The 144,179-nt window shown below is 39.6% G+C and overlaps 2 long non-coding RNA genes and 1 pseudogene across 5 annotated transcripts; 1 reads left to right on the forward strand and 2 right to left on the reverse strand.

The window, feature by feature from the left end:
* The first annotated feature begins 241 nt into the window (after positions 1 to 241).
* LOC145789315 (ABC transporter C family member 12-like) lies at positions 242 to 109,383 on the forward strand (annotated as a pseudogene). Its single transcript, XR_014337076.1, has 28 exons — positions 242 to 801; positions 2,961 to 3,124; positions 48,497 to 48,881; positions 51,065 to 51,217; positions 51,551 to 51,590; positions 51,846 to 52,007; positions 59,536 to 59,650; positions 59,741 to 59,821; positions 59,988 to 60,012; positions 67,586 to 67,642; positions 69,869 to 69,934; positions 71,491 to 71,601; positions 74,464 to 74,502; positions 76,076 to 76,084; positions 81,949 to 81,987; positions 82,835 to 82,969; positions 84,812 to 84,918; positions 85,013 to 85,106; positions 88,985 to 89,152; positions 93,698 to 93,837; positions 98,989 to 99,189; positions 99,312 to 99,410; positions 99,532 to 99,684; positions 100,098 to 100,501; positions 104,670 to 104,861; positions 105,144 to 105,470; positions 106,609 to 107,365; positions 109,156 to 109,383. The product of XR_014337076.1 is annotated as an ABC transporter C family member 12-like (transcript).
* A 4,431-nt stretch (positions 109,384 to 113,814) lies between these two features.
* LOC114259630 (uncharacterized) lies at positions 113,815 to 115,098 on the reverse strand. Its single transcript, XR_014337088.1, has 3 exons — positions 114,960 to 115,098; positions 114,155 to 114,223; positions 113,815 to 113,896 (listed from the first exon to the last, which is right to left on the reverse strand). It is a non-coding gene; the product is annotated as an uncharacterized LOC114259630 (long non-coding RNA).
* A 16,575-nt stretch (positions 115,099 to 131,673) lies between these two features.
* Positions 131,674 to 136,123, reverse strand: LOC145796611 (uncharacterized). 3 transcript variants are annotated; one of them, XR_014337099.1, is made up of 7 exons: positions 135,504 to 136,123; positions 134,285 to 134,353; positions 134,145 to 134,202; positions 133,838 to 133,893; positions 133,704 to 133,746; positions 133,562 to 133,623; positions 131,674 to 132,439 (listed from the first exon to the last, which is right to left on the reverse strand). It is a non-coding gene; the product is annotated as an uncharacterized LOC145796611 (long non-coding RNA). The 3 variants fall into 3 exon arrangements; XR_014337097.1 differs by lacking the exon at positions 134,145 to 134,202 and adding an exon at positions 135,304 to 135,346 and having other exon boundaries at positions 131,882 to 132,439; positions 135,504 to 135,775; XR_014337098.1 differs by lacking the exon at positions 134,145 to 134,202 and having other exon boundaries at positions 131,882 to 132,439; positions 135,504 to 135,589.
* Positions 136,124 to 144,179: the final 8,056 nt, after the last annotated feature.

Raw genomic sequence — 144,179 nt, forward strand, 5'->3', positions numbered from 1 at the left:
AATTTTTCTTTAAATAAAATTTTAAAAAGAATTTAGTTATGAGTTTTAAAAATAATTTTAAATTAAATTTTGAGTTAGGTGTTTAGTTGCACATTTGGAAAAGAATTTTGAATTTTTTTTATTCGAATTACAATTTTAAAAGAGTTTAGTTATTAGAATTTTTATTAGAATTTTGAGGGTAGGGTTTGGTTACTAGCCAACAACGGCTATATTCACCACCGCCAACAAACCAAACAGAGCCAACAAACCAAACAGAGCCCAACGGCTCTTTATTACACTGAGGCATCACCGTCTGCCTCCATACATGTAGAATGATCTATCCTCATCCTCTCCCTCTACCTCTCACTCCTCAAACCCTTCTCCCTTCTCTCCTCCATGATCGAAACATCTCTCACTCTCTCAGTCTGTCTCCCTCTCACTCTCTCACTCTCTAACTCTGTCTCCCTCATCTGAAACCACTCCCCCTTCTCCTCTATGGTTGTTGATGTGGATCGGTCTCTCCTTTCTCTCCTCTATGATCGAAACCTCTCTCTCTCTAAGTCTGTCTCCCTCTCATTCACTCACTCTCCCACTCTGTCTCCATTTTCTGAAATCACACCCCATTCTCCTCCATCATCGAAACCCCTCTCTGACCCTCTCACTCTCTCACACTCGGTCTCCTTCTCAGTCTCTCACTGTGTGATGTGGATCGAAACCCCCCTTTTGGTTGTTGATGTGGATCGGTGATCGTGGTTGCTGATGTGGATCGGTGATCGTGGTTGTTGATGTAGATCGGTGATCGGTGATCGAAACCCCTCCATGGTATTTTTTTTTTCCAAATTTTCTTAATTATTTTTTGTGATTGATTTTTGTTCATCTGATTTTCATATCATATCTGTCTTCTTATCTGTCTCAATTTCATCCATATCTTCATTCATATCTTCATATCTGTCACTGTCACAATTTCATCAATATCTGTCTCAATTTCTTTATATCTGTCTCAATTTCATTCATATCTTAATGTTCATATCTGAATTTCTTCATATCTGTCTTCGTATTTGACTGAGATTTGGTGATAAATGAATTAAAAAAAATAAAATAAAATAAAATTTGAGAAACTGAATTTGGGTTTGTCTCAATTTCATTCTGAAATTTGTTTTCATCTCAAAATTGGGTTTGATTTTGAAAAATGGGTTCCCTACTGTTTAAATTCTTTTGTATTCAACTGAATTTGGTGCCAAATTGCTGTTCATTTTTGCTGATTTGGCAAGCTTGGCAGCTGCTATTTCGCTTGCCATATTTGACAACACATATGGCATCTGTCTCTCTCTCTCTCTGTCTCTCCTTTGCGGTGTTAAAGTGATTCAAGAAGCAGGCATGTTGGGTTGTTATTGTTTTCTGTAATTGGGGCCTTTTCACTTTCTTGTTTTCAATTAGCTTTTCAGGGGTTAGAAATCTATGGTGATTGAAACTTATTGACACAGTTTGTTGCAAACTGAATCCATTATCAAGAACTGTTTCTATTTATATTTCTATTTCAATCTTTTTCTTCCAAAATCGTTTCTTCGAAACTGCAGATATTGAATTTTCAGATTTCTTTCTTTATGCACCAATATATTTAGGACTGTACACAACTTTTGTCACTTTCTCTTTTATTGTTACAATCTTGTTCATGTATAATATCGATATGTTTCTTCTGGAATATAACATCAATTTTAGATACCCTTTTCTATTTCTGATAATCAAATATGTTTGGCTGAACTTTGTTTGGATGATGAATTTGTGGAGGGAAATATATATATATATATATATATAAAACTTTTTCCATTGCTTTTCTTGTTTCCTGTACAAATTTCTGCGTGAATTCAAGATCCAAACACAGCAGACCATGAATTATATTTTCATATTTATTCGCATTCATAAATCATGTTTGATAACTTTTGGGAATCATAGTGTTTGTACTTGTGAAATTCAGTTTGCTTTTATTTGGAATTTTTTTACTGGAAAATAATTGTGTTGTGACAAATTTAATGGAGGAACCCAATTTGTCAAACTTGATTAAGGCATTATTATAAGTTGTATAAAGATCCCTAGGGAAAATCTAAAAAAGGCTCTGTTTTCGTCCAAAGGAGAAAATAGTCAATTTAGAAAAGATGAATCGTGGGTTACTCCATTTGGTGCACTTTAGTAGAAGCTGCATTGTTTGACTTCCATTGGTCCCTTAAAGTATAAGTTAACTTTTTATAATGAAAATTTTGCATTAGGCAGCAATTTGCAACAGCATTGAGTGCCACATTGGAGCTAAATATAACAGTATTTAGTGTTGGGCATGTTTTGTGAAGCTTTTTACGAGTTGAAAGTTATTATTAAAAAAATTAAGCTAAAAATACCCATGTCCCAACTTCCCAGTAAACAATTTTTTTTATAGCTTTTTTTGTCACATAAACTATAACCAGATGCTGTAACAAACATACTCTGACACAAATTTCTAAAATAAAAAAAACTATAAGAAGCATCAATAAATTGCACCAAGAATGGGCATGGCCGTTGTACCCCAGTTCACTACATGGGAGATTGGTGTCATGTAGTTGGTGAGCCAATTTTCTACCTTTGCTAAGGAAACATAAAATAATTGAGAAAAAAATTATTATGCTGAATGGTGGGAGATACATGATAAGTTATGTCCAATTATTTTGAATTGATCATTGCAGAATGTCTTTGAAATGGGATAATGTTAAAGTGGGACCACTTGGGGATATGAAACCTTAGGATCATGAGATGTGTAAGGCTTGCACAAAGATGATGATTGTTATCTCTTTCTGATATATTTTTATCTCTTTTGTTTCTTCCAAATAATGACCTTTTTTGGTCAGGAAATAATATCTTTTGAATTGTGAAAGATGATTTTAAATGATTATAATACCTTTCTATGCATAAGTTGTTGACTTTCTATTTTCTATTTTTATTTTTTTTTGCTTCAGATAGATTCACTCAGTTAGGCAAGTTTTTCTTGTTTGGACCTTCAAACAATGTACCTTGGTGGTTATACTGCAGAAGTAACAAACCTATCTCCTAGAGCGACGGAGAAGGTTGTTTATGAGTTCTTTGCTTACTGTGGTGAAGTTGAACATGTGGAGATCATCAGGTAGTTCTCAACTACTCTGTTTCTGGTTGCTGGATTTGAATCTGCTGTGTAGTTCTTACTGTAATTTGATCTTCTTTCCTTTTTCAAACTTCTTGGAAATTAGTTCTTTTCATGAAAGGTCAAATTTTTGATATTATTGATGTTTAGTTGTCCATTAAAAAGTTTATGCTTATTGGGTAATAAATTCATTCATAATTAATGTCTCCGAAATATTCCTTTTACAAGTAGAAGCATGTGGATAAAGTTGAAGATATTACTTGGCTTATCAAACCAAATCTTATGGTACCAATATGTATCTCAAATCAAACGATTCTGGTGCGATTCCTATTTCCTTGTGCGCTTCTAGCTTCCAACTTATATTTACTATTCTTGTATAGGTATTTTTATCACCACAACGAAATAATTGTTGTATTTTGTGTCATATAAATTAAGTTCTGCCCTCAAAGTTGTCTTTTATGGAGCCGTGTGTGACTTTAATTTGATTATCCACTTTTCCCATTCTGAATTATAAAATCCAGTAAACATATTTTGTTGTTGGTAAGCAATATTGATTATCCTTGGACCCTTCCGAGGTGTTTGGGGCATTTTCCGGTCCTTCTCGTGACTGTTACACGGTTTTGGCCCGCCCCCGGTGGTCCTATTTCCAAGCTTAAGTGTCGAAAAAGTGTCTCTTTCTAACTAAGTTTTCAAACTGGGAGTCCCGTTCTTGTTCCGTAATTTTCACAACTCGCGTTGGTCACTCCCAATGTGTTTGAGGTGTTCCCGGCCCTTCTTGCGACTGTTACATGATTTTGGCCCCCTGATGGCCTACTTCCAAGTTTAAGTATTAGAAAAGTGTATTTTCCGACCTAGTTTTCAAATCGGGAGTCCCGTGCCTCTTCGTTAAGTTTTCACAACTCAAATTAGTCCCTCCTGAGATGTTCGAGGTGTTCCCCGGGCCTTCTCGTGACTGTTACATGATTTTGGCACGCCGAGACCCATTCTCAAGCTTAAGTTTGAAAATAGTACCTTTCCCACCTCGTTTTCAAACCGGAAGTCCCGCGCTAGTTCCGTAAGTTTCCACAACTTACATTGGTTTCTCCCGAGGTGTTCCATGGGCCTTCTCGGTACTGTTACAGGATTTTGGGGGGACCCCGATGGCCTATTTTCAAACTTAAGTGTTTAGGAAGTGCATTTTTTGACTTAGTTTTCAAACCGGGGGTCCCATGCGAGTTCCGTAACTTTTCACAACTTGCGTTGGTCCCTCCCTAGGTGTTTAAAGCGGTGTTCCCCGGACCTTCTCTTGACTGTCACACGATTTTGGCCCCTCGATGGACTATTTTCAAGCTAAGGTGCGAGAAAAGTGCCGTTTTGGACTTGGTTTTCCAACCCGGAGTCCCGTGCGAGTTCCGTAAGTTTTCACAACTTATATTGGTCCCTCCTGGGGTGTTTGGGGCATTTCCCGGTCCTTCTCGTGACTGTTACACGGTTTTGGCCCCCCCCGGTGGTCCTATTTCCAAGCTTAAGTGTGGAAAAAGTGTCTCTTTCCAACTTAGTTTTCAAACCAGGAGTCCCGTGCTAGTTCCGTAAGTTTCACAACTCGCGTTGGTCACTCCCGAGGTGTTTGAGGTGTTTCCGGCCCTTCTTGTGACTGTTACATAATTTTCCCACCCTGATGGCCTAGTTTTCAAATCGGGAGTCCCGTGCCTCTTCGTTAAGTTTTCACGACTCAAATTGGTCCCTCCTGAGATGTTCGAGGTGTTTCCCGGGCCTTCTCGTGATTGTTACACGATTTCGGCCCGTCGAGGCCTATTCTCAAGCTTAAGTGTGAAAATAGTACCTTTTCCCACCTCGTTTTCAAACCGGAAGTCCCGCGCTAGTTCGGTAAGTTTTCACAACTTACATTGGTTTCTCTCGAGGTGTTGGAGTGTTCCACGGGCCTTCTCGGGACTGTTACAGGATTTTAGGATTTCTCGATGGCCTATTTTCAAACTTAAGTGTTTAGGAAATGCATTTTCTTACTTAGTTTTCAAACCGGGAGTCCCATGCGAGTTCCGTAAGTTTCCACAACTCGCGTTGGTCCCTCCCTAGGGGTTTAAAGCAGTGTTCCCCAGACATTCTCTTGACTGTCACCCGATTTTGGCCCCCCGATAGACTATTTTCGTGCTTCCATTTGAGAAAACAACTCGCTAGTTCTGTAAGTTTTCACAACTTACATTGGTCCCTCCCGGGGTGTTCGACGTGTTCCCCGGGTCTTCTCGTGACTGTTACACGATTTTGGTCCTCGACGGCTTATTTTCGAGCTTAAGTGTGAAAAAAGTGCATTTTTTGATTTAGTTCTCAAACCGAGAGTCTCGTGCTAGTTCTGTAAGTCTCCGCAACTTACCTTGGACCCTCCCGAGGTGTTTGGGGCATTTCCCGATCCTTCTTGTGATTGTTACATGGTTTTGGCCCCCCCCGGGTGGTACTATTTCCAAGCGTAAGTGTGAAAAAAGTGTCTCTTTCCAACTTAGTTTTCAAACCAGGAGTTCCGTGCTAGTTCCGTAAGTTTTCACTACTCGCGTTGGTCACTCCCGAAGAGTTTGAGGTGTTCCCGACCTTTCTTGCGACTGTTACATGATTTTCGCCCCCTGATGGCCTACTTCCAAGCTTAAGTGTTAGAAAAGTGTATTTTCCGATATAGTTTTCAAATCGGGAGCCCCGTGCCTCTTCGCTAAATTTTCACAACTCAAATTGGTCCCTCTTGAGATGTTCAAGGTGTTCCCTGGGCCTTCTCGTGACTGTTACACGATTTTGGCCCACCGAGGCCTATTCTCAAGCTTAAGTGTGAAAATAGTACCTTTTCCCATCTCGTTTTCAAACCGGAAGTCCCGCGCTAGTTCGGTAAGTTTCCACAACTTACATTGGTTTCTCTCGAGGTGTTAAAGGTGTTCCACGGGCCTTCTCGGGACTGTTACAGGATTTTGGGGGCCCCCGATGGCCTATTTCCAAACTTAAGTGTTTTAGGAAGTGCATTTTCTTACTTAGTTTTCAAACCAGGAGTCTCATGCGAGTTCCGTAAGTTTCCACAACTCGCGTTGGTCCCTCCCTAGGTGTTTAAAGCAGTGTTCCTCGGACCTTCTCTCTTGACTGTCACCCGATTTTGGCCCCCGATGGACTATTTCGTGCTTAGGTTTGAGAAAAGTACCGTTTCGGACTTAGTTTTCAAACCGGGAGCCCCGCTGTAAGTTTTCACAACTTACATTGGTCCCTCCCGGGGTGTTCGACGTGTTCCCCGGGCCTTCTCGTGACTGTTACACGATTTTGGCCCCCGACGGCTTATTTTTTAGCTTAAGTGTGAAAAAAGTGCATTTTTTGATTTAGTTCTCAAACCGAGAGTCCCGTGCTAGTTCCGTAAGTCTCCGCAACTTAGCTTGGACCCTCCCGAGGTGTTTGGGGCATTTCCCGGTCATTCTCGTGACTGTTACACGGTTTTGGCCACGCCGGTGTTCCTATTTCGAAGCTTAAGTGTGGAAAAAGTGTCTCTTTCTAACTTAGTTTTCAAACCGGGAGTCCCGTGCTAGTTCCGTAAGTTTTCATAACTCGCGTTGGTCACTCCCGAGGTGTTTAAGGTGTTCCCCCCTTCTTGCGACTGTTACATGATTTTGGCACCCCGATGGCCTACTTCCAAGCTTAAGTGCTAAAAAAGTGTATTTTTCGACCTAGTTTTCAAATCGGGAGTCTCGTGCCTGTTCGTTAAGTTTTCACAACTCAAATTGGTCCCTCCTGAGATGTTCGAGGCGTTCCCCTGGCCTTCTCGTGACTGTTACACGATTTCGGCCCGCCGAGGACTATTCTCAAACTAAAGTGTGAAAATAGAACTTTTGCCGACCTAGTTTTCAAACCCTGAGTCCCGCGCTAGTTCCATAAGTTTCCCCAACTTACATCGGTTTCTCCCGAGGTGTTGGAGGTGTTCCACGGGCCTTCTCGGGACTGTTACAGGATTTTGGGGGCCCCCGATGGCCTATTTTCAAACTTAAGTGTTTGGGAAGTACATTTTTTGACTTAGTTTTCAAACCAGGATTCCCATGCGAGTTCCGTAAGTTTCCACAAGTCGCGTTGATCCCTCCCTAGGTGTTTGCGGTGTTCCCCGGACCTTCTCTTGACTGTCACATGATTTAGGCCTCCCGATGGACTATTTTCAAGCTTAGGTGCAAGAAAAGTGCCGCTTCGGACTTAGTTTTCAAACCGAGAGTCCCGTGCTTGTTCCGTAAGTTTTCACAACTTATATTGGTCCCTCCCAGGGTGTTTGACGTGTTCCGCGGGCCTTCTCGTGACTGTTACACGATTTTGGCCCCCGACGGCTTATTTTCGAGCTTAAGTGTGAAAAAAGTGCATTTTTTGATTTAGTTCTCAAACCGAGAGTCCCGTGCTAGTTCCATAAGTCTCCGAAACTTACCTTGGACCCTCCCAAGGTGTTTGGGGCATTTCCCGGTACTTATCGTGACCGTTACACGGTTTTGGCACCCCCGGTTGTCCTATTTCCAAGCTTAAGTGTGGAAAGTGTCTCTTTCCAACTTAGTTTTCAAACCAGGAGTCCCGTGCTAGTTCCGTAAGTTTTCACAACTCGCGTTGGTCACTCCCGAGGTGCTTAAGGTGTTCCCCTTCTTGCGACTGTTACATGATTTTGGCACCCCGATGGCCTACTTCTAAGCTTAAGTGTTAGAAAAGGGTATTTTCCGACCTAGTTTTTAAATCTCTGTTCGTTAAGTTTTCACAACTCAAATTGGTCCCTTCTGAGATGTTCTCAAGCTTAAGTGTGAAAATAGTACCTTTTCCCACCTCGTTTTCGAACCAGAAGTCCCGCGGTAGTTCCGTAAGTTTTCACAACTTACATTGGTTTTCTCCCAAGGTGTTGGAGGTGTTCACGGGCCTTCTCGAGACTGTTAGAGGATTTTGGGAGGGCCCCTATGGCCTATTTTCAAACTTAAGTGCTTAGGAAGTGCATTTTTTGACTTAGTTTTCAAACCGGGGTCCCATGCGAGTTCCATAACTTTCAACAACTCGCGTTGGTTCCTCCTTAGGTGTTTAAAGCGGTGTTCCCCGGACCTTCTCTTGACTGTCACACCATTTTGGCCCCCCGATGGACTATTTTCAAGCTAAGGTGCGAGAAAAGTGCCGTTTTGGACTTTGTTTTCCAACTGGGAGTCCCGTGCGAGTTCCGTAAGTTTTCACAACTTACATCGGTCCCGCCCGGGGTGTTCGACGTGTTCCCCGGGCCTTCTCGTGACTGTTACACGATTTTGGCCCCCGACGACTTATTTTCGAGCTTAAGTGTGAAAAAAGTGCATTTTTTCATTTAGTTCTCAAATCGAGAGTCTCGTGCTAGTTCGCTCTTCGCAACTTACCTTGGACCCTCCCGAGGTGTTTGGGGCATTTTTCGGTCCTTCTCGTGATTGTTACACGGTTTTGGCTCCCCCCGGTGGTCCTATTTCCAAGCTTAAGTGTGGAAAAAGTGTCTCTTTCCAACTTAGTTTTCAAACCGGGAGTCCTGTGCTAGATCCGTAAGTTTTCACAACTCACGTTGGTCACTCCCGAGGTGTGTGAGGTGTTCCCGGCCCTTCTTGCGACTGTTACATGATTTTGGTCTCCTGATGGCCTACTTCCAAGCTTAAGTGTTAGAAAAGTGTATTTTCCGACCTAGTTTTCAAATCGGGAGTCCCGTGCCTCTTCATTAAGTTTTCACCACCGAAATTGGTCCCTCCTGAGATGTTTGAGATGTTCCCCAGGCCTTCTTGTGATTGTTACACGATTTCGGCCAGCCGAGAACTATTCTCAAGCTTAACTGTGAAAATAGTACCTTTTCCCACCTCGTTTTCAAACCGGATGTCCTGCGCTAGTTCCGTAAGTTTCTACAACTTAAATTGGTTTCTCTCGAGGTGTTGGAGGTGTTCCACGGGCCTTCTCGGGACTGTTACAGGATTTTGGGGGCCCCCGATGGCATATTTTCAAACTTAAGTGTTTAGGAAGTGCATTTTCTTACTTAGTTTTCAAATCGGGAGTCCCATGCAAGTTCCGTAAGTTTCCACAACTCGCGTTGGTCCCTCCCTAGGTGTTTAAAGCAGTGTTCCCCGGACCTTCTCTTGATTGTCACACGATTTTGGCCCCCCGATGGACTATTTTCATGCTTAGGTTTCAGAAAAGTACCGCTTCGGACTTAGTTTTCAAACTGGGAGCCCCGTGCTAGTTCTATAAGTTTTCACAACTTACATTGGTCCCTCCCGGGGTGCTTGACGTGTTCCCCGGGCCTTCTCGTGACTGTTACACGATTTTGGCCCCCGATGGCTTATTTTCGAGCTTAAGTGTGAAAAAAGTGCATTTTTTTATTTAGTTCTCAAACCGAGAGTCTCGTGCTAGTTCTGTAAGTCTCCGCAACTTACCTTGGACCCTCCCGAGGTGTTTGGGGCATTTCTCGGTCCTTCTCGTGACTGTTACACAGTTTTGGCCCGCCCCGGTGGTACTATTTCCAAGCGTAAGTGTGAAAAAAGTGTCTCTTTCCAACTTAGTTTTCAAACCGGGAGTCCCGTGCTAGTTCCGTAAGTTTTCACAACTCGCGTTGGTCACTCCCGAGGTGTTTAAGGTGTTCCTGGCCCTTCTTGCGACTGTTACATGATTTTGGCACCCCGATGGCCTACTTCCAAGCTTAAGTGTTAGAAAAGTGTATTTTCCGACCTAGTTTTCAAATCGGGAGTCTCGTGCCTGTTCGTTAAGTTTTCACAACTCAAATTTGAAAACTAGGTCGGAAAATGCACTTTTCTACTTAAGCTTGGAAGTAGGCCATCGGGAGGCCAAAATCATGTGACAGTCGCAAGAAGGGCCGGGAACACCTCAAACACCTCGGGAGTGACCAACGCGAGTTGTGAAAACTTACGGAACTAGCGCGGGACTCCTGGTTTGAAAACTAAGTTGGAAAGAGACACTTTTTCCATACTTAAGCTTGGAAATAGGACCACCGGGGGTGCCAAAACCGTGCAACAGTCACGAGAAGGACCGGGAAATGCCCCAAACACCTCGAGAGGGTCCAAGGTAATTTTCGGAGACTTACGGAACTAGCATAGGACTCTCGGTTTGAGAACTAAATCAAAAAATGCACTTTTTTCACATTTAAGCTCGAATAGTCCCGTGCCTATTCGTTAAGTTTTCATAACTCAAATTGGTCTCTCCTGATATGTTCGAGGTGTGCCTTCTCGTGACTGTTACACGATTTCGGCTCGTTGAGGATTATTCTAAAACCTAAGTGTGAAAATAGTACCTTTTCCGACCTAGTTTTCAAACCCGAAGTCCCGCGCTAATTCCGTAAGTTTCCACAACTTACATTGGTTTCTCCTGAGCTATTGGAGGTGTTCCACGGGCCTTCTCCTGACTGTTACAAGATTTTGGGGGGCCCCCGAAGGCCTATTTTCAAACTTAAGTGTTTAGGAAGTGCATTTTTTGACTTAGTTTTCAAATCGGGTGTCCCATGCGAGTTCCGTAGTGAAACTTGCGTTGGCTCCTCCCTAGGTGTTTGCGGTGTTCCCCAGACCGTCTCTTGACTGTCACATGATTTTGGCCCCCCGATGGACTATTTTCACGCTTAAGTGCGAGAAAAGTGCCGTTTCGGACATAGTTTTCAATCCGGGAGTCCCGTGCTAATTCCGTAAGTTTTCACAACTTACCTTGGACCCTTCCAAGGTGTTTGGGGCATTTCCCGGTACTTCTCGTGACTGTTACACGGTTTTGGCACCCCCGGTTGTCCTATTTCCAAGCTTAAGTGTGGAAAGTGTCTCTTTCCAACTTAGTTTTCAAACCAGGAGTCCCGTTCTAGTTCCGTAAGTTTTCACAACTCGCGTTGGTCACTCCCGAGGTGTTTGAGGTGTTCCCGGCCCTTTTTGAGACTGTTACATGATTTTGGCCCCCCGATGGCCTACTTCCAAGCTTAAGCGTTAGAAAAGTGTATTTTCCGACCTAATTTTCAAATCGGGAGTCACGTGCCTGTTCGTTAAGTTTTCACAACGCAAATTGGTCCCTCCTGAGATGTTCGAGGTGGGCCTTCTTGTAACTGTTACATGATTTCGGCCCGCCAAGAACTATTCTCAAGCTTAAGTGTGAAAATAGTACCTTTTCCAACCTCGTTTTCAAACCGGAAGTCCCGCGCTAGTTCCTTAATTTTCCACAACTTACATTGGTTTCTCCCGAGGTGTTAGAGGTATTCCACGGGCCTTCTCGGGACTGTTACTGGATTTTAGGGCACCCCCGATGGCCTATTTTCAAAGTTAAATGTTTTGGAAGTGCATTTTTTTACTTAGTTTTCAAACCGAGAGTCCCATGCGAGTTTCGTAAGCTTCCACAACTCCCTCCCTAGGTGTTTAAAGCAGTGTTCCCCAGACCTTCTCTTGACTGTCACGCGATTTTGGGCCCCCCCCCGATGGACTATTTTTAAGCATAGGCGCGAGAAAAGTGCCGTTTCGGACTTAGTTTTCAAACCGGGAGTCCGGTGCTAGTTCCGTAAGTTTTCACAACTTACATTGGTCCCTCCCGGTGTGTTTGACGTGTTTCCCGGGCCTTCTCGTGACTATTACACGATTTTGGCCCTCGACGGCTTATTTTCGAGCTCAAGTGTGAAAAAAGTGCATTTTTTGATTTAGTTCTCAAACCGAGAGTCCCGTGCTAGTTCCGTAAGTCTCCGCAACTTACCTTGGACCCTCCCGAGGTGTTTGGGGCATTTCCCGATCCTTCTCGTCACTGTTACACGGTTTTGGCCACCCCGGTGTTCCTATTTCCAAGCTTAAGTGTGGAAAAAGTATCTCTTTCTAACTTAGTTTTCAAACCGGGAGTCCCGTGCTAGTTTCGTAAGTTTTCACAACTTACATCGGTAGGGCCCTTGGTGTTCGACGTGTTCCCTGGGCCTTCTCGTGACGATTACATGATTTTGGCCCCCGACGGCTTATTTTCAAGCTTAAGTGTGAAAAAAGTGCATTTTTTGATTTTGTTCTCAAACCGAGAGTCTCGTGCTAGTTCCGTAAGTCTCCTTTTCTGACCTAGTTTTCAAATCGGGAGTCCCGTGCCTCTTCATTAAATTTTACAACTGAAATTAGTCCCTCCTGAGATGTTCGAGGTGTTCCTTCTCGTGATTGTTACACGATTTCGGCCCGCCGAGAACTATTCTCAAGCTTAAGTGTGAAAATAGTACCTTTTCCCACCTCGTTTTCAAACCGGAAGTCCCGCGCTAGTTCCGTAAGTTTTTACAACTTAAATTGGTTTCTCTCGAGGTGTTGGAGGTGTTCCCACGGGCTTGCTTGGGACTGTTACAGGATTTTGGGGGCCCCTGATGGCATATTTTCATACTTAAGTGTTTAGGAAGTGCATTTTCTTACTTAGTTTTCAAACCGGGAGTCCCATGCGAGTTCCGTAAGTTTTCACAACTCGCGTTGGTCCCTCCCTTGGTGTTTAAAGCAGTGTTTCCCGGACCTTCTTTTGACTGTCAGACAATTTTGGCCCCCCGATGGACTATTTTCATGCTTAGGTTTGAAAAAAGTACCGTTTCGGACTTAGTTTTCAAACTGGGAGCCCGTGCTAGTTCTATAAGTTTTCACAACTTACATTGGTCCCTCCCGGGATGCTTGACGTGTTCCCCGGGCCTTCTCGTGACTGTTACACGATTTTGGCCCCCGACGGATTAGCTTAAGTGTGAAAAAAGTGCATTTATTGATTTAGTTCTCAAACCGAGAGTCCCGTGCTAGTTCCGTAAGTCTCTGCAACTTACCTTGGACCCTCCGAGGTGTTTGGGGCATTTTTCGGTCCTTCTCGTCACTGTTACACGGTTTTGGCCACCCCGGTGTTCCTATTTCCAAGCTTAAGTGTGAAAAAAGTGTCTCTTTCTAACTTAGTTTTCAAACCGGGAGTCCCGTGCTAGTTCCGTAAGTTTTCATAACTCGCGTTGGTCACTACCGAGGTGTTTAAGGTGTTCCCGGCCCTTCTTGCGACTGTTACATGATTTTGGCACCCCGATGGCCTACCTCCCAAGCTTATGTGTCTGACCTAGTTTTCAAATGGGGAGTCTCGTGCCTGTTCGTTAAGTTTTCACAACTCAAATTGGTCCCTCCTGAGATGTTCGAGGAGGCCTTCTCGTGACTGTTACACGATTTCGGCCCGCCGAGGACTATTCTCAAACTTAAGTGTGAAAATAGTACCTTTTCCGACCTAGTTTTCAAACTCTGAGTCCCGCGCTAGTTCCATAAGTTTCTCCAACTTACAATGGTTTCTCCCGAGGTGTTGGAGGTGTTCCACGGGCCTTCTCGGGACTGTTACAAGATTTTGGGGGGCCCCCGATGGCCTATTTTCAAACTTAAGTGTTTAGGAAGTGCATTTTTTGACTTAGTTTTCAAACCAGGATTCTCATGCGAGTTCCGTAAGTTTCCACAAGTCGCGTTGATCCCTCCCTAGGTGTTTGCGGTGTTCCCCGGACCTTCCCTTGACTGTCACACGATTTTTAGGCCCCCCGATAGACGAAGCTTAGGTGCGAGAAAAGTGTCGCTTCGGACTTAGTTTTCAAACCGGGAGTCCCGTACTAGTTCTGTAAGTTTTGACAACTTACATTGGTCCCTCCCGTGGTGTTTGACGTGTTCCGCGGGCCTTCTCGTGACTGTTACACGATTTTGGCCCCCCGACGGTTTATTTTCGAGCTTAAGTGTGAAAAAAGTCAATTTTTTGATTTAGTTCTCAAACCGAGAGTCCCGTGCTAGTTCCGTAAGTCTCCACAACTTACCTTGGACCCTCCCGAGGTGTTTGGGGAATTTCCCGGTCCTTCTCGTCACTGTTACCCTATTTTGGCCACCCCGGTGTTCCTATTTCCAAGCTTAAGTGTGGAAAAAGTGTCTCTTTCTAGCTTAGTTTTCAAGCTGGGAGTCCCGTGCTAGTTCCGTAAGTTTCCACAACTCGCGTTGGTCACTCCCGAGGTGTTTAAGGTGTTCCCGGGCCCTTCTTGCGACTGTTATATAATTTTGGCACCCCGATGGCCTCCAAGCTTAAATGTTAGAAAAGTGTATTTTCCGACCTAGTTTTCAAATCGGGAGTCTCGTGCCTGTTCGTTAAGTTTTCACAACTCAAATTTAAAAACTAGGTCGGAAAATGCACTTTTCTAACACTTAAGCGTGGAAGTAGGCCATCGGGAGGCCAAAATCATGTGACAGTCGCAAGAAGGGCCGGGAACACCTCAAACACCTCGGAAGTGACCAACGCGAGTTGTGAAAACTTACGAAACTAGCACGGGACTCCTGGTTTGAAAACTAAGTTGGAAAGAGACATTTTTTCCACACTTAAGCTTGGAAATAGGGCCACCGGGGGTGCCAAAACTGTGCAACAGTCACGTGAAGGACCGGAAAATGCCCTAAACACCTCGGGAGGGTCCAAGGTAATTTTCGGAGACTTACGGAACTAGTACAGGACTCTCGGTTTGAGAACTAAATCAAAAAATGCACTTTTTTCACACTTAAGTGTTAGAAAAAGTTTATTTTCCGATGGTCTACTTCCAAGCTTAAGTGTTAGAAAAGTGTATTTTCCGACCTAGTTTTCAAATCGGGAGTCTCGTGCCTGTTCGTTAAGTTTTCACAACTCAAATTGGTCCCTCTTGAGATGTTCGAGGTGTTCCCCAGGCCTTCTCGTGACTGTTACACGATTTCGGCCCGCCAAGGACTATTCTTAAACTTAAGTGTGAAAATAGTACTTTTTCCGACCTAGTTTTCAAACTCCCGAGGTATTGTTTCACGGTACTGTAACAGGATTTTGGGGGGGCCCCGATGGCCTATTTTCAAACTTAAGTGTTTAGGAAGTGCATTTTTTAACTTAGTTTTCAAACCGGGATTCCCATGCGAGTTCCGTAAGTTTTCACAAGTCGCGTTGGTCCGTCCCTAGGTGTTTACGGTGTTCCCCGGACGTCTTGACTGTCACACGATTTTGGCCCCCCGATGAACTATTTTCAAGCTTAGGTGCGAGAAAAGTGCCGCTTCGGACTTAGTTTTCAAACCAGGAGTCCTGTGCTAGTTCCGTAAGTTTTCACAACTTACATTGGTCCCTCCTGGGGTGTTTGACGTGTTCCGCGGGCCTTCTCGTGACTGTTACACGATTTTGGCTCCCGACGGCTTATTTTCGGGCTTAAGTTTGTAAAAAGTTCATTTCTTGATTTAGTTCTCAAACCGAGAGTCCCGTACAAGTTCCGTAAGTCTACGCAACTTACCTTGGACCCTCCCGAGTTGTTTGGGGCATGTCTTGGTCCTTCTCGTGACTGTTGCACGGTTTTGGCACCCCCGGTGGTCCTCTTTCCAAGTTAGTTTTCAAACCGAGAGTCCCGTGCTAGTTCCGTAAGTTTTCGCGACTTGCGTTGGTCACTCCCGAGGTGTTTGATATGTTCCCGGCCCTTCTCTCGATTGTTACAAGATTTTGGCCCCCCGATGGCCTACTTCCAAGCTTAAGTGTTAGAAAAGTGCATTTTCCGACCTAGTTTTCAAATTTGAGTTGTGAAACAGTTTTCTAACACTTAAGCTTAAAAGTAGGCCATCGGGGGTCCGAAATCATGTAACAGTCGCAAGAAGGGTCGGGAACACCTCAAACATCTCGGGAGTGACCAATGCGAGTTGTGAAAACTTACGGAACTAGCACGGGAGTCCTGGTTTGAAAACTAAGTTGGAAAGAGACACTTTTTCCACACTTAAGCTTGGAAATAGGACCACTAAACCGTGCAACAGTCACGAGAAGAACCGGGAAATGCCCCAAACACCTCGGGAGGGTCCAAGGTAATTTTCGGAGACTTACGAAACTCGCACAGGACACTCGGTTTGAGAACTAAATCAAAAAATGCATTTTTTTCACACTTAAGCTCGAATAGTGCCGTGCCTATTCGTTAAGTTTTCATAACTCAAGTTGGTCCCTCCTGATATGTTCGATGTGTTCCCCGAGACTTCTCGTGACTGTTACACGATTTCGGCCCGCCGAGGACTATTCTAAAACTTAAGTGTGTGAAAATAGTACCTTTTTCGACCTAGTTTTCAAACCCGGAGTCCTGCGCTAATTCCGTAAGTTTTCACAACTTACATTGGTTTCTCCCGAGGTGTTGGAGGTGTTCCACGGGCCTTCTCGTGACTGTTACAGGATTTTGGAGGGCCCCCGATGGCCTATTTTCAAACTTAAGTGTTTAGGAAGTGCATTTTTTGACCTAGTTTTCAAACCAGGTGTCCCATGCGAGTTCCGTAAGTTTCCACAACTCGCGTTGGCCCCTCCCTAGGTGTTTGCGGTGTTCCTCGGACCGTCTCTTGACTGTCACATGATTTTGGCCCCCCGATGGACTATTTTCATGCTTAAATGCGAGAAAAGTGTCATTTCGGACTTAGTTTTCAATCCGGGAGTCCCGTGCTAGTTCCGTAAGTTCTCACAACTTACATTGGTCCCTGCCAGGATGTTTGACGCGTTCCCCGGGCATTCTCGTTGATGTTACACGATTTTGGCCCCCGATGGCTTATTTTCGAGCTTCAGTGTGAAAATAGTGCATTTTTTTTATTTAGTTCTCAAACCGAGAGTCCCGTGCTAGTTCCGTAAGTCTCCGAAACTTACCTTGGACCCTCCCAAGGTGGCCATTTCCTCGTACTTCTCGTGACTGTTACACGGTTTTGGCACCGCCAGTTGTCCTATTTCCAAGCTTAAGTGTGGAAAGTGTGTCTCTTTCCAACTTAGTTTTCAAACCCGGTGTCCCGTGCTACTTCCGTAAGTTTTCACAACTCGCGTTGGTCACTCCCGAGGTGTTTGAGGTGTTCCCGGCTCTTTTTGCGACTGTTACATGATTTTGGCCCCCTGATGGCCTACTTCCAAGCTTAAGCGTTAGAAAAGTGTATTTTCCGACCTAATTTTCAAATCGGGAGTCGCGTGCCTGTTCGTTAAGTTTTCACAACTCAAATTGGTCCCTCCTGAGATGTTTGAGGTGTTCCCCGGGCCTTCTCGTAACTGTTACACGATTTCGGCCTGCCAAGAACTATTCTCAAGCTTAAGTGTGAAAATAGTACCTTTTTCAACCTCGTTTTCAAACCGGAAGTCCCGCGCTAGTTTTCTAATTTTCCACAACTTACATTGGTTTCTCCCGAGGTGTTAGAGGTGTTCCACGGGCCTTCTCGGGACTGTTACAGGATTTTAGGACGCCCCCGACTGCCTATTTTCAAACTTAAGTGTTTAGGAAATGCATTTTTTTACTTAGTTTTCAAACCGGGAGTCCCATGCGAGTTCCGTAAGTTTCCACAGGCCCTTGGTGTTCCCCGGACCTTCTCTTGACTATTACACGATTTTGGGCCCCCCCCGATGGACTATTTTTAAGCTTAGGTGCGAGAAAAGTGCCGTTTCGGACTTAGTTTTCAAACTGGGAGTCCGGTGCTTGTTCCGTAAGTTTTGACAACTTACATTGGTCCCTCCCGGTGTGTTTGACGTGTTCCCCGAGCCTTCTCGTGACTGTTACAAGATTTTGGCCACCGACGGCTTATTTTCGAGCTTAAGTGTGAAAAAAGTTCATTTTTTGATTTAGTTCTCAAACCGAGAGTCCCGTGCTAGTTCCGTAAGTCTCCGCAACTTACCTTGGACCCTCCTAAGGTGTTTGGGGCATTTCCCGGTCCTTCTCGTGATTGTTACAAGGTTTTGGTCCCCCCGGTGGTCCTATTTCCAAGCTTAAGTGTGGAAAAAGTCTCTTTCTAACTTAGTTTTCAAACCAGGAGTCCCGTGCTAGTTTCGTAAGTTTTCACAACTCGCGTTGGTCACTCCCGAGGTGTTTGCGACTGTTAAATAATTTTGCCCCCTAATGGCCTACTTCCAAGCTTAAGTGTTAGAAAAGTGTATTTTCCGACCTAATCTTCAAATCAGGAGTCCCGTGCCTGTTCGTTAAGTTTTCACAACTCAAATTGGTCCCACCTGAGAGGTTCGAGGTGTTCCCGGGCCTTCTCATGACTGTTACATGATTTCGGCCCGCCGAGAACTATTCTCAAGCTTAAGTGTGAAAATAGTACCTTTTCCCACATTGTTTTCAAACCGGAAGTCCCGCGCTAGTTCCGTAAGTTTCCACAACTTACATTGGTTTCTCCCGAGGTGTTGGAGGTGTTCCATAGGCCTTCTCGGGAATGTTACAGGATTTTGGGAGCGCCCCGATGGCCTATTTTCAAACTTAAGTGCTTAGGAAGTGCATTTTTTGACTTAGTTTTCAAACCGGGGGTCCCATGCGAGTTCCGTAACTTTCCACAACTCGCGTTGGTCCCTCCTTAGGTGTTTAAAGCGGTGTTCCCCGGACCTTCTCTTGACTATCACACGATTTTGGCCCCCCGATGGACTATTTTCAAGCTTAGGTGCGAGAAAAGTGCCACTTCGGACATAGTTTTCAAACCGGGAATCCCGTGCTAGTTCCGTAAGTTTTCACAACTTACATTGGTCCCTCCCGGGGTTTTTGACGTGTTTCACGGGTCTTCTCGTGACTGTTACACGATTTTGGCCCCCGACGGCTTATTTTCGAGCTTAAGTGTGAAAAAAGTGCATTTTTTTATTTAGTTCTCAAACCGAGAGTCCCGTGCTAGTTCCGTAAGTCTCCGCAACTTACCTTGGATCCTCCCGAGGTGTTTGGGGCATTTCCCGGTCCTTCTCGTGACTGTTACACGGTTTTGGCACCCCTAATGGTCCTATTTCCAAGCTTAAGTGTGAAAAAAGTGTCTCTTTCCAACTTAGTTTTCAAACCGATAGTCCCGTGCTAGTTCCGTAAGTTTTCACGACTCGCGTTGGTCACTCCCGAGGTGTTTGATATGTTCTCGGCCCTTCTCTCGACTGTTACATGATTTTGGCCCCCCAATGGCCTGCTTCCAAACTTAAGTGTTGGAAAAATGTATTTTTCGACCTAATTTTCAAATCGAGAGTCCCGTGCCTGTTCGTTAAGTTTTCACAACTCATATTGGACCCTCCTGTGAGGTTCGAGGTGTTCCGGGCCTTCTTCTCATGACTATTACACGATTTCGGCCCACCGAGAACTATTCACAAGCTTAAGTGTGAAAATAGTACCTTTTCCCACCTCGTTTTTAAACCGGAAGTCCCGCGCTAGTTCCGTAAGTTTCTATAACTTACATTGGTTTCTCCCGAGGTGTTGGAGGTGTTCCACGGGCCTTCTCGAGAACGTTACAGGATTTTCGGAGCGCCCCGATGGCCTATTTTCAAACTTAAGTGCTTAGGAAGTGCATTTTTTGACTTAGTTTTCAAATCGGGGGTCCCATGCGAGTTCCGTAACTTTCCATAACTCGCGTTGGTGCCTTAGGTGTTTAAAGCGGTGTTCCCCGGACCTTCTGTTGACTATCACACGATTTTGGCCCCCCGATGGACTATTTTCAAGCTTAGGTGCAAGAAAAGTGCTGCTTCGCGGACATAGTTTTCAAACCGGGAGTCCCGTGCTAGTTCCGTAAGTTTTCACAACTTACATTAGTCCCTCCCGGGGTGTTTGACGTGTTTCACGGGCCTTCTCGTGACTGTTACATGATTTTGGCCTCCGACGGCTTATTTTCGAGCTTAAGTGTGAAAAAAGTGCATTTTTTGATTTAGTTCTCAAACCGAGAGTCCCGTGCTAGTTTCGTAAGTCTCCGCAACTTACCTTGGACCCTCCCGAGGTGTTTGGGGCATTTCCCGGTCCTTCTTGTGACTGTTACACGGTTTTGGCACCCCCGGTGGTCCTATTTCCAAGCTTAAGTGTGGAAAAAGTGTCTCTTTCCAACTTAATTTTCAAACCGAGAGTCCCGTGCTAGTTCCGTAAGTTTTCGTGACTCGCGTTGGTCACTCCCGAGGTGTTTGACATGTTCCCGGCCCTTCTCTCGACTGTTACATGATTTTGGTCTCCCCGATGGCCTACTTCCAAGCTTAAGTGTTAGAAAAGTACATTTTCCGACCTAGTTTTCAAATTTGAGTTGTGAAAACTTAACGAACAGCACGGGACTCTCGATTTGAAAACTAGGTCAGAAAATACACTTTTCTAACAATTAAGCTTGGAAGTAGGCCATCGGGGGGTCAAAATCATATAACAGTCGCAAGAAGGGCCGGGAACATCTCAAACACCTCGGGAGTGACCAACACGAGTTGTGAAAACTTACTTACAGGGGGTTTGAAAACTAAGTTGGAAAGACACACTTTTTCCACACTTGAGCTTGGAAATCGGACCACCGGGGGTGCCAAAACCGTGCAACAGTCACGAGAAGGACCGGGAAATGCCCCAAACACCTCGGGAGGGTCCAAGGTAATTTTCGGAGACTTACGGAACTCGCACAGGACTCTCGGTTTGAGAACTAAATCAAAAAATGCACTTTTTTCACACTTAAGCTCGAATAGTGCCGTGCCTATTCGTTAAGTTTTCATAACTCAAATTGGTCCCTCCTGATATATTCGATGTGTTTCCTGAGCCTTCTCGTGACTGTTACACGATTTCGGCCCGCCGCGGACTATTCTAAAACTTAAGTGTGAAAATAATACTTTTTCCGACCTAGTTTTCAAACCCGAAGTCCCACGCTAATTCCGTAAGTTTTCACAACTTACATTGGTTTCTCCCGAGGTGTTGGAGGTGTTCCACGGGCTTTCTCCTGACTGTTACAGGATTTTGGGGGGCCCCCAATGGCCTATTTTCAAACTTAAGTGTTTAGGAAGTGCATTTTTTGACTTAGTTTTCAAACCGGGTGTCCCATGCGTGTTCCATATGTTTTCACAACTTGAGTTGGCCCCTCTCTAGGTGTTTGCGGTGTTTCCGGACCGTCTCTTGATTGTCACATGATTTTTAAGTGCGAGAATAGTGCCGTTTCGGACTTAGTTTTCAATCCTGGAGTCCCGTGCTAGTTCCGTAAGTTTTTACAAGTTACATTATTGGTCCCTCCCGGGATGTTTGACGTGTTCCCCGGGCATTCTAGTTGATGTTACACGATTTTGGCCCCCGACGGCTTATTTTCGAGCTTAAGTGTGAAAAAAGTGCATTTTTTGATTTAGTTCTCAAATCCCTTGCTAGTTCCGTATGTCTCTGAAACTTACCTTGGACCCTCCCAAGGTGTTTGGGGCATTTCCCGGTACTTCTCGTGACTGTTACACGGTTTTGGCACCCCCGATTGTCCTATTTCCAAGCTTAAGTGTCGAAAGTATCTCTTTCTAACTTAGTTTTCAAACCGGGTGTCCCGTGCTACTTCCGTAAGTTTTCACAACTCGCGTTGGTCACTCCCGAGGTGTTTAGGTGTTCCCGGCCCTTCTTGCGACTCTTACATGATTTTTTGTCCCCCGATGGCCTACTTCCATGCTTAAGCTTTAGAAATGTGTATTTTCCGACCTAATTTTCAAATCGGGAGTCGCGTGCCTGTTCGTTAAATTTTCACAACTCAAATTGGTCCCTCCTGAGATGTTCAAAGTGTTCCCCGGGCCTTCTCGTAACTGTTACACGATTTCAGCCCGCCAGGAACTATTCTCAAAGCTTAAGTGTGAAAATAGTACATTTTCCAACCTCGTTTTCAAACCGGAAGTCCCGCGCTAGTTCCTTAATTTTCCACAACTTACATTGGTTTCTCCCGAGGTTTTGGAGGTGTTCCACGGGCCTTCTCGGGACTGTTACAGGATTTTAGGGCGCTTCCGATGGCCTATTTTCAAACTTAAGTATTTAGGAAGTGCATTTTTTTACTTAGTTTTCAAACCGGGAGTCCCATGCGAGTTCCGTAAGTTTCTACAACTCCCTCCGTAGGTGTTTAAAGCAAGTGTTCCCCGGACCTTCTCTTGACTATCACACGATTTTGGGGTGCGAGAAAAGTGCCGTTTCGGACTTAGTTTTCAAACCGGGAGTCCGGTGCTAGTTCCGTAAGTTTTCACAACTTACATTGGTGTGTGTTTGACGTGTTCCCCGGGCCTTCTCGTGACTGTTACACGATTTTGGCCCCGGACGGCTTATTTTCGAGCTTAAGTGTGAAAAAATTCATTTTTTGATTTAGTTCTCAAACCGAGAGTCCCGTGCTAGTTCCGTAAGTCTCCGAAACTTACCTTGGACCCTCCTAAGGTGTTTGGGGCATTTTTTGGTCCTTCTCGTGACTGTTACAAAGTTTTGGCCCCTCCTGGTGGTCCTATTTCTAAGCTTAAGTGTGGAAAAAGTGTCTCTTTCCAACTTAGTTTTCATACCGGGAGTCCCGTGCTAGTTTCGTAAGTTTTCACAACTCGCGTTGGTCACTCCCGAGGTGTTTGAGATGTTCCCGGCACATATTGCGACTTTTACATGATTTTGGCCTCCTGATGGCCTACTCCCAAGATTAAGTGTTAGAAAAGTGTATTTTCCGACCTAGTTTTCAAATTGGGAGTCCCGTGCCTCTTCGTTAAGTTTTCACGACTCAAATTGGTCCCTCCTGGGATGTTCGAGGTGTTCCCCGGGCCTACTCCTGACTGTTACACGATTTCGGCCCGCCGAGGCCTATTCTCAAGCTTAAGTGTGAAAATAGTACTTTTTCCCACCTTGTTTTCAAACCGGAAGTCCCGTGCTAGTTCCGTAAGTTTCCACAACTTACATTGGTTTCTCCCGAGTTGTTGGAGGTGTACCACTTGCCTTCTCGGGATTGTTACAGGATTTTTGGGGGCCATTGATGGCCTATTTCAAACTTAAGTGTTTAGGAAGTGCATTTTTTGAATTAGTTTTCAAACTGGGGGTCCAATGCGAGTTCCGTAACTTTCCACAACTCGCGTTGGTCCCTCTCTAGGTGTTTAAAGCAGTGTTCCCCGGACCTTCTCTTGACTGTCACACGATTTTGACCCCCCGATGGACTATTTTCAATCTTAGGTTGGAGAAAAGTGTCGTTTCGGACTTAGTTTTCAAACCGGGAGCCCCGTGCTAGTTCTGTAAGTTTACACAACTTACATTGGTCCCTCCCGGGGTGCTTGACGTGTGCCCCGGGCCTTCTCGTGACTGTTATGTGATTTTGGCCCCTGACGGATTATTTTCGAGTTTAAGTGTGAAAAAGTGCATTTTTTGATTTAGTTCTCAAATCGAGAGTCCCGTGCTAGTTCCGTAAGTCTCCGCAACTTACCTTGGACCCTCCCAAGGTGTTTGGTGCATTTTCCGGTACTTCTCGTGACCGTTACACGGTTTTGGCACCCCCGGTTGTCTTATTTCCAAGCTCAAGTGTGGAAAAAGTGTCTTTTTCCAACCAAGTTTTCAAACCAGTAGTCTCGTGCTAGTTCCGTAAGTTTTCACAACTTACATTGGTATGTTTTACGTGTTCCCCGGGCCTTCTCGTGACTATTACACGATTTTGGCCCCCGACGTCTTATTTTCCAGCTTAAGTGTGAAAAAAGTGCATTTTTTAATTTAGTTCTCAAACCGAGAGTTCCGTGCTAGTTCCGTAAGTCTCCGCAACTTACCTTGGACCCTCCCGAGGTGTTTGGGGCATTTCCCGGTCCTTCTCGTCACTGTTACACGGTTTTGGCTACCCCGGTGTTCCTATTTCCAAGCTTAATTGTGGAAAAAGTATCTCTTTCTAACTTAGTTTTCAAACCGGGAGTCCCGTGCTAGTTCCGTAAGTTTTCAAAACTCACGTTGGTCACTCCCGAGGTGTTTAAGGTGTTCCCCGGCCCTTCTTGCGACTGTTACATGATTTTGGCACCCCGATGGCCTACTTCCAAGCTTAAATGTTAGAAAAGTGTATTTTCCGACGTAGTTTTCGAATCGGGAGTCTCGTGCCTGTTCGTTAAGTTTTCACAACTCAAATTGGTCCCTCCTGAGATGTTCGAGGTGTTTCCCAAGCCTTCTCATGACTGTTACACGATTTCGGCCCGCCGAGGACTATTCTCAAACTTAAGTGTGAAAATAGTACATTTTCCGACCTAGTTTTCAAACCCAAAGTCCTGCGCTAGTTCCATAAGTTTTCCCAACATGCATTGGTTTCTCCCGGGTGTTGAAGGTGTTCCACGGGCCATCTCGGGACTGTAACAGGATTTTGGGGGGGCCCCGATGGCCTATTTTCAAACTTATGTGTTTAGGATGTGCATTTTTTGACTTAGTTTTCAAATCGGGATTCCCATGCGAGTTCCATAAGTTTCCACAAGTCACGTTTGTCCCTCCCTAGGTGTTTGCGGTGTTCCCCGGACCTTCTCTTGACTGTCACACGATTTTGGCCCCCCGATGGACTATTTTTAAGCTTAGGTGCGAGAAAAGTGCCGTTTCGGACTTAGTTTTCAAACCGGGAGTCCCGTGCTAGTTCCGTAAGTTTTCACAACTTACATTGGTCCCTCTCGGGGTGTTTGACGTGTTCCCTTCTCGTGATTGTTACACGATTTTGGCCCCTTATTTTCGAGCTTAAGCGTGAAAAAAGTGCATTTTTTGATTTAGTTCTCAAACCGAGAGTCCCGTGGTAATTCTGTAAGTCTCCGCAACTTACCTTGGGCCCTCCTGAGGTGTATGGGGCATTTCCCGGTCCTTCTCGTGATTGTTACACGGTTTTGGCACCCCCGGTGGTCCTATTTCTAAGTTTAAGTGTGGAAAAAGTGTCTCTTTCCAAGTTAGTTTTCAAACCGGGAGTCCCGTGCTAGTTCCGTAAGTTTTCACGACTCACGTTGGTCACTCCCGAGGTGTTTGATATGTTCCCGGCCCTTCTTGCGACTGTTACATGATTTTGGCCCCTCGATGGCCTACTTCCAAGCTTAAGTGTTAGAAAAGTGCATTTTCCGACCTAGTTTTCAAATTTGAGTTGTGAAAACTTAACGAACAGGCACGAGACTCCCGATTTGAAAACTAGGTCGGAAAATACATTTTTCTAACACTTAAGCTTGGAAGTAGGCCATCGGAGGGCCAAAATCATGTAACAATCGCAAAAAGGGCCGGGAACACCTCAAAAACCTCGGGAGTGACCAACGCGAGTTGTGAAAACTTACGGAACTAGCACGGGACTCCTGATTTGAAAACTAAGTTGGAAAGACACGCTTTTTCCACACTTAAGCTTGGAAATCGGACCACCGGGGGTGCCAAAACCGTGCAACAGTCACGAGAAGGACCGGGAAATGCCCCAAACACCTCGGGAGGGTCCAAGGTAATTTTCGGAGACTTACGGAACTAGCACAGGACTCTCGGTTTGACAACTAAATCAAAAAATGCACTTTTTTCACACTTAAGCTTGAATAATCCCGTGCCTATTCGTTAAGTTTTCATAACTCAAATTGGTCCCTCCTGATATGTTCGAGGTGTTCCCCTGGCCTTCTCGTGACTGTTACACGATTTTGGCCCGCCGAGGACTATTCTAAAACTTAAGTGTGAAAATAATTCCTTTTCCGACCTAGTTTTCAAACCCGAAGTCCTGCGCTAATTCTGTAAGTTTCCAACCCGAGTCCCGTGCTAGTTCCGTAAGTCTCCGAAACTTACCTTGGACCCTCCCAAGGTGTTTGGGCCATTTCCTGGTACTTTTCGTGACTGTTACACGATTTTGGCACCCCCGGTTGTCCTATTTCCAAGCTTAAGTGTGGAAAGTGTCTTTTTCCAACTTAGTTTTCAAACCGGGTGTCCCGTGCTACTTCCGTAAGTTTTCACAACTCGCGTTGGTCACTCCCGAGGATTTTTGTGGTGTTCCCGGCCCTTTTTGTTGCTGTTACATGATTTTGGCCCCCCGATGGCCTACTTCCAAGCTTATGGGTTAGAAAAGTGTATTTTCCGACCTAATTTTCAAATCGGCAGTCGCGTGCCTGTTCGTTAAGTTTTCACAACTCAAATTGGTCCCTCCTGAGATGTTCGAGGTGTTCCCCGGGCCTTCTCGTCACTGTTACACGATTTCGGCCCGCCAAGAACTATTCTCAAGCTTAAGTGTGAAAATAGTACCTTTTCCAACCTCGTTTTCAAACCGGAATTCCCGCGCTAGTTCCTTAATTTTCCAATACTTACATTGGTTTCTCCCGAGGTGTTGCAGGTGTTCCACGGGCCTTCTCGGGACTGTTAGAGGATTTTAGGGCTCCCCCGGTGGCCTATTTTCAAACTTAAGTGTTTAGGAAGCGCATTTTTTTACTTAGTTTTCAAACCGGGAGTCCAAAGCGAGTTCCGTAAGTTTCTATAACTCCCTCCCTAGGTGTTTAAAGCAGTGTTCCCCGGTCCTTCTCTTGACTGTCACAAGATTTTGGCCCGCCGAGGACTATTCTAAAACTTAAGTGTGAAAATAATTCCTTTTCCGACCTAGTTTTCAAACCCGAAGTCCTGCGCTAATTCCGTAAGTTTCCAACACTTACATTGGTTTCTCCCGAGGTGTCGGAGATGTTCCACGGGCCAAAATCCTGACTGTTACAGGATTTTGGGGACCCTCCGATGGCCTATTTTCAAACTTAAGTGTTTAGGAAGTGCATTTTTTGACTTAGTTTTCAAACCGGGTGTCCCATGCGAGTTCCATAAGTTTCCACAACTCGCGTTGGCCCCTCCCTAGGTGTTTGCGGTGTTTCCCGGACCGTTTCTTGACTGTCACATGATTTTGGCCCCCCGATGGACTATTTTCACGCTTAAGTGCGAGAAAAGTGTCGTTTCGGACTATTTTCGGCTTAAGTGCGGGATGTTTGACGTGTTCCTCGGACATTCTCGTTGATGTTACACGATTTTGGCCCCCCGACGGCTTATTTTCGAGCTTAAGTGTGAAAAAAGTGCATTTTTTGATTTAGTTCTCAAACCGAGAGTCCCATGCTAGTTCCGTAAGTCTCCGAAACTTACCTTGGACCCTCCCAAGGTGTTTGGGCCATTTCCTGGTATTTTTCGTGACTGTTACACGATTTTGGCACCCCCGGTGGTCCTATTTCCAAACTTAAGTGTGGAAAGTGTCTTTTTCCAACTTAGTTTTCAAACCGGGTGTCCCGTGCTACTTCCGTAAGTTTTCACAACTCGCGTTGGTCACTCCCGAGGATTTTTGTGGTGTTCCCGGCCCTTTTTGCTGCTGTTACATGATTTTGGCAAGCTTATGGGTTAGAAAAGTGTATTTTCCGACCTAATTTTCAAATCGGCAGTCGCGTGCCTGTTCGTTAAGTTTTCACAACTCAAATTGGTCCCTCCTGAGATGTTCGAGGTGTTCCCCGGGCCTTCTCGTCACTGTTACACGATTTCGGCCCGCCAAGAACTATTCTCAAGCTTAAGTGTGAAAATAGTACCTTTTCCAACCTCGTTTTCAAACCGGAATTCCCGCGCTAGTTCCTTAATTTTCCACAACTTACATTGGTTTCTCCCGAGGTGTTGCAGGTGTTCCACGGGCACTGTTAGAGGATTTTAGGGCTCCCCCGGTGGCCTATTTTCAAACTTAAGTGTTTAGGAAGTGCATTTTTTTACTTAGTTTTCAAACCGGGAGTCCAAAGCGAGTTCCGTAAGTTTCTATAACTCCCTCCCTAGGTGTTTAAAGCAGTGTTCCCCAGTCCTTCTCTTGACTGTCACACGATTTTGGGCCCCCCCACGATGGACTGTTTTAAGCTTAGGTACGAGAAAAGTGTCGTTTCGGACTTAGTTTTCAAACTGGGAGTCCGGTACTAGTTCCGTAAGTTTTCACAACTTACATTGGTCCCTCCCAGTGTGTTTGACGTGTTCCCCGGGCCTTCTCGTGACTGTTATACGATTTTGGCCCCCGACGGCTTATTTTCGAGCTTAAGTGTGAAAAAAGTGCATTTTTTGATTTAGTTCTCAAACCGAGAGTCTCGTGCTAGTTCCGTAAGGCTCCGCAACTTACCTTGGACCCTCCTAAGGTGTTTGGGGCACCCGCCCCCGGTGGTCCTATTTCCAAGCTTAAGTGTGGAAAAAGGTCTCTTTCCAAGTTAGTTTTCAAACCGGGAGTCCCGTGCTAGTTCCGTAAGTTTTCACGACTCGTGTTGGTCACTCCCGAGGTGTTTGATATGTTCCCGGCCCTTCTTGCGACTGTTACATGATTTTGGCCCCTCGATGGCCTACTTCCAAGCTTAAGTGTTAGAAAAGTGCATTTTCCGACCTAGTTTTCAAATTTGAGTTGTGAAAACTAAACGAACAGGCACGAGACTCCCGATTTGAAAACTAGGTCGGAAAATACATTTTTCTAACACTTAAGCTTGGAAGTAGGCCATCGGAGGGCCAAAATCATGTAACAGTCGCAAAAAGGGCCGGGAACACCTCAAAAACCTCGGGAGTGACCAACGCGAGTTGTGAAAACTTACGGAACTAGCACGGGACTCCTGGTTTGAAAACTAAGTTGGAAAGACACACTTTTTCCACACTTAAGCTTGGAAATCGGACCACCGGGGGTGCCAAAACCGTGCAACAGTCATGAGAAGGACCGGGAAATGCCCCAAACACCTCGGGAGGGTCCAAGGTAAATGTCGGAGACTTACGGAAGTAGCACAGGACTCTCGGTTTGACAACTAAATCAAAAAATGCACTTTTTTCACACTTAAGCGTGAATAATCCCGTGCCTATTCGTTAAGTTTTCATAACTCAAATTGGTCCCTCCTGATATGTTCGAGGTGTTCCCCTGACCTTCTCGTGACGGTTACACGATTTTGGCCCGCCGAGGACTATTCTAAAACTTAAGTGTGAAAATAATTCCTTTTCCGACCTAGTTTTCAAATCCGAAGTCCTGCGCTAATTCCGTAAGTTTCCAACACTTACATTGGTTTCTCCCGAGGTGTCGGAGATGTTCCACGGGCCAAAATCCTGACTGTTATAGGATTTTGGGGACCCTCCGATGGCCTATTTTCAAACTTAAGTGTTTATAGGAAGTGCATTTTTTGACTTAGTTTTCAAACCGGGTGTCCCATGCGAGTTCCATAAGTTTCCACAACTCGCGTTGGCCCCTTCCTAGGTGTTTGCGGTGTTCCTCGGACCGTTTCTTGACTGTCACATGATTTTGGCCCCCCGATGGACTATTTTCACGCTTAAGTGCGAGAAACGTGTCATTTCGGACTTAGTTTTCAATCCGGGAGTCCCGTGCTAGTTCCGTAAGTTTTCACAACTTACATTGGTCTCTCCCGGGATGTTTGACGTGTTCCTCGGACATTCTCGTTGATGTTACACGATTTTGGCCCCCGACAGCTTATTTTCGAGCTTAAGTATGAAAAAAGTGCATTTTTTGATTTAGTTCTCAAACCGAGAGTCCCGTGCTAGTTCCGTAAGTCTCCGAAACTTACCTTGGACCCTCCCAAGGTGTTTGGGCCATTTCCTGGTACTTTTCGTGACTGTTACACGATTTTGGCACCCCCGGTTGTCCTATTTCCAAGCTTAAGTGTGGAAAGTGTCTTTTTCCAACTTAGTTTTCAAACCGGGTGTCCCGTGCTACTTCCGTAAGTTTTCCGTAAGTTTTCACAACTCGCGTTGGTCACTCCCGAGGATTTTTGTGGTGTTCCCGGCCCTTTTTGCTGCTGTTACATGATTTTGGCCCCCCGATGGCCTACTTCCAAGCTTATGGGTTAGAAAAGTGTATTTTCCGACCTAATTTTCAAATCGGCAGTCGCGTGCCTGTTCGTTAAGTTTTCACAACTCAAATTGGTCCCACCTGAGATGTTCGAGGTGTTCCCCGGGCCTTCTCGTCACTGTTACACGATTTCGGCCCGCCAAGAACTATTCTCAAGCTTAAGTGTGAAAATAGTACCTTTTCCAACCTCGTTTTCAAATCGGAATTCCCGCGCTAGTTCCTTAATTTTCCACAACTTACATTGGTTTCTCCCGAGGTGTTGCAGGTGTTCCACGGGCCTTCTCGGGACTGTTAGAGGAGTTTAGGGCTCCCCCGGTGGCCTATTTTCAAACTTAAGTGTTTAGGAAGTGCATTTTTTTACTTAGTTTTCAAACCGGGAGTCCAAAGCGAGTTCCGTAAGTTTCTATAACTCCCTCCCTAGGTGTTTAAAGCAGTGTTCCCCGGTCCTTCTCTTGACTGTCACACGATTTTTGGCCCCCCCCGGATGGACTATTTTTAAGCTTAGGTGCGAGAAAAGTGTCGTTTCGGACTTAGTTTTCAAACCGGGAGTCCGGTACTAGTTCCGTAAGTTTTCACAACTTATATTGGTCCCTCCCGGTGTGTTTGACGTGTTCCCCGGGCCTTCTCGTGACTGTTATACGGTTTTGGCCCCCGACGGCTTATTTTCGAGCTTAAGTGTGAAAAAAGTGCATTTTTTGATTTAGTTCTCAAACCGAGAGTCTCGTGCTAGTTCTGTAAGGCTCCGCAACTTACCTTGGACCCTCCTAAGGTGTTTGGGGCATTTCCCGATCATTCTCGTGATTGTTACAAGGTTTTGGCACCCTCCCCGGTGGTCCTATTTCCAAGCTTAAGTGTGGAAAAAGTGTCTCTTTCCAAGTTAGTTTTCAAACCGGGAGTCCCGTGCTAGTTCCGTAAGTTTTCACGGCTCGTGTTGGTCACTCCCGAGGTGTTTGATATGTTCCCGGCCCTTCTTGCGACTGTTACATGATTTTGGCCCCTCGATGGCCTACTTCCAAGCTTAAGTGTTAGAAAAGTGCATTTTCCGACCTAGTTTTCAAATTTGAGTTGTGAAAACTAAATGAACAGGCACGAGACTCCCGATTTGAAAACTAGGTCGGAAAATACATTTTTCTAACACTTAAGCTTGGAAGTAGGCCATCGGAGGGCCAAAATCATGTAACAGTCGCAAAAAGGGCCGGGAACACCTCAAAAACCTCGGGAGTGACCAACGCGAGTTGTGGAAAAAGTGTGTCTTTCCAACTTAGTTTTCAAACCAGGAGTCCCCTGCGCTTGGAAATCGGACCACCGGGGGTGCCAAAACCGACCGAGAAATGCCCCAAACACCTCGGGAGGGTCCAAGGTAATTTTCGGAGACTTACGGAACTAGCACATGACTCTCGGTTTGACTACTAAATCAAAAAATGCACTTTTTTCACACTTAAGCTTGAATAATCCCGTGTCTATTCGTTAAGTTTTCATAACTCAAATTGGTCCCTCCTGATATGTTCGAGGTGTTCCCCTGGCCTTCTCGTGACTGTTACACGATTTTGGCCCGCCGAGGACTATTCTAAAACTTAAGTGTGAAAATAATTCCTTTTCCGACCTAGTTTTCAAACACGAAGTCCTGCGCTAATTCCGTAAGTTTCCAACACTTACATTGGTTTCTTCCGAGGTGTTAGAGATGTTCCACGGGCCAAAATCCTGACTGTTACAGGATTTTGGGGGCCCTCCAATGGCCTATTTTCAAACTTAAGTGTTTAGGAAGTGCATTTTTTGACTTAGTTTTCAAACCGAGTGTCCCATGCGAGTTCCATAAGTTTCCACAACTCGCGTTGGCCCCTCCCTAGATGTTTGCGGTGTTCCCCGGACCGTTTCTTGACTGTCACATGATTTTGACCCCCCGATGGACTATTTTCACGCTTAAGTGCGAGAAAAGTGTCGTTTCGGACTTAGTTTTCAATCTGGGATTCCCGTGCTAGTTCCGTAAGTTTTCACAACTTACATTGGTCCCTCCCGGGATGCTTGACGTGTTCCTCGGACATTCTCGTTGATGTAACACGATTTTGGCCCCGGACGGCTTATTTTCGAGCTTAAGTGTGAAAAAAGTGAATTTTTTGATTTAGTTCTCAAACCGAGAGTCCCATGCTAGTTCCGTAAGTCCCATGCTACTTCTCGTGACTGTTACACGATTTTGGCACCCCCGGTGGTCCTATTTCCAAGCTTAAGTGTGGAAAGTGTCTTTTTCCAACTTAGTTTTCAAACCGGGTGTCCCGTGCTACTTCCGTAAGTTTTCACAACTCGCGTTGGTCACTCCCGAGGATTTTTGTGGTGTTCCCGGCCCTTTTTGTTGCTGTTACATGATTTTGGCCCCCCGATGGCCTACTTCCAAGCTTATGGGTTAGAAAAGTGTATTTTCCGACCTAATTTTCAAATCGGCAGTCGCGTGCCTGTTCGTTAAGTTTTCACAACTCAAATTGGTCCCTCCTGAGATGTTCGAGGTGTTCCCCGGGCCTTCTCGTCACTGTTACACGATTTCGGCCCGCCAAGAACTATTCTCAAGCTTAAGTGTGAAAATAGTACCTTTTCCAACCTCGTTTTCAAACCGGAATTCCCGCGCTAGTTCCTTAATTCCCGGACTCCCGAGGTGTTGCAGGTGTTCCACGGGCCTTCTCGGGACTGTTAGAGGATTTTAGGGCTCCCCCGGTGGCCTATTTTCAAACTTAAGTGTTTAGGAAGTGCATTTTTTTACTTAGTTTTCAAACCGGGAGTCCAAAGCGAGTTCCGTAAGTTTCTATAACTCCCTCCCTAGGTGTTTAAAGCAGTGTTCCCCGGTCCTTCTCTTGACTGTCACACGATTTTTGGCCCCCCCCGGATGGACTATTTTTAAGCTTAGGTGCGAGAAAAGTGTCGTTTCGGACTTAGTTTTCAAACCGGGAGTCCGGTACTAGTTCCGTAAGTTTTCACAACTTACATTGGTCCCTCCCGGTGTGTTTGACGTGTTCCCCGGGCCTTCTCGTGACTGTTATACGGTTTTGGCCCCCGACGGCTTATTTTCGAGCTTAAGTGTGAAAAAAGTGCAATTTTTGATTTAGTTCTCAAACCGAGAATCTCGTGCTAGTTCTGTAAGGCTCCGCAACTTACCTTGGACCCTCCTAAGGTGTTTGGGGCATTTCCCGGTCATTCTCGTGATTGTTACAAGGTTTTGGCACACTCCCCGGTGGTCCTATTTCCAAGCTTAAGTGTGGAAAAAGTGTCTCTTTCCAAGTTAGTTTTCAAACCGGGAGTCCCGTGCTAGTTCCGTAAGTTTTCACGACTCGTGTTGGTCACTCCCGAGGTGTTTGATATGTTCCCGGCCCTTCTTGCGACTGTTACATGATTTTGGCCCCTCGATGGCCTACTTCCAAGCTTAAGTGTTAGAAAAGTGCATTTTCCGACCTAGTTTTCAAATTTGAGTTGTGAAAACTAAACGAACAGGCACGAGACTCCCGATTTGAAAACTAGGTCGGAAAATATATTTTTCTAACACTTAAGCTTGGAAGTAGGCCATCGGAGGGCCAAAATCATGTAACAGTCGCAAAAAGGGCCGGGAACACCTCAAAAACCTCGGGAGTGACCAACGCGAGTTGTGAAAACTTACGGAACTAGCAGGGGACTCCTGGTTTGAAAACTAAGTTGGAAAGACACACTTTTTCCACACTTAAGCTTGGAAATCGGACCACCGGGTGTGCCAAAACCGTGCAACAGTCACGAGAAGGACCGAGAAATGCCCCAAACACCTCGGGAGGGTCCAAGGTAATTTTCGGAGACTTACGGAACTAGCACAGGACTCTCGGTTTGACAACTAAATCAAAAAATGCACTTTTTTCACACTTAAGCTTGAATAATCCCGTGTCTATTCGTTAAGTTTTCATAACTCAAATTGGTCCCTCCTGATATGTTCGAGGTGTTCCCCTGGCCTTCTCGTGACTGTTACACGATTTTGGCCCGCCGAGGACTATTCTAAAACTTAAGTGTGAAAATAATTCCTTTTCCGACCTAGTTTTCAAACACGAAGTCCTGCGCTAATTCCGTAAGTTTTCAACACTTACATTGGTTTCTTCCGAGGTGTTAGAGATGTTCCACGGGCCAAAATCCTGACTGTTACAGGATTTTGGGGGCCCTCCAATGGCCTATTTTCAAACTTAAGTGTTTAGGAAGTGCATTTTTTGACTTAGTTTTCAAACCGAGTGTCCCATGCGAGTTCCATAAGTTTCCACAACTCGCGTTGGCCCCTCCCTAGGTGTTTGCGGTGTTCCCCGGACCGTTTCTTGACTGTCACATGATTTTGACCCCCCGATGGACTATTTTCACGCTTAAGTGCGAGAAAAGTGTCGTTTCGGACTTAGTTTTCAATCTGGGATTCCCGTGCTAGTTCCGTAAGTTTTCACAACTTACATTGGTCCCTCCCGAGATGCTTGACGTGTTCCTCGGACATTCTCGTTGATGTAACACGATTTTGGCCCCGGACGGCTTATTTTCGAGTTTAAGTGTGAAAAAAGTGAATTTTTTGATTTAGTTCTCAAACCGAGAGTCCCATGCTAGTTCCGTAAGTCTCCGAAACTTACCTTGGACCCTCCCAAGGTGTTTGGGCCATTTCCTAGTACTTCTCGTGACTGTTACACGATTTTGGCACCCCCGGTGGTCCTATTTCCAAGCTTAAGTGTGGAAAGTGTCTTTTTCCAACTTAGTTTTCAAACCGGGTGTCCCGTGCTACTTCCGTAAGTTTTCACAACTCGCGTTGGCCACTCCCGAGGATTTTTGTGGTGTTCCTGGCCCTTTTTGTTGCTGTTACATGATTTTGGCCCCCCGATGGCCTACTTCCAAGCTTATGGGTTAGAAAAGTGTATTTTCCGACCTAATTTTCAAATCGGCAGTCGCATGCCTGTTCGTTATGTTTTCACAACTCAAATTGGTCCCTCCTGAGATGTTCGAGGTGTTCCCCGGGCCTTCTCGTCACTGTTACACGATTTCGGCCCGCCAAGAACTATTCTCAAGCTTAAGTGTGAAAATAGTACCTTTTCCAACCTCGTTTTCAAACCGGAATTCCCGCGCTAGTTCCTTAATTTTCCACAACTTACATTGGTTTCTCGCGAGATGTTGGAGGTGTTCCACGGGCCTTCTCGGGACTGTTAGAGGATTTTAGGGCTCCCCCGATGGCCTATTTTCAAACTTAAGTGTTTAGGAAGTGCATTTTTTTACTTAGTTCTCAAACCGGGAGTCCCAAGTGAGTTCCGTAAGTTTCTATAACTCCCTCCCTAGGTGTTTAAAGCAGTGTTCCCCAGTCCTTCTCTTGACTGTCACACGATTTTGGGCCCCCCCCGATGGACTATTTTTAAGCTTAGGTGCGAGAAAAGGGTCGTTTCGGACTTAGTTTTCAAACCGGGAGTCTGGTACTAGTTCCGTAAGTTTTCGCAACTTACATTGGTCCCTCCCGGTGTGTTTGACGTGTTCCTCGGGCCGTCTCGTGACTGTTACACGGTTTTGGCCCCCGACGGCTTATTTTCGAGCTTAAGTGTGAAAAAAGTGCATTTTTTTATTTAGTTCTCAAACCAAGAGCCCCGTGCTAGTTCCGTAAGGCTCCGCAACTTACCTTGGACCCTCCTAAGGTGTTGGTGTTTGGGGCATTTCCCGGTCATTCTCGTGATTGTTACAAGTGTGGAAAAAGTGTCTCTTTCCAAGTTAGTTTTCATTTCGGGAGTCCCGAGCTAGTTTTGTAAGTTTTCACAACTCGCGTTGGTCATTCCCGAGGTGTTTGATATGTTCCCGGCCCTTCTTGCGACTGTTACATGATTTTGGCCCCCTGATGGCCTACTTCCAAGCTTAAGTGTTAGAAAAGTGCATTTTCCGACCTAGTTTTCAAATTTGAGTTGTGAAAACTAAACGAACAGGCACGAGACTCCCGATTTGAAAACTAGGTCGGAAAATACATTTTTCTAACACTTAAGCTTGGAAGTAGGCCATCGGAGGGCCAAAATCATGTAACAGTCGCAAAAAGGGCCGGGAACACCTCAAAAACCTCGGGAGTGACCAACGCGAGTTGTGAAAACTTACGGAACTAGCACGGGACTCTTGGTTTGAAAACTAAGTTGGAAAGACACACTTTTTCCACACTTAAGCTTGGAAATCGGACCACCGGGGGTGCCAAAACCGTGCAACAGTCACGAGAAGGACCGGGAAATGCCCCAAACACCTCGGGAGGGTCCAAGGTAATTTTCGGAGACTTACGGAACTAACACAGGACTCTCGGTTTGACAACTAAATCAAAAAATGCACTTTTTTCACACTTAAGCTTGAATAATCCCGTGCCTATTCGTTAAGTTTTCATAACTCAAATTGGTCCCTCCTGATATGTTCGAGGTGTTCCCCTGGCCTTCTCGTGACTGTTACACGATTTTGGCCCGCCGAGGACTATTCTAAAACTTAAGTGTGAAAATAATTCCTTTTCCGACCTAGTTTTCAAACCCGAAGTCCTGCGCTAATTCCGTAAGTTTCCAACACTTACATTGGTTTCTCCCGAGGTGTCGGAGATGTTCCACGGGCCAAAATCCTGACTGTTACAGGATTTTGGGGGCCTCCGATGGCCTATTTTCAAACTTAACTGTTTAGGAAGTGCATTTTTTGACTTAGTTTTCAAACCGGGTGTCCCATGCGAGTTCCATAAGTTTCCACAACTCGCGTTGGCCCCTCCCTAGGTGTTTGCGGTGTTTCCCGGACCGTTTCTTGACTGTCACATGATTTTGGCCCCCCGATGGAAAAGTGTCGTTTCGGACTTAGTTTTCAATCTGGGAGTCCCGTGCTTGTTCCGTAAGTTTTCACAACTTACATTGGTCCCTCCCGGGATGTTTGACGTGTTCCTCGGAGATTCTCGTTGATGTTACACGATTTTTGCCCCCGACGGCTTATTTTCGAGCTTAAGTGTGAAAAAAGTGCATTTTTTGATTTAGTTCTCAAACCGAGAGTCCCGTGCTAGTTCCGTAAGTCTCCGCCCCGAGGTGTTTGGGGCATTTCCCGATCCTTCTCGTGACTGTTACACGGTTTTGGCCCCCCCCGGTGGTCCTTTTTCCAAGCTTAAGTGTGGAGAAAGTGTCCATTTCCAACTTAGTTTTCCGTAATTTTTCACAACTCACGATGGTCACTCCCGAGGTGTTTGACGTGTTCCCGGCCCTTCTTGCGACTGTTACATAATTTTGCCCCCCTAATGGCCTACTTCAAAGCTTAAGTGTTAGAAAAGTGTATTTTCCGACCTAATTTTCAAATCGGGAGTCCCGTGCCTGTTCGTTAAGTTTTCACAACTCAAATTGGTCCCTCCTGAGATGTTCGAGGTGTTCCCCGGATCTTCTCATGACTGTTACACGATTTCGGCCCGTTGAGAACTATTCTCAAGCTTAAGTGTGAAAATAGTCCGTTTTCCCAACTCGTTTTCAAACCGGAAGTCCCGCGCTAGTTCCGTAAGTTTCCACAACTTACATTGGTTTCTTCCGAGGTGTTGGAGGTGTTCCACGGGCCTTCTTGGGACATTGGTTTCTCCCGAGGTGTTGGAGGTGTTCCACGGGCCTTCTTGGGACGTTATAGGATTTTGGGGGGGTCCCGATGGCCTATTTTCAAACTTAAGTGTTTAGGAAGTTCGTTTTTTTACTTAATTTTCAAACCGGTAGTCCCATGCGAGTTCCGTAACTTTCCACAACTCGCGTTGGTCCCTCCCTCAGTGTTTAAAGCAGTGTTCCCCGGAGCTTCTCTTGACTGTCACACAATTTTGGCCTTCCGATGGACTATTTTCAAGCTTAGGTGTGAGAAAAGTGCCGTTTCGGACTAAGTTTTCAAACCGGGAGTCCCGTGCTAGTTCCGTAAGTTTTCACAACTTACATTGGTCCCTCCCTGGGTGTTCGACGTGTTCCCGGGCCTACTCGTGACTGTTACACGATTTTGGCCCCCGACGGCTTATTTTAGAGCTTAAGTGTGAAAAAAGTGCATTTTTTGATTTAGTTCTCAAACCGAGAGTCCCGTGCTAGTTTCGCAAGTCTCCGCAACTTACCTTGGACCCTCCCGAGGTGTTTGGGGCATTTCCCAGTCCTTCTTGTCACTGTTACACGGTTTTGGCCACCCCGGTGTTCCTATTTCCAAGCTTAAGTGTGGAAAAAGTCTCTTTCTAACTTAGTTTTCAAACCGGGAGTCCCATGCTAGTTCCATAAGTTTTCACAACTCGCGTTGGTCACTCCCAAGGTGTTTAAGGTGTTCCCGGCTCTTCTTGCGACTGTTACATGATTTTGGCCCCCCGATGGCCTACTTCCAAGCTTAAGTTTTAGAAAAGTGAATTTTCCGACCTAGTTTCCAAATCGGGAGTCTCGTGCCTGTTCGTTAAGTTTTGACAACTCAAATTGGTCCATCCTGAGATTTTCGAGGTGTTCCCTGGGCCTTCTCGTGACTGTTACATGATTTCGGCCCGCCGAGGCCTATTCTCAAGCTTAAGTTTGAAAATAGTACCTTTTCCCACATCGTTTTCAAACCAGAAGTCCCGCGCTAGTTCCGTAAGTTTTCACAACTTACATTGGTTTCTCCCGAGGTGTTGGAGGTGTTTCACGGACCTTCTCGGGACTGTAACAGGATTTTTGGGGGGTCCCGATGGCTTATTTTCGAACTTAAGTGTTTAGGAAGTGCATTTTTCGACTTAGTTTTCAAACCGGGGGTCCTTTGCGAGTTCCGTAAGTTTCCACAACTCGCGTTGGTCCCTCCCTAGGTGTTTAAAAGCGGTGTTCCCCGGACCTTCTCTTGACTGTCACACGATTTTGGCCCCCTGATGGACTATTTTCAAACTTAGGTGCGAGAAAAGTGCCGTTTTGGACTTAGTTTTCCAACCGGGAGTCTTGTGCTAGTTCTGTAAGTTTTCACAACTTACATTGGTCCCTCCCGGGGTGTTCAACGTGTTCCCCGGGCCTTCTCGTGAATGTTACACGATTTTGGCCCCGGACGGCTTATTTTTTAGCTTAAGTGTGGAAAAAGTGCATTTTTTGATTTAGTTCTCAAACCGAAAGTCCCGTGCTAGTGCAACTTCCCTTGGACCCTCCCGAGGTGTTTGGGGCATTTCCCGGTCCTTCTTGTGACTGTTACACAGTTTTGCCCCCCCGCGGTGGTCCTATTTCCAAGCGTATGTGTGAAAAAAGTCTCTTTTCAACTTAGTTTTCAAATCGGGAGCCCGTGCCTGTTCGGTAAGTTTTCACAACTCAAAATGGTCCCTCCTGAGATGTTCAAGGTGTTCCCCGGGCCTTCTCGTGACTGTTACACGATTTCGGCCCGCCGAGGCTAAGCTTAAGTGTGAATAGTACCTTTTCCCACCTCGTTTTCATACCGGTAGTCCTGCGCCAGTTCCGTAAGTTTTCACAACTTACATTGGTTTCTCCCGAGGTGTTGCAGGTGTTCCACGGGCCTTCTCGGGACTGTTACAGGATTTTTGGGGGTCCCCGATGGCCTATTTTCAAACTTAAGTGTTTAGGAAGTGCATTTTTTGACTTAGTTTTCAAACCGGGAGTCTCATGCGAGTTTCGTAAGTTTCCTCAACTCACGTTGGTCCCTCCCTAGGTGTTGAAAGTGGTGTTCCCCGGACCTTCTCTTGACTGTCACACGATTTTAGCCCCCCGATGGACTATTTTCAAACTTAGGTGCGAGAAAAGTGTCATTTCGGAGTTAGTTTTCAAACCGGGAGTCCCGTGCCAGTTCTGTAAGTTTTCACAACTTACATTGGTCCCTCCCGGGGTGTTTGACGTGTTCCGCGGGCTTTCTCGTGACTGTTTCACGATTTTGGCCCCCGACGGCTTATTTTCGAGCTTAAGTGTGAAAAAAATACATTTTTTGATTTAGTTCTCAAACCGAGAGTCCCGTGCTTGTTCCGTAAGTCTCCAGAACTTACCTTGGACCCTCCCGAGGTGTTTGGGGCATTTCCCTGTCCTTCTCGTGACTGTTACACGGTTTTGGGCCCCATCCGGTGGTCCTTTTTCCTAGCTTAAGTGTGGAAAAAGTGTCTCTTTCCAACTTAGTTTTCAAATCGGGAGTCCCGTGCTAGTTCCGTAAGTTTTCAGAACTCGCGTTGGTCACTCCCGAGGTGTTTGAGGTGTTCCCGGCCCTTCTTGCGTCTGTTACATGATTTTGGCCTCCTGATGGCCTACTTCCAGGCTTAAGTGTTAGAAAAGTGTATTTTCCGACCTAGTTTTCAAATCGGGAGTCCCATGCCTCTTCGTTAAGTTTTCACAACTCAGATTGGTCCCTGCTGAGATGTTCGAGATGTTCCCCGGGCCTTCTCGTGACTATTACACGATTTTGGCCTGCCGAGGCCTATTCTCAAGCTTAAGTTTTCAAATTGTACCTTTTCTGACCTAGTTTTCAAACCGGAAGTCGCTAGTTTCATAAGTTTTCACAACTTACATTGGTTTCTCCCGAGGTGTTGGAGGTGTTCCACGGGCCTTCTCGGGATGTTACAGGATTTTGGGGGGCCCCCGATGGCCTATTTTCAAACTTAAGTGTTTAGAAAGTGCATTTTTTGACTTAGTTTTCAAACCGGGGTTCCCATGCGAGTTCCGTAACTTTCCACAACTCGCATTAGTCCCCCCTAGGTGTTTAAAGCGGTGTTCCCCGGACCTTCTGTTGACTGTCACACGATTTTGGCCCCCCGATGGACTATTTTCAAGCTTAGGTGTGAGAAAAGTGCCATTTCGGACTAAGGCCTCGTTTGGGGACTGACTATTTTAGTCAAAAAGTTAAAAAGTCAACTAAAACTAGTCACATCACCTCTCTACTTTTCTGCATATCTTTTCGTAAGAAGCCAAAAAGTTACTAAAATAGCCTATTCCCAAACGAGGCCCAAGTTTTCAAACTGGGAGTCCCGTGCTAGTTTCGTAAGTTTTCACAACTTACATTGGTCCCTCCCCGGGTGTTCGACGTGTTCCCCGGGCCTACTCGTGATTGTTACACGATTTTGGCCACCGACGGCTTATTTTCGTGCTTAAGTGTGAAAAAAGTGCATTTTTTGATTTTGTTCTCAAACCGAGAGTCCCATGCTAGTTCCGTAAGTCTCCGCAACTTGCCTTGGACCCTCCCGAGGTGTTTGGGGCATTTCCCGGTCCTTCTCGTCACTGTTACACGGTTTTGGCACCCTGGTGTTCCTATTTCCAAGCTTAAGTGTGGAAAAAGTGTCTCTTTCTAACTTAGTTTTCAAATCGGGAGTCCTATGCTGGTTCCGTAAGTTTTCACAACTCGCGTTGGTCACTCCCAAGGTGTTTAAGGTGTTCCCGGCCCTTCTTGTGACTGTTACATGATTTTGGCCCCCCGATGGCCTACTTCCAAGTTTAAGTTTTAGAAAAGTGAATTTTCTGACCTAGTTTTCAAATCGGGAGTCTCGTGCCTGTTCGTTAAGTTTTGACAACTCAAATTGGTCCCTCCTGAGATGTTCGTGGTGTTCCCCGGGCCTTCTCGTAACTGTTACACGATTTCGGCCTGCCGAGGCCTATTTAAGTTTGAAAATAGTACCTTTTCCCACATCGTTTTCAAACCAGAAGTCCCGCGCTAGTTCCGTAAGTTTTCACAACTTACATTGGTTTCTCCTGAGGTGTTGGAGGTGTTTCACGGGCCTTCTCGCGATTGTTACAGGATTTTGGGGGGGCCCCGTGGCTTATTTTCGAACTTAAGTGTTTAGGAAGTGCATTTTTCGACTTAGCTTTCAAACCGGGGGTCCTTTGCGAGTTTCGTAAGTTTTCACAACTCGATTTGGTCCCTCCCTAGGTGTTTAAAGCGGTGTTCCCCGGACTTTCTCTTGACTGTCACACGATTTTGGCCCCCTGATGGACTATTTTCAAGCTTAGGTGCAAGAAAAGTGCCGTTTTGGACTTAGTTTTCTAACCGGGAGTCCCGTGCTAGTTCTGTAAGTTTTCACAACTTACATTGGTCCCTCCCGGGGTGTTCGACGTGTTTCCCGGGCCTTCTCGTGAATGTTACACGATTTTGGCCCCGAACAGCTTATTTTCGAGCTTAAGTGTGAAAAAAGTGCATTTTTTTATTTAGTTCTCAAACCGAAAGTCCCGTGCTAGTTCCGTATGTCTCCGCAACTTCCCTTGGACCCTCCAGAGGTGTTTGGGGCATTTCCCGGTCCTTCTTGTGACTGTTACACAGTTTTGCCCCCCCCGGTGGTCCTATTTCCAAGCGTATGTGTGAAAAAAATGACTCTTTCCAACTTAGTTTTCAAATCGGGAGTCCCGTGCATGTTCGTTAAGTTTTCACAACTCAAAATGGTCCCTCCTAAGATGTTCGAGGTGTTCCCCGGGCCTTCTCGTGATTGTTACACAATTTCGGCCCGCTGAGGCCTATTCTCAAGCTTAAGTGTGAAAATAGTACATTTTCCCATCTCGTTTTCATACCGGCAGTCCCGCGCTAGTTCCGTAAGTTTCCACAACTTACATTGGTTTCTCCCGAGGTGTTGGAGGTGTTCCACGGGCCTTCTCGGGACTGTTATAGGATTTTGGGGGGTCCCCGATGGCCTATTTTCAAACTTAAATGTTTAGGAACTGCATTTTTTGACTTAGTTTTCAAATCGGGAGTCCCATGTGAGTTCCGTAAGTTTCCTCACCTCACGTTGGTCCCTCCCTAGGTGTTTAAAGCGGTGTTCCCCGGACCTTCTCTTGACTGTCACACGATTTTAGCCCCCCGATGGACTATTTTGAAACTTAGGTGCGAGAAAAGTGTCGTTTCGGACTTAGTTTTCAAACCGGGAGTCCTGTGCTAGTTCCGTAAGTTTTCACAACTTACATTGGTCCCTCCCAGGGTGTTTGACGTGTTCCGCGGGCCTTCTCGTGACTGTTTCACGATTTTGGCCCCCGTCGGCTTATTTTCGAGCTTAAGTGTGAAAAAAGTACATTTTTTGATGTAGTTCTCAAACCGAAAGTCTCGTGCTAGTTCCGTAAGTCTCTGGAACTTACCTTGGACCCTCCCGAGGTGTTTGGGGCATTTTTCGGTCCTTCTTGTGACTGTTACACGGTTTTGGCCCCCCCCCTTGGTGGTCCTTTTTCCAAGCTTAAGTGTGGAAAAAGTGTCTCTTTCCAACTTAGTTTTCAAACCAGGAGTCCCGTGCTAGTTCCGTAAGTTTTCACAACTCGCGTTGGTCACTCCCGAGGTGTTTGAGGTGTTCCCGACCCTTCTTGCGACTATTACATGATTTTGGCCCCCTGATGGCCTACTTCCAGGCTTAAGTATTAGAAAAGTGTATTTTTCGACCTAGTTTTCAAATCGGGAGTCCCATTGCTCTTCGTTAAGTTTTCACAACTCAGATTGGTCCCTGCTGAGATGTTCGAGGTGTTCCCCGGGCCTTCTCGTGACTATTACATGATTTTGGCCCGTCGAGGCCTATTCTCAAGCTTAAGCTTTAAAATTGTACCTTTTCTGACCTAGTTTTCAAACCGGAAGTCTCGCGCTAGTTCCTAAGTTTTCACAACTTACATTGGTTTCTCCTGAGGTGTTGGAGGTGTTCCACGGGCCTTCTCGGGATGTTACAGGATTTTGGGGGGCCCTCGATGGCCTATTTAAAACTTAAGTATTTAGGAAGTGCATTTTTTGACTTAGTTTTCAAATCGGGGGTCCCATGCGAGTTCCGTAACTTTCCACAACTCGCGTTGGTCCCTCCTTAGGTGTTTAAAGCGGTGTTCCCCGGACCTTCTCTTGATTGTCACACGATTTTGGCCCCCCGATGGACTATTTTCAAGCTTAGGTGTGAGAAAAGTGCCGTTTCGGACTAAGTTTTCAAATCGGGAGTCCCGTGCTAGTTCCGTAAGTTTTCACAACTTACATTGGTCCCTCCCTGGGTGCTCGACGTATTCTCCGGGCCTACTCGTGACTGTTACACGATTTCGGCCCCCGACGACTTATTTTCGTGCTTAAGTGTGAAAAAAGTGCATTTTTTGATTTAGTTCTCAAACCGAGAGTCCCGTGCTAGTTCCGTAAGTCTCCGCAACTCGCCTTGGACCCTCCCGAGGTGTTTGGGGCATTTCCCGGTCCTTCTCGTCACTGTTACACGGATTTGGCCACCTCGGTGTTCCTATTTCCAATCTTAAGTGTGGAAAAAGTATCTCTTTCTAACTTAGTTTTCAAACCGGGAGCCCCGTGCTAGTTCTGTAAGTTTTCACAACTCGCATTGGTCACTCCCGAGGTGTTTAAGGTGTTCCCGGCCCTTCTTGCGACTGTTACATGATGTTGGCCTCCCAATGGCCTACTTCCAAGCTTAACTGTTTGAAAAGTGTATTTTCCAACCTAGTTTTCAAATTGGGAGTCTCGTGCCTGTTCGTTAAGTTTTCACAACTCAAATTGGTCCCTCCTGAGATGTTCGAGGTGTTCCCCCGGCCTTCTCGTGACTGTTAGACGATTTCAGCCCGCCGAGGACTATTCTCTAACTTAAGTGTGAAAATAGTACATTTTCCGACCTAGTTTTCAAACCCTAAGTCCCGCACTAGTTCCATAAGTTTCCCCAACTTACATTGGTTTCTCCCGAGGTGTTGGAGGTGTTCCACGGGCCTTCTTGGGACTGTTACGGGATTTTTGGGGGCCCCCGGTGGCCTATTTTCAAACTTAAGTGTTTAGGAAATGCATTTTTTGACTTAGTTTTCAAACCGGGATTCCCATGCGAGTTCCATAAGTTTCCACAAGTTGCGTTGGTCCCTCCCTAGGTGTTTGCGGTGTTCCCTGGACCTTCTGTTGACTGTCACACGATTTTGGCCCCCGATGGACTATTTTCAAGCTTAGGTGCGAGAAAAGTGCCGCTTCAGACTTAGTTTTCAAACCAGGAGTCCCGTGCTAGTTCCGTAAATTTTCACAACTTACATTGGTCTCTACCGGGGTGTTTGACGTGTTCCGCGGGCCTTCTCGCGATTGTTACACGATTTTGGCCCCCGACGACTTATTTTCGAGCTTAAGTGTCAAAAAAGTGCATTTTTTGATTTAGTTCTCAAACCGAGAGTCCCGTGCTAGTTCCGTAAGTCTCCGCAACTTACCTTGGACCCTCCCGAGGTGTTTGGGGCATTTCCCGGTCCTTCTCGTGATTGTTACACGGTTTTGGCACCCCCGGTGGTCCTATTTCCAAGCTTAAGTGTGGAAAAAGTGTCTCTTTCCAAGTTAGTTTTCAAACCGGGAGTCCCGTTCTAGTTCCGTAAGTTTTCACGACTCACGTTGGTCACTTCCGAGGTGTTTGATGTGTTCCCGGCCTTTCTTGCGACTGTTACATGATGTTGGCCCCCCTATGGCCTACTTCCAAGCTTAAGTGTTATAAAAGTTCATTTTCCGACCTAGTTTTCAAATTTGAGTTGTGAAAACTTAACGAACAGGCACGGGACTCCCTATTTGAAAACTAGGTCGGAAAATACACTTTTCTAACGCTTAAGCTTGGAAGTAGGCAATCGGGAGGCCAAAATCATGTAACAGTCTAAAGAAGGGCCGGGAACACTTCAAACACCTCGGGAGTGACCAACGCGAGTGGTGAAAACTTATGGAACTAGCACGGGACTCCCGGTTTGAAAACTAAGTTGGAAAGAGACACTTTTTTCACACTTAAGGTTGGAAATAGGACAACCGGGGGGTGCCAAAACCGTGTAACAGTCACGAGAAGGACCGGGAAATGCCCCAAACACCTCGGGACAGTCCAAGGTAAGTTGTGAAGACTCACAGAACTAGCACGGGACTCTCGGTTTGAGAACTAAATAAAAAAGTACACTTTTTTCACACTTAAGCTCAAAAATAAGCCATCGGGGGCCAAAATCGTGTAACAGTCACGAGAAGGCCCGAGGAACACGTCAAACACCCCGGGAGGGACCAATGTAAGTTGTTAAAACTTACGGAATTAGCACGGAACTCCCGGTTTGAAAACTAAGTCTGAAACGGCACTTTTCTCGCACCTAAGCTTGAAAATAGTCCATCCGGGGGCCAAAATCATGTGACAATCAAGAGAAGGTCCAGGGAACACCGCTTTAAACACCTAGGGAGGGACCAACGCGAGTTGTGGAAATTTACGGAACTCGCATGGGACTCCCGGTTTGAAAACTAAGTAAAAAAATGCATTTCCTAAACACTTAAGTTTGAAAATAGGCCATCGGGGGCCCCCCAAAATCCAATAACAGTCCCGAGAAGGCCCGTGGAACACGGCCAACACTTCGGGAGAAACCAATGTAAGTTGTGGAAACTTACGGAACTAGCGCGGGACTTCGGGTTTGAAAACTAGGTCAGAAAAGGTACTATTTTCACACTTAAGTTTTTGAATAGTCCTCGACAGGCTGAAATCATGTAACAGTCACGAGAAGGCCCGGGGAACATCTCGAACATCTCAGGAGGGACCAATTTGAGTTGTGAAAACTTAACGAACAGGCACGGGACTCCTGATTTGAAAACTAGGTCGAAAATACACTTTTTTAACACTTAAGCTTGGAAGTAGGCCATCGGGGGGCCAAAATCATGTAACAGTCGCAAGAAGGGCCAGGAACACCTCAAACACCTCGGGAGTGACCAACGCGAGTTGTGAAAACTTACGGAACTAGCACGGGACCCCCGGTTTGAAAACTAAGTTGGAGAGAGACACTTTTTCCACACTTAAGCTTGAACCGTGTAACAGTCACGAGAAGGGCCGGGAAATGCCCCAAACACCTTGGGAGGGTCCAAGGTAAGTTGCGGAGAGTTACGGAACTAGCACGGCACTCTCGGTTTGAGAACTAAATCAAAAAATGCACTTTTTTCACACTTAAGCTCGAAAATAAGCCGCCGGGGGCCAAAATCGTGTAACAGTCACGAGAAGGCCCGGGGAACACGTCAAACACCCCGGGAGGGACCAATGTAAGTTGTGAAAACTTACGGAACTAGCACGGGACTCCCGGTTTGAAAACTTAGTCAAAAAATGCACTTCCTAAACACTTAAGTTTGAAAATAGGCCATCGAGGGCTGTAACAGTCTCGAGAAAGCCCATGGAACCCTTCCAACACCTCGGGAGAAACCAATGTAAGTTGTGGAAACTTACGAAACTGGCGCGGGACTTCTGGTTTGAAAACTAGGTCGGAAAAGGTACTATTTTCACACTTAAGCTTGAGAATAGTCCTCGGCGGGCCAAAATCGTGTAACAGTGACGAGAAGGCCTGGGGAACACCTCGAACATCTCAGCAGGGACCAATCTGAGTTGTGAAAACTTAACGAACAAGCACGGGACTCCCGATTTGAAAACTAGGTCAGAAAATACACTTTTCTAACACTTAAGCTTGGAAGTAGGCCATCGGGGGGCCAAAATCATGTAACAATCGCAAGAAGGGCCGGGAACACATCAAACACGTCGGAAGTGACCAACGCGAGTTGTGAAAACTTACGGAACTAGCACGGGACTCCCGGTTTGAAAACTAAGTTGGAAAGAGACACTTTTTCCACACTTAAGCTTTGAAATAGGACAACCGGAGGGGCAAAAACCGTGCAACAGTCACGAGAAAGACTGGGAAATGCCCCAAACACCTCGGGAGGGTCCAAGGTAAGTTGCGAAGACTTACGGAACTAGTACGGGACTCTCGGTTTGAGAACTAAATGAAAAAATGCACTTTTTTCACATTTAAGCTCGACAATAAGCCGTCGGGGCCCAAAATCGTGTAACAGTTACGAGAAGGCCCGGGGAACACGTCGAACACCCTGGGAGGGACCGATGTAAGTTGTGAAAACTTACGGAACTTACGGAACTAGCACGGGACTCCCGGTTTACGCCAATAAATTTCATCTAGGCTATTTGAAATGGACAAATCCAATTCATTTTTCATTTATTACACTTGACGTCCCACTGGGCGTGCTAAAAATTGTTGGCTTATTTTTCCTACGAAGGAAAATGTTATAAATGTGAGCGTGCCAAATTTAAGCCAATTGTCAAGCGATTGCGTTGACGGTTCTTTTGCCTCAATGAAGACGACTTCAAAATTGTCAAGTGTAGAGAAAAGATAAAGTAAAAGAAGAAAGAGGGACGGAGAAAGACGATTGGGTGAACAATCAAAGTAATAATTACTTACCTCTACTCCTAATGCTGCGAAAAGGAAGTGCATAAAATGCTTCGAAAAGAAAATGCTGAAAATAAATGAAATCTATATTAAACTACTCCTAAGATATGGAAAATGACAAGAAAAATAGAAATCAATTGTCTTTGATTTGAATTCTGGGTCCTTTACAATGTAGCCATGAATGGCTATTTATAGACAAATATTTGTAGGAAAAAACTTCCAGCAATAACTACCCAATAACCACTTAAAACTACCCACTCTTCCATCTTCATTCCCATAATGCCACATAACTCTCCATGCCTTCATAACTTCTCATAACCTCCAAATGAGTAGGAGAATGCCACATGTCCTGCAATTATATAAATAATAAATAATAATAAAAATTGCAGATTTATGGTGCTAACAACAATCTACTAGTCTTAAAGTTGCAATGTTTCAGAGGTATTTTCTCTTGCTCACTGTTCTTCATGTTTCTGTTTGGTTGTAGAGAAAACATGGGTTTTGAATTTTTGAGTGCTTTAAGACCCATATCAGTACCCAAATGATCAACATTTCCATTTTGGACAGTTGCTGTTTTGAGTGAGTGTGTTTGTATCTCCATGTTTGTTGTATATCCATTTTCTGAAACCAAAAACAACAGAAAATATTTCAATAGAGTTTTACTCTCTTGTACTCTCTTCTGTTTTCTAACTTTTTTTGGAAACCAAAAGAAGGGAGGGTCAAGTGGATACCAATGCCTGTTTGTTTGTTTTAGTTCCAAGTAGAGTTCAATTTATGCCAGTGGAGTTACAAGTTTGATTTTTAATATGCATATATATGACTTCTTCTTTTTTTATTAATTAATTTCAAGACTTTATGGTTTGCTATTACTGCAGAGCAGAGGTGCAGGGAGTTATTTCTGGAAGGATTGGATGAACAGAACACCCAATCAAATACCTAAATACTCTACTACTTAAAATTATTTGAGCCTCTGGTTTGGTATTGTCAGCCAGTTAAAGGTGGGATTTGGGCAACAGTGACAGATAGTGCTTTTGGTGCTTATACACCATGTGGCATTGACTCTGTTGTGGTTTGTATATCTCATTTGGTTCTTCTGGGCCTGTGCTTCTACCGAACCAGAGGTACCAACTCAGATCAAAATACTACAATTATGTGTTGGGTCTCTTGGCTGGTTATTGTGCTGCTGAGCCTTTGTTTAGACTGGTTATGGGCATTTCATTGTTTAATTTGGAAGGACAGACAGGTCTTGCTCCCTTCGAGGTTCGTTGTTTACTATCATGCAGTTTCTATTTACAATTTTCTTTCGATTCTAACATTCCTTTACTTTGAATAATATGCGATCTGGATTTTATAGTTACTTTTCTTGTCTTTTAAATGCATCTAACTAGTTAAATGTGTAATCTTGGCTCCTATGTGTTTCAACATGCAAGCTTATGAGGCATCCATAAATGTGCAGCTAATTGACAGCCGAAGTTAGACATTTGCCTAAGACGTTGAGAGTAATTTTTTAGTATGAAAATATCTGCCATGGAAGAGCATTCATGTGTATTTGGTTCTAAAAGCAAATAAAGCTGAACTTGGGCTTTAAAGTGAAGTAAGTCCTAGTGAATACAGTTCTTCTAGGAAAAAAATCTTTTTCTCCATGTAAATCTTGTTCATGATTTACAATGTTACTTCCTTCAATTTTTTTTCCGCGCTTACAATTCAAAACATTACAACGCCAAGTAAGATTCAGTTAGCCATCCTCATGGACATTTACATTTACATTTGAGACATAGTTTGCATTCTCAAGATGATTTTACATGGCTGATGCAATGCCTAGCTCCAAATGGGGGTTTGTGGGAGGAAGGGTCAGGGAATCTTGATTCTGAAGTATCAAAATTTGTGGTGGCTGAGTTTATCTGCATTAATCTTAAGCATTCAAGAAACAAGAACATAGTATTGTGAAGATATGATATGATAGCTTGGTTTAAATCTTTAGAGACGAGAGAGTCACTCCATTACTGGCTTTTCTTCTATCACGATCTTCTAAACGTGATTAGGTATTGCCCCCCAATGGCATTGCATATAGATTGCATGCTCTTCCCAGTTATGTACTGTACATCTCATGCATCTATCTTTTATAAAAATTCCATACTCTTCTTTTGTGCAAAAAGATGTTTTTAGGGATTAAAGGATTGGATGGAATGCTTCATTTCACATATAAACTGAAGTTGAGGCTCATAAGGATTTAGGAGTGTGATGCTATTGCTGAAGGAGAGTTATTATGATTAGAATGAGAGGGACAATTTAAAGACATTGGTTGTTAGATATCTAAATTTATTTTGCGATAACTTTATATCGATGATCCTTTTTTTATGCTTCTCTTTTTCCCTTATATGGGATCTTGGCTGTTACTGATTGACATTTGCCTTTGGTCATTGTGGTGCCTTAGTTTCTAATTTCTGCTATTTTGGTAAAGAGAGACTAAAGCTGATCTATAATGTCTTGGCAACCATGAATAAGCTGAACATTTTTCTTTTTCTTTTTTCCCTTCTGTTTTCAAATTTTCTGTGCTCAATTTCAAAATGACAAACTGACTGTAGAAATTATTCTTAGATCAGATGATCACTTCATTCTCACACTTACCAAAGAGACAAAAAGAGTAAAAAAGTAAAAGTCACAACTTTGAAATAAGACACACTTTATTATTATTATTATTATTATTATTATTGTTGTTGTTGTTGTTGTTGTTGTTGTTGTTGTTTTTAAGGACTGCTTGGCCCAACAGTAAAGCTTGTCATTAGTACCCCCTATATGAAGCACGTGTACTTAAAAAAAATGCCATACCTGTACCACATCACATTGGATACACGAGACGAAACATGTTTCTTTTTCTTTTTTTTTTTTTGGCTTCTTGAGTGTTCAACTTGGGTATGTAATGGGTACCTCTGGAGCATAACAGGTTCCAACTACAATCATGTTTTGAAGTATATGAGTACCAAAATAGGGTGTTCTTTTATTTAGAGATGAAGTTTGCTTGATAGGACTTCCTTTAATGCTTAGCATGCTTTTAAAATTAAGTTTTGGTTTGTAGGTTTTCTAATGTAATGACATCAAAATTTGGTTTGCACTTTGCTTTTGGCATTAAAAGGTGTCGTGAGTTTGAGTCATCGAAATAGTTTAGAAATGGGAGTAAGGCTGTGGACGTCTTACCCTTCCCACCTTGTTGTAGCAAGAGTCTCATGCACTAGGTCGCCTTTTTTATTGTTGTTATTAATATCATTTATTTTATTTATTTTCTCATTAATGAATTGCAATGTTAGTTGGAATGTCTATCCCAGTTTTTATTTATTTATTTATTTATTTATTTTATATTTAATGGCATGTAGATTATAAATTGTTTAGGCGATGTGATGGTTTAATGCAACTTTATTTGTAAAATAATGTCTTATCTCTTACAGATGGTTTCATTGATCATTGTGGCTCTTGCTTGGTGCTCCATGTTGGTTATACTTGGAATAGAAACTGGAATCTACATCAGAGAGTTCCGGTGGTATGTTCGGTTTGGAGCTGCATATGGGGGATGCTCAATGCTCAATCTCATTCTACACAGGGTCAGTATACTTTTAATAAATTTGTAATCCTTTGTTGTTGGTACCTATGTATTGTGCTTGAAATTCATTTACTGATTGAAAAACTACTCCTAGATTGCTCACTTGTTCTATTTTGTGCATTTCCAAAACTTATTTCCATTTCCCTTAAGTTTTCAAACTCTTTCCTTCCCCAAGTTGATCAAAATGTCAGATCAGAAACAAAATCAATCCTTGTGCTTTGGCATATAAAATTAAAGAACTATTTGGTTAGGATGCATGTGGCTTTGGTGTGGAATTCCTCTTTTGTAACTTTCAGTGGCTTATGCATACTCATAATTGTATTTATTTGTGCAGATCTGTGCTGCATATGTACCTCATCACACTTTTCATTCAGGTTTGTTGCTTTTGTATCTATGTTGATCCTTCTAGGCTCATGGGATTCATTATCTCTTGCTGACACAAACTGGCCAATACTTGTTAGACACTAAAATTTAAATCCAGAAGGCTGATGCCAAATCAGGATGACTGCGTTGTATGGAAGCATAACATTTTTCAAACCAAAATGGTCTTGATTTTAAAGTTTCTGGTTTTATTTTTAAGTCACTCTAAAGAAAATCTCTCTGATATTGGTATGCAATTTTTGTTCTAGTGCAGGTTCTCTTTGGAGTGTTTCTTTTTGTTTACATTCCTCAATTGGATCCTTATCCGGGGTACGTCCCAATACGGAATGACCCTCTTATCGACACCAAGTATGAAGCACTTCTTGGAGGAGAGCATGTTTGTCCAGAGAGGGATGCCAGCATATTTTCCAGTAAGTAGTAAATATTATATAGTGTTTTTTCCAAGAATACCAAAGTGTTGAAAATGGCCTAGTTCTTGTTCTATAATAAAGAAATCTTACCAGTATGATTTTTTTTTTGACAGAGAATGGACTTCAATTAGAAAATTAGTAGATGCTATCCATGTGTGTCTTGGAGGGTTAGTGTCTTACAATTTGATATGTTTAGAGATACACATAGCCAATACATATCTTACCATCTTATGCTAAATGTATCTTATGGGTGCTTCTATTTACACCACAAATTTAATTCCTTCCACCCCTCATTTCCTTTTTGTTTTTTTAATTACAATTCTCTCCTTATGTAACATTACCAAAAACTCAATCCTACAAGTCATTGACCCTAATTTCTCAAACACCGCCTCAACTGCCTTTGTCGCACGCAACTGCACCAGCGCCACACACTCTTCCGCACTCGCCATCCCTCTTATGAACCACTACAACCCCCCCCCCCCCAACCCTACGAACCACCACTGCAACCATGCGACCGTCATGAACCACTGCCACTCCTCTCCCAATGCTTGTGAACCACAACAATCCCTCCCCCATAACCATCAGCCTACCTTGTGGACCACTCCTTCCCTCTCGCCCTCCCCAACGAACCTGTTTGGTGGCTCCATAGTGAACCACTCCACCTTGTTTAGTGGTCACTCTCCGAACAAACACGTTCTGTTCGGCATCAAAAAAATCAAACAAACACCATTCGTTCTGCTTCAATTTGCTAGATTCGAACATTGGGAATTTGTTCGGCACTATGAAGCTACATAGAGACAATTGGTTCAGCTCTGGTAGTCCGCTGACAACATCTTATTAAAAAACAACGCCCAATTAATACACATTAATGTGTGTTTGGGAGGGAAAAGATTGAGTATACACCTAACCTTTGGCATAATGCACAAAGTAATGGCCCTAAGACTTGAACCCATAACCTCAAGGTAATGATGACATCTTATTCTTCTTTGAAAACCTTAGATCCTCTTCTCCTCCTTTCTAAAAACCCTAGATCTGAGTTTAGGGAGGTGTGTGGGGCTATGAGGTTGGGGGTCAGTGGGGTGGAGATGGCTGCGACACAGTGGCCACTAGGGTGAGCATGGCAATGATGTGGTGGTTGTCGGGCTTGGGAGTGTTGCAAGGGGTAGAGGCTGCAGTTGGTAGTCGTTGGGGGTGGAGAAAGGTTGTGGGGGGGAAAGGTTGTGGTGGAGGAGGGCTGCGAAGTTGTGTCTGCAGTGGTCTGAGACAGTAGCTACAATGGTCAAAGATCATGATCGGAGGTGGGCGTGTGAGTTGGGGTTTGGAAAGGTGCGGGAGGTTTAAAGAGATATGAAAGGTCAGTGATGATGGTTTGTTTAAATTATGAGATGTATAAAGAGATAAAGTGAAGATTTTTGAATTTTTTATGGGGTGTAAATGGAAAAAGGGTATAAGGAGATAAAGTTGTCATGTAAATAGAGCTACCTATATCTTGTGATACATGATGCAATATACCATACACAATACATTATGTAATACATCGTAGATACATTACATGAATGTTTAAATTTTCTTTAACATTTAAACAAAAAAATAGCTGAACTTATTTTTTGAAAATTAATATTATTTTAGAAAGATTCTGTTAGATTTGCATAAGAGAAAGACGAGAATAAAATGAATGAGAAAAAAAGAGAATGGTTGAGTTTATTAACACACATTGATAATATTTGGGTTCTCCCCTCTTACACATATTTATTAAAAAAGACTAAATGAACGAAGGACGTAACTATCCTTAGACACTAATACTTAACACTCTTTATAAGTTGGTGCAAAGATATCTCTCATGCCCAACTTGTAGCAAATGGGGTGAAAAACCTTACTACTAAGACTCTTAGTAAATACATCAGCCAATTGGTGTTCAAATTTCACAAAAGGCATACATATTAAACCCTTATTCAATTTTTCCTTGATGAAATGTCTGTCGATCTCAATATGCTTTGTTCTGTCATGCTGAACAGGATTGTGAGCAATACTAATGGCAGCTTTGTTGTCATAATACAGTGCCAAGGGTTCACTGCAAACAAACCCTACATCACTCAACAAGGATTGAAGCCACATTAGTTCACATGTACCATGCGCCGTAGTCCTGTATTCTGGCTCTGCTCTAGATCTGGACACTACATCTTGCTTTTTACTACGCCATGTCACTAAGGGCTGGTTTGGCATAGACTATATAATCCATCTTTTTATCTTTTTTTCATCACATCACCTCTCTACTTTTCTGCACATCTTTTCGTAAAAAGACAAAAAGTATACTTTTTAGAACATCCCAAACCAACCCTAAATTTCCCTCCACAAATGCACAGTAATCTGGAGGTAGATAGCCTATCATCTATAGAACTAGCCCAATCTGTATCTGTGAATGCCTCTAATCTCAAGTTACTATGATTGGAGAATAAAATCCCTTTTCCAGGAGCAGATTTAAGATATCTCAAAATGCAATACATTGCATCCAAATGAGGTGCATGAGGATCATGCATAAATTGATTGTGAGATAGATATACAAGCCTTCCTATCACGACCCGAACCCACCCCTAGAGGTTTGGATCATAACCGGCCAGTAATCATGAGATTACCTACGGCCTCAGAGTGAAATCAAATCATATTTAATTATATGGGGCCAGAAGTGGCAGTAGAATTATAAAATTTGTCCAATGAGCTTGTGCATAAACGGCATGAACAAAAACTTCTTATACATTAATAACTCACACCCATACATATATAGAGATCTCACATGTCTATGATCATTCATACATCATTATCAAACAAAACCAAAACTTATATACAAACATGGTAAAACATGACCAACAAAAGAAGATAAAAGATCAAAAACAAAGATTAAAACAAAAGCCTCATGTGTGAGGTGTTCCATGGCTAACTCCACAAAAATTAGAGTAAACTTCACAGATTCACTAGGGCTGGACATCCCGCTGCTCACGTACATACATATATATGACAGAGTGAGTGAAAGCCCAGTGAATAACATCAGAGTAAAGAGGTTATATGAATGAGTTCTAATACTTAAATAAAATCATTCACATATTAAATTCGTATCATAGCAGAACGACCTTGGGTTCAATACATGACAGAACGACCTCGGATCCAACATAAACAGAGATATAGAACAGAACATATCATACTTGTCGAAACGACCTTGGGTACAACGACCTTGGGTCTAATCAATTATCTGTATAATGACCATTGGGTTAACACATAACAGATATTCAGAAAAATCAAATAATCGGAACGACTTTAGGTCCTTCTTTTTCAGATATTCAGAACGACCTTTGGCCCATTTCAATTGTACAGAACCTTAGGTCCATCATATGCTTTCATGCCTGTCAATCACATTTACAAATCTTTTATGAATTAGACAGATAGAAGGCTCATTCATAGCACAAAATCTTACTACGTTGGTATCATTTAGAAAATAAGATATATAAAAATATCTTTACTAAGATAGTACTCACAAGAATTTGGTTCTGACACGTCCTCGTAGATGAACCTACAATTCTCATAAGCACATACACACATTGAATCATATTATCGAAGCGATCATTAACTTATTCAATTCTTCTAAGTCTCGTTCTAACTCGTTAATTCATTTAGGATGTTCAATACATGCCTAAGGCAGAAAGGGATGAGAATGGAATTATGAAGAGAGTATAACTTTTCAAAATATGCTGAAACAGGGCACTTTGCTCGAGCGCAACATTGGTCGCTCGAGCGGACCACATGGGCTGCAGAAGTACTGGATGGTTCGAATCTAGGCTCGATGATCACTCAAGCCAAAGTGCAAAATAAAAGGCGGTCGCTCGAGCCAACTGTAAATGTTTGCAAAACTATTAGATGCATGAGATGAACGCTTGAGTGACAACTTGTTCGCTTGAGCGATGCAGTCGAATTCTGGAATTTCCAAAACACAGTTTGAATTTCAACACACAAGTTCAATGCCAAAAACCTTTGCATGACATGTTCTAAAACACATGAACTCCTTCAAAAACATGAATACAAAACCCACTTCTAACCTTATGTTCAAAATTTCACGAATTCACCATGCAAGGCTCAATTGACTTCAAATTCTTTTCCAAAACTTCAAAACATGAAATTGAGTTCCAAACAACATAATTCATGGATGCATGTAGAATTCAATTTCTAAACTTAACATAGGTAATAAAACTCATGATCAAAATGATGATTCTACACTCTTCTATGCATGCATGTATGAATTAGCTTCAAATTCATCATTGTTAGCTCATTTCTTGTATTTTAGTTCATTATCTTCTTGATTACACATATTGATGACTTCAATTCATAAATTAAGGATTAATCACATACCTAGAGTCTTCAATTGTACCAATTCTAGCAAAATCTTGCACTCCTCTTCACAAACCTTCAATTCTCCAAGTTTTCTTGCTTCTCTCTCTCTAACTTGCTCTCACTCGCTCTCTAGAATGTAATTTCAGAATTTTTGAGTGTAAAAATGAGCTTAATAACCTTCTCAACATATATATATTTATATAGACTTAATTAACTTAGACTAATTAAGCATGCTTAAGGTTAATTAATCCCACTCAATTTTAATTAATTTAATCTGAATGAAATTTTCATCAAACTTCCCAGTAGGCTCTAAAAGCTATGCCATTCACATTAAACTAATCAGTTTTGGTTTCTAATGCCATTAACGCCTTCAATTTCAGGTTATAACAGAAATCATAACAGATATTCCTATGGCTAACAGATATGAATCTAACAATCATTTTAAACAATAATTAGCATTCAATTTCACACTAAACACATAAGCACATTCAAAATTAAAGGATTAAAAGCATAATAAGTGATGGGGTTGTCACACTTCCCACAAGTTTGTGGTACCTTTACTTCTCCACAAGATCACTAACACTACTACAAAGATAGTGATTAGCCTCAATTGGCGAATCAGTAGGTCTACAGCCTAACATGCCAGTTTCCCTAAGAAGGTCTGGGATATACTTCCTTTGAGAAATAAAGATGCCTTTGTCAGATCTGGAAATTTCAATCCCAAGAACGTACCTCAACAAACCAAGGTATCTCAAATTCCTTAGCCAACAGCATCTTAAGATGTGTCACTTCCTTTTCATCATTGCCTGTCACAACTATGTCATCCACATATACTATAAGCATAGTTGCCTTATTTGCATTGCATTCGACAAACATTGTGTGGTCTGCATTGCTTTGCTTATACCCAAATCTCAACATAGCCTTCAAGAATCTGTCAAACCAAGCTCGAGGAGACTGTTTCAAACCATATAAAGCCTTTTTCAACCTACAAACTTTCCCAACTGTAGACTGAGATGAGAATCCTGGTGGTACATCCATATAAGCCTCCTTTAAATCATCATGGAGAAATGAATTCTCCACATCTAACTGTTGTAAAGGCCATCCCAAATTAGCCGCACATGAGAGAATAGCTCGAATGGAGTTCATCTTTGCTACATGAGCAAAGGTTTCTTGATAATCAATGCCATATGTCTGAGTAAATCCCTTGGCCACTAGTCGTGCTTTGTACCGTTCAATTGTTCCATCTGTTTTCTACTTAATGGTGAACATCCACTTACACCCTACAGGCTTTTTTCCACTAGGAAGAAGAACCAACTCCCGAGTGTTAGTCTTGCTTAGAGCTTACATCTTTTCTACCATAGCTACTTTCCACTTAGGATCATTGATAGTTTCTTTCCAACCTTGGGGTATACACATAAAAGACAGAGACGAGACAAAAGCACGATATGTAGAGGAAAATGAATCATATGACACAAATTTAGAAATGGGGTGTTGAGTACAAGCCCTAACCCCCTTTCTAAGAGCAGTAGGAAGACTCAAATCATTAATAGACTGAGGTGCATTATTTGTAGAATCAGTCGAAACAGGATCTGGAACCGACATGAGGGACGATGATTGGTCTGGTGGCACAAGAGAAGTTTGTTCTTTCAAACGCCAAGAATAAGTTTTAAGATCAACCTTGTCCAAACGACCATCAATGTCAGGCTCCACATCAAGACTATTAGGCTCTCCCTCACCACAAATAACAACCCGCTTACTAGGAAGAAAAAATGATAACTCATGCTGATATGCCATCTCCTCATCCGCAATCTCATCCATAACACTCTCCCCATGAGGAGATTGCAGAGGAGAAGTAAAGGACTCAGATTCACGGAAAGTGACATCCATACTAACAAAAAAAAAAAAAAAAAATCCTCTATGGTTGAAATTTGATGGGTTTTCACCCTAGAATTTTATTTTAATTTTTTTGATGATTGTTTGAGGGTTTTTCCAATTTTTGTTTATTTTTTGGAAAAACTGATTGATTTTTCGGAAGTCCTTGTTGGGGCTATTTTTTTTCCCAAATTTTTCCTTCCCCCCTCTCTACCTTGGGAGCAAAGGGTTGGGAGTCTTTTTGATGATTTGGCAAGGCTCAGCTTTATTTCTGTCGATTTTTCTCAGTTTTAGCAAGATTTCTCTCAATTTTTGATAGTTTCTGCTTCTCCAACCCATGTTTCGGCTCTGTTTTTCTCTAGAGGTAACCTATTGTTCCTAAGTTAAGTTTATGGATTTGCCTCTGTTTGTTTTTTGCTGGTTCCTAGGCTGGTGTTTGTTTTTTTGTTGTGGGACTTAATTTTCAATGGTTGAGGGTGAGACTAAGGATACAGTTAGTGATGAGGGTGCGCTGTCATGTTATTACTCTTAACAATAGTCCCTCTCTTTAAATCAGTCCCGTCAAACTGGATGGTTCCAACTATCTGATTTGGTCACGCTCCTGTAGTCTTGCTATTGTTGCTCGCCATTTGACTGGCTACATTATTTGGTCTCTTCCCTTACCAGATGGTGATGACTCCTTGCGTACTCAATGGATTTCTAAGAATGCTCCAATACCATGTTATATTCGCATAAGAGAAAGAAAAGAATGAAAGGAAGAAGAAAAAGAGAGAACGGCTGAGTTTATTAGCACACTGATAATATTAGGGTTCTCCCCTCTTACACATTTATAATAAAAGACTAAAGGAACAAAGGACATAACTATCCTTAGACACTAATACTTAACAAATTCTTTTACCTTGTTAAAGTAAAGAATATCGTTAAGATGATAAGTGTACTTTTTCTTTTGTTTTGTCCAATATTTTGTAGAAATATCTACTTGTTTAGTGTTAAGTATCTTATGCTATTGATTAATGGCCAGTTACATTGATTAAGCATCTCTACTATGGATAATCTATTTGAGAACATAAAATTTGTAATTTAGAAATTGAAACCTCAATGTTATTTTAAGACTACGAAAAACAAATTATACAATTATTACGAATGAGAAAAATTTTGATGGTAAGTTTGATTTGATGATAGCTTTTGTTATACTTACCTTCCTTCTGATAATCAAGTTAGATGAATCTATGAATGATTGAGCTGCATACCACTAATGTGATGCATTGGTATATGGTAGGGATTTGTTTCGGGTGGATGACCCCACTCATGCTGCAAGGCTATAAAAGACCTATCACTGAGAATGATGTCTGGAAGCTAGACACATGGGATGAGACTGAGACATTGATTAAAAAGTTTGCATTGCGTTGATTCTCTTAATTACACCTCTGCATACTTAATTGGATCATTGTTCTATGGTATGTAATAATTTTTGACTTTTGTAGGTTCCATATTTGTTGGGCTGAAGAATCTCAAAGGCCTAAACCCTGGCTTTTGCGTGCCTTAAATAATAGCCTTGGAGGAAGGTATTGTTTAAACAAAAACCATTCAGAATGATCTACATTTTTCTATTTTAATGAAACCATTAACCTTCCAAGCAATTATTATTTTCTAATATGAACATCCATGTGTTGTACCAACATATAGAAGCATTTTTATCTCATTCCTTCCATTCTAATTTTTTTTCTACAGGTTTTGGTTTGGAGGCCTTTTCAATGTAATGACATTATTCTCCCTACTTTTCTTTAAGAATTTCATTTGTTTAGAACTCTTCATATCCTTATATATGGCAAGTTGCTTGCTCTAAGCATTTGATCTAGAAATATTGTTGTTTAGTGTTACAAAACTGTGTTACCTGGAAGATGCTCTTGTAATATACAAGCTGGAGTGTGGCCTGTCATATATGTATTTGGCTTCAAATGTCATTCAATCTTAGGAGGCCTAGATGCAACTTTACCATGTACATATCCTAGACCATGATTGTCACTAGGACTCTTGCCAACACTCAACATTGGTTTAGTTCTTCTGTATCACTAGTTAGCATCCTAGTAGTGACATTGCATTACTCAACTCCTTCTCTAAAGAAGACATGCTGCACTTTCTCTAAGGAAGTTATACTTGACTTGGCTTTGTTAGATCACCAATTCTTCTAAAAGCTTAAGCTATTAAAAAATGGACCGAACAATGTATATCAAACTATCCAATATCCTCCTTCACGTGCAATCCCATCTTGCGTGTTGAGAGACAAATAGAGAACCAAATAGAAAGCGAAGCAGGCAACTAAACATAAAAGAAGAAACCAAATGGGAACCAAATACCAAATGCTAAGAGAGAGACTTGAACACAAGATCTCTCTCAACCTGAGCTCTAATACTATGTTAGATCACTACTAATCCCAAAATCTTAGTTGACATACATTGTTGGGACCATTTTCTAACAAGTTAAGCTTTTGGGACAATTGGTGACTTAATATGGTATTCAAGCTCAAGTTGGGGGAGGAATTAGGGTTGAAAGTTAGGAGGAAGAAGAAAAAGAGAGAACTTTTGTATATATTGAAACCAATTAATTCACTCAACTTTACATCACTCAAATATATATAAAAAACCTAAAGTAGCAATATGACCATCGTACCATTAACTTAAGTAAATATTAACAAGAGAACAAAAATAACTAAAAGAACTATTCTAACACTCCCCCTCAAGTTGGAGCATAGAGATCGAACATGCCCAGCTTGGCAGACAAACGAAGAAATGAAGGCCGAGCCAAAAGTTTGGTGTGAATATCACCCAATTGATCCTCAGAACGAACATAAGGAGTCACCAGTTGCTTGCGGAGTAAGAGATCACGAAGAAAATGGCAATCAACTTCGATATGTTTGGTGCGTTCATGAAACACAGGGTTATTGGCAATGAAGATAACAGCCTGATTGTCACAAAACATGCGCATAGGAGTGGAAACAGAAAAGCCAAAATCTTGGAGAATAGACTGAACCCAGAGCATCTCAGAAGCAGTATGAGCCATGGCGCGATATTCAGCCTCGGCACTAGAACGAGCAACGACGGTCTGTTTCTTGCTACGCCAAGTGACAATATTACCACCAACAAAAGTACAATAGCCTGAGGTGGAACGGCGGTCAGTCGTATTACCAGCCCAATCAGCATCACTGAAGCCAGTGACAGACAAGGAGGAAGATGGGCGATAGAGCAACCCCCGACCTGGAGCACGCTTTAAGTATTGCAAGATGCGACATACAACCACAAAATGGGGTTGGCGGGGAGCATGCATAAACTGACTGACCACACCCACAGCACAGGTAATATCTGGACGAGTGACAGTGAGATGTATTAACTTGCCAACCAACCGACGATAACGACCAATATCAGGAAAGAAGTCGTCAGTGTCACCAGCAAGCTTGACACTAGAATCCATGGGAGTATCACTGGGGCGAGTGCCTAAGAGACCAGTCTCAGTAAGAAGATCAAGAACATACTTCCGTTGAGAAAGAAACAAGCCCTGAGAAGAACGGCCAATTTCAATCCCAAGAAAATACCGAAGATGGCCCAAGTCTTTGGTGTGAAATTGTTGTCCCAAATACTGCTTCAAATTAGCAATACCATTGGAGTCACTCCCTGAAATGATGATGTCATCCACATAGACAATAAGAACAATACTCCCAGTAGACGAGTGGCGAACAAAAACAGAGTGATCAAAACTGGAACGGTGAAAGCCATAGGCAAGCACAACAGCACTGAAGCGATCATACCAGGCACGAGGGGACTGCTTAAGACCATACAAGGCCTTCCTCAATCGACAAACAAGATGCTCTTAGCCGGGAACAACATAGCCAGGGGGCTGATCCATATAGACCTCCTCGTGGAGATCACCATGGAGAAAAGCATTCTTGATATCCAGTTGATATAAAGGCCAAGACTGATTAACGGCAACAGAGAGAAGAATCTGAACAGAGTTAAGACGGGCCACAGGAGAAAAGGTCTCCAAGTAATTAACACCATAGGTTTAGGTGTAGCCTTTAGCTACCAGGCGAGCCTTAAGTCGCTCAACAGTTCCATCAGGAAGATACTTAACAGTATAAATCCAATGACAACCCACAATAGATTTGCCAGATGGCAGAGGGGTAAGGTCCCAGGTCTGATTTTGATGAAGAGCATGCATTTCCTCATCCATGGCAAACTTCCAACTAGAGATGGACATAGCCTCAAGATAGGTGCGAGGAATGGAAATACTAGACAAGCTACAAGCAAAAGAGTGAAGACCAGGAGAAAGGCGATCATAAGAAACGAAATGAGCAATAGGATGTTGAGTGCAAGTGCGTTTACCTTTGCGGAGGGCAATAGGAAGGTCATCAGATGGTAAAGCAGCAGGTGGAACAGAGGCCTCAGATGAAGGAGATGAACTGGTCGGGCCATAAGACACAATGCGACGAGCTTGAGACCGTTGATAAACCTGCAAAGGAGGGGTAGAAGTGAGAGGAGAGGGAGAGGATGGAGGAGTGGATGTGGAAGGAGCATAAGAGGGAAGAGTAGGAGTGAGAGAGGCGGGCTCCCCTTCATGAGAAGAGAGAAGATCAGTAGATAACTGTTGCCCAGAGGAAGAAAAAAATGAGTAGACTCAAAAAACGTTACATCAGCACTGACAAAGTAGCAACGAGACTCAAGATGATAACACCGGTACCCTTTTTGAGTGCGAGAATAACCTAAGAACACACACTTGCGTGTGCACGAGGAGATAACTTATCCAACCCAGGGTCAAGAACATGGACAAAGGCCACACACCCAAAAATGCGAGGAGGCAAGGGAAAAGGAGATGTGGTGGATATAACAGAGAATAGGGAGATGTGTGTACAACACTAGAGGGCATGCGATTGATAAGCAAACAAGCAGTGAGAACAGCATCGCCCTAAAACTGTTTGGGGACATGCATATTAAACATCAGGGTGCGAGCAACATCTAGCAAATGGCGGTGTTTCCGTTCTGCAACACCATTTTGTGGGAATGTATGAGGACAACTAGTTTGATGAATAATACCATGAGCATCACAAAAGGTAGTTATAATAGATTGCACATATCTTATTCTAAGGCATTATCAGATCGAAATATCTTAATACGTTTGCCAAATTCAGTAAAGATTTCATTATAAAACTTAGAGATGATGGAAGGCAAATTAGATCTTTGTTTCATTAAAATCAACCAAGTCATCCGAGAGTAATCATCCACAAAAATAACAAAATAAAAGAACCCATTAACAGTGGGAGTTCTAGAAGGACCCCAAATATCTGTATGGACAAGAGCAAAAGACCTGAACACGACTAACACTACGACGAGGAAAAGAACTACGATGATGCTTCCCAAATTGACAGGCTTCACACTCAATCTGAGAAACATGACTTAAACCCGGAACAGCTAACTTGAGCTTGGCCAAGGAGGGATGACCCAAAATGCCACTGAAGAGGAGATACACTAGCACTCAACACAGCAGATGGAGGAGGAGACGTCTCAGCGTCCAAAAAGTATAAGCCATCCTTCTCATGCCCCGAACCAATCATCCTCTTGGTCTGGAGGTCCTGCAAAACACATGAAGTAGGAGAAAAGGTTATCAAACAATGGAGAGCTTGAGTCAATTGGCTAACAGAAAGCAAATTAAATGGAAATTTAGGAACATAAAGACCAGAAGGTAAGGACATGGATGGAGTGGGATGAAGAGGACCTTGACCACAGACAGGCCGAGAAGATCCATCAGCAAGTATAGTGGTATGATCAACAGGTCTAAGAGTATCAAAAAGAGAGGAATTACCAGAGACATGAGAACTAGCACCAGAGTCTAGGAGCCAAGGCTGAGAGGACTTAGCCACACATGCAATATTACCTGAACTAGCCATGGTAGCAGTAGAGGAAGAAGGTAGACTAGGCCGGAGAGACTGGACAAGGGCAGTAAGCTCACTAATTTGAGTAGTGAGTGTCTCATGCGAAGTACCAGGAGAAGCATCCGAGCCAATGGACAACAAGGAAAACTGTGAGGAGGGGACATCCATAACCTGATGGACATGATTAGGTTTGCCATACTTTTGCCAACACCAAGGTTCAGTATGACCTTGGGAACCACAATGAGTACACTTGCGATCGCCACGTATACGAGAACCAGGTCCACTACTACTTCCACCACGGAAACCACCACGTGAGCCACCACTACGAGAACCACCTCCACGAGAGCCCCGTGAACCAGAAGAAGAGCTCCGGGAACCAGAAGAACTATGAAAACCCCTGCGAGTAGACCCATGATCACCACTACTAGAAACCAATGCAGAAGATGATAAAGAAGAGGACCCAGCAGTGGATTGTGCTTGTCCCAATGAAGAGCGTAACAGCCTAGAATAGGCATTGGCAGCTGAAGGTAGAGTGTCACTGGCAAGAATCTGATCTTTGAACCCTCGCAACTCAGGATCTAAGCCAGAAAGTAAAGAAGCCATCATAAACTCCTCCCAATGTTGTTTCTGGGTGGTCACATCAGTAGTGAAAGGTCGATGCTGCAGTAACTGATCCCACAAAGTCTTGAGACTACTAAAATAATCAGGGAGAGACCGGCCAGATTGACGCATAGCAAAAATCTGTTCATATAACTCGTAGACCCGAGAGACATTACTTTGATTTGAAAAAGACTCAGCAAGGGAGTCCCAAATGGCCGTAGAGGTATCACAAAATTCCACGGTAGTAGCAACCTGTGGTTCCAGACTATGCTAAATCCAACCCATCACACAAGAATCCTCACAACACCAATCATCATAATCCTTATCATCAGTAGGAGGAGGGAGTTCACTAATATAGCGGGACTTCTTCTTACCTCATAAGAAAATCTTGACAGCATGGGCCCAAGCCAAATAATTAGCACCATTCAATTTCTTTGTAGTGATAGATTTAGGCATGCCATCATCTTTACCCATAGTTATAGCCTTAGCCTCAATCTCAACCATAATGATCAACCAGACTTGCAAATAGCCAATACCCACACCCACAATCACCAATATAAACACAGAACTAGCTCAACAACCAAGTTTGGACCCAAATGAGACCAACACATCAACTCAACAGTAGCAATCAATAAAGAGAGGACAAATATCCCTTGCTAGAAGGGTTTTAACCTTTATAGAGGAGCCTTCAATAGGTAGAACCGAAGAACACAAGGTGACTGGACCAGAAACAGCCAAAAATCGAACAGAATATCAACCCAACAGGAGTAAAACGACAAATTAAGATCAAGGACCCTTGGAGGGGTAATTGAAACTGCATAATGGATGAGGTAAATAGCCTAAAGGGGAGGGAGGTGAATAGGCTTCAATGGTAATTATACCATTCAATTGAAATTTCTATGATAATTGTTAGGAAAGATAGTAAACAGTAAATCAAAGCATCCACATGAATGCACAAAAGATTAATAGAAAAACCCTCCAAAATAGAAAAACCAAAGACACCTTTCCGGTTAAGATAATACACTATTCAAAAGATTAATACAAGACCGAAGTTAAGTGACTTATAACTAGTACCTCAGATGCACGCACTTACCACATTTGAACTCTTGTAGTCCACGAAAACTCATTTCCTCCCAAACACAACGAATCTTATAGCCACAACGCACATGACTTTGAAACCCTTTTTCTTGAATGTGAACTCATCTACCATGGATTTTGCAAAATTCGATCTTTGTTGCAACGTCTCTAACCAATGGCAATCAATGGTGCACTCCGATGATTTTCTCTTTCAACTCTTGTTGCCTTTGGAGTATAACTAAGACACCTCAATTTTGTTACAAATGGTGATGAGGTGAATTGGAAGAATTTCGGCATAGCTCCTCTCTAAAAGATGAACGCTTCGAAGAATATAGAGAGGTTGGAAAAACCTTTGAGTGCTTGGAGAGGTAAATGTGGAGTATCCTTATCATGTGTTTCTCTCACCGAGTTTCTAGAGAACCTCCATTTCTTTTCTCTCTGTCTCTCTCTCTCTCTATATATATAGAATGTCCATCTCACAAATCTCCAAGACAAGGCCATTTGGACTTCATAGATTCTACAATAAAAGCTTTATTCATGACTCCATAGATTTTACTCCATGATTCATGACTCCATATGCCACGTTCCATGATGGCTTTACCCCATCCTTCCATCCACGTGTAGGGAAACATTCATTAGATTTTCTCTACTCCTAGTGAAAGACAAATTAAAGTTGTGTCATAAATCCATCTTTACCTCATGTTCCTGTGAAATCCACCTTTGTTTTTTCACCGTACGGCTTTGTCTTCATAGGCACGCGTGGAGACATTTTTATAGAGAATATCAATATCTTAGCTTCAAAAGATGTCATAAATATGATAAATAGCTCTATCGCTTGGCACTACAACAACAGTACCAGTAAACATTTCTACGGTACCTGAATAGTGTCATCGCTCAAGCGACTATCTAATGTAATTTGAGCAATGTATGTGGGCTCACGTTTTTATTGAGTTGAAGTCCACAACTTGAGCAATTGATCCACCTTTTGAGCGATTGCTCTTTATCCTAGGCTAAGGTGTTGCTCTTCTAGTAGGAGAGACACTTTCCTGTTTGTGCCCCATCTCGCTTTGTTAAGTCTTCCAGGCACATTTACAACTCACTCATGCATCTGCAAAAGTACAATTGAACAACCAATGCTCATTTCAAACAGAAATTGAGTCATTAACAAAAAGTTTTGTCCCCTGAAATTGTTATCTCCATTTTCTATGATAAAACTTGACTCAACCAAATACCAATACATATTTACGTAGACTAAGTGTTCTCAAATACAAATGAAAGGGAAACAATACATGACAGTGTACCATGTTTGTTCTTCGAAATGAATCCTGCATAATAAGTTAGAAACTCAACACAACAACACAAGTGAGTATGTCCAATGTAAACATCATATAAATCAAATCAAAGCAGATTAAACAAGACAAGTAGAACCTATAACAAAACATGTGAATAATCAACACAAAGATTTGTCCACGCAAATTTGCCAACCCAGAAAAACTAACAGAGCTCGTATCATGTGCATTCATTATGGTTATTTAATTTTGTTGTAAAGTATGGCTAGAGCTTGCATTACATTTCTTCAATGTAGTTGTCCTAGGACAAATAGTCAACCTTGGTGAAATTTTTATTAATTTGCTCTTTGTTTTTCTTCATATTTTGAAAATCTTATGATTCGTATGATAATCACTTATATTATGTTTGTTGTCTTGCTCATCATTCTTCAACAATCTTGTAGATTGGGGATGATCTTTCTCAGTTTGTTGGGCCAATTTTGTTGAATCATCTCTTACAGGTTAGTCTTACCATTCAAATGCATAGTGATGCATCCCATCTTTGTTCCTTTGTGATCCAAGGCCCATAAAAGGGCCTTTGACTTATTTGTACACTAGCAAATTACTCGTGCCTAAGGCACTTACGACACAATTTGATCCCAGGTAAATTAAACACCCTTTCATGCCTTTGACCAATCCTAGCCCCCACAGCTGAAACCAAACCAACCACTACTAAAAACTACTAAAACCCAGATAAACCACCAGACTCTTGAAATCCGGTTTAATCTGCCGCTGATGAAAAAGGCTGTACCATTGCTTGACATCGTCAGCCATCACTGCTATTGTCACATCTACTACTATCACCTAGTTGTTGGAAAAGAGAAATCACAAGTAGAAGAAAAAGACGAGAGTTCAAAAATTAGAATTTAGGGCACAACCAATTATCAAGTAATTACTAGAAATTTAGGTTTTACAATTTAGGAAAGTGGATGTTAGTATTGAGTTTAATTCGACTCATTAAAATATTTAAATGAAATTTTATTATCACATATGGGTTTTTTTTTTATTATTATTTATTTTTTATGGAGGAGAGGCCTATTAATTTGAAAGAAAATATTAAAAATAGTTTTAATAATTGATGGTAAAATATTAGTATTTGAACTAAGAAGGTTCATTAATTGTTAAATTCTAAATTTGAAATGTATAACTCATTTTCTACATAAAAGTTTTGGAATAACAATTATTTAAGAAAAGTGAAAAATTAGCATATATCAAAGAACCCGACACATAATTCATGTTGAAAGGCCATAAAATTTAAGAAAACTTGAAAATATTGCCTTATAAAAGGGTTGAAAGTTGAAAGTGAACAAACTACATTAACAGTAGAATTGAAAGCAAGATTAATCCTACATTCTAACCAATTGTATTTCATAGACATTTCAAAAAGTGATGAGTTTTATTATATAAATTTTCAATATAAAAGTTTTGGAATAACTACTATTTAAGAAAATTAAATTTTTATTTACTTTTATTGTATACATGTTGAAAGTCTGTAATTTAAGAAAATTTGGATCTATTGCTAATCAATTGATCAATAATATCAAGATGAGTCTAGATTTGCTAAAGTTGAAGATCGCAACTTCACTGTGAAGTTGACCCATTATAGGACAAACTTGGACCTACTTCGGTAATCGAAACCGTTCATCTCATACAACTAACAGAGAAAATTATCCATGCAAAAAATCAATTTGATCCAACATCGATTGTCATACCATTATATTGTTTTTATCCATATGACATACATGTTTTTTAGAATGGACTGTTCATTTGTTATAATATATATGTGATTACTTACGTTTGATCAAGCAAATTTTTTGCATGCATGTTCTTCTCTACTTATCATATGAGATGAACGGTTCAAATTATTGTGATGAGTACAGATTGGTCCCACAATGCACCAACTTCATCTATGGAGTTGAGATCTTCAACTTCAGGAAATTCGAACTCCATAAGGACATATTTATTTATATTTTATAAATTCAAAATTCTATTAAAATTGATTAAAAACTTTCAATTCCGAATAACTAAAAATGTTTTGTAATAATCTATTTAATTTGCTGAATTAACAAATTTGTTGAATTGGCATGGGTAACTATAATCTATAATTTATATTTGTACCAAAAAAATTAGTTCCTGAAAATTTGCTTTTTTATCAAATTTTATAGTGCTTAATACTTTCCTAAAAGTATTCATTTTAATCCTAACACAACCAATAATGCAATATGAAGCACTTCCACTTTGCTTTTTGAGATATAATATGGATCTTGTAATTCTAAGCAATTTTTCAAAATTCCATATCATCTTATTGATGCACATGCTTTTTGGATGTTTGTCCATCTCCTCTTTTTACTTTTTTTTTATTATTATTTATTAATCCCTTATAAAAGATTGTGCAAAAATGTACCTAAAAATAGTTTTGTAGCCAATTAAATCATTCACAGTTAGGAACACTTATATATTGAAAAAAGTAGGTTGAGCTCATGAAGTCAATATTCACTGAAATAAGAAATTATAATATATACTTACTGGGTAAGCTCATAATTTCTTTATAATACTATAAATCTTGTTTATTTTTTTCCCACTCTTGTGTTCGCTCTTTACTTCTCATTTTTATGTATGCAAAGGATGCCATTTGAGCTTTATAGTTTGTATTTGGCCTACAAAGTTTATGATACTACTGATTACAGTCAATGGAACGAGGTGATCCAGCATGGGTTGGCTACATTTATGCCTTCTCAATCTTTGTTGGGGTGGTATGATTTCTATCCTTCTTATTTTTATGAAGTATTTATGTTAAAAAAAATATGTATCAGATTTATCTCATATTTATTTTTCTCAAGGGAGTAAATTGCTCTTCCTTTAGTATTTCTTTTTCTTTTTCCTCCTTTGCATGCTATTAATTTCATTAAATAATCACTAATAAATATTACATGTCATTTGGCATTCTAGAGATATCACATGTACGGGTTTAGTATTAATTATCTGGGTCATTTTTCTTCTTTAATTTAATTTCAACTAACATCACAAAATTTATAATTGAAATTAAATTCAAAATCCACTAGGAAATACAATATACATAAAAAAGAGAGAGGAAATCATTCGAAACAGGACCAACACCGGCCAAAGATGTGGAGATGCCATTGACAGCCATCACATTAGTAGAAGAATGAGGAGAGAAAATAGAAATAAGCAAAGAAGGATCATTTTCCATATGGTGTGTAGCACCTGAATCAAATACCCAAGTGGAGTGAGATGCGGAAGACAAACCTAGAGGTGAAGAGAGAGATAAATCATTAGATGAATTGGGATTGATCCTCTACAGATGGGGCAGTAGCTGAAAATTCTGTCAAAGATACCTATCCTCTACAGATGTCCAAGATACCTATCTCTGTTGCTGCCCAAAATTCTGTCAATGTAAAAGTTTAGGACACTGAGCCTTCCAGTGACCTTTCTGGTGACAAGAACGGCATTCATCCAAATGTGAATGAGTGAATGATTTGCCTTGTGTACTAATTCGATGGCCAGTAAACAGTGTCTAAACTTTTTATATCATGACCATAGGATGGGCTTGGATTGAACTTGAAATTTTGAGGAAGAATAGTATCTTGCAATTATCTTTCAGACTCAACATCATAAGGCATACAATTAGGTGTTTCAAATATTTAAAGCAATTACTCATTTGAAGTTGCCAGAAGCTGTCTAAGTCTTGAAATGGGAGATGCACCCTAAAAGATATACGAAAATGGCAATGAGACATGAATGGGAAGACAATCTGAGACATTTGTTGAAAAATAAAAAGGAAAGGGAAGAAAGAGATCTATATTCAGACGTTAATGATATTTGACGTTTTTTTGGGAACTAAGTGAAACTCAGGCTCTTTCCGAGGACTTAAAAATTTCTTGGGAGAAGTTTTTGGAGGTTTTATCTTTCTTTTATTTTGACTGTGCAATCTAACCCCTTCCAGACCCCCATCAAATAGAAACTAAATTGGTTGTAGTTTTTATTCTCTTCCACAATTTATTAATTCTGTCCTTATATTTATGTTGTTGAATATTGAAGTCACATTCCACAGTTTTCTGATGAGAGCAAAAAGTTCTAGGACTGCATATTCTTGAATATGTTATTTTGAATGTTCTCTATGCTGAACATTAAAATGCCGTTGTTAATCTTTGTTACTACAAGATTTAAGAAGTTGCTTTCTATAAGCATTCTTTTCTAAGATGATTTATGCCTAGAGTACAACTGATCATGGAAGTTGTACTTGTAGTTTGTGATCATTGCATTGACTAGATGATTTTCCATGGTTCAGTCAGTTGGAGTGCTTTGTGAAGCTCAGTATTATCAAAATGTTTTACGTGTTGGTTTCAAGCTAAGATCAACTTTGGTAAATTCTCTTTCTCCAATAACAGTGTTCAGATCTGCATGTGGTTTATTTCTGTATTTCTCTTTCAATTTTGGTTGTTTTTTGTATCACCTAACATGTTTCTTTTACTGAATTAGCATTACTTGTTTGACCCGGGGCGGCCACAAATACAAGAAAACCAACAGTACACTGCATACCATATCTGTCACGCCCTCAAAATAAACCCATAATAACCATAACATTAACATGCATTTATAAAAGGAACTGAATCATTTGAGTTATTCATCAGAGTATTCTTATTGGAAGGCCTCACATGTAACATCCTGCAACATCAAAATAAATGCCCTAAGGGCTTACATCTTTCCAAGCTAACACTTGGACACAAAAAGGATGAGTACTAACTCATTTACAAGTTAAGCCCTAGGCTTGAATGTTTACATGAAATCTCAAAAATAACAAAATAAAACACATAACTAAAGACAAGTCTTCAAAATCCCAAACATCAAATCCATCCAGGCTAAGTCCGTGGAGGTAGCTTATCACCTGAACCTGAAAATGATGTTCCCATAAAGGGTGAGCCACAGCCCAGTAGAAAAATACTAAACCAAATATAAGCATTGAATAAAGCTATAGCATTCAATAGATGGTTAACCAAGATAATCAATTTTATCATTAAACAGTCTCATGACACAAATGTCTAAGACACATTTCACCTTCCATTATTATCAACATGGCTCAGAACCTGGCCAAACTTACAACAGTGAATTATATATCATTTTTACATTACTTCCAATATCAACAAAACAAATGAGACTCATGCTCATATCAAAACACTTCATACTTCCCATTTGATACACATTTTAGTGCTGTATCAATAATCATGTAAAAACACTTCAATATAATAAGCACGCATAAAAATGGTGCTAATGGAGTCCATCCCCTATCTCCTCCCAAACAAACAAATCCGGTTTAGAGGTCCATCCCCTATCTTCCCCTAAACCGTGGAGTACATCCCCTATCTCCTCCCAAACAATATGCATATGCAATGCTCAATCAATACATGTAATTTCTGTATTAATTCAATAGTCTAAATTTATGACTTAAACAAATTGATTAGTTTCAATTTTCCCTAATCCGCATGCAATGTCTACAACAAGCACGACTATCCTCCACCGATAGCCCAAAACAATTATTTCTAGACTTGAAAAATAAATACACTATCAATTCATTAGGCGAGTGATTTATATTATCCAACTACACCATTTAATCAACAAATTCCCCAATTACCTTAAATTAATTACTCAAATCAATTTAGCAATTCAACTAGGGTTTTCTTTTCCCAAGATTTTCAAAGTGTCCCCAACCTATCAAAATACCAAACTTAGAACAAAGCATATAAAATGGAGTAGGAAAATCCCTACCTCAAAGAAAATAACCCGTATGGAGAAGATGGAGATGAAGACCAAAGACCAACGTGCTCCAAATCCCAAGTTTCTCAGATTAAAACGAAGCCCTCAACTCACTCAACCTTTTTAATAAAGGATCTAAGGTAGAAACTCACTCTAAGTAGATCAATCGTAAGAGAGAAGGTGTGTAGAGGGAGAGAGAGAGATAAAAACACTCCAGGGGCGGTTTTTAGAGGGTTATGAAGGAAAAGTAGGTCAAAAAGTGATCCAAAAAGTGAAATCACGGACTGATATAATCGACTCTACGCTCGAGCGTAGAAAGCCCCGCTCGAGCGTAAGACACAGAATCATGCTCGAGCGTGAAGAAAGCCGCTCGAGCGTCGATTGCACCCTTCCAGAAGTTTTGCAGGCGCTGGCACCCGCTCGAGCGTCAAACTTCCCGCTCGAGCGGAGGAGCAAAAACAAGGGATCACGCTCGAGCGTAAAAACTATCGCTCGAGCGGAAGATCTGCAGAGCAAAAATACTGGGAGATGGAAAATCACGCTCGAGCGTAAAGATTCCCGCTCGAGCGTAGAAGCAACAACGAAGGCACCGCTCGAGCGTTAAAACTTCCGCTCGAGCGTAAAGGCCAAAATCTGGGCATCACCTATTGGTATCTAAAATCAACCAACCTGTAACTGACCCGCCCAACACAACCTATACTTCAAATACAAAGAGATTAAAGGACAACAACAACCAATAAGTAATGACAGGATCCTCGGAACCTAAGTCCGGATACAATAATTTAAAGAGAAAAGACCGGGGTCGCTATAACCTCCCCTCCTTAGAAGAATTTCGTCCCCGAAATTAAGCACAAGGTTTCGAAAACAAGTTTTTCTCAAATTCCAACAATATGATAACTCACTAATAAACAACTTGACCCAACACCGGCCATTCCATCTCTTAACAAAGAGGCATGCCACAATTTGCAAAGCAACCATATATTTCAACCTGCATTAACACTATGCAATTTTCTTTCAATTTCAACAATTTTCAATATATTCAATATATACAATGTTCCATTAAACTTCCATTTCGAGGCAAGTTCCAAAATATTTCCATTAACCAAAACATTCTAAATGTTTTACAGCTTAAGACATATATAAAAAGCTTTAAAGTTCGACAATATTACAAAATCTAACTACAAGATTACAAATCAATAAACATGTCCGGATATTTCTCGCGGACTTCCAACTCACGTTCCCATGTGGCTTCCTCCACCCCGTGATGTTTCCACAAAACTTTCACTAAAGGAATGGTCTTGCCTCGCAAGACTTGATCCCGCTTATCCAAGACCCGAACCGGTCTCTCCTCATACGAGACATCCTCATCAACTACTAAATCGGTCCAATCCAATACATGTGATGGATCCGGCTCATACTTCCGAAGCATACTCACATGAAACACGTCATGTACTCCGGACAACTGCGGCGGCAAAGCTAAACGATAAGCAGTCTCGCCAATCCTCTCAAGGATCTCAAAAGGACCAATGAATCGAGGGGACAACTTCCCGCTCTTCCCAAACCTCATCAATCCCCGTCTTGGTGCTATTTTCAAAAAGACATGATCACTCACCTCAAACACCAAAGGTCTCCTCCTACGGTCGGCATAAGATTTCTGACGACTCTGGGCTGTAACAAGCCTCTTACGGATAATCTCAACCTTCTCCGTCGTTTCCCTTACTAACTCCGGACCCAACAGAGGTGCATCACCCACCTCGGCCCAACAAACAGGAGACCTACACGGTCGGCCGTATAAGGCCTCAAACGGTGCCATACCGATACTAGACTGGAAGCTGTTGTTGTAGGCAAACTCCACTAATGGCAAGTGCCTCTCCCATGACCCGCTAAAGTCAAGAACACAACCCCGAAGCATATCTTCAAGGATCTGAATAGTACGCTCGGACTGCCCATCAGTCTGAGGATGATAAGCTGTGCTAAAGGTCAACTTAGTACCTAAGGCGCTCTGCAAGCTCTGCCATAATCTGGCAGTAAAACGAGGGTCCCTATCGGAGACGATCGTCACTGGAACCCCGTGCAACCTCACTATGTCCCGAATATACAAGTCGGCAAGATGATCTACTGAATCTCTAACGCGCATAGGAATGAAGTGAGCCGACTTAGTCAACCGGTCTACAACCACCCAAATAGCATCACTACCCCGCTGAGTCCTCGGAAGACCCACAACGAAGTCCATAGTGACGTGCTCCCACTTCCACTCAGCAATAGGCAAGGGTTGCAACAAACCCGCTGGCCTCTGATGTTCAGCCTTCACTTGCTGACAAGTAAGGCACTTAGATACGAAAGCTGCCACATCCCTCTTCATACCCCGCCACCAGAACTGGCGACCCAAATCCCGATACATCTTAGTGCCTCCCGGATGCACCGCAAGGCGTGAATGATGAAAATCTCGGAGTACCTCTTCTCGATGAGACTCCGGCACAAACAGACGGTCTCGGTATCTCACACTCAGGTCGGGATACACCGTCAAACCTTTCTCAACCTTCCCACCAGAAATCTTCTCACGGAGGGATTCTACCTCAAGGTCGCCCCTCTGAGCCTCTAACACTCGAGTCACAAGTGTAGGTTGCGCAACAACAGAAAACAAGGCCGCAGCCTCAACGGATTCGCCCAGAAGCAAATCAAACTCTCCAAGTGCACCTAACATCTCCCACTCTCGGATGGCTATACTAGCTATGTCACCAACAGGTTTCCTACTAAGGGCGTCGGCCACCACATTGGCCTTTCCCGGATGATAATGCAATTCAAAGTCATAATCCTCAATAAATTCCATCCACCTCCTCTGCCTCAAGTTCAAGTCTTTCTGTGTGAACAGATATTTCAGACTCTTATGATCCGAGAATACCTCGAACCTCTCACCGTAAAGATAATGCCTCCAAATCTTCAAGGCAAATATCACAGCTGCTAACTCTAAATCATGCGTAGGGTAATTCTTCTCGTGAACTTTCAACTGACGTGAGCCATAGGCAACCACTTTCCCCTCTTGCATCAACACACAACCAAGACCCTCTCGTGAGGCGTCACAATAGACTGCATAACCCAACCCTCTCTCCGGAATAATCAAGACTGGAGCAGTGGTCAGTCTAACTTTCAACTCATGGAACGACTTTTCACAAGTCTCACTCCAAGCAAATTTGACTCCCTTCCGAGTCAATCTAGTCAAAGGTGAAGCTAATCTGGAGAAATCTCTTACAAACCGGCGATAATACCCAGCTAATCCCAGAAAACTGCGGATCTCAAACACACTCTTAGGCTGTACCCAATCTTGCACTGCCTCTGTCTTGGATGTATCAACAGACACCCCTTCCCTAGAAACTACATGGCCTAAGAACTTCACCTCCTCTAGCCAGAACTCACACTTCCCAAACTTAGCATAAAGCTGATGGGCTCTAAGTAAATCAAGCACCACCCTCAAGTGTTCCTCGTGCTCTTCCTCTGAAGGTGAATAGATAAGGATGTCGTCCACGAAGACGACTACAAAACGATCTAGAAATTCCCGGAATATCCGGTTCATCAAATCCATAAATACTGCCGGTGCGTTGGTGAGCCCAAATGGCATCACCAAAAACTCATAGTGGCCATACCGCGTACGGAATGCCGTCTTTGGAATATCCTCCTCCCTGACTCTCAACTGATGATAACCTGATCTCAAGTCTATCTTCGAGAAACAACGGGAACCTTTCAACTGATCGAACAGATCATCTATACGGGGCATAGGGTACTTATTCTTAACCGTAGCCCGATTCAATTTCCGGTAATCTATACAAAGTCTCAAAGCACCACCTTTCTTTTTAACAAAGAGGGCCGGTGCTCCCCAAGGCGAAACACTAGGACGTATAAAGCCTTTATCTAGCAACTCCTGGAGTTGGATCTTCAACTCAACTAACTCAGCTGGGGCAAAACGATAGGGTGCCATAGAAATCGGCGCCGTGCCGGGCACTAAGTCAATAGAGAATTCAATCTCTCGATGCGGTGGCAAACCAACAAGATCCTCGGGAAAAACCTCCGAGTACTCACACACTACCCTTGGCAACACAATCTGAGTCTCACCGTCCTCACTAATCGAAAGGTTAGCAAGTAGACCACTAAGCTCACTCCGTCCTCGCGGAACATACCCCGGTGGCAAAACACTACCAATACGGTCCCCCAGGAAATGAAAACACTCACCATTCACGGTACAACAAGTGACCCTCTGGCGGTAGCAATCAATAACTGCCCGGTATGACGATAACCAGTCCATACCCAAAATAACATCGAAACCTCTCATAGGCATAACTACAAAGGAAAATGGGATTCTATGGTAATCAACCTCTATATCACAACCCCTAACACCGTGTTTCAAAATCAATTCACCCCCAAGAGGCGACACTACACAAATAGGAGATGCTAACTGTGCTAACTCCAACTCCAAAACAGATGCAAATGCAGCAGACACAAAGGAATGAGATGCACCCGTATCAATCAAAACATTAGCAACCGAGTTGCAAAACAAGAAAGTACCTCTCACAACAGATGGAGCCGGTACAAGATCCTGCGCGGTAACAGCATACACGCGCCCAGATGACCTCTGATCAACCTGCTCACCCCTAGGAGCATAAGATTGTTGCACCGACTGAGACGATGAAGCCCCCTGATTGGCCCTCGAGGCCTGACCCGACTGAGCTGGCTGTTGACCCTGAATCTGCCTCAAACCAGATGCACCAGGTGTGCCACCCAACTGCGGGCAATACCTCTTCATATGCCCTGGCTGACCACACTGATAACACGAGAGTGGCTGGCCTCTACCCTGACTCTGGCTCTGAGATCGAGCCGAAGATGATGCTGCTCTCTGCACTCCTCCCCTCTGAGGACAAACTGGAGACTTGTGGCCCAGCTGGCCACACTTGAAGCAGGTAATGCCTCCTTGACTGCCTTTCCCCGAACTAGCACTCGGCACAGGAAAAGTCGATCTAGAAAAGCTACTCTGAGACTGTTGGGGATTAAAACCCTTCTGTCTCCTACCATCACTCTGACCATCCTGACTCCTCTTGGAGCCCTTCTGTCCTTCCTCCTCCTCCTGCATCATGATTTCCATGTGGGCTGCAGCATCAACCAAACGCCCATAATCCCGAATCATAGTTCCCCCAACTCTCAGCTTGAGGCCACGCCTCAACTTCCTCTCAAACTCAATACAGCGGCGTTCCTCAGACGCCACCAATTCAGGTGCAAACCTGGATAAACTAGTAAATGCAGCCTCAAACTCGGCCACTGAAGAACTCGACTGCTTAAGCTGGCAGAACTGGTCTCTCAGCTTCTCCCTAACTGCTGGAGATAAGAACTTCTCCTGGAAAGCATTCACAAAAGCCTCCCATGTACCTCCTATACGCCCCTTAGTGAACTTCCACCACTGACCCGCATCCCCCTTCAACTGGAATGATGCCAAGGTCACCTTCAACCCCTCGTCTTCGATGCCAAGCATCTCAAACGTCTTCGTTGTCTGTTCGAGCCATTCGTCAGCCTTAAGCGGCTCTTTAGGATCACCCACAAATTCATCCGGATTAGACCAGAAGAACTCCCTCTTCAGAAAGGAAGGTCCTGCATCCGCAACAACAACCTGGGCTTGATTCTCAGCCCTAAGAATGCCTACTGACTCCCTGAATGCCCCTGCTATCTCTCGGGCTAAAGCGCCCATAGCCTGCTGGCCTACTGGCTCGGCCACATTGGCCTGGCCAATTCCCTCATGAACTGCCGGAATCTCCTCTGGCACCGGTACCTCCTGCCTACCCGGCCTACCACGCCTACCGCGTCCTCGTCCTCGCCCTGACATCCTAATAAAGGAAACAAACAAAGACGTTAGCACATTAATAAATGTGCCGAAACTAAACACTCGCGTCCTAATGCATTGGACAAAAATAATTCATTCCACGTAAGCACATAATCACATAAGCACCTACGAATTTCATTCCCGGATAATGATAGTCCCAATGCGTTACTATAGTTCCGGTTGGAAGCAGCAGTGATCAAGTGCCTTTCCAACAAGACTACTAGAACTCAAGGGTCCAATCAACATCCTAGAAACTACATTCCATACCCACATAATCACATAAACATGTTATCACATAAGCATATAACGTTACACTAAGTCTCTATCAAACGAGACGAACCCATTGTGATACTAATCACTTCCCACGTACCCAAAGTATTCAAACCCGGTACGCTCTGATACCAAGTTGTCACGCCCTCAAAATAAACCCATAATAACCATAACATTAACATGCATTTATAAAAGGAACTGAATCATTTGAGTTATTCATCAGAGTATTCTTATTGGAAGGCCTCACATGTAACATCCTGCAACATCAAAATAAATGCCCTAAGGGCTTACATCTTTCCAAGCTAACACTTGGACACAAAAAGGATGAGTACTAACTCATTTACAAGTTAAGCCCTAGGCTTGAATGTTTACATGAAATCTCAAAAATAACAAAATAAAACACATAACTAAAGACAAGTCTTCAAAATCCCAAACATCAAATCCATCCAGGCTAAGTCCGTGGAGGTAGCTTATCACCTGAACCTGAAAATGATGTTCCCATAAAGGGTGAGCCACAGCCCAGTAGAAAAATACTAAACCAAATATAAGCATTGAATAAAGCTATAGCATTCAATAGATGGTTAACCAAGATAATCAATTTTATCATTAAACAGTCTCATGACACAAATGTCTAAGACACATTTCACCTTCCATTATTATCAACATGGCTCAGAACCTGGCCAAACTTACAACAGTGAATTATATATCATTTTTACATTACTTCCAATATCAACAAAACAAATGAGACTCATGCTCATATCAAAACACTTCATACTTCCCATTTGATACACATTTTAGTGCTGTATCAATAATCATGTAAAAACACTTCAATATAATAAGCACGCATAAAAATGGTGCTAATGGAGTCCATCCCCTATCTCCTCCCAAACAAACAAATCCGGTTTAGAGGTCCATCCCCTATCTTCCCCTAAACCGTGGAGTACATCCCCTATCTCCTCCCAAACAATATGCATATGCAATGCTCAATCAATACATGTAATTTCTGTATTAATTCAATAGTCTAAATTTATGACTTAAACAAATTGATTAGTTTCAATTTTCCCTAATCCGCATGCAATGTCTACAACAAGCACGACTATCCTCCACCGATAGCCCAAAACAATTATTTCTAGACTTGAAAAATAAATACACTATCAATTCATTAGGCGAGTGATTTATATTATCCAACTACACCATTTAATCAACAAATTCCCCAATTACCTTAAATTAATTACTCAAATCAATTTAGCAATTCAACTAGGGTTTTCTTTTCCCAAGATTTTCAAAGTGTCCCCAACCTATCAAAATACCAAACTTAGAACAAAGCATATAAAATGGAGTAGGAAAATCCCTACCTCAAAGAAAATAACCCGTATGGAGAAGATGGAGATGAAGACCAAAGACCAACGTGCTCCAAATCCCAAGTTTCTCAGATTAAAACGAAGCCCTCAACTCACTCAACCTTTTTAATAAAGGATCTAAGGTAGAAACTCACTCTAAGTAGATCAATCGTAAGAGAGAAGGTGTGTAGAGGGAGAGAGAGAGATAAAAACACTCCAGGGGCGGTTTTTAGAGGGTTATGAAGGAAAAGTAGGTCAAAAAGTGATCCAAAAAGTGAAATCACGGACTGATATAATCGACTCTACGCTCGAGCGTAGAAAGCCCCGCTCGAGCGTAAGACACAGAATCATGCTCGAGCGTGAAGAAAGCCGCTCGAGCGTCGATTGCACCCTTCCAGAAGTTTTGCAGGCGCTGGCACCCGCTCGAGCGTCAAACTCCCCGCTCGAGCGGAGGAGCAAAAACAAGGGATCACGCTCGAGCGTAAAAACTATCGCTCGAGCGGAAGATCTGCAGAGCAAAAATACTGGGAGATGGAAAATCACGCTCGAGCGTAAAGATTCCCGCTCGAGCGTAGAAGCAACAACGAAGGCACCGCTCGAGCGTTAAAACTTCCGCTCGAGCGTAAAGGCCAAAATCTGGGCATCACCTATTGGTATCTAAAATCAACCAACCTGTAACTGACCCGCCCAACACAACCTATACTTCAAATACAAAGAGATTAAAGGACAACAACAACCAATAAGTAATGACAGGATCCTCGGAACCTAAGTCCGGATACAATAATTTAAAGAGAAAAGACCGGGGTCGCTATAATATCAGATTTTGGGGATAAAAACTAGATTTATATAATCGGATTAGGGGTTTCTTCTGGCATACCGAGGGCTTGGGTGGAGAGTTTGAATGAATCTGCTTGTGGCAGAAGTTTGTTCTCTATTCAATTTGCATCATCCGGCATGTCTATTTATCAATTTTTCTCTAGGTTTTGATATGAACAGACCAGGATTCTTGAGCATGTCTTATGCCTGAGGTTTAAAACTTTCTGATTTTTGGTAAAAAACTTTGGCTCAAGGAGGAGGCTGAATGATATAGTTTAGAAAAGTCAATGACCAAGAGAAGAAGTATAAGATAGAAAACAGCTGGTATATTATTCTAATTGTGTGATAGGTATTTTATTTATTTTGGTGAGAATGGCGCTCTTGAAATAAGTAATGCATCTCTTTTACAAGAGGAAGAAAATAAAACTCTACGTAAACTGTGGGCCCTTCAAATGCCAGAATAGATATTAACCATGGTCATATTATTAGTTTTCTCATGAAAACTTCTTGATCATATTTCCCTTTTTCAAACTTTTGTGATGCCTGACCCAGACACTTGTCCAAATGCTGTCAAATATAGCTCACAAAGAATTTTCATTTCCCATTTTTAGATGTCAATGAAATGTTAATCAGTTGTTATGGTTGGTGATATTGGTAATGTTCAATGTAGATTCTTTTGGAGTTCTATGATGTCTTGCCAATTTGAAAGATAACAAATTTGATGACAACCGATGCTAATGCACTTCAGGCATGCTATTTTTAATAATTATGCACGTGCACACAACCTCACATGTAAATAAACCTTATTATGCCCAATGCTAAATTCATTATGCTTTTATATTATACTCTATTTGAGGACACTACAAGTATGAAATTTTGATGAAGTTTTGGGAAGTCAAACAATGGTTTGTCCTCTTTCTATTCTGAATAATATTATGATATCATCAATTTCACCATGACTGTTTCCAAAGAGAATAAGTTGACAATTCTCAATTGTCAGAACTTTTCATGGGACTTCTCTGTATGTATGAAGAAAACTAGTGATGATTCACATGTAATTGCATTATTTGGGAAATGTGTCTGCAACAAGTATGCCATGTCTGAAAGTACACGTGTCAAGTAAAAAAATTCTTGGATTTTCATTTTTTTGAAATTCAGCTGGTAATTTTTTTCTTTCCAGTCCGTTGTTTTTTATTTTAAGTTGGGAATCGGAACCTAGTTGGTCTCTCAAACAAAATATCAGGGGCTCTAGTCCCCTTGTCTTTTGAATACAAAATAATAATAATATTAATAATAATAATAATAATTGTTATAATAATAATAATTTTGACCTTATAGTTTTAAAATGAAGTCCAATTTTCTGTCCCCCACCAAGGGCTATAAATCTGCAATAGTACAACTTATATAAAAAATTAAAGACAATCTGCAATAATACAGACTCGTTATAGTTAGAAATTTTGATTTGCAAGGTATGCATTTTATGATATGACTGACTTTGGTCTATACTTGATTTTGGTACCAATCATGTCTGCATATTTTGGTAGTCTTTTGCAGTTGCTTGGATTGAATTATAAACTCGTATGTCCTTTGTTCAGCAAATATGCCAACAACTTCATGGTTTATGGTCAGCTCCATTTCATATCATTATTGCTATGGTTCTTCTTTATCAGCAATTGGGTGCTGCATCACTTCCTGGTTCCCTAATGTTAGCTCTAATGTTCCCCATACAGGTAACCATAGTTTTTCCTGCTGCTTTGAAGCTGCATATGGGTTTTGTCTTAATGGTGTGTTGCATGTGATGATCTTTCTCTTTCAAGTCTTGTCATTACTTATTAATGTTGTTTCTGACTTCTTCTTCTTTTTTTTTTTTTTTGTGTGTGTGTGTGTGTGTGTGTGTGGGTGGGTGTGTGTGTTTTGAAAATTTTTGGATTCCATGTGCTTTGAATAAAATCTTAACCATCTTTTTTGGTTGACCGTGTTTAGCATTTTCTATTCCCATTCTATTCTGTCTAGGGAATGGTTGTTAAATGGCCTCAGCAGCTAGGAAGGCACCCAGAATTTCATAAGCACTCCTCTTGTTCATCTATTTGAATGTTTTTCTGATATTATACTATTTTTGATGATTTAACATTTCAAAATATTTTAAGGAACAAAAGTCATGCTTGTGTGAGTGTTCTTAAATCAAGGAGCTACAAATTTTAGAAAGAGATGAAAGTTAGGCATGGCTCAAAATGAAATATTGGGGGGTTCTAAAAGAAATAATAGAAAAAAGAAAAGAAATAAAGGAGGTAAGAGTAGTGTGCGTGTGTCCACGGTTTTGAAGTAAACAGTTCAATTAAAGTCCAATTATCCAATCTACTAAATTATCATACTTCTGTATGCTTCAGTTTAATTGTTTTCTACGTCTAAATCTGCTTTGTTTATTCATTTGAGCTGATAATATTATCTCTATTATCTCTCTATATTCAACCTTAATGCCTTATTACAAAATTCAACTGTCAGTTTATTTTATGGAAGAACCCTGGTGCCTTTGAAGGCAGATATAGTAGTAATACTCAATAGGGGCCACCACCGCCCTCCCCTCCCCTCCCCCCCACCCAACCAAACTTTTGGAAAATTGCATTTTGGCCATGCAATTTTGAATATTTATACAAGAAGTTTGTATTTTGGCCCCTTCAAAATATATATAGTTTTACTCCAACCCTTCCAAAATCTAAAACTTTTTACTTTTGCTATCCTAAATTTAAAAAAAAAAATCATTTTTTTTATGCAATTTTTAGTAATTGTAGAATACATTAGTATTTAAGTCACCCCAAACCTTTGACAAATCTCATACTTTCATGTCATTTTGAGTTTCTGTAAAATAAATTAATATTCTGATTTCCAAAATCTATATAATCTTATGTCAATTCCTCTAAAATTTAAATAATTTTGCTTTAGCCCCCCCACCCCCTTGCACAATTTCTGCATCCCCCACTGAGTACAGCATACGTCTTTGGTTGGAGTTAAAAGTACTTGTTTTAATATGGATGACTTTAATTATTGTAGTATGGTTGTACACTGTGTTGAGATTGAAGAAACAAGTGTTGTGTAGAGACAGAACAGTCAGACACACTTTTCATCAACATCTACTGCAGAAGAGTCCCATACATGTAAAATAGCATTTTGTAGGACTTAAAAGAGTAAGCTTAATCTTATTCCTAACCAATTTTCTTTTTGGCAGTAGATGCCCATTGACTGGTCCACAATGGCCAATTTTAACTTACTCTAAATGTGATTCTTTGATTCAAAAGTTATATTGATGGGCAGAATGGGTCACTTTTAGACCTCAGAGTGCTTTTAGTTCTATGCTTTTGAAACCTGATTAAGTTTAGGGACCATAGGAAATATTGCAGTTAATGTTTGAGCATTGAGATAGATGTCACAAGATCTTGGAGATATTAAGGAAACATTGTTCTTTACTTTGTTCAGTGCCCATGAATTTAAGATTTATAACTATTTTACTGTAGTCACTGTATCTTCCACTCTTTTGCTCAGAACTCTTATACATTTAATTTATCTTGTGGGAACAGACATTTATCATAAGCAAAATGAGAAAACTGTCAAAGGAAGGATTGCAACGTACTGATAAGAGAGTTGGGCTGATGAATGAAATCTTGGCTGCCATGGACACTGTGAAGTATAGTTTAATCTTTGCTAGGTTTTACTTAAGCTTATGTACTACTTTAGGCTGTTAACAATGATTATTTTGATTTTATGCTAAACTAATTCAGATGTTATGCGTGGGAGGAGAGTTTCCAATCTAAAGTTCACAGCATCCGGTTTGATGAACTCTCATGATTCCAGAAAGCACAGCTACTGTCAGCGGTATGACATGAATCATAATCTTGGAAACCATCTTCTTGGCGCTACAAATTTTGCAAATGGCACCATAATTTGTGATAAGTTTCTTTACTGTTGTACTCTCTACAATTGACTGAAATATTACATTTTTAGTAGATGTGCCTGCCCGTTTGCATTAGTGAGTTCTGAACTCGCTTTAGTTACTTAACATCTTATAGGACATGCGGTGTAGAACCAAAAGACGAAGAATGGCATAACCAAAAAATAGGGTTTTTAGTCAAGAAGAATAAATAGGGATTTCACTCCCAAAATGTCTCTCAGAAATCAAACTCAACATCCAATCATTAATCATCAAAGTCTAGGTATCCAAACTACTACATAAAAGGCCATATATGTAGGCATAAGCACCATCTAATTAGGAAACTCATAAATAGGAAACTATGGAATTGGAAACTACTAATAAAGATACAAAATCCTAAAGACATAAAATCTTTTTAAATCATAACTCCGAATAATACCAAAATTCAAAGATTCTTCAATTTATTGTCATCCAATGCCTTTACGGTCCTCATCAACATGGCTAGTATTAATTGTTTTCTTTTTTGCCCATGGAGTGTTGAAGCGAGGGGTATTTAGACTTAAAACTTAAGGCTTATCTATTACATGCTGGTAAAGGGGAAAAGTGTTTTAGTATTAGTGGAGGCAAATCCCAAGTTTAATGGCTGAAGATGTGTAACAAACTATACTTACAAATATATTTATGGGCAAATTCCATTTTACCACCTTATGGTTTGGCTTCACCCCGTCTTTTAAAAATATGCCACTCACACTCACATGGTTTGGGACAAAAATGCACAGTTAACAATGTTAACAGAAAATGCAAAAGATCTTTATTCCATTGTCTTCCTCCCCATTCATTATAAAAATCATCAAGAGGCTAGAATTCGAATGCGACAGAAAAGCAAATCGGCCAAGGCTGCAAAAGGGAATGTGATGGCCCTAAGAAAGCAATTAAAAGAATTTTCTAAACTAGTGCTGCACATATATCCTTATCAGTATGGAAAGCACCATTTTTCATCTCAACTTAGCACATGTAGAGCTCTGTATCAACTCAAGTTAAGTTAATAGAAACAAAACCCTTTCTCTATTGATCTTATGGGACATGTTTTTGCTCACCTGGTGCAGGAAACTTCGACTCAGCACACGGAGCATAGATTAAACTAAGCATAATTTGGGGTTTTGTTCTCATGAAATACAAAGTTTCAGACTTTTCTATATTCATCATGATCTATCTTAAAAAAAATAAAATTTAAAGCACAAAAACCCAAACTAATTACAAATCTCTTCAAAGAGCTTTAGACTCCAAACCCTGGCACCTTGGGGTCGTTGTATATGATCTTGAAGAAATTGCAACAGAAAGGAAATGATGACTATAGGAATGAAGATAGAGAACGGAATTTTTGTTTTCTTAATGGTTAGGGTGGGGTTGGCTTGTGTTCGACCAGTTGCAATCAATGAACTCATTCAATTTCATGGGGCATCCAAACATCCAGAGATTGAAGTGCAAACAACCAATTAGAGTTCTCAGTGCTTATATTCTGATGGTCACATACCAATGCCCAAACACAGGAGGCCAATTTAGAAGCACTTATCATGCAATATTGATTTAGCAGGGGAAGAGGTCGGGGGTGGCTAGGAGGTTGGGGAGCAGAATGGGAGGAGGGACAAGGATGGGTCTAGAGGAGCCGCCGGACGCCGGGGGGGGGGGGGATTCGCCCCCCCAAAATTTCAATAGTTCTCACCCTCAAAATTATAAAGATTCACCCCCCAAATTATGTACATTACAAAATTTAAAAAATAGTTTCTAAATCGAGTTTTATCAAATATTGATCTATTCTATTTGTTATATGTGTTATTTGTTATATTTCAATATTGTTTAGAGTTAATTATATTCTTCTAGTTGTTCTTATTTGTTGGTATTCTTCTCTGTTTATATGTCATTTTTTTTTGTTTTTTATATGACATTCTTGAAAATGAGTTCATAAATTTTAATTTCGCTTATTGAAATGAATTATCATGTTACTCATAAAAACATACATTATCCACTTTTTTGTGCTAGTATAAATCAAAATTTAAAATTTTATTGTACTTTTTTCCAACGAAAAGTTATGTGTGTTTTTGCCCTCCCAAAGTTCAAGTCCTAGATCTATCCCTCAAGAGAGAGGTAGTGGCGGAGGAGGTTAGGCAGTAGTGGAAGAGGAGGCTAGAGGGGGTGGGACGGGTAGGTGCATCAGGGTTAGGATTTGGAAGATGGGTAAGACAATATCATCAAATTCAAGTTCTATTGTAAATGACGTTCAATTGGTGGAGGAATCAACAAAATAATTAAGATCTTATATTATTGAGGCAAACATAATAACAAGAAAATTAATGAATGACGTCCTTGCAAAATTGTGCCAAACCCCTAAAGTTTGAGTTAGGTTAATCTGTGACAAAAAGTCCATTACAATTTCCACAGGATTCCAAGAATAATGTCAAAAAATGTAATCATAATGATGAGGCAGTAGGATCGAGCCCTTGAGACTACAAATGGATCTCACAAATGTGAACAATAAATTTCAATGTGAAAATAACCAAGAGGGCTTTGATGGTTCGGGCCTGTTAGCGGGGGAAGAGAAAGCAGAGTGAGACTAAATGGACCCGGCATATACGATAAGTGAGGCATAATCAAATTTTGTTGTCTCGGTCTCAAGCGAGAATGTACTCTTTGTGGCCTTCTTTGTAGGAAAGGGTTATCATATCAAGATTGACCCGTTCTCCCTTTCCCTTCAGCATGCTTTCTACTTTCACCTTCCTTTTGGATCGTCGTTTGTGAGATCTATATAATGGAATGGACTTTGGGACAGTTAGCTAGTTGTAAGCTCGGTAGTCAAACCAGAGGGTTAGTTGTAAGCTCGGTACTAAGACTAAGATAAGCCACTAAGCGATTTCGGACAGAACTTTTGAGATTTTTCTTGAGTCTTCTCTTTAGAAGTGTAAGGGTCCAGGATGAGAGCTTGAGCCCAATTCTATCAAGCCAGAGCCCCTAGTCAATGTCTCTGGGTGTTGAAGGCAGTGTCAAGGCAGGAAAAGAAAAAGAAAGAGTAGGGTGAAGCAAAGGGCTTTTTCCTCAATAGCAATATATAGGAATAAATAAATAAGACAGTCATTCCTCTCTGGTTTACCTCAGAATAAGACTGCCCCTGCCAATGGCAAGACTTGGGGTCAAGGCATCAAGCCACCTATATTTATAAAGGCTATCCTGATATTGATTCAACCCTGGAAACTCTAGATGTCTATCAACGTGCTTATGCTACTGGATGGATGATACTCACATGGATTTCTTTGTAATTTCATCAATCCATCTTGCTCTTTCCCCAAGATCATATACAATTTCTGTGCATGTGTAGAAGACTATATAAGATTAGCATGACACTGAAATATATATATGGTATCGATCAAAAATGTTCATCTATTATTACTTCTTTTTTTTTAAAGCCATTGCACTTTGGGCCACCCCCAAGATTGCATATGCATCTATATTTGCACATAGAATTACTTGCATATCCAGTTCTATGCTGTTATATAGTACTGCATTTGATTTATCTTTGGGCAAGACTATAAATATGTATAGTATCGTAACCTGATTCATCTATTTTATGACTCAATGTTCAACTACAATTTGCTTGTGCTTTACAGAAGTAGACTAATTGCATTAATGATTCAAAATTTTGTCCTACCTATCATTTTTATAATCTTTGAATGGATCAGCTTCTCTAAAGGCTATTTGTCGACCATAAGTGATTCATGACACTGTTAATCTTGTTAAACGCCATTCTTAACTTGATTTTTTTCTTATGTAGTGTAACAGTTTCATACTAAACAGCATTCCAGTGCTTGTGACAGTGACATCGTTTGGGATGCTCACTTTTCTTGGAGGAAATTTGACTCCTTCGAGGGCTTTTACATCACCTTCTCTGTTTGCAATGCTACGTTTTCCGTTAAACATGCTTCCAAATTTAATAACACAGGTTTTGCCTTCTTCAGCTTGGTTATAATTTTATTCAGCGTACAATCGAGACTTTGATATTTTGGATACTTGAAAGTAGAATAAGCAATTAATCAATTTATTCAATTTGTAAACTGTGCAATATGTTATCCAATATCATTTTCTGCCACCTCCTGAACTTTCCATTTTATTCAATTGAGGAGCCATGATCGGCTTGGAAACTGAACAATTGTTGCATCAAAATGGTATAGAACTTTAGGAGCATTTTCAAAATGTGTTAGGTCAATTGTCTTGAGCTTGGGATCCGAATGTCGGATTTGAAAGTTGACAGCGTTGACTCTCACGGCCTTGCAAATATTTCATGAAAAGTTTTCTAGAATCTTAAGATAATTAGGCACTTAAGGGATTTCGATTTGAAAGCAAGATAGGAAGGCAAAAATGGTTAGGGTTGAATTACACCTTGATATGGTAATCTAAGAAGCAAGTACATGGGAACTGACAATTTTCAAAAAATTACGGACATGGCGGTGATAATGATTTTTTTTTTTTAAATATTTATTTACAAAAATTATAATAATATTAATAATAAAAGAAAAATAAAAATAAAAATTACCACTAATTTTAACATGAAAACAGCTCAATCTACAATTTAAAATTTGAAATATCAATTAACATATAAAATGGGAGCTTCTATTTGCACACCTCATATTCTCTCAATTCACACCATTATGGGAGCTTCTATTTGCACACACACATTCTACTCTGTGCACACACTTAATGATGATTATTTTTATTACAATTTTATTCCTAAGTAAAATTACTATTATGGACATCACACTCAATTCAAAAAAACACATTTGGAAGTTGAATGTCGAAAAAATGAAAAAAAAAAAATCGAAATTCTACTGTCGAAAAAAATGATAATTTTCGGAATGGTACTTCCGAACAAGTTGTTTATTTTTGCAATACTACTTCCAAACAAGTTATTTATTGCGAAGGATGTGCATAGAGTGTAATGGGTGTGTGCAAATAGAAGCTCCTCACCATTATCCCAATTTTTTTTAATTACCATTGTATCCTTTAATTAAATTACCTACACACCCCTTCCTCCCTCTCAACTCACCACCGCCGGCTACCACCTCCTCCCAACCCCGCGACCGCCGACTGCCACCTCCTCTAACCCCACCAGCACCGGTTGCTACCCCTCACCTCCAATAGCACCATTCCCACCCACCTCAACCCCACCACCGCCGGTTGCCATCTACCCCACTTCCACTGCCTCCATCGCTGCCCTTTACCTTTGGTACCATCTTTCCTCTGCAACAACTCTCCAACGCCTCCTTTGGCGAACCCCTTCCATTGCGACCTCTTTTTCTCTTCTTCACTTGCTCGCTCTCTCTCTCTCTCTATTCGATTGATCATTCATCGATCTTAGTCAATCGCGAGGGTTGGGGGTGGCGGTCACTAAGGCTGCGGTAATGGCGAGGTGTGGTTGTGGAGGTGTCGGAGTGGGGCAGAATTGATGCAAGGAAGGGTTGAAGGAGTCTGAGGGAGGAACAGTGGTAGTCGGGATCGGTTGTGGAGGGTGGATGAGGGCGTGGGTGGGTCGCCGGATCTGGTGGTGGCTGGGTTGGGGGTAGGTAGGGTTAGGTATTTTGGGCATAAAGGGTGTGAATTGAAAAAATATTAAAAAATGAAGATGGTGTGGAGGTGTGCACTAGAAATGGTGTGTATTGAGGTAAACTATGGTGTGTAAATAGAAGCTCGACATACAAAGTACTATTTCATCAATCATGACCCGTACTATCATAGATCTCATAAGCATTTAGGTTCTATTAGGACAGAAAAAAAATACCATACTTAATTATGAAAAAACCCAATGAAGAAGATAACCAAAACCATCGCGTGCAAGAAAAACACCGCTAGCCGCTAAGAAAATAGGGTACCTCATCCTGTGGGGGTGTTGGTTTATTTATAATAATCCGGTATCTTGCCTAGCAAGTAACATAATTGATCTAGAAGTCTTACACTACATAATCTCTAATTGGTCGGGACTTCTATAATGATAAGATTTCATCTCACGATGAGTTTTACTCCACGTATATTACTGTTGTTGTGTTTGACTAGGATTTGACTGCCGCCTTACGCTTTAATATAAAAAATAGTCATACATATACGTGAAATCATATCATGTCAAAACCATAATCTATCATTTTTAATATAAAAATATGAAGAAAGTCCTTATCTCAAATATGAAGAAAAGCTAATCCGAAAATGCAAACATCATCCGGTCATGAATCCGAGAACACTATTGCGAATATCACGACGAGCTCTCCAACTTTCATTTACAACAGTTTTGCAAAATCTCACTCTAAGGACTTCCATTTGAAGCTCAAAGATTGAGCAACAATAGAGAAAAGAGAAAAGGAGAGAGAGAGAGACACGTTGAGATAGAGAGAAAGAGAGCCAAGCTCTCTGCCAACCCAACAAGAAATGAAATGAGATGAAAAGGAAAGGAAGGTGAATGATGGCCAACACAAAAAGAGGGGCAACCCATGTGAGTTTGTCTTCCCAAAGCTTGGTATTTTTAAAAATATATATATATATATATTACTTTTGTAATAATACTTTCAAATTTTATAATATAAATTATAAAATGATATAATTTTTCTCACCACAAAATATAATATTTTGATCACTATGAAATATACACATTTTCATTATTTATAAAATATATAATTTTTTGCCATGTGGTACACACCATAAAATCAACTATCAAATATTTATTATAATCCTATATAATAAATAATTACAACTCCTAAGGCGGTTACTATCAATCACCTAATTAAAAATAACCAAACAGTTAAAGATGAGTCATTAAACAAATTTAAATTAAATTAAATTTAAATCATGGGTCTCACCCATAGATCAAACATGGTCCAATTATATACCAAAATAGTCCTAACAAATTTATCTCAAATCCTGGTTCGAGCACCCAAAACTCAATTTCAAATTCTGTTATAAATTAAACTGAACACCAATCAGTCCGTGAATTTTCATAAAATAAATACTCATCATTTAATTCTGAATTTTTTATACAACGTGCTAGACTCATATGGGAACAATATATAAAAATTTCATAAATTTCTGAGATCGGAAACTATTACTAAAAAATACAAAACCGAACTGTTTTTGCACAGAATTTACACAACAATCAAATTCAAAAATTTGCTCAATTAAATTATGCACTGGCTATTTAAAAAAAAAAAAAAAATAGAGTCATTACAATAATGAATAGATCATCCATAAAAAATATGTAAATCATACTATTATTCTTGAGAAATAATAATATAGTATTTACATATGCCAAAAGTTTGCACCAAAATTTCTACAAACCAATGTACATAAAAAAAGATTATAGTAACACACTGAAATTGATTTTTTCAAAGACATGTTTTCTGCCTATATTAGTTGAATTTTAGGACACATATTACAGATATCAAAGATATAACGTATTAGGAGAAATGTTTTTTTCTGCCACCATCTTGTTTCGAAATGCAATACTTTGACCACCAAACCAACTTTCTAAAATTATAAATAAAAATAAAATAAAAAACACAAATGTGTAATGTGGAGTATCTAGGCACAAGACACGCATGTGCTTTATGTGTCCCCCTAACTTGTCCAGTGAAAAAATAATTAAAAAATTGACATGCCATATGGTTTGTCCATAAATATCTCAATTAGACACTGCTATGACTACTAAAATGAAGTAGTTGTGTTTCATAAATGCTAATTTAGAGCTAACTCAGTGTTGTTTTGAGGGATCGTTAAGGTTTCTTAGCACACCCTTAAGGTGGCCCCTTGCTAGCCTCATAGATAGAAAGAGGCATTAACCATGCGACACCTCAAAGAGTGTATTACTACCTTTGAAAAGTCGTGATACAGCCCCTGAGGGATAAATGATTGAAGGATCTGAGTGAAAACTGCTTTGCAATTCACTTTTTATTTATTTACATTTATATTTTATATTCTGATGCATTGCAGCCTAATTGTTTTCATTTCTTTACCTTATATCTGTTACATAGAATGTTCCCCCACCCTCCCCCTACATGTTCTGAGTAGGGCTCAAGTGCCAGTTTTGCTCTAAAATTTAAATATGGATATTGCTTACAGGTTGTAAATGCAAATGTATCATTACAACAACTGGAGGAGCTATCGTTAAGGTTTCTTAGCACACCCTTAGGGTGGCCCCTTGCTAGCCTCATAGATAGAAAGAGGCATTAACCATGCGACACCTCAAAGAGTGTATTACTACCTTTGAAAAGTCGTGATACAGCCCCTGAGGGATAAATGATTGAAGGATCTGAGTGAAAACTGCTTTGCAATTCACTTTTTATTTATTTATATTTATATTTTATATTCTGATGTATTGCAGCCTAATTGTTTTCATTTCTTTACCTTATATCTGTTACATAGAATGTTCCCCCACCCTCCCCCTACATGTTCAGAGTAGTGCTCAAGTGCCAGTTTTGCTCTAAAATTTAAATATGGATATTGCTTACAGGTTGTAAATGCAAATGTATCATTACAACAACTGGAGGAGCTATTCTTCGCTGAAGAAAGAATTCTGTTACCGAATCCACCTCTTGAGCCAGAACTTCCTGCCATCTCAATCAAGAATGGATACTTTCATGGGATTCTAAGGTTTGCTATCAACATTAAATTTACAAGTGTGTTTTGTGTTTATGGTGTGTGTTGCTTTCTGCTTTTCAATTCTGTGTTTGTGCTTTAATTTTATGATTTCTTATGCATTGCTCAAAGTTATGATGTAAAAATATGTAAAACTATGATTAGGGTTAGAGAGAAAGAGAGGAGAAGAAAAGAAGACTCTGTTATATTGAATATATTTGTAGGTTCTTAAAATAAACCTAAAACAATCAGCACATATTTAAAAAGAGTGCTACTATTAGCACCTACCTAATTTTTTTGAACCCTCCAATTTTCAAATTTTTTTTTTTATTACAATTATATCCTGAAGTAAAATTACATTAAATGACAATTTTTAATGAAATACCCACCCACCAAATGAAAACAATTAGAATGACACTCTACAATATTGTACAACCTTCATCCCCATCTATACGTATTCGTTACCAACCTAAAGCCTAACCGTATTCTTCTTCATCACCATCTTACACCCACGTATTCATCTTCAATGAAAAACATTTGAAACCACCTAATCAGTTAACGTTTTGTTCGATGGTTTCAAATGTGTTCAGTATTCCAAATCAGTTAATGTTGCAAACAATCCTATTACAGACTCCGAGTTTCTACATTTGTGATCTTTTTCACCATTTGTTGATACTTATAGAGCAATGGAAGACGATGACAAAAACTCTGATGAGGTTGGCATTGCATAGGTAAGTTTATCTATCTTGCATTTACAATTCTGAGTCATTTTCGATTCGGTATTGGTTTGTCAACTGTTAAGGTTCGGTTCAGTAATACAGTGCTGAACAAAAACATTTAGTTCAGTAATGCAGTGCTGGATATAAACATTTTGTTCGGAACTGGAATGCCGAACGGTTCTATTTTGCAAAATTTTTCTCCTATTTCTTTTCTAAGGGTTTTTCCCTCTAAAACCCCCTGTATCGAGGGTATTACCCTGAAATAAACCAAGAAAAAAAAGTGATGGGGAGTTGGAGGTTACCTAAGAGAAGAAGAAAGAGATCGTAGAAGAGATTTTCGACTGAGATACCGTCGTTCATGGTGACAAGGAGAAAGAGACCATCGTTTATGAGAGAAGAGAAGAGAGGGATATTTGATTCGTCTCTCAATCATTTGTTGTTCTCAATCGTTCATTGTTCACTGAGAGAAGAAGAAGAGAGGGTGTGCAAAATTAGGTGAGTGTACGAGAATAACCAAAAAAAACACATTTGCAAGCATGGGGAGATAACTTATCCATTCTTAAATCAAGGACATGGACAAAGCCCACACAACCAAACACACGAAGAGGAAGTGGAAACAGGGAACAATTGGGGTATAATTGAGAGAAATGAGACTAGTTTTGTAAAACAACTGAGGGCATGCGGTTAATAAGAGAACAAGCAGTGAGCACAGCATCACCCCAAAACTGTTTGGGTACATGCATGTTAAACATTAAGGTGCGGCCAACAAATGGCAATGTTTCCGCTCAGCAACACTACTTTTTTGGGAGGTGTGAGCACAACTAGTCTGATGTATAATACTATGATCATCACAAAAATTATTCACAATAGATTGCACATATTCTAAGGCATTATCTGGCCGAAATATCTTAAAGATTTCCCAAACTTAGTAAAAATTTCATTATAAAACTTAGAAAGTATTTGGGGCAAGTCAGACTGTTGTTGTAATAAAAACAACTACGTCATTCAAGAGTAATCATCCACAAAAATAACAAAATAAAAAAAAAACCATTAATAGTAGGAGTTTGAGAGGGACCCCATATATCTGTGTGGACTACATCAACAGACGTAGACACGCGACTAACACTACGACTAGTTAAAGAACTACGTCGATGCTTACCAAGCTGACACTAGTTAAAGAACTACGTCGATGCTTACCAAGCTGACACACTTTACACTCAAGCTGAGACATGACTCAAATCAGGAATAGCTAACTTAAGCTTAGCCAATGATGGATGACCCAAGCGGAAATGCCATTGTAGGAGACGTGCTCAAAACAACAAAAGTAGGATGAGGAGAGCCATTAGTATCCAAAAAATATAAGTCATCTTTCTTATGTCCCGAACCAATCATCTGCTTGGTCTGGAAGGCATGCAATACACATGAAGTAAGAGAAAGTGAAGAGCTTTAGTTAATTGACTAATAGAAGGCAAATTAAATGGAAAGGTGGGAACATGAAGACTAGAGATGGATTGAAGAGTACCTTGCCCACTGACAGGTTGGGAGGATCCAACATTTCTGATAATTCTTCTCTTTTTAATACTCTTCATCCTTGTTACCAATCTAGGAGCCAAGGCTTAGAAGTTTGAGCCATACGTGCAATATTACCTGTACTAGCCAATGTAGTTATGGAGGATGACGGGAGAGCAATGTGAAGAGAATGGACGTGGTCAGTAACCTCACTAATCTGAATAGTGAGTGTATCACGAGAATCAACTGGGGAAACCACCATATCAGAAGGAAAGGATGTCGACGGCAAGGATGGAGCATCCATAACCTGATTCACATAATCAGGTTTACCATACTTCTTCCAACACCAGGGTTCAAAATGACCCAAGGAACCACAATAAGTACACTTCCGATCACCACGGGACATGGAACTAGTACCACGCCGACCACTACCATGAGAACCATGAGAAGAACGACCACCATGAGAACCACGTGAACCAGCATGAGAGCCGTGGTGACTAGAGTGGCCATAAAAACTCCTAGGGGTAGGCCCACAGTCACCACTGCTAGAGATCAATGCAGAAGAGGACAAGGACTAGGAGGAGCAACCAGATGTAGAATGACACTATCCCAAAGAAGAAAGCAATAGCTGAGAGTAGGCATTAGCAGCTGAAGGAAAAGTCTCACTAATAAGAATCTAATCTTTGAAATCCCGTAAATCAGAATCTAAACCCAAAAGTAAGGATGCCATCATAAACTCCTCCCAATATTACTTCTGTTGGGCCAAACCAATAGTAAAGGGTCTGTGCTGCAGTAATTGATCCCACAAGTTCTTAAGTCCACTATAATATTTAGGTAGAGGACAACTAGGCTGTCGAGTAACAAAGATCTATTCATACAACTCATAGACATGAGAAATGCTACTTTGATGTGGAAAAAGAATCAGCAAGGGAGTCCCAAATTTCATTAGAGGTTTCACAAAACTCCACCGTAGTAGTAACATGGGGTTCCAAACTATGCCAAAGTCACCCCATAACACATGAATACTCACTTAACCAATCATCTTAGCCCTTATCATTATTAGCTAGTGGAAGTTCAGTAAGAAAGCGTGACTTTTCTTGCCACACAAGAAAATCTTAACTGCATGGGCCCATGCCAGATAATTCAGTCCATTTAATTTCTTAGTTGTAACAAACTTGGGTAAGTCATCATCGTTAACCAATGAAGATTTTGCATCAGGTTTTGCCTCGGCCGTGACAATGAGATAAAACAACAATACAGGAAATAACAATAGATGGCAGCACAAAGCAAAGACCAACACCAGCCACCAATAAAGCGCATGCACACACACAAAAAAAAAAAAACAAACAAACAAACAAGCCAAAGAAATTACCACTACTAGTAATCACCAAGCTAAATTACCAGAATCACCAGAATGAACAAATAGGTACAGTACTGGAACAAAATCAGCAATGCTGCGCCAAACAGATGAACAAAATCACTCGAAAATCCAACAAAACAGCAAAGCCAGCTCTGAAACAGCTCTCTAGGGCAATTTCGGCTCCCACAGAGTTGATTGCAAGAAGAAACTTCAGCTAATGGGCTATACCACAGATTGAAGAAAATACCACCAAAAACTCGAAAAACATTCAAAAATTGAAAACTTGCATCAAATGGTCCCAAAAATTCCACAAAAGTCATCATCATCATCAGAGGGAGAAAATGACCTTGGGAGGTCTATCTGGTCCGTACAAATTATGATGTCATGCTGATGTCATCGTACAGAGGATGACATCAGCACATATTGTCACCTCAGAATAATCCCAAGAGTCTAATGAACACTTGATAGGGCAGAATTGATGCTCTAATACCAAGTTAGAATGTAAAAATATGTAAAACTATGATTCGGGTTAGAGAGAGAGAGAAGAAAAGAAGACTGCGTTATATTGAATATATGTTTGTAAGTTCTTAAAATAAACCTAAAACCATCAGCACATATTTATAAAACGCACCACCTAACAATATGACCACAGTACCCACAACTTAACACAAAAATAACATAGAACATATAACTATTCTAACACTCAACAAAGTAAATTTTGACATTCATAGCACTTTTTAGTCCTTCGTGCTTACTTATTTTGGTTTGTCTAAGCATTGTGTTCTCTCTATTATAGAATATATAATGGAGCTGTCGAAGCATCATGTATCTTTTGGGTGTTTATAAATATAGCATATTTGTATCAAAGATAATCATAAGAGGTTCATGGGGAATCTATAGGAAGTAGCAGTTATCTAAAGAAACTTGCTAGTGACGTGAACAGATTAAGAAAGCAATCAAAAGAAAAAGTGGCTGTCATGAATCTCTACATACAAATAGTTCGAACTTAACTTGTATTGCCCAGGAATAATTAGGATTTAAAAGCATTTGGACTTCAGAAAGATGAGAGATATATTCCAAGTTACTTAACATTCATAATGATTTTTCACTTTTTATCTTGGAACTTTTTTTAATCAGCATCTTTACAAAAAGGTTGGGGGAAGGCTGTCTACCTAGTACCTACTCTCTCTCCCACACCTACTGTAAGCAAGAGCCTTGTGCACTGTGTATAACCTTTTCCTTAGTCCCCTGATAGGGAAAGATGGACGGTGAATGTTGTTATGTGAACTAGAGTGGAACACAGAATTTTATATGACATATTTCAGCCCTATTTGTCTAATGGTCAAGGTTTACCATTTATGCATCAACAAGAATATGTTACAGTTGCCTGCCAAAAAATAAAGAAGTGAAAATAAAATAAAGGAAACGGTAAACTACTTCAGCTGTGAAGCCATTACCTTTCCACTGGATAGTTACACGAGTTCAATCTTCTCATATACTGATAACATTAGCAATCCTGTGACTTTTAGGATTTATGTTTCCTGTATTTTTATGTATATATATACATATTTTTTTCAGGCAGAAAACCCCACATTAGCAAACATCAATTTGGACATCCCAGTTGGTAGTCTAGTTGCAGTTGTTGGTGGTACTGGAGAAGGAAAGACGTCTTTTATATCGGCAATGATTGGGGAGCTTCCGCCGGTAGCAGATGCAAGTGTTGTCATCAGAGGATCTGTTGCTTATGTTCCCCAAATTTCATGGATTTTCAATGCTACTGTGAGTTACAGCATGCTCATCCTCAATCAAAACTATGTCCTGTAGCTGAAAATTTGTTATATTAAAAATGCTCAGGATTTATGATCATTCACATTTTTAATGAGCAAATCTTATCCTTGCAGGTACGCGAGAACATATTATTTGGATCTAACTTTGAACCAGCCAGATACTGGAAGGCAATAGATGTAACTGCATTGCAGCATGACCTTGACTTACTTCCTGTTAAGTATAATGTTATATGATTGTGATTAGTTTTCATTAACATGATATGTGATGGAATGCTGTCATTACATTAAAATGGATCCTGGACCTGAATTTCTTGTGTATTTAATGCTTTTTCAGGGTCACGATCTTACAGAGATTGGTGAAAGAGGGGTGAATATTAGTGGGGGACAAAAGCAAAGAGTTTCCATGGCTAGGGCTGTATATTCAAATGCAGATGTATACATATTTGATGACCCTTTAAGTGCTCTAGATGCCCATGTTGGTCGACAGGTAAACATTGCATGTTTAAGCAATATATTGTCACCTACCTAGTTAGAGAGTACGAAAATTTTTATATTTAAAATGGTTTACTTTGACTTAGAGCGTCATTTGTGCTGAGATTATACCATATACTTTATGGAAAAAGGTCTCTGAAACTCTTTGTTGCTAACTCTTCGTACTTGTAAACAAGCTAAATTTACTGAAATATACCTTCCGGAAGAATAATCAGAAAACTGAGATGACTTTCTGTTTCATCTCTCCTTTATTTCTCTTCAGAATATTGCTCATGTTTTCTAAACATCTAAACATTATCTTGGGTCATAATTATCACTGAATTGGCTCTTGAATCTTCTCAACTTTGTTAATCATTAGTTTTTTTTTTTTTGGTTCTTGGTCTAATCTCCAGTATCAATTTCCTCCAGGTTTTTAACAACTGTATCAAAGGCGAGTTGCAAGGGAAAACCAGAGTGCTTGTCACAAACCAGCTACATTTTCTTCCTCAGGTGGATAAAGTCATATTAATATCTGAAGGTATGGTCAAAGAGGAGGGAACATTCGAGGAGCTTTCTAGAAGTGGAACATTGTTCAAAAAGCTCATGGAGAATGCAGGGAAAATGGAAGAACATGTGGATGAAAAGGAATATGGTGATGAAATGGAAGATGGAATTAATCTTGATTATAAATCCTCGAAGCCTGCTGATAATGGTGTGCAGAATGCTTTTCCAAAAAGTGTGAACTCAAAAAATAAAAGGAAAGAAGGAAAATCTGTTCTTATAAAGCAGGAAGAACGAGAGACAGGTGTTGTCAGTTGGAAAGTCTTAAAGAGGTAGTATGCTGTATCATGAAGTTTTAGTATTACATTTCTATCATACTTTGTTGTTTCTTACTGTTCAGTTGAAGTGGAACAGTATGAAAAACTTTGATTAGGGCTAGAGAGAAAGAGAGAAGAAACAAAGAGAAGACTGTGTATTAAACGTATGTTTTTAGGTTCTTGAATAAACCTAAAACCATCGGCAAATATTTATATAAAATACAATATAACCATATGACCATAGTACCCTCACTCAACACAAAAATAACATATATCACTATATATTCTAACATGCTCATTGATTTCTTGATTGCTTCTAGGGAAAACAAAATTAAATGACCGAAATTAATATAAATCTTTTCTTGAATAGGTTTGCAATTGCATGTTATTGTATGAACTTATATGACTTTAGGTAAAGTATACCTGCCTGCAAGTGATTTTGTGGTAGTTTTAAAGAAAGGAAAGGTTGTAGGTTTTGGGTTCAATAAGGTAGTCAGAATGAGTTTCACTGCTATAATAAATTTTCAAACACATTAAATAACTCATTCTGTTTCAACCTCTATGTTTCAGCTCAAAAAATAAGAGTCCTAGAATACTTGATCAAAATCTCATGTTGTATGCTGGACATGTGACTGACAATGATTGAAAAGGATATCCACTGATACTGCTATATTTTTCGTATTTTCTAATAAAAACATGTGATGTTAGGGGAAAAAATCCTATTTTATAAATCCAAAACATTGACCATGATTAAAAAAATATAGAAGTAAAATACAATGATGGTTCAAATAGGAGATCAACTTAAAACGTGTCCTATTCTTTTGAATCTTTTTGTTGCTTATCCAAGTGACAGTTCTAATTTTTGTCTGGATTTCTTCAACGCTATTCTGACAAAATAACAGTTCCTGTGAACCTGATAAAAATCATCTTCTTTCCTTGTTTTGTGTAATCAAAGCTAAAAGTTGCAAGTTTCATTGATGTCATTATGACATAGATGTCCAATCTGAAGCTATTTTATTTTTCTAATTATAGTTTATACAGTGATTAGTCATTTAAAAAATATTGTGAAGCTTTGATTAATGGTTAAGACTTGGCCTAATAACCTTAAGGTTATGGGTTCAAATCTTGGGGCCATCACTTTGTGGATTATGCCAAAGGTTAGGTGTATACTCAATTTTTTCCCTCCCAAACACATTAATGTGTACTAATTGGGCGTTGTTTTGTTATCCAACATCGTTAGGGATGTTTCTTTTTCTTTTTCTATTCTTCTTTTTTTGATGTAAAGTGGAATTCTTCGCTTAAGCAAAATGATATAGAAACATGTTTTTTAATGAACAAATTTGAGTCTTCTAACTGATATTTGGTTAAATCACTCAAATAGAGACCCTACATTCATCTTTGTCACCTTCTTGGATGCCCAGATTGTACTCAAGACAAAGATATTTTTAAGTTTACACTGCTTAAGATTAGATGTTCTAGGTTAACCTTCTTCAAGGCCAACATAAAGAAGTCCATGTGATTTTATTTGTCTTCTGCATGTGCGTCATAGCAGCTGAAGACTGTTCCTAATGAGATTGGCATTTACAGCAGTGGCAAAATTGGTAAAGCACACTGGATAATGAAAAACAGCTGAAGAAAATAGACGGAAGTATAAAGTTGGAACTTGGTTTTTGTTGGATATAGAAATTAGAGTACATAGAATCTTTTTATTTTTAGTATTATGTATATAATCTGTGATTGTGTCAATCACTGATTTAGTATTGTTTTTTTATTTATATCGTTTCCTAAATTGTATCATAAATATATTATATATACATGGCTTCTACCTCATTCATGGGTAATCCAAATAATACTTTCATCCTTCTTGGTATCAGAGCTAGATTAAGTACCTACTAATTTTACTTCACCGGCAGGCGGCAACCTTGCCTTGGCCGCCTGCCGGATCGCAACCCATTCCACTGACATATTTTCTTTCAATATCATTTCATGGTGATCTCTTCCTTTACCCACTTGTTCATTCTTATCCCAAATATCTCTAACATATTTTTTTTATTTGCAATCTATTTTTTTGTGTGTTTCTGTTCCACTTTGTCTTTCCCTCTATTTCAATCTCAAATAGGTTTCTATTTTCAAACGTATTTGAGTTTAAGGGGGGGAGGGGGTATTATACCTATATCATGGTGAGCATGGTGATATACTATGTGAACCATCTAAACTGCCCCCTCTGGCGCACAACCCAAGTCGCCCCCTTGGCGCACCACCTAAGCTGCCCCCTTTGGCGCACAGCTAAAACTGCCCCTTTTGGCGCACAACTAAAGCCGCCCCCTGGCGCACTTTCTAATCAGCCGTCCTTTGGCGCACTCAGTCATTTGTTGCCATCATCATTCAACACGGCGTCATAAGTTATGTGTGTGCCACGCTAGATGGTTCAACATCTAGTTCTCTACATCGGTCCGGCATGACCCCTTTAAATTATCTCGACATTGATTCTGGTTAGTCTCTATAATGGTCTGACATGACCTCTTAAACTATCCTGACATTAATTCCGATTAGTTCCTACAACGGTCCGGCATGACCTCGTAAACTATCCTGACATTGATTCTAATCAGTTCCTACAACTGTCTAGCATGACCTTAAACTGTCCCGACATTAGTTACGACCAGTTTCTACAATGGTCCGGCAAGACCATAAACTATCTCCCGACATTAGCTCCGGCTTCTGATGCCGACCAGGGTGTTTCCTAGCCATAGATGCTTCAGTAACTCTTCTAGGGCAGTTCAATCCCTATGTGTTTTTTTGTCCTTTTCTAGGGTGTGGTGCTGATGTATTAAGCACTTTTTGGCTTTTTTTATTTAGTGGACTGCCAGATTTGTTCGGTAGCATTTATTTGGACTAACCATTGAGTTTTTCTGGCTTCTTCTAGTCATCCATTGACAAGCTGCGATTGTTGAATATTTTCACACTAGCTTGAGAGGGAGTGTTGAATATAGAAATTAGAATACATAGAATCTTCTTATTTTTAGTATTATGTATATAATCTGTGATTGTGTCAATCACTAATTTAGTATTGTTTTCTTATTAATATCGTTTCCTAAATTGTATCATGGATCTATTATATATACATGGCTTCTAACTCATTCATGGGTAAGCCAAATAATTCTTTTCATTCTTTTGTTTTGCGTTGATTCCTAGCCTCAATTTTCATAATCATATCTACTCAGCTGCATAACAATAGATGAAACATCATAATTGATTCTTTGAAAAGCAGTTTGTAGATCAGTTAAACTGACACACTACACAAAGCCATTTCCAAAAAAAAGCACATTAGAAAAAATTGAATGAAATTATGGAATCTTTTTTCAACTAGATTCATTATCATTTATCCATGGGGTGGAGATTAAAAAAAGGCACTACCCTTTAATTTACTGTGAGATAGATATAGGTTAGGACATTCTTCTTATCTTCCTTCCTGATTGATACATACATACATACATATACCAAACCAAACCAAACATACATATATGCCTATATTTTTATAAACTCAACAATAAGAACTTACCTTATCCCTCTAAATGCCATTATAGCAATGTTACTATGGTGGGACGAAAATTATGCTCCTGCTTTCCCTTGTCGGCCAATAACTCTTCTTGACTCTACACCTGCACACACAAAAGCAATGAGGCCCCAACGAGTTGTTTTCACCGGGTAAGTCCTCCGACGATCAGATTAGTTCTCTTTTCCTTTTCTTTCTTGCTTTGTGTTAATTTCTACTACTTGCATCTATATTTTCACATACCTCTTCCTTCAGTTCTGAGTCCCTATTCATAGAATTCCTTCCTTTCAATTCTTCATCATAACCTTTAATTTTCATTATCATGTCAATTCCACTTTTTTCCTCTTGATGGGACGTCCTCCCTTATACGATATTTTCATACACCTTTTTCTCTTCAGTCGACCTCTCTTCTTCGGAAATCAAATGTTGCCAAAGAAGATGGATTTTCTTGTTCACCACAGTTACAGTAGCAATAAATGTCAATAGAGTAAGTACAGCCATATGGTGAATATTATCTATACATTGGAGGCAACTAGTTATGCTGTACAAGGTCTCTTCCAATGTTGCCTCTTGAATCAAACCTGTTCGGAAATACCCTGCATTAATGTGTTTATATTGCTTCTCTTCCAGGTATGAAGATGCCTTAGGAGGTTTGTGGGTTGTCATGATACTGTTTATGTGCTACATTTTAACTGAAGTTCTTCGAGTCTTGAGTAGCACGTGGTTAAGTGTTTGGACAAAACAAAGCGGTGGAAGCAGTTTTGGAAGCAGTTTTGGACCAGGTTTCTTCATTCTGATTTACACACTTTTGTCATTTAGTCAGGCATTTTGACAACTTCATCTTGCAACTTACCTTCATCCTCCTGCAATTGATTATCCCAATTTTCTTTTCTGTATTGTTTATCTTATTTAACTCAATAATTTCATGTGTTTCTAATCATCTTTCCAGATATTATGTTCTTGGTTGGCAATAGTAAAACCAAGTAGGAAAGAATATCACACACACACAACATGTATATATGTTATGCACAACAATGCCTATGCACTGGCTATGTTAGTTGAAAATAGAAAATGAGGTTTCTTACTCTGCATGTGTTGTATTCGGGTGATTGTGACACTGACAAACTCCTTTTGGTTGATTACATCAAGCCTTAAGGCGGCTAGAAAATTACATGATACCATGCTACAGTCTGTACTCAGAGCTCCTATGTTATTCTTCCATACCAATCCAATTGGGCGGGTAATCAACAGATTTGCAAGGGATGTGGGTGATATAGATCGCAATGTTGCCAGTTCTATGAATATGTTTCTCAGCCAAGTTTGGCAGCTTCTGTCAACTTTTGTGCTGATTGGCATAGTGAGAGCACGATCTCCCTCTGGGCCATAATGCCACTTCTGATTTTGTTTTATGCAGCCTATCTATATTATCAGGTTGGTTTTCTTTCTCTTCTGTTTTATTTTTTGATTTGTTGGTTTCCAAGTTGATAGCCTAAACCTACAATCCTGAGCTAACTTCTTTACCTGAACTAATTCAAAAAAGTACAGGGAACCTAACTTATTTTTCACCGATGCAGCGCCCCTTGTCCATTTTTTGAAATGTCTGAATGCAGGCACAAAGCATCGCTTACAGGAAACGCCCTAGCCCTTACTCATCTATTCATATTAGGATTCATGTTACGAGAAAGCTGGCTAACACAAAACCTCCTTATCCAGGCTTGACGGCTGTGTAAAAGATGAAGAACTAAGCATGACACAGGCAGAGTTAGAAATTTTGTTTAGCCAAAACCAGTAAAAGTGTCTATACTAGGCTAGCATATGTAGCAGCTTAAAACCTCTCAAATTGAACTTGGGATTTCCTAAAAATTCCTACTAGAAAAAGGATTTCCAAAACTAATTAAGACACAAACATAATCCAATTAAGAACACATGTGAGCTTCTATTTGCACACCACAAAAATTCTCAGTTCACATTATTTTTCCTTTTTGATATCAACTTTCGAACAAAAAATTAATTTTTCAAATATCAACTTCGGAACAAAAACACCATTTGGTATTAGATATCCAAACAATTGATTTTTGTTCAGAAGTTGATTATCCAAAAGGCAGAAATGGTGTGGATTGAGACAAAGTACAGTGTGCAAATAGAAGCTCCCAAAAAATATAGACCCAAATAATAAAACAATTACCGAATGACCCCTGGGTTTGAAAAATTATAGAAATACCCCTGATCTGGGAAATTGCCAAAGTACCTTGATCAGAGAACTTATCCCTATTTCCATCTTTTAACTTAGATTTTTAGGGGCTGATCCTCATCAAAATAGGAGGTACATCTTTGGTCGCCATGGGAAATGTGTAGTGAGGGAAGGCAAAATAAAATAAGAAAATATGGAGATAGTATCTTAAATCTGTTCAGCCATTCCTTATACTGTATTTTTTGCAAATCAAACATTTACATAGCTTCTACGTATGCTTGTCATATCAAAATTGAAAATCATCAAATATTTCTCACATTGCTCATTTCATGTCAATTGAACCCTTGACTACAAACAATATATACGTCTGTTTCGCAGAGCACAAGCCGGGAAGTAAAACGCTTAGATTCCATTACCAGATCTCCAGTTTATGCACAATTTGGAGAAGCACTAAATGGTTTGTCAACGATTCGTGCCTACAAAGCATATGACCGGATGGCCAACATTAATGGAAAATCTATGGATAAGAATATCAGATTCACTCTTGTCAACATAAGTTCCAACCGCTGGCTTACCATAAGATTGGAAACATTGGGAGGCATCATAATATGGTTTACCGCAAGCTTTGCTGTCATGCAGAATGGAAAAGCAGAAAACCAGGTGGCATTCGCATCTACAATGGGTTTGCTTCTTAGTTATTCCCTAAACATCACTAATCTACTGAGTAATGTTTTAAGACAAGCAAGTAGGGCTGAAAACAGTCTAAATGCTATTGAGCGTGTTGGCACATATATAGATTTACCTTCTGAGGCTCCAGCCATCATCGAGAGCCATCGTCCACCACCTGGATGGCCTTCATTAGGATCGATTAAATTTGAAGATGTTGTCTTACGTTACAGGCCTGAACTTCCTCCTGTCTTGCATGGACTGTCCTTCACTATCTCACCAAGTGAGAAGGTAGGCATTGTAGGAAGGACTGGTGCCGGGAAATCTAGCATGGTCAATGCTTTATTTCGGATTGTAGAACTGGAAAGAGGAAAAATCTTGATTGATGATTGTGATGTTGCAAAGTTTGGGTTGACAGATCTGCGTAAAGTTTTGAGTATTATTCCACAATCACCAGTTCTATTCTCAGGCATGCATTGTCCATAAACTGGATTGTAGAGAATATAAGTTCCAAGTATACCTTACATTTTTTTTAATTATTATATTTCTCTTGAATTGGCCCCATTTTCTTTCCTCTTTGCGTAATTGGCACTTTCTCAACATAAAAGTCATATGTCCAGTATTATTCTGTCCTCGGTTTTAAAAAATTGTTCAAGTTGATATCAGCCTTGGGATGAATAGAATGCCTCTCCTGTGGTTCAGGAAAAACTAAGATCTTGACACTCTTTCTAGAATTTCAATTTCTTACCTTATAATTGTAGAATATTGAAATTCCCTAGATACTTCTGATAAATTAACTATCTTCTGCCTATTGGCAGTCTCCCAATCACCTTTTTCTATATGTGGGTGTTGCAGCTGTTGTCTACCTATTGCATCTTAGTAGAGGGCAATATAATGACATAGAAAACACAAGAAATGGTTGTTTGCTAGGTTGTGCATTATCATGCCACCTCAGGCAAATATATATTTTCATGTACGTTTTCTTGCTTATGGTATTCTTTTGTTAACTTTTGTACATAAGGACATAAAAACGTTCTACAATTATGACATGGCTGGTATTAGTTTTGCACACGGTTCATATTTGTCACATAAATCCTATGAAAAGGATGCTAGGATGCTATGTAATATATTTGTGTATGGAAGTGCAGGGTTGGCCCTGGCCCAAGGCAAGGCCGCCTTGGGCCCCCAAATTTTGTCAAATTTTAACTCTTATGAGATTTGTGGGTTTAAAAATTACAACCTAAATTATCTAATTTAACTTCACAATCGAAATTAAAGATCCTTAGAGCATCTTCAACCCTTCATTACTTTTATTCTAAATTTGAATGAAAAACTTGAATTGATATAAACTACTCCAACCCTTTCATCAAAGTTTTTTCATAATCTCAAAAAAAAAAAAAAAAAACTTCTCTTACCGCAAATTTCCATTTTCATCAAATTTGATGAAAAAAAATATCTCCAATGCTTTATCTTTTTGAATTTTCATCAAATTCAAATTTGATTAAAAATAAAAATAAAATAAAAAATTCTCCATTGATTTAATAAACATTTGATGAAAGGGTGTGGGATTAGTAAAAAAAAATTACGAGTACTAAATTACCATTTTTCGACAACTTTTTTTTTAATGATTATGTATACATACATTAATACTATACTCTTAAAAATTAACTCAAAAAATATATTTATATATCTCATTCATTCTAGGTATGGCTCACATTAAAGTAACTTTGAATATACATTATACACCTTCAAGGTAAAATTTTGAATAAATAGTTTTTTTTATACATAAAGGGCCCCAATTTTAAGATTTCACCTTGGGCCCCAAAAATCTCAGGGCTGGCCTTGATGGAAGGCCTTCCATTATAGATACCCACTCAAGCTAGGCATATGTGAATATGCACAAACTCAAGGAAAAAAAGTGTCAAGTAATGAAACATATGGATTTACAATAACTTAACAACTGACAATTTACAGAAGGCTGATCTTGAAATGTCTGGATCAATGACAAATTATTGTCTATGTTAACTAAATTGACAATCAAATAGTTTGATAGTCTGCAGTGCTCCTCAATCTTTCCATTAGGCATCTTGAGTACAGCTCTATGGCTATACCAAGTTACACTTGTTTATAATAACTTCCCACTATATTTTTCAAACTAATATTTGTTAATGTAACTTATTCCTTTTTTCCTTGTCACAAAAATGTGTCGTGAAAAAAACTTCCAATAGTGACTAATTAACACTCATTTTATTTGGCTAGGGACCATCCGATTTAATCTTGATCCTTTCAGTGAACACAATGACGCTGACCTTTGGGAGGCTTTAGAGCGTGCTCATCTAAAGGATGTCATCAGAAGGAATGCTTTTGGTTTGGATGCTGAGGTATAAGCTTAATTTCTCTTTGCTCAATCTTTTTTATTTTTTTTTACCTAAATGCTACTAGATATTGGATAAAAGGTGTTCACGCAAGGAGATTCAATCTTCGTATTGATAATCTTGTTTTTCTCTTTTTGTGATCAGTGCAAATGTTTAAAGTGTCTAGGTTGTAGGCATGAACAACTTGATTTTTTCTTGTTCAATGCATTTTCTATACTCTAGATCAATGCTCTAAGCCATGGATTGTTCGACAAACCGGAAAAGGTACTAGGTCAAGGGACACTAGTTCAACGTCAAGTCAAGCGAAATCGAACCGTGATGTCATAATTATCTCATAAATATATTAAAAATATAAGCATTAAAAACATTAATTATTTTATATTTTAACGTACATATATGCTACGTTACATGGACTCAGGTATGGGTGTCAAGTGTGGGTATGTATCTAGAGGTCAGACTCATCAAACCACAAATTTAAGGATACGTGGACTCGGCAAAAAAATGTAGTATTTTTATATTTTTAATCAAGTATGTGAGATAAAATAGTGTTGTAAGTAATTTATAGTGTCAAAAAGGCATTTATAGCAATTATACAATAATATGTTCATAATAATAGTGTTAAATACAATTATATAAGAAGTGTCTGATTAAAATTATCCGACACATATCCCATACCCTAGTCTAAGTGTCGTGTGTCCTACACAGGTATTTAATTTATATTGAAGAGTTCGTGTAACATAGCATATATGTTAATCAAATATATAAGTTTATACATATATATTGTTTGTAGTCAAATTAATTGAAGTTGTGTTTAGACAAAATGGGCATAATGTAATAAATAAATTATATTTGCCATAGCTAAACAAAGCAAGGTGATCGCTTGGTGGTCAAAATCCAAGCTTCTATGGATGAGGTTCTAAGTTTGAGACCTCAAAGCTTATGTTTTTGTTTGTACCCTATTTGGCACGACCAATAGGAGGCCGCCACGTGGCATAAAGTTACAAATAAAAGAGTGGTGGTTATGGGTCAACCCGTGGGGCTCAATGTGAGAATATTAGCTTGATTGTGTAAATATATTAGATTGATTGTGTGAATATTAGATGTGTTCTTATTTCCCATTTTAGTCTTGGGTCTAGAATTACTATATAAATCAGATGTACAATTTGTATTTTACATATTGAAATATACAAGTTTATTCATAAACTTTCATGGTATCAGAGCCCTGTGCGAAAACCCTAGCCGTGTTTTCTGTTCGTTCAACCTCTTTTTTGATCCTCCTAACTTGCACATATCAAAATTGGGATCAACCTTTGATCTCATCAGTACCTTCTCAATGAGCAAGAGTTGCTCGACCATTTGACCAACATCATGGCCATTCCTAAGGCAAGGAACACAACACAACATCGTCGTGACCACGATGCCTATGCAAACAGGTTTAAGAGGGATAGGAGTATGGGCTTTACCTTGTTGAGCTGCATGAATTTGAGAAACTCCCAACTGCCAAAGAAATGTGGGATCAATTGCGCTTAAAGTATGAAGGCACGGCAGCAACTAGGTTGCGTGCCCTTACATTGAAGTTCAATCAATTTGTGATGGACCCAAAACATACTATGGCTGAGCACCTTAAGGTGATGTCTGCCATAATTAAAGAGAAGAAGGCAGCTGACAATGATCCCACTAATGAGCAATAGATTTTGTCAGTCATCAGATCCCTACTTGACCCTTCGTGGGGACGTATGAAATTGGTGCTCACGCACAATGAGGGAATCAAAACTTTTGATGACATTTCTTGACACCTTGAGCTCGAGGCAGATGGCAAAGATGTAAACTGCTCTGCTACACTTGTTGCTAAAGCTGGAAAGCACGAGAGATACAAGCCTCAGCGCAAATGACAACAAAAAAAGAGTAGACAAGTAAAGGCTAAGAATCTGGTGCCAAGAGATGGCAGAGTAACCAAGCGTCGCAGTGGCAAGCGTGCTGGAAAGAATGATAGGTCCAAACTCAAATGCTATAACTGTTGATAAAAGGGTCACTTCACTCAAGAGTGTACTGAGCCGAAGAAGGTACACCTTATTACTAGCTGTCTAAATATATTTGTTTGTTCACATGTTTTTATTGATCACTCTCTCTTTGGTTGGATTGTAGACACGGGAGCAACCAAACATGTAACTAGAGATCAGGCTAGATTTGTAGATTATCATCGGATACCAGTTGGTAGGAATTATGTAATAGTGGGAAATGGAGCTTAAGAAGAAGTCTCAGGAGTTGGTAGCTTTCAGCTCAAGTTGCGTACTGGGGGCAACTTGCTCCTTCATGATGTGCTTTATGCACCCACTCAGTGTTTTGAAAAGCGCGCTTAGGCGCACACCTAAGCTTAAGGCGCGCCTCAGGCATGGTGAGGCGAGGCAACATAGGGGAAGGGCTGCCTAGGCGATGAGGCGAGCGCCTTATTACGAAGCACAAGGCGAGCGCCTTGTGCGCCTCGGCTTTCTATGTGGATACCCACATGGGATGAAATCACATTTACAGTATAAAATTTTCAAAACGTGAGTCAAAAGAGCAAAAACATTAAATTAAAAAAAAAAAAAAAAACCTAGTGGAGAAGAAGAAGATGACGCGACGAGTACACGCCATGCCACGCCACGCCACGTAGGTTCTGCTCTCTTCTCCTCTTTTTCTCTTCTCTACTTCTCTTCTCTCTCTGCTTCTTCTCTTCTCTTCTCTTCTCTTCTCTTCTTTCATCGTCTCCTCTCTCGCTTTTGTGTCTCTCGCGATCGCTCTCTCTCTCTCTCTCTCTCTCTCTCTCTCTCTCCTCTCCCTTTCTTTATCTTCGCGATTCATATATATATATATATATAATATTATATAATACCTATTATATACTATATTTTTTTTATCAGCACCTATTATATAATATATAATATATATTATACTTACAGATATTAGATAATATATAAAATATAATTGATTCATATATATATAATATACTTATAGATAATATGTAAAATATAATATATACTTATACATAGTAATAAAAAAAAATACACATATATACAAAATAAAATAAAAAAATGAACTGAAACACATTATTTAAAAAATATAATAAATAAATAAAATAATATATATATATTTAAAAAATTAATTATTTTTTTCTTCTTCTCTTCTTATTAAAAAAATTAATAATATACATATTAAATATTAAAATGTTGAAAATTGTGCTATATTAATATTTTGCTTAACTTCTATAACTTGCGCTTCGCTTTGGTGACCTTGGCGCCTCGATGCTTAGGCTCCAGGTGACCTTGGCGCCTCGATGCGCCTAGAGCTTTTTAAAACACTGCACCCACTATCCGATGTAATCTACTTTCAGTTTCAGCATTTTTGAAGTTAGGTTTTTCTTTTCATTTTGAGGACATTAGTTTGTCAATTTATCTTGGTAGAACATTTTATGGTCACGGTAATTTGAGGGATGATTTCTTTATGTTAGATTTAGAATCAAAATCGAATAATAATTCCCTTATTTGTGTAGCATCTTCTTCTTCTTCTCACTACTACAAAATCATAAATAGATCACGGATTTTAAGTGTGATGTATGTTATTTAATTATGGATTTTTTATTTTGCCAAAGTGTGATCTTTGAAAGTGTGATTGTTCAAGGTCATTTTTTATCATACTTTTTGACCGTCATTAAAAGATAATTTCATCACATGTTTTGACCGTGATAATAAACATTTAGATCACGAATTTTAAGTGTGATCAATAACTAATAAAACCTGAGATTAATCCATGATTAATAGTGAGATAAGATCACAGTTATATGCATTTCTCATCACGATTAGTACATGTGATAAAAAAAAAAAAAGTTCGACCACAAAATGTGACTATCAATCACAACATATCAACCGTGATTAAAATCCAAACAAAACTAATATCTAAAATATAATCAATATTATTTGTACAAAAATTTCCTTTAAAACAAATTTCCTTTGAATCACAACATTGACCACATATGAATAGCTAATAATATCATATATTTCATAAATGAAAGTCTAATGTTGGAAAAATATATACAAAGAAAGTTCAGGAATAAAAGGTTTTTTAATGTGATTACACAATAAAAATCTCATTAAAAAAATGAAAAAAAAAATTAATTAAGAATAGGCCAATTTATAGGAAAAAAGGGAAAAAAAATAATATATAGATGCAATATGGTATAATACAAAGAGTAGGGAAAGAGCTTGAAATTCTTATAACAAGCGTAAAAAACAATTAGCAGAAATTGTAAGCAACTCTAGGAAAACATATGTAGATGCATATGGTATAATATAAGAAGAAGAAGAAGAAGAAGAAGAAGAAAAAAAAAAAAAAAAAGAGGCCAGTTAATAGGAAAAAAAGTAATGATACATTATACATTCAACTTAGAAGCTGTGGATAAATGAACAATATAGATGTGGCAATCATATAAGCCTAATTAGATAAAGAACTCGAAAATCAACACCATTATATCCCACCCCCCAACCCCCACCCCACCCACCCCCCGGGGAAAAAAAAGGCCCTTTGACAAAGAAACAAAAAGAGGAATCGCACAAGGAGAAAAGAAACGAAGGCTCCTGAAGATCAATTTCCTAGATGATTCCAAAACAAAGTAAAAAATGACAGATAAATCAATAGCTGCTAATTCTTAACCATATGGAGAACAAGGCAACAATGGGTTAAGGCTATCACAACTCAAAATCAACAATACCCTACAAAACAAATACTAAGCCAAACTTAGTTTAAGATGTTAGTGCTCGAACATCAACATTATTCACATTAGTGACAATTAAATAGATTAAGTTATAAGCAAAATATCAATAGATGACAGGGCGAAAGAGAAAACTAACCAAAACTGGATCTCCTTTTGTTGAATTGACAATGGTGTTCATATGGGAAATAGCATCAGCCTTATCTTCCTGCAATGGTGAAAAATAATGAAGAAAAGTTAATGAATTATATGCTCAGTAAAGACTATTGAAACATTTAATATTGCTGCAGCTACACTACATGAGAAACAGCTAGCAAGCAATATAGAGCACATATTGGGATTCAAGTTTACTCTTTGAAATGATATGAGCCTTTCCTGAATAAGTTGTGTTTGAATCCCAATATGTTTCCCAAGTAAGTTTAATGGATGAATCCCAAATTTTTCCCTGAGAAAGTTTAATATTTGATATGTTATATAGGTCTTCCCTCAATCTGCTCCTCATGAATTTTATATAAGTAGCCAATTGCATTTTATTATCAATCCATTACTTGCGTAAATCTTTTTTAAAAATAACTGAGTGAGGAAAGAAATGGGGCAATTTTATTTTATTTTATTTTTTTTGTTTTATCACTAAATTTTAAGGAATTAGAATACAAATCTACCATGTTTCAAAATGTGCATTCCCAACTGAAAATCACAATGAACTTTTCAGTAACTTTCGTCATCACTATAACAGTTTAGGGGTGTGAAAAATCAGGGATTTTTGTTGTATGAGAACAATAGTTTTTCTATGAATTTGGAGATTCAATCACATATGACAAATTAGGTAAAATCATGTGGTTCTTATTCTCTACAAAGACAAATTTTTATCAGACCTTTCCAAATAGTTCTTGAAAACTGAAGCATATATACATATATATATATATATAAATAAATGTGTTCACCTTCGCAATGTTGTGTGAGGCTAAGATGGTGGCTACCGTAGTTGTTGCGATCGAGATGTAGACGAAGGGTCGCTAAGGAGGGAAGAGCAGCGACGGTGGTGAGGAGTGTGGGTGTCGATGAAAAGGAAGAGGCAAAGTTTCTGCTGTGGTCGCGGTGGAGAAGTGAGAGAGAGAGAGAGCGAGGCACAGATTGTGCTGGGAGGAAAGAAATAGTAGGAAGTTTCCTGGTGGTAAACATAGGTCAAGTTAACCACTCATTAATCGTAGGACAAGTTTGGTAAGATGTCAAAAAGTTAAAAAATTATTCAAAAAATTAAAAAATTATCATTATTTATCAAAAGTCAAAAATTATGATTGCATAATTTTCAATTTCAATTTTAATTTTTTTCTACATACTAATTTATATAATTTTTTAATACATATTTTCTCATAAAAAGTCAAAGAGTTAATCCAAACATCCATATTTTTTTTCTCAATTTTTTATTCTAAAAAGATAAAAAGTACATTTATTTAGGACATCTCAAACAACCACTTACTAGCGGTCGGACACATGATGTGTGTGCAAATAAAAAAAATATTATTTTTAAAAAAAATAACTACACATCACAAACTTATTAAAAAAAATAAATAAATAACACTTATAATTTTGATATAAATAAAATAAAATAATAGTATTCTTTTTAAAAACTATAAATCCAAGATTCTTAGAATATTTATATTCAAATAGATTTGATATATACAAAGAAATATAAACAATTACATTGAATTTTTTTTGATATATACGAAGTAAAATAATAGTGAAATTTTTTCCCTAAGGAACTTGATAATATAATGAAACTTTTCATCTCCTTTTATTTTTTAATGAAGAAAATTAAAAGTACAATTAAATTAGTACACACAAAATACAAAAATACAAACCCAAGACTGTTAAAATACTTACAATCAAAGTGATTTATACAACTGTAACAAAAAAAAAATAACCATAGCCAAAACTCAGAAAAACTATTTTTTTTATAATTAAAAAAAAACATTAAAAGCACTGGACACTCAAAAAAAAGTTACGTGAACAAACAAATCAATTTTTTAATAATAGAATTTATATATAAAAACAAAATAAAATTTATATATAGAAACAAACAAAAGCTTAAAAAGGTGAAATAGGAACAAAAAAAATTGAATATAATTTTTTTATAAAAAAAATAATATAAAAACATAAAAATACATAAAATAGAAAAATACAAACTCTACTCTTATAACACTTATAATCAAAGAAATTTTATAAAAAATTAAACAATTTTTTTACTTATTTTTTTATTTATACTAAGAATGGTCCCTATTTAAAACCCAATGCACCTCAGTCCTCTATGGTTTGATAAAGTTGAAAATGATACAAAATTAAACACATTTTAAAGTTAATTTAAGTTTTTAATGTAAGGTTGAAGAATCTATTAATATACACATTCATATATAGAAAAGGCAAGAGTACCAACATACATCATCCATTCTTACATACATATATAAATTGATGGACCATATACATGCATTAAAAAAAAAAACGCAAATTGGCATTGAGCAAGCCTTCAGAGTAAGCGCCCTCAGCAAGAGACCCGTTCTCAATTGCAAAGATGTCATCTTTGTATCACAATAACAGTATAGTCTCCCCAGCCTGAATTATCACGCACCACTCTCCCTTCAACAACGCCGCCACTGGGCACCACCAGTACCCAGTTCTTCCCCTTCTCATCACTCACTCCGCCTCCGCCTCCGCCGCCGCCTCCCTTGTCCTCGGCCACTGAGGCTTCAGTAGCCTTACACGTAATTTTACAGAGAGAGATTGGGGATGAAATCAAAATTAATGGATTTACTGGATAGGCGGTTAGGTGGCGCAACGGCAGCAATAGCGGTAGTTTCCGGCAATGCGGCGGCGAAGGGAGAAAGAGGACTCCGGAAGTGAGCTTTGGGGATGCAGTAGCCATGGAGTATTTGGGAGTGGTAGAGAGAGAAAGCTTTGAGCCAAGAAATGTGAGAACAGAGAGAGAGAGAGAGAGAGAGAGAGAGGGGAAGAAAAATGAAATTGTATTGGGTAGTTGATTAAGGAAGAAAGTGGCAAACGTGGAATATGTTTTTTTTTTTTTTTTCAAATCACATAAATTCCACGTGGTAGCATTGGTAGAGGTTTCAAGAGACTAAATTCAAGCCTCACTTAATATAATAGTATAGATGATGGATTGATCTTGACTGTTGTAACCAATTATAAATATAAACACTTTTAAAAATAGTGTTGTTTTTATAGAGATATAAAAATAAAATTAAATATATATATATATATATATATCCAATTACATTTATATAAAAATTGTGATTAAAAAATATATATATATAATCAAATTTATTTGGAAGGTAAGATTAAAAATAAATATTATCTCATTTAATTAGATTAATTGTGATTAAAATATCATTCTAATTTTTTTAATCATACTTCTACTAAAAGTGAGATTTTTTAATTCCTCGTGTGTAATCTTTAAGCATTATTGTAGCAGTGAAAATACATATTTAACTCAAAAAAATTGAAAATTTGTATATTTTTCAATTTAACTCCGATTAAAGCCTATTTTATATCAATAAAAAGCTTATGGAGACTACAATCTAAATATGTAAATTTCATTTACAAAAATCGAAATTTTATTTTTTGTTTTTGAGTACCAAAAAATCTGCTTTATGCAAAAAATACATATTTAACTCAAAAAATTTGAAAAATCATATATTTTTCAATTTAACTCCGATTAAAACCTATTTTATATCAATAAAAATCTTATGGAGAGTACAATCTAAATATGTCAATTTCATTTACAAAAAGCGAAATTTAATTTCTGTTTTTGGATACCAAAAAATCTGATGTATGCAAAAAATACATATTTGACTCAAAAAATTTGAAAAATCATATATTTTTCAATTTAACTCCGATTAAAGCCTATTTTATATCAATAAAAAGCTTATGGAGAGTACAATCTAAATATGTCAATTTCATTTACAAAAAATGAAATTTTATTTTCTATTTTTGAGTACCAAAAAATTTGTTGTATGTGCATTATCCAAAAAAAAAAACTTTGAATATGCCATAATATAAAACAATATTAATGATACATCAATCTAATAGTATAAACAATAAACAAATCAATGTCATACTAATCAAGAGGCGAAAACAAGCAATAGGCAGAAAAGAGTTAGTAATATGCTGTGATAGAGAATCAACAACCTTGTCAATTTGGAGTGTGTGCTCTTGTAGGAAAAATATGAAATAATAATCAATGGAATAAACGGATTCGGACATAACTGTCACGTTCAAACCGAATCCATGGATCATGTGGGTAATCACATGCCTCTATTGATGTCTTCGAATAATTCCTAGTAGTAGAGTAGAACTACTAGTGAACTACCACACTATTCACACTACTAGTGAACTACCCACACTATTCATAGTACAAAGGCGGAATGGTTTATGGGAAGAGAGAACGTATCGTTTTTTTGTTGTATGAAATACAGAACCCAAAATCCGTTTATGTAGGAGAGTTAAGAGACTCATAGGATAGATGTATTATCCCAGATAATATCTATCACATATTAATAATTATTATCTAATATATTGACAATTATCCATATCAAGATTATCTCATATCTTAAAATATAATCTATTATTTTATTTGGATCTCTCCTAATCGGGTCATGCCACCATGGGCGACCCAATTAGGTTTGAATTCTAAACTCGACCCAATTTCCAACAGCTCCATAAGGGAAACTCTAGTAGCCTCTCCATTGACGTGAGTTTGCAACAAGAAGGACTTGTAATTCAAACTTTCAGATCTTACTGTGTGGGTGTTTTTCCACCTAAGGTAACCTATATTTTTCTAACAGTAATATCAGAGCATTTTACTAACACAGCATATTAATAAACATTTTACTAAATAAATATCATCAATTAAACTACTAAAAGCACAAAAATGAAGCTAGTAATATGCTGTGATAGAGAATCAAAAAATATCCTAGAAAAATAATTGGAAGCAAAAAATATAGCGATTTCGGTTTTGACCCATCACTTATTGTATTCTGGACTTGGGCTGATATGGTTTAGAATGGTTATCCATATCTTGTTTCACTTGTCTCCTCTCTATCTTGCTTATCGGATTGTATTTGTGCGTTTGGAACAGGTTGGTTACTTGGTTTTCCAAGCCTGTGATGCCCAGATTTTGGCTCTTCCGCTCGAGCGGGCATTCTTGCGCTCGAGCGGGCTTTACAACTTTTGCTCCTCCGCTTGAGCGGCCATTCTTGTGCTCGAGCGGGATCTGTCAACTCTCAGTATTTTCTTTTGCAAGTCTACAAATACTATGAGAGTGCATTGGACGCTCAAGTGTCCAGTCCCACACTCGAGTGGGGTCCTTCGTCTACAAAACTTCTAGAAATGTGTATTTCATGCTCGAGCATAACTTTCCACGCTCGAGTGGGCCTTTGTGTCTGACGCTCGAGCGTCATTTTCCACGCTTGAGCGCACTGCGTGTATAACTGTCCGTGAAGATGACATCTTGAATCACTTTTTCTTCTCTCTCTCTTTCTCAAACTTCCCAAAAAAACCTAGATCCACACATTCTCTCTCTAAAACTCACATTCTCTCTAAGATTTCATCTAGATCCGTTGGGATTTCCACCCTAGTGTCTTTGAGAAAAAGCTAGAGTACCTCAAGATCTACATTTTGATCCGAATAGAAATGGGTTTCGGTGTTCTTGGAGTTTCTCTATTGTTTAGCTCATCTTCTTCCTTTGAGATAGGGATTTTTCTACACTCTCATACGGTTTTTAGCTTTGTTATTTGTTATTGTGTAACAATTGTGGGATTTTGGTGGGATTTGACCAAACCTAGGGTTTGGGGATGAAATGTAAAAGAAGAGTTTTTGGTAAATATGAAATAAATGAGTTTGGGGACTGAAAATATGTTCCTGTTGTGTCGAAATAGTAGATTTTGGTACTTGGATTGGGTATTTAGAAAAAGTGGATTTTTGCCCTAATTGAATCAAATTGTTAATTTGTATAAATGATTGAAATTGGCATTAAAAATGTGAAATTGGATGATCTTTGATATAAATTGTGAAATTGAATATGTATTACTTTACACCTTTGGAAGTTTGGAATAAACTATCTGTTTGAGATCAAATATCTGTTTAGATATAACTGTATTGGGCTATCGGTGGAGGATAGCTTTGATTGTTGTAGAAATTGCATGTGGATTAGGTGAATTGAAACTAATCTTTTGATGGTTGTCATTGAATATGGCCGTGTTTAAATACATTGTATATGTTTGTTTGTTTGGGAGGAGAAAGGAGATGTACTCCACGTATGACTATATGTTTAAATACATAGTATATGTATGTTTGTTTAGGAGGAGAAAATGGATGGACTACATTGTTTGGGAGGAGAAAGGGGATGGACTCCATTATAATTAAGTTGGTTGGAGTGTCCTGGGTGAGAGTCCCGAAATTATACATGGGTGCCTAGCCGCGGACGAAATATCTGCAAAATGGCAATTGTAATGCTTACATAGCCTACCTTTACATGAGTTTCGTTTGATGGTTGCCCGCGAACGAAATATCCGTGAAATGGAAGTTTGAAGTGTTTTATGCATATGTGTTGTATGATTTGAAAATTATTGAGTTGTAGCCTCAGTTCGGTTGTTGAGAAATAACCAAATTGACTCATGAATTGAGACAGATAAGTGAATGGAATATGAAATGAAAGTAAATGGATTAAGACTTGGAATTGATATCTTATGAGTATATAAAGTTGTGAAAAGTTTCAATACAAACATTGTTTATGCATTTTGTTTTTATATCTCTATAAAACTTCATATATTGTGTTAGATGATTCCTACTGGGTTATGGCTCACCCTATTTGGGAAAATATTTTCAGGTAATGATGGAATGCCTCCACCAAGGCAATAGCGTTTGAGAGATTTTTGGGAGCAAGAGCCTCTTATGTTGATTATATATTTTTGTAAAGTCAAGAGCTTAAGATGTAATGAGCGAAGCTCACTTTTATTGTAACCAAGCCAAGGCTGGGAAAAGTGTAAGCCAATAGGGCACTTATTTATGTTAAACTTTCTTTTGTATCATTAACTTCATGAAATGAATGGATTATTTACTCTGATTTATGTTACTAATTATGTATGCTTCTTAGTTGCACGAAGCGGGAGCGGGGAAACGTGGCCACTTAGAGGAGTCGTAAATTAGGAACGCTTATATATTATTTTGATTAATTATATTTTATTTATTATAATAAATAATGAATAATAAATTATGTTCAAATAAATAAAAAATAAAAATTAGATCTTTTATTTTATAAATTTTTTAACTTTTTTTTATTATATATGATTTAAATAGATTTCTTTTAAATAATTAGATGATTTATTTTATTTATTATATGTTAAAAAGTTAGGAATAATAAATTTTAATAAATAATTTTTTATTTTAGACAGAAGAATTATATTATCAATGACAAATTATATTATATATGATAAATATTATATATATTAAATATAATATATTATATTATATTATATATATATGATAAATTATATTTATATTATATAATATAAAACGGAGAGAGAGAGGGAGGGAGAACAGAGATCGATAGAGAGAGAGAGAGGGAGACGAACAGAGAGACGAAGCAAACAGAGACGAGAGAGGGAGACGAAGAGAGAGACGAAGCAAACCGAGACGAAGAGGAGATCGAGACTGAGAGAAGAAAGAGCGACAAAGACAGTCGAGATCGACTGTGAGAGAAGGTCTCATCCCTAATCGCGATTCTTTCGCATTAGAAGCACGATTCTCTCGTATTAGAAGCGCAATTCTTGTGCGATTCTTCCTTGGAAGCGCAAAATCGCGCTTCTTCCTCAGAAGCGTGAGTCCCTTCCACGATTCCTGCTACTAAGGTATGCTTTAGATCATATTTATTGTGTATTTTGGGGGCATTACAACTTGGTATCAGAGCGTACCGGGTTTTAATACTTTGGGTACGTGGGGAGTGGTTAGTACCGCAATGGGTTTGTCTCGCTCACTATAGGCTTAAGTGTGAACGATATGTGCTTATGTGATAACATGCTTATGTGATTATTTGGGTATGGGATTAAATTTCTAGGACGTTGATTGGGTCTACGGGTTTCTAGGAGTCTTGTTAGAAAGGCACTTGATCACTGCTATTTCTAATTGGAGCTCTAGCAATGCCCCGAAACGGTCATTATTCGAATATGAAATTCGTATGTGTTTACATGATTATGTGCTTATGTGGCGTGAATTACTGTTGTCCAATGTATTAGGACATAAGTGAGTTAGCTTCGGCACATTTGTGAATGTGCTAATCTCTGTCACTTTCATTAGGATATCAGGACGTGGTCATGGAGGTAGGTGTGGTAGGCCTAAGAGGCACGAAATGCCTATACCAGATGAAATTCCGGCACAGAAAGAGGGAGTTGGTCAGGCCAATGAGGCCGAACCAGTAGGTCAGCAGGCCATGGGCGCCTTAGCCCGCGAAATGGCCGGAGCATTGAGGAAATCTATGGACATTCTCAGAGCAGAGAATCAAGTCCAGGCCCAGGTAGCTGAAACAGGGCCATGTTTTCTAAAGAGAGAGTTCCTCTGGTTGAATTCGGATGAGTTTTTGGGTGATCCCAAGGGGCCATTGAAAGCAGATGAGTGGCTAGAACAGATGGTGAAGACTTTTGAGATGCTTGGCATCGAAGTGGAGGCTTGAGAGTGACCCTGGCGTCCTTCCAGTTGAAGGGAGACGCAGGTCAGTGGTGGAAGTATGCGCGGGGACGCATTGGAAGCACTTGGGAGGCCTTCGTTGACGCCTTCCAGGAGAAGTTTTTGCCTCCCACAATTAGGGAGAAGTAAAGAGATCAGTTTTCGCAGCTCAAACAGTTGCACACACTAGTGGCCGAGTTTAAGGCCACCTTCACTAGTCTCTCTAGGTTTGCACCAGAGTTAGTGGCGACTGAAGAGCGCCGTTGTCTGGAGTTTGAGAAGAGGCTGAGGATCGGGCTCATGTTCAAGGTGGCTAGATCTATGATTAGGGACTATAGATGCCTTGTGGAGGCGGTGGCCCATCTTGAGACTATCATGCAGACCGAGGAGGAAATGATGGGGTCTCCAAGAGGAGTCAGGACAGCTAGGGGGATGGTAAGAAGCAGAGAAGTTCTAAACCTCAGCAGTACTCAGCAGTCCCAAGGAGTACAGTCAAGGTCAACTTTTTGAATGCCGAGTTTGGGTTTTGGGAGAGGTGGTCAAAGTAATGTGACTTGCTTCAAATGTGGTCAGTTGGGCCACAAGTCTCTAGCTTGCCCGCAAAGAGGAGGGCAGCAAGCAGCTTCGTCTTCGGCTCGTTCTCAGGGCCAGAGTCAGAATAGAAGGCAGCCGCCCACTTGTTACTAGTGTGGGCAGGCGGGGCACCTGAAGAGGTCTTGCCCACAGTTGGGTGGCATATCTGGTGTGTCCGGTTCGAAGTAGACACAGAGTCACCAGCCAGCACAGTCTGCGCAGGCCTCGAGGGCCAATTAGGGAGCCTCTTGAGTTCAGTCAGTGCATTAGGCGTATGTTCCGAGGGGTGAGCAGGTTGAGCCGAGACCTACAGGGCGTGTGAATGCAGTTACGACGCCAGATATTGTACCTGCTCCATCTGTAGTGAAAGGTACCTTCTTGTTTTGCAATTCAGTTGCTAATGTGTTGATTGATACGGGTACATCACATTCATTTATTTCGTCTGCATTTACATCGATTTTGGGGTTGGAGTTGGCACATTTAGCATCTCCTACTTGTGTAGAGTCACCTATTGGTGGTGAGGTTATCTTGAAACATGGGCGTCGGGGTTGTAATATAGAGGTCGCCGGTAATCGACTTCCATTTGCATTTGTTTCGCTTGATATGACTAGTTTTGATTTTATTTTGGGTATGGATTGGTTATCGCCATACCAGGCTGTTATAGATTGCTACCGTCAGAGAGTTACTATATATACCTTGAGCGGTGATCGCTTTTATTTCTTGAGGGACTGGGTAGATAGAGTTTTATCACCGGTATATGATCCGCGTGGGCGGAGTGAACTCAGTTGTCTCCTTGCTAACTTCTTGAGTAGTGAGTGTGACGAAGTCCGAGTTGAGTTGCCAAGGGTAATTTGTGAATACCCGAATGTCTTTCCCGAAGATATTGTTAGTTTACCACCTCACCGAGAGATCGAGTTCTCTATTGATCTAGTGCTTGGCACGTCACCGATTTCTATGGCACTATATCGATTTGCACCTGCTGAGTTAAGTGAGTTGAAAGTTCAACTCCAGGAGTTATTAGATAAGGGTTTTATCCGCCCTAGCACTTAATCTTGGGAAGCGCCGGCCCTCTTTGCTAAAAAGAAAGACAGAGCCTTGCGACTTTGCATCGATTATCGAAAATTAAACCGGGTTACTGTTAAGAACAAGTACCTAATGTCATATAGATGATTTGTTCAATCAGTTGAAGGGGTCTTGTTGTTTCTCTAAGATAGACCTGAGGTCGGGTTATCATCAATTGTGGGTAAGGAAGGAGGATATCTCGAAGACGGCCTTCCATACGCGGTATGGCCATTATGAGTTCCTAGTAATGTCTTTTGGGCTAACCAATGCTCCAGCTATGTTTATGGATTTGATGAATCAGGTCTTCTGTGAGTTTCTAGACCATTTCGTGGTCGTCTTTGTGGACAACATTCTGATTTACTCACTGTCTGAGGAGGAACACGAGGAACACTTACGAGTAGTGCTTGAATTGCTTAGAGCCCATAAACTGTATGCTAAATTGGGAAATGTGAGTTTTGGCTGAAAGAGGTTAAGTTCTTAGGCCACGTGGTATCCGGGGAAGGGGTGACTGTAGATTCATCCAAGATAGAGGCAATATAAGATTAGGCACAACCTAAGAATGCTTTTGAGATTCGTAGTTTCTTGGGGTTGGCCGGGTATTACTGTTGGTTCGTGAAGGATTTCTCTAGGCTAGCCTCACCTTTGATTAGACTGACGAGAAAGGGAGTTAAGTTTGTGTGGAACGAGACTTGTGAGAAGTCATTCCAAGAGTTTAAGGTTAGCCTTACCATTGCTCCAGTCTTGATTATTCCGGAGAGGGGTTTGGGTTATTCAGTTTATTGTGATGCCTCACGAGAAGGTTTGGGTTGTGTGTTGATGGCAGTTGAAAACACATGAGAGGAATTACCCTACTCATGACTTAGAGAGTTAGCAGTAGTGATATTTGCCTTAAAGATTTGGAGGCACTATTTGTATGGGGAGAAATTTGAGATATTCTCTGATCACAAGAGTCTGAAGTATCTGTTTACACATAAAGACTTAAATTTGAGGTAGAGGAGGTGGATAGAATTCATAGAGAACTATGATTTTGAATTGCATTATCATCATGGGAAGGCCAATGTTGTGGCCGATGCCTTGAGTAAGAAATCTATTAGCAACATAGCTTGTATTTCCATCCGAGAATAGGAGATGTTGGGTACTCTTAATGAGTTTGACTTGCACCTGGGCGAGTTTGTTGAGTCTGCAGTCTTGTTTTTAGTAATTGCACAACCTACACTTGTGAACCGAGTGTTAGAAACGCAGAGGGGTGATCTTGAGGTAGAAACCATCAAGGAGAAGATCTCCAGTGGAAAGGTAGAAAGAGGCTTGATTGTATATCCTGACCAGAGTGTGAGATACCGGGATCGTTTGTTCGTGCCGGAGTCTTACTGAGAGGAAGTACTCCGAGAGTTTCATCATTCACGCCTTGCGGTGCATTCGGGAGGCACAAAGATGTATCATGATTTGAGTCGCCAGTTTTGGTGAAGATGCCTTACTTGTCAGCAAGTGAAGGCCGAGCATCGGGGGCCAGCGGGTCTATTATAACCCTTGTTTATAGCCGAGTGGAAGTGAGAGCATGTCATGATGGATTTTGTTGTGGGTTTTTCGAGGACTCAACGGGGTAGTGATGTCATTTGGGTGGTAGTTAACTGGTCAACCAAGTCTGCACAATTCATAACTATGCGTGTAGGCGATTCAGTAGACTATCTTGCCGACCTGTACATTAGGGACATAGTGAGGTTGCACGGAGTCCCTGTGACAATTGTTTCGGATAGAGATCCGCGTTTCACAGGCCAATTATGGCAGAGTTTGTAGAGTGCCTTGAGCACTAGATTGACCTTTAGTACTACATATCATCCTCAGTCTGACGGGCAATCTGAGCGTACCATTTAGATCCTTGAGGATATGCTCCGAGGTTGTATGCTTGATTTCAAGGGTTCGTGAAAGAGGCACTTGTCATTAGTGGAGTTTGCCTATAATAACAGCTTTCAATCGAGTATTGGCATGGCACCGCTTGAGGCCTTGTATGGCCGACCGTGTATATCCCTGGTATGTTGGGCTGAGGTGGGTGATGCACCTTTGTTAGGCCCAAACTTGGTGCGAGAAACGACGGAGAAAGTGGCACTTATCCGTAAGAGGTTGGTTACGGTTCAAAGTCGCCAAAAAAGTTATGCCGACTATAGGATGAGACCTTTATCTTTTGAGGTGGGAAATTATGTCTTTCTGAAGATATCACCTAAACGAGGTTTGATGAGATTTGGAAATAGTAGGAAGTTATCTCCTCGATTTATTGGCCCTTTTGAGATCCTTGATCGGATTGAGGAGGTTGCTTGCTGTTTGGTGTTACCGCCACAGCTTTCCGGGGTTCATGACGTGTTTTATATTAGTATGCTTCAGAAGTATGAGCCGGATCCATCGCATGTATTGGATTAGACCGACTTGGAGATAGATGAGGATGCCTCGTATGAGGAGAGACCAATGACAGTCTTGGATAGACGGGATCACGTCTTGCAAGGCAAGACAATCTCCTTAGTAAAAGTGTTGTGGAAACATCATGGAGTTAAGGAAGCAACTTGGGAACGTGAATTGGAAGTCTGAGAGAAATATCTGGACTTGTTTGTTGATGCCTAAACATGCACTGAGATTTTGATTATGGTAATGAAAAATATAAGCATTGTATATGTTTTAGATTATGTGAACATTGTATATATTATGGGTATTTTGGAAATATGTATTCAATATAAACATTGCTTATGTTTGAGGATATGGAGTATCATATGTATTGTATCACTTTTGGAAGCATTGTATATGCTATGTTTAAAATAAATAAATAAATAAATAAATAAATGTGAAAACTTGCATCTTGTTTTAAACATTGCAAATGTTTGGAATTTGTAAAATGTACTTCCAATGTGGGGCTTGTGTATCGAGTCAATGGGAATGGATGACTGGAGAATGAGTCATGGTGATGAACTTGTAAGAATAAACCTGGTTGTGAATGGTTTAGTTGTGATTTTGAACTTGATTTGTAATTTCGGGGACGAAATTCCTTAAGGGGGAAAGGTTATAGGGATTCCGGTTTTGACCCATCACTTATTGTATTCCGGACTTGGGTTGGTATGGTTTAGAATGGTTATCCATATCTTGTTTCAGTTGTCTCCCCTCTATCTTGCTTATCGGGTTGTATTTGTGCATTTGGAACAGGTTGGTTGGTTGCTTTTCCAAGCCTGTGATGCCCAGATTTTGGCTCTTCTGCTCGAGCGGGTATTCTTGCGCTTGAGCGGGCTTCACAACTTTTACTCCTCCGCTTGAACGGCCACTCTTGCACTCGAGTGAGATCTGTTAACTCTCAGTATTTTCTTTTGCAGGTCTACAAATACTGGGAGAGTGCATCGGACGCTCGAGCGTCTAGTCCTAAGCTTGAGCGGGGTCCTTCGTCTGCAAAACTTCTAGAAATGTGTATTTCATGCTCGAGCGTAACTTTCCACACTCGAGCGGGCCTTTATGTCTGACGCTCGAGCATCATTTTTCACATTCGAGCAGACTACGTGTATAACAGTTCGTGAAGATGACATCTTGAATCACTTTTTATTATAGCGATCCCGGGTTTACCCTTGTTGTACAGTGATCCGGACATGTGTCCGTGGATGTTGGTTGTTGTTTATTATCGTGTTTGCATCCTTTGTACTTTGTATATTGAGTTATGGGATGTGTTGGTCAGGTTTGTTACAGGTTGGTTGTGTTTGGGAGCCTAGTGTTGCTGCCCAGATTTTTGGTCCTTCGCTCGAGCGAGGAGTTGTCGCTCGAGCGAGAGTTGTGTTGCGTCTGGTTCTGGACCTGAGAGCTGTTTTTTTTGGCTCGAGCGAGCTTCCTTCGCTCGAGCGGTCTGGATTTTTCTTCGCTCGATCGAGAACTTCTTGGCTCGAGCGAGAGTTTTCTGTGTCTGGTCGCTCGAGCGACCAAGCCTTCGCTCGAGCGAGCGTGTTTTATATCAGCGGACAGCAGCGTCTAAAACATCACTTTTTCACTTTCTTTTTGATCCAAAACCCTTAATCCGACACTCTCTCTCTCTAAACTTGCACTCTCTCTAAGGTTTGATCTCCTTAGGGTGTGAATCTAGCCTAGGGCCTTTGTTAAAAAGATAGAGGGTGTTGAGAGCTTCGATTTAATCTGAAAAAGTTTGGATTTGGAGCAAGTTGATCTTCGAGTCTTCATCTCCTTTTTGGCTAAAACTTCAAGGTAGGGATATCCTACTCCTCTCTATGGGTTTTGTCTTTAAATTTTGGTATTTTGAGATGTTGGGCTTGGTTTGGTAATTTTGTGAAAGTTTGGGGCTTTTGTGTAATTTTACAAAAGTTGGGGTTTTATTCATAATAAACCTAAATGCGTGTTTGGCATAGAAAAATGGAACGATTGTTGAATCATTGATGAAAATGGGACCTAAGGGTTGAAATGTTAATTATGGGAATTGACCTAATTACATTGTTCAATTAATTGGGATAATTAATTGAAAAGAATGAAGAAATGAAATGTTGATTGAATATCCATTGTGCATTTATTTTCTGTTTAGAAATAACTGCTTTGGGCTATCGGTGGAGGATAGTCGTGATTGTTGTAGACAATGCATGATGATTAGGCAAACTGAAACAAATCAATGAAATGTGTCATGGAACTTGACGGTTGATAGAATACATTAACTGTATGTATTGGGTGATTGTATATAGAACCAATGTGTTTATATACGTTTTGTGTAGAGGAGGAGATAGGGGATGTACTCCGCGGTTTAGGGGAAGATAGGGGATGTACCTCTAAACCGGTTAGTGTTGGGAGAAGATAGGGGATGAACTCCGTAGATACAGCTCATATGCTTGTCTAAAGAAGTGAAGATAGAGCTTATATGCTTATCTTTGTGATGTGTGGATATAGCTCATATGCTTATCTGTGGATATTGTGGTTATACATATCTGTTGTGGAATGTGGATATAGCTTATTTGCTTATCTGAGTATGTGGATATTGTTGATATACATATCTGTTGAGAATGTGGTTAGTGCTTATATGCCTGTCCGTTGAAAAAGGGAAAATGAAAGGAAACTTGGACTCATAAGTCGTATGACATAAATATGTGATTTATGTGATTGTATCAGTGTTGGCCATCTATCAATTGCTAACATTTTAGGCATTGTTCATGGTTGGTTTAGTGTATTTCTACTGGGCTGTGGCTCACCCTAAATGGGAATATCATTTTCAGGTGCAGGTAGCATGCCACCTCCAAGGACATAGCTTGGGAGGCTTGAGGCGGACAAGTTTTGTCGTTTCACTTTTGATGTATTACATGTAACTTCAAGCCAAGGGCTTAATGTGTAAACGAGTTAGTACTCTTTGTTTGTAACCAAGTGTTAGCTTGGAAAGCTGTAAGCCTGTAAGGCATTTTGTTTTGATGTTAACATGTAATACTTATGTAATGAAACTCTAATGAATCAAAGAATGTGGTTAGTTTATGTGTAAATGCATGTCTTATCTGATGGGCTTATTGTTATTATTTTGAGGGCGTTACATTTATTCTCTCTCTCTCTCTCTCAAACTTCCCAAAAAACCTAGATCCACACATTCTCTCTCTAAAACTCACATTCTCTCCAAGATTTCATCTAGATCCGTTGGGATTTCCACCCTAGCGTCTTTGAGAAAAAGCTAGAGCACCTCAACATCTACATTTTGATCCGAATAGAAGTGGGTTTCGGTGTTCTTGGAGTTTCTCTCTTGTTTAGCTCATCTTTTTCCTTTGAGGTAGGGATTTTTCTACACTCTCATATGATTTTTAGATTAATTATTTGTTATTGTGTTAACAATGGTGAGATTTGAGAATAGTTTGACCAAACCTAGGGTTTGGGGGTGAAATGTAAAATAGGGGTTTTTGGTAAATATGAAATAAATGAGTTTTGGGACTGAAAATATGTTCGTGTTGTGTCAAAATGGTGACTTTTGGTACTTGGATTGGGTACTTGGAAAAAGGGGGTTTTTTCCCTAATTGAATCAAATTGTTAATTTGTATAAATGATTGAAATTGGCATTGAAAATGTAAAATTGGATGATCTTTGATATAAATTGTGAAATTGAACATGTATTACTTCACACCTTTGGAAGTTTGGAATAAACTATCTATTTGAGATCGAATATCTGTTTAGATATAACTGTATTGGACTATCGGTGGAGGATAGCTTTGATTGTTGTAGAAATTGCATGTGGATTAGGTGAATTGAAACTAATCTTTTGATGGTTGTCATCGAATATGGCCATGTTTAAATACATTGTATATGTATGTTTGTTTGGGAGGAGAAAGGGGATGTACTCCACGTGTGACTATATGTTTAAATACATTATATATGTATGTTTGTTTGGGAGGAGAAAGGGGATGGACTCCATTATAATTAAGTTGGTCGGAGTGTCCTGGGTGAGAGTCTCGAAATTATACATGGGTGCCTAGCCGCGGACGAAATATCTGCAAAATGGCAATTGTAATGCTTACATAGCCTACCTTTACATGGGTCTCGTTTGACGGTTGCCCGCGAACGAAATATCCGTAAAATGGAAGTTTTGAAGTGTTTTATGCATATGTGTTGTATGATTTGAAAATTATTGAGTTGTAGCCTCAGTTCGGTTGTTGAGAAATAACGAAATTGACTCATGAATTGAGACAGATAAGTGAACGGAATATGAATTGAAAGTAAATGGATTAAGACATCGAATTGATATATTATGAGTATATAAAGTTGTGAAAAGTTTTACTACAAGCATTGTTTATGCACTTTGTACTTATATCTCTGCTAAACTTTATATATTGTGTTAGATGATTCCTACTGGGTTGTGGTTCACCCTATTTGGGAAAAACATTTTCAGGTAATGATGGAATGCCTCCACCAAGGCAATAGCATTGGAAAGATTTTCTAGAGCAAGAGCTTTTTATTTTGATTATATATTTTTGTAAAGCCAAGGGCTTAAGATGTAATGAGCGAAGCTCACTTTTGTTGTAACTAAGTCAAGGTTTGGAAAAGTGTAAGCCAATAGGACATTTATTTATATTAAACTTTCTTATTTACTCTTATTTATGTTACTAATTATGTATGCTTTGGATCATATTTATTGTGTATTTTGAGGGCGTTACAGAAAAACATCCAAACAAACAACCATGAGAGAAAAATCCCATGAGATCTAGCAAGATTAAAACTTGTTAACAAAGATCAAGTAACTTCAGCGAAATAAGAACGTTTAGAGACAGATAATGAATTGAATTGAGAAAGCAAGATGGATTAACCAAATTTAAATCCTAAAAGAAGCGTAACTTTTGGTTTTTATTTATTTATTTATTTATTTATTCCAAAACCAGTTTACAACTTTAGGTTTAGAGTCTTGAGATCAATCAAGACACAAATAGCAAGAATAGGAGCATAATGCATTGCAATCCAAAACCCTTAACACTGTTAATAAGATAGCAATTAAAAGTAGTGATTTTGAAAGGAAGATTAGTTAGTACAAGATAGATCACAAAATTTCAACTAAAACCAAAGCATAAAAACAAATCAGTAGACAAAAGAGAAAATCCATCCTCACCTTACTGAGAGAGAATTAGCTTTGCCTTGTGCTGCTTGCTTGTATGCTCTCTCTCTCTCTCTCTCTCTTTCTCTCTCTCTCTCTCTTACTTACCCCTCGTGTTCATATATATATAGGCACATCTCTCCTCTCCTCTTACAACCCCACTCTCTCTCTTACTTACTTACCCCTCCTGTTCATACTCTCCTCTTACAATCCCACACTGAGAGAGAGAGAGAGAGAGAGAGAAACAAAAGGCCCTCTCTCTGTGAGTCGAATATTAGGCTAGATTCATTCTAAACGGGTCTTGCCTTTGGTTTTGGTCTTGGTATTGATGAGGATGATTTATACAAACAATCGATGGCTCATGTGTGTTTTTGGCTAGTCAGATTGAAGCTGAACCATTGGATGTTCCCCTTCTCCTCCCTTGGGGTACCATTTGGGATCGGTGGTCGATTACGACTCGCAGGTAGCCTGGCCCTTCCTGTCCTCGAACTGGTAAAACAAATTAATTAATAACTAATTAGTATTTGTAAAACACATTAATTATTAATTTAATTACTAATTGTTATTTTTTACATATTTTTTTCTTAAAATTTTAAAATATTAACTTCAAAAAGTCATGAATTGAATTCAATGTATAAATTAAGAGCAAATTGCGACAATAATCCTTGTAATTTGATTTTTGTGTTGTTTTGATCTCCATAATTTTAATTTGTTTGATTTTGATCCTGAATTTATAATTTTATTTTAATTTAGTCCAATTGATTATAACTCTTAATATTTTTTTTTGAAAAATATGCATATAAGTGCATCTATCATATTTTTTGAGTAAAATTATAAATTTACTAAATTTAGTAAATTAAACTCAACTAATTCAATGATTATTTTCCATAAAAAACAATAACAGCATTATCAATCGGACCAAAATGACACAAATTTTAAAATTAAAGGTCAAAATTGAGCCAATTGAAAATGGATGGACTAAAATGATAGGCAAAATGTAAGGACCACCAATGTAATTTTCTCATAAATTAATCACATCAAATTAAAGATTTTTTTTATAAATTTTTTTTAAATATATATTATGTACAAATTATGTGTAATATCAAATATTTACTTTTGTAAACATTCTTAATATATGCCCTAAACACACGTGTTTACAAGATCCTTAATTTAAAATATCATATGATAATATTTTAAAATTACCAAGTAACGTCTTCAATCTCATAAGTACTTTGAATATTTTGACCACCAAAACAAAGCACTCAAAAATGTCAAAACAACATAAGTACTTTGAATATTTTGACCACCAAAGCAAAGCACTCAAAAATGTCAAAACAACAATGTGTGAATTTGTAGATTTTTTTTGTTTTTAAATTTGTAGATTTTAAGTGTATTAATTAATGTTAATTCTATTATTTTGTGTTTTAAAATAAGAAAATATTGTTTGGCAAATGCAAGTCGTGATTATGGTCGAGTGTTACTATCAGGATTTTTTTTTAATTTTTTTTCTAATCCATGTGTCTATTTGATATGTAATAGTATTTTTTAGGTAGGGAAGTGGGTTGGTGAGATATTTGTTTTTGATTATTGTAATAATAAAAAAATTATTACCTTCTTGGTAGATTTTGATATAAACAAATTTACTGACAAAGATGGTTGTAGCATAGTACTTCCTACATTGACATCAAAAAAATATTTTAAATGATTTGAAACAATGTCATTTTTATGTCAAAATATGAGAATTTGTACTAACCATTTGCCTCATAATTGTCATTGCTTTTAGAACCCTTATGCTTCTGGAGGAAGAGGAGCACCAATAAAAGGTCAATGGAACTAAAAGTCTCCTTTGAAGTAACTATAAAAAGAATAAATAATAGGACTACTTACTGCTAACAAGTCATCCAAACCTTCCATCAATGGTGGTTTTATAACCTCTCTGTCATCTGTAAAAGTAAAACAAGAAAATCACATCAACTTAAGTCAAATATCAAAGTAACAATGTACTGGAAGTGTTAAAGCATGAACCCTGAACTCAACAAGAGACAAGCCTCATCTACAAGAGTATATCCAAAAATCAAACACTAATCAGATGAATAAAAAACCTAAGCTTATACATCAAAAGTAAAAAGAGAAGTTATCTAGTAGCATATGCTGCTCAAATACTAAATACCACTTGCATACTAAATCTAATTACCCGTCACTTTAAGGAGATCTTTGTTTAATTCATGTCCTATCTATGCTAGAGACACCAACTGTCATTGTAACAATAAAACAAATGTCATATCTCTACCAATTTGTTAACAAAAACACAAGAAATAGCTCACAAAGTACAACCTGAATCGTAGTAATGAACTCCTTAAAGCCTAGAAATCCTTGTCGTTTGGAGTCTGTGATTGCCCAAACCTTTAAAAACAAAAAAAAAAAAAAAACATATTTATAAAGAGAGAAATTAAAACGAAAGGCAAGTGTAAACACTTAAGAACTAACTGATTAGAAAAATAGCAAAAACAAAATAAACTATCACATGATTGAATTAGCCTATTAGATTGACACATGCATATGCTCTCACAAACAAAACTAGTCTTATAATTTGAGAGCCACATTGTTTATTCTGTTAACTTGTGAAAAACTTGCAATATTGTTTCTCATAAAATATATCAATCAAAAACATTATGATCATCATTATAAAGGAAATTAAAAAATCCCACCAATAAATGAGTCAACTTCCAATGAAAGGTATTCAAAAATCAAAATTGTCAAAAATCAAAATTGTTCCTCATTTGTAATTTTGAAAACTAAAATCAAATTTCAAAGTGTAATTATACAACTACGGGGTAAGAGTAACAATCATTTAAATATTACATATTCATATATTTGCTAATAGATGAGGTCACACTGGATGTATGTATGAATCTGTTTCTTAATAAAAATATTTTGGACACATTTTAGTGTTTTATGGGAGGGAGGAACTAGAAAGACTTTGAATAACTATTCGTGATAAAAAAAAATTATAGGGTATTATTACCCTTCCCTGCATCAGTTTTATCATTATTTTCATTATTATGTCCAGTGAGGAAGAAAAGATCACATCAACTAGAAGATTTTGATTTTAAGCCACATGAATGCAATTGCAAAAGGTTGTAGATTCTTATAGTTAATATTTAAAAAATTGAGGTTGAGTTTTCTTCAACCACAGGAAAGAATGATGTAGTTCAGTGAATCAATATAGAAACAAAGCAACAAAACACAACAATTTTAGACAAATCTAAGTGTTTCGATTTCCTCCAAACCAATGTTTGATCAAATATGAAATTGCTATTTCATTTCTCTCTCTAAAAGTACGAATTAGTTACCTGGTGAATGAGAGAGGAGAGATCTGGATTTGTGTAATTTAAACTACAGATCAGTTAAGAAAATAATCATAAATTACAAAACGATTTATGGAGAAAATAATCAGTTAAGAAAATAATCAGACAAATAAAAAATTGTATACGATTGATTTATATATGTAAAGAAACAAAGTGTAAAGAGAGAGACGATGAATCGAACTCACAAAGAAATCGAAATCGAACGACCTCGCCATAGAAGAAATTTGTCGTCGAAGATGCCAAGGCCAATGGCGGCAGCGGCGGATTTATGGAGGGGAATCAAACTCCAAATGCCAAAGATGCGTTCATGTTTCTGAATCGGAGGAACAGTGGTTGGTGGTGGCACTCGTGTGTTTGTGTGAGACGCCGATGGGGAGAGAGAGAGGGGAGGGGGGTATGAGAATGATGCATGTGTGCTACCATAGAAACTTTCCAAGTGCTTTGTTCAATCCTTTGCCTAAAAAATAAAAATAAATAAAAATTGAAGGAAAAAATTGTAGATAAAAAGATTTCAAGTATGAGTTTATAAATTATTTTTGTATTAAAAAAATGTAGATTATAAATAGAATATCTAGTTTATTGGGGGAAAAAATAAAAAAAACTGTCATATTTACTAGAAATTTATAAATATCTAAGAACATGTAGAATTTTTTTATTATTATTTATTATTAAAATATAATTTGGTAAAAAAACATCTTGAATTTATAAATATCTAAGAACACCTAGAATTTTGTTTTTATTATTTATAATTAAAATATAATTTCTCTAGAGAATGAGAGGGTTTGGGACAAAAACAAGTATGGATCTAAAATGAGAGAGAGTATGGCGTAAGTTTTAGATTGACACATGCATATGCTCTCTAGAGAATCAGTTTTTTTTTTTTTTGTAAATTGTGAAAACATATATTTTTTACGGCATACTTTTGCATGCCATAAATATATGAATTAACAACTTACATGGTATGCATGCTGTTATTGACAAAACATTAACGGCTTACAAAAAAAAAATGTCGTAGAATGTACTAAGTACGACATGCATTTAATGCGAGTAAATATGATGCCGTAAATAGTTAGTTTTGTTGTAGTGGTGTTTGGGTGTGCAAGGTGCATACCGTATGTATTTGCATAAATTTTCATGAATATATATAAGTTAGCTCACAAAATCGCATCCCTACCATAGGTTTATTATTAGCTAATGATACTAGTGTTGTGAATAACGTAATATCACCGTTGCATTGAATTTTTATTTTTACTCCACAAAGATATGAGCCATAACATTCTGATTCATTTGCCTTTCATAAACTATTGTTGTTAAAATCATGATTTGGATCTTAAAATCTCATGATTCAATGATTTAAGTTAGGCCAAACAATCTTGGATTGCACATTAGAATCTTAAATTTTGCAGTATCTTAAAGTAATTATAATCTTAGTCATAAATCATACTACGATCATGTTCCTATTATTTTTTTATTATATATGTATATATTTATTTAAATTTTTGACTATAAACTCTTTCTCCAAACATTTTCTCTAATTTATATTAACATAAAATATATTATATCAAATTTATCTTTTTTCTTTAATATTTTTCAAATTATTTAACATACATTATCATTATTGTTAATTTTTTATTTACTTTACATTGAAAATAAAATCTTATGATCCTCGATTCGTTTTACGGGCAATTTTTAAGTGTCTAAGTGCATACCATATGCACTTGCATATTCTAAAAAATATACATAAATTACCTCACAAAATCATGTAAGTTTTCACAAACATACTTAAGTTAATCCATAAATAATTGAGAAATCATAACTTACATATATTTGTGAGAACCCTGTAACTATGTTGCCACATTTACATAGGAGAACAAATAACAAACAATTATTAGATAGTGATGCTATATCACTAATATCACTGCTATATTACCACAAAAAAACAAAAAAATCTTAAATTTGTGAGGGAATGAAGCCATACCTTTGATTTATTTATTTATTTATTTAATTTTTCTTTTTGTTTTTTTGTTGAGAGGCAATAAATTAAAAGAAAAACAGAGTACAAGAACAAAAAAATAAAAAAGGGAACTTGGTGATAGACCCCTCACTGTCTAATTTGTCTTTTAAAAGGACAAAAAATTATCTAGATCCTTTCAAAATCCCCTAATATTTTAAACCTTGTTTATTTTACTATACTACCCTCACATATATATATATATAACTCTCCAGTAAAGCCATCTTCACAATGTATTTTAGAGTAAAATTTACTCTGAATTAGAGTAAAATTTATTATGATTCAAAGTAAAATTTTATATCGTTAAGCAAATCAACATGTTTTTAACCAGAGTAAAATTTTACTATTACAAAAAATAAAATGCATACTAAATGAATAAACCAAAGTCAAATTTTACTTTTAGATCTATGAACAAATAAACAAAAAAAGAAAAAAAAGAAGCCAATTGATATGCATTTTTGTTCACTCTCTATACGTTCCAAACCCAATCACACCAATGTTCTCCATCTCAAACAGATCAAAGCTTGCATAGCTCATATAATCATTCATCATGCATTGAACCCCATTGCTAGGCATAATAGAGCTCTCATGTTCCTTCACTTCACCATCTCCACTCCTAAAATCATAGGCAAAGGTTTGAACATATTAATATATATGTATATAAGGAGAGAGAAAGTAAGACTTTTGAGTTTGAACAGAAGAGTAAGATTAAGATCTCAAGTCTAACGTGAGGTGGAGATCTCAAATCTGACGCAATCTGAGGAAAGAGACGACAGCGGAGGAGGGGAGACGATGGAGTTGGAAAGAGAGACCGACTGAGATGAACAAGAGATGAGAGAGAGAGAGAGAGAGAGAGAGAGAAAAAAAAAAAAAAAGAGCGAAGATATGAGATCTGAGCACCACAGTGGTGAGATCATCGTGATCGAATTGAAGATCTAGATGAGGGTATAATAGTCAGATAAAATATTTAAATAATAAATTTTGTCCTTTATACAAGACTTTATAATTATGAGGGGGTTTTAAAAGGATAATTTATTTTTTTTTAACAAGAAAATGAAGATAAGATGGGTTTATGGCCAAATTTCCCTAAAAAAATGGACTCCGTATAACCTGACCTCTTTAGTTTTTGCCTCATCTCCTCCGTCGCCTCTATCATGATCACGACATGTGCTACGGCTTCAACAAGCCGGTCATATTCCCTAATCATATTGCCGAAAACTAAAAATCTATGTAGGAAACAAAGGGAATATCACAAAACTCCCTATTCCTAACATAAAAAGTCTAGATCTACATTCTAGAAGTGTAAATCTACATTTTAAAAGTGTGAAAAAGGTTGTTGGATCATCATCGAAACTTGGCCAGGAATCACCTAAAGACTGAAGCTCTCGTCCCTCTCTCTCTAGAACTCAATCTTTCATTGTTGATACGTGGTTTTTAGACTATTTTTTATTTTATAAACAAATTGGCGATTAAAACCCCGATGCAACTGCCATTAAAATAGGAAGTTATGCAGGAAGCAAACTTTTTTCTACACAATTTTTGTAGGTAGTGTTTAATTCATTGGAATGAAATGATCATTCTATTAAAATGTTTATTCTCATGCTTAATTGATTAAAAAAATAATAAAAAATACATTACAATTGTAATCAACAGTTATCAAATTGAATGATCATTCAATAGTAGAGTTTAAAGAATGATCATTATATTCCATTGAATTTCATTCTATCTCATTCCCATAAATCAAATAGAACATATCAGATGTGTCAAAATTACCTCCCATTGTGACAAAAGAGTGATTCCATAGTTGTGAGACTTGTACCATACAAGTCGGGACTACATTGTTAGGGTGAGTTTGGTTACTTTGTCCATAAATTCTTATATCTCTAAACCTCTCTTATCATGTTGTATAGTTAAGAGAGAGGTGTGAAAAAAGGGACATAAACATTGGGACAAGGACTTAACTTATGACTACGCTATTAAAGTTGACAGAGTTTGGTTCCTTTATCTCAAAATGCTCATGTCCCTATGTTTCAAACCTCTCTTATCATGTTGTATGACTGAAAAGAAAGGCACACATATTGGTACGGAAACTATTGTGCTGAGGTTTGATATGACCTATTCCTATGAAAATGAAAAGCAAAGCAAAATGAAGAGGATTAACACACAGTTCAACAAATTCAAGGCGCAACTTAAGCTATAGTTGCAGCCTCAGCTCAGGTTACAGCTCAAGGTCTTAGGCTTAGGTTTAGGCTTAGCTATTTTGTTGCATGGTACAAAATAGCTTAAACAAAATATCTTAGACCACTATTTGTTTTTAACTTAAGTGGGCCAAAATCAGTTAACAGTCATGAGAAGGCCTAGGGAACACCGCGAACACCTCAACAGGAACCGATGTAAGTTGTGGAAACTTATAGAACTAGCACGGGACTCCCAGTTTGAAAACTAAGTGGAAAATGCACTTTTTTCACACTTAAGCTTGAAAATAGTCCATCGGGGTCCCAAACTGTGTAACAGTCACGAGAAGGCTCGGGGAACACCTCGAACACCTTGGGAGGGAGCATTGTAAGTTGTGGAAACTTACAGAACTGGCACGAGACTATTGGTTTGAAAACTAAGTCAAAAAATGTATTTTTTCACACTTAAGGTTGAAAATAGGCCATCGGGGGCCAAAATCTTGTAAGAGTCACAACAAAGCCCCGGGAACAACTCAAACACCTTGGAAGGACCAATGTAAGTTGTCGAAACTAATGGAACTAGCACGAGACTCCCGGTTTGAAAACTAAGTCAAAAAAATACATTTTTTTCACACTTAAGGTTAAAAATAGGCCATTAGGGGGCCAAAATCCTATAACAGTCACAAGAAGGCTCGGTGAACACCTCAAACACCTCGGAAGGGAGCAATGTAAGTTGTGAAAACTTACGGAACAAGCACGGGACTCCCAGTTTAAAAACTAAGTCGAAAAATGAACTTTTTTTCACACTTAAGCTTGAAAATAGGCCATCAGGGGCCAAAATCGTGTAACAGTTACGAGAAGGCCTGGAGAACATCACAAACACCACGGGAAGGACCTATGTAAGTTGTGAAAACTTACGGAACTGGCACGGGGCTCCCAGTTTGAAAACTAAGTCAAAAAATGCACTTTTTCCACACTTAAGTTTGAAACTAGGCCATCGGGGGCCAAAATCGTGTAACAGTCACGAGAAATCCTAGGAAACACCTCAAACACCTCGGGAGGGACCAATGTAAGTTGCTGAAACTTATGGAACTATCACAAGACTGCTGATTTAAAAACTAAGTCCAAAAAGGCACTTTTCTCAAACTTAAGTTGAAAATAGGCCATCGGGGAGCCAAAATCTTGTAACAATCACGAGAAAGCCCTGGGAACACATCAAACACCTCGGGAGGGACCAATGTAAGTTATGGAAAATTACGAAATTAGCACGGGACTCCCGGTTTGAAAACTAAGTCAAAAAATGCACTTTTATGACACTTAAGATTGAAAATAGGGCATCGGGGCCAAAATTGTGTAACAGTCACGAGAAGGCCGGGGGAACACTTGAAACACCTCAGGAGGGACCAATGTAAGTTGTGGAAACTTACGAAATTAGCACATGACTCCCAGTTTTAAAACTAACTCAAAAAAGGCACTTTTTTCAGACTTAAGCTTGAAATAAGCCATCGGAGGCAAAAATCGTGTAACAGTCACGAGAAGGCTCGGGAAACAATTACAACATATTGGGAGGGAGCGGTGTAAGGTTTGGAAACTTACAGAACTGGCATGAGACTCCCGGCTTAAAAACTAACTCAAAAAATGCACTTTTTACACACTTAAGATTGAAAATAGGCCATCGGGGGAAAAAATTGTTTAACAAGCATGAGAAGGCCTGTGAAACACCTCAAACACCTCGAGAGTGACCAATGTAAGTTGTGGAAACTTACAGAACTAGGGGACGGGACTCCTAGCTTGAAAACTAAGTCGAAAACTGTAGTTTTTTCCCACTTAAGCTTTAAAATAGGAAATCGGGGGCTAAAATCATGTAACAATCATGAGAAGGCCTGGGAATAACTTAAACACCTCGGGAGGGAGCAATGTAAGTTGTGAAAACTTACGGAACTGGCACGGGACTCCCAATTTGAAAACTATGTCAAAAAATATATTTTTTTCACACTTAAGCTTGAAAATAGGCCATCGGAGGCAAAAATCGTGTAACAGTCACGAGAAGGCCCGGGGCGCACCTCAAACACCTCGGAAGGGACCAATGTAAGTTAAGGAAACTTATAAAACTGGCACGAGACTACCGGTTTCAAAACTAAGTCAAAAAATACACTTTTTTTCACACTTAAGTTTGAAAATAGGCCATCGGGGGCCAAAATTGTGTAACAGGCACGAGAAGGCCTGATGAACACCTCAAACACCTCGAGAGGGACCAATGTAAGTTGTGAAAACTTACCGAACTAGCACGGGACTCCCGGTATGAAAACTAACTTGAAGAAGGCACTTTTTTCAAACTTAAGTTTGAGGCCATCAGGGGCCAAAATCGTGTAACAATCATGAGAAGTCCCGGGAACACCTTAAACATCTCGGGAGAGACCAATGAAGGTTGTGGAAACATACAAAACTGTCACGGGACTCTCGGTTTGAAAACTAAGTCCAAAAAGCCATTTTTTTCACACTTAAGCTTGAAAATAGGCCATCGGGGGCCAAAATCGTGTAACAGTCACGAGAAGGCCCCGATAACACATCAAACACCTCAAGAGGGACCAATGTAAGTTGTGGAAACTTACGAAACTAGCGCAGGACTTCCAGTTTGAAAACTAAGTCAAAAAAGGCATTTTTTTCACACTTAAGCTTGAAAATAGGCCATCGGGAGCTAAAATCATGTAATAGTCATGAGACGTCTCGGGGAACACCACAAACACCTCGGGAGGGACCAATGTAAGTTGTGGAAACTTACGGAACTAGCACGGGACTCTTGATTTGAAAACTAAATCCAAATGGGCACTTTTTTCCCACTTAAGCTTGAAAATAGGCCATCGGGGGCCAAAATCGTGCTACAGTCACGAGAAGGCCCAGGGACACATCAAACACCTCGGAATGGACCAATTTAAGTTATGAAAACTTACTAAACTAGCGCGGGACTCCCCGTTTGAAAACTATGTCAAAAAATTAACTTTTTTCACACTTAAGCTTGAAAATAGGCCATAGGGGGCCAAAATTGTGTAACAGTCACGAGAAGGCCAGGGCAACACCTCAAACACATTGAAAGGGACCTATCTAAGTTGTGGAAACTTACAGAACTAGTACGGGAATCCCAGTTTGAAAACTAAGTCGAAAAAGACACTTTTTTCACACTTAAGCTTGAAAATAGGCATTCGGGAGCCAAAATCGTGAAACAGTTACGAAAAGGCCAGGGGAACACCTCAAACACCTCGGGGGGGACCAATGTAAGTTATGGAAACTTACGGAACTGGCACGGGACTACTGGTTTGAAAGCTATGTCAAAAAATACACTTTTTTCACACTTAAGGTTGAAAATAGGCCATCGGTGGCCAAAATCGTGTAACAGTCACGAGAAGGACTGCACAACACCTCAAACACCTCAAGAGAAACCAATATAAGTTTTGGAAACTTACAGAACTAGCACGAGGCTCCCGGTTTGAAAACTAAGTCCAAAAGGGTACTTTTCTCACACTTAAGCTTGAAAATAGGCCATCTGGGGCCAAAATCGTGTAACAGTCACGAGATGGCCCCGGGAACACATCAAGTATCTCGGGAGGGACCAATGTAAGTTGTGGAAACTTATGAAACTAGCACGGGACTTCCGATTTGAAAAGTAATTTGAAAAAAGACACTTTTTTCACACTTGAGTTTTGAAATAGGCCATCAGGGACCAAAATAGTGTAACAGTCATGAGAAGGCCTGTGGAACACCTCAAACACCTCGGGAGAGAGCATTATAAGTTGTGAAAACTTATCACCTTCCTTGGTTTCCAGTTTTCCAAAACACTTTTCAGACAATTCTAATTTCTTATTTTCCATGTTTTTTTGTTTTTACTGAATTTTTTTAATATTTTAAGCAATTTTTTTACTTTTTAGACACACCTAACATATATACACCTAAAAAGTAAAAAAATTATAAAAAAAATCTTTTAAAAATTCACCAAATACCAAAAATACAAAAAAAATACAAGAATTCAGTACATTTTTTGTATTTTTATGTATTTATTAATTTTTTAAAATATTTTTTCACAAATTTTTTACTTTTTAGATACATCTAAGTAAGGTGCATCTAAAAAAGTAAAAAAAATGTTTAAAATTTAAAAAATATTCACTAAAAACAAAAAAATACAAAAACCAAAAAAGTCAATTTTCAAAAAACTTAATACAGAAAACTCAAACCAAACACAGTGTATGGAACTCGCACGAGACTCCTCGGTTTGAAAACTAAGTAAAAAAATTGACTTTTTTCAAACTTAAGGTTGAAAATAGGCCATCGGAGGCCAAAATCGTGTAACAGTCGCGGGAAGTCCCGGGGCACACCTCAAACACCTCGGGAGGGACCAATGTAAGTTGTGAAAACTTACGGAACTAGCACGGGACTCCTGATTTGAAAACTAAGTCCAAAAAGATACTTTTCTCACACTTAAGCTTGAAAATAGACCATCGGCGGCCAAAATCGTGTAACAGTCACGAGAAGGCCCAGGAACACATCAAACACCTTGAGAGGGACCAATGTAAGTCTTGGAAACTTACAGAATTATCACGGGACTTCCGGTTTGAATAGTAAGTTGAAAAAGACATTTTTTTCACAATTAACATTTAAAATAGGCCATCGGGGGCCAAAATCGT

This window comes from Camellia sinensis, chromosome 1 (assembly GCF_055761805.1).
Source record: "Camellia sinensis isolate YWXY chromosome 1, ASM5576180v1, whole genome shotgun sequence".
NCBI lineage: Eukaryota > Viridiplantae > Streptophyta > Magnoliopsida > Ericales > Theaceae > Camellia > Camellia sinensis.